This window comes from Leptodactylus fuscus, chromosome 7 (assembly GCF_031893055.1).
Source record: "Leptodactylus fuscus isolate aLepFus1 chromosome 7, aLepFus1.hap2, whole genome shotgun sequence".
Classification (NCBI taxonomy): Eukaryota; Metazoa; Chordata; class Amphibia; order Anura; family Leptodactylidae; genus Leptodactylus; species Leptodactylus fuscus.
In genome coordinates this window covers 109,471,867-109,616,045 of record NC_134271.1, presented here as the reverse complement: position 1 = coordinate 109,616,045, position 144,179 = coordinate 109,471,867, and the positions used below count along the sequence as shown (strand labels likewise).

General features: G+C 41.0%; 1 protein-coding gene across 1 annotated transcript; it reads left to right on the top strand.

Annotated features, from left to right (window-relative positions):
- The first annotated feature begins 47,768 nt into the window (after nt 1-47,768).
- On the top strand, nt 47,769-107,294 carry TMEM260 (transmembrane protein 260). The gene is made up of 17 exons (XM_075282753.1): nt 47,769-47,811; nt 50,277-50,506; nt 58,241-58,272; nt 59,780-59,931; nt 85,423-85,600; nt 87,198-87,311; nt 89,934-90,113; nt 92,462-92,502; nt 92,901-92,987; nt 97,034-97,145; nt 100,103-100,275; nt 100,484-100,655; nt 101,274-101,422; nt 102,168-102,344; nt 102,641-102,694; nt 102,982-103,072; nt 106,346-107,294. Exons 2-17 carry the CDS (start codon nt 50,347-50,349, stop codon nt 106,604-106,606), a joined length of 2,133 nt encoding a protein of 710 aa, XP_075138854.1. The 5' UTR covers nt 47,769-47,811; nt 50,277-50,346; the 3' UTR covers nt 106,607-107,294.
- Nucleotides 107,295-144,179: the final 36,885 nt, after the last annotated feature.

The window sequence follows — 144,179 nt, the reverse complement described above, 5'->3', positions numbered from 1 at the left end:
AGATATTCTAAAGACTTGTATATGAAAGCTCCAGCTGTAATCCCTTCTGCAGAGGGTGCCCTCCTATGCATTAGGTCCTCTGGTGTTAAACTTTTTTATACTATTCCCATTGCCATAATTAGGTATGCTTCCTTCCCACTGACATGTCAAGATCGGACTCATCCACATTGACATGGCCAGCTTTGCCTCATTACCATTGTCGTGAAAAGCTTTTGTTTCGTGTTCCTTAACATAACTACAGTATGCCATATTTCCATAACCATAACAATTTATGCCTCATACCATGGGCACAGCTATCTATAAGCTCCATTACCATATCCATGTGACTCATTCCCATTGGCATAACATCTGAATACCTTATTCCCACAGGCATGCCTAGCTATGTCTCATTCCTCTAAGCATACCCCAACTATTCCTCATGACATTGGCATAGCTAGGTTGGTTTATTGCTGCAGGAATGGCTAGCAATGATTGTTATCAACACAACTTGGTTTACCTTGCTTTCATTGACATAACTATGTCCTATGTACATAGACATAACAATCTCCATGACTGAAGATGACCAGCTAAGCCCTTCTCCCATTGGAATGCCCAGTTTTGTTTTATTCTTATGGACTTAAAGTAGTTGGTGCAACAACTTGTCGGAAGAAGACCAGAGGCAATAGCAGTACTTAAAATGGTAACAAGGCTATGAACGTAACCAATTCCTCCATTTCTCTTCCTGGGATGTTGCAGTGCTAAAGGAGCCTGCAGAGTACTTGATGGAGGTGAAAGTATTTCCCCCAAGGCCCATCCTAATTGTGGTCAGATTTCCTGAACCTGATGGGAATTGGATTGCCCATTATAGTCATGCAGGACTAAAACTTAGTATGCAGCAGGCATAAGGTAACGTGCAACTTTACTTGAGGCAGAACTCAGTTCAACAGCATCAAAGTATGCTGGTACACTTCTTTAATATTTACCACTGCGAGCTGAGGCCGACTTACATAGTTACATAGTAGATGAGGTTGGATGAAGACATCAGTCCATCAAGTCAAACCTATTACCCTACAATCCCCTACAGTGTTGATCCAGGGGAAGGTAAAAAAAAAACAAAACATAAGGCTCATGCCAATTGCCCCATTTCAGGGGGAAAAAAATTCCTTCCCAGTGGCATTTGCTACATCCATTGGCAGTCGCATTTTCCTGGCTATAACTGTCTTTACTTTTCTGTGTGACCATTTCTCACAAAAGTCCCAAACAGTGTCTACCAAAACCCATTTGAGGGTGTAGGTTAACAGGGTGCCTGGTCTGTCCTGTGGTGCAAGCAGGGTAGTTGCTCTGAGGAACATATAACACCTATCCTCATATCCTAGGATGTCACACTCCTCAGTTTCATCAGCCAAAAACAGGGATAGTATTCTTCCTCTTGCCTTTTACATGTGCACATTCTGGGCTAGCTGGGTGGTCTGGAGACTAGCTCAATCTCACTACTCTCTGCACTTCCTCACTCCTCCAAGAACTAGAACAATCTCAAGGTCTTCTCCTTTCCAGAATTTACTGCCTGGTTTGTACCATATTCCTTCTGCTGGCTCATAGTGGTTCAGCCCATTTAAGGGAGAAACTATTCTTTACAAGTTACAATATAATCATACTATGCACAGTAGAAATGGACTATTTTCAGGGCTGCATCTGACATGAGGTGAGATGAGCATCTTGCCTCAAGCGGTAGATGACAGAATCCCTGAGAGGGCAGCGCCTGCAAATAAGTCATGTGCAGATAGTAAGTGCCAAAATGCACCAGTGTCTGACCCCTCACCGCAAATTGTATATTTTTCTAGTTGCCAGTACTGTGGTAGAGGTGCCTCCCTCCTGACCACCCACTCCTATCTGATCTATAGTTATATTATACTTGCAGATCACTAACGCACCACCTGGACCTGTTTAGGTACACAGAATGTGTGCATCTTCTGTTTTACTCCTGGGTCCCAGTGGAGCTATATAGTAGGTTACAGTGGCGTAACTACCGTGGTAGCAGCAGTAGCAGCTGCCACAGGGCCCGGGTCATTAGGGGGCCCGGTGACAGCCGCTACCGCTGCGGTTTTTTTTAAAATAGGCTGTTACGGGCCCTATTCTCCAGGATTGTTTCTGTTGATATCGTCTTGATAATTTTACCTTGTTTCCAACATAACGTAGCAGTGCTGACATTGTATATTTTGTATAGTCATTGTTGTCCACCCACCTCTAATGTATAAAACACATGCTATGGTGTGATACTCACTTTTTTATTTTTGTCTTGTGTATTATACTTGTTTTGTAGAGTCTGATGAAGGCCGGTCAGGCCGAAAACGTTTATTTTGCATTCTCACCCAAGCATTGTAAAACCCTTGTGAATTAAAACACAATAATACAAAAAGATTTATTGCCTCTTTGTGGGATCATTTATGATATTGACTATAGATTGGGACCCTATCCCACTATTCATCCACCAAAATCCATCACACTCCTTCGTATATTACTGTAATAGTGCCACTCTCACAACTAATAATGTTACTTATGTGGGGCTGGGGGAGAGGAAATGCTATTAGGGCACTTTTACAATAATATTGTCCCCAGAGGTAATAGCATTACATATGTGAGGGTATATTATTTGTGTGTTTAGGGAGCTATTAGGGTACTATTACAGTAATAATACCTCCTCCACAATAGCCCCCTACATATGTTACAGTGCTCCTGTTACCTGTGGGAGAACTATTAGCACCTGTTCACATGGTAGAATATGAAGAGGAATCAAGGCTTCCGCCTCAGTTTCCTCTCCATTTTATGCCCCCACACCTCCCCTCCTTTCACTCACTGATTAGTCTCAGATTAATGGGGCTAACCAGCAGAATGACCCACCGTACGGGTTCTACTGCTGATCAGCTGCAGAACCTGTAGTGTGGGCTATTCTGCTGATTAGCTCTTGCCAAGAAGGACTTTTCTCTCTGACGGTTTCAGTATAAAATCAGCAGAAACAGGACGGGTAATCGCTTTTTAAGCAGACAGGGTTTCGTTATAAGTAGAAAAAAGGCGTAATTCAGCTCACCATATCCATTCATTTCCATATGTAATGAGATCCCGGGCAGCACGAACACCAGGTGAACTCAATCTGTCAATCCATATCCACATAAGGTAAACGCTCCAGCGTCCAACTAGGATCCCAATTTCAATGATTCCACGGTAAGTATATAAAAATTAACTTTTATTACAATCCAAAAAATAAAAAAGTTACATGGTAACTACATCAAGCAGGAAAAGATCCGACAAAAGCGACGCGTTTTGGGAACACCAGGAGGAAGGGGACATGGCGTCCCCAAAGCGCGTCGCTTTTGTCAGATCTTTTCCTGCTTGATGTAGTTACTATGTAACTTTTTTATTTTTTGGATCGTAATAAAAGGGTTTCGTTATCTTGGGTCACACGAGGACGGAAACTTGAATGCTAGTGTGAACCTGGCATTATAAAAACATACAGTAGACCAGGGGTGCTCACACTTTTTCAGCACGTGAGCTACTTTATAACATGACCAAGTCCAAAGATCTACTACCCACTTCTTGTGTGCGGGGTCGGGGCGGGCCTGTGGGTGGGGCGGGCCTGTGGGCAGGGTGGGACATGTAGGAGGGGCCGGGCGGAGCGTGAGAGCAGGAGACAGTGGCGTTCTGTGGCCATCCAGGGATCCCCGCTGTCTGCTTGTTCACAGCGCAGGCTGAGAGTTATCTCTGGACACTGGCAGGCTGGGGCTACGGCAGCCCTGCCTGACAGTGTCCGTAGATGACCCTCAGCCCGCGCTGTGAACAAGCAGCACCCCGACCCCCTCCATCCCTAAGAGCGGGGAGCGTGTCATCCCCCGGAGCTGCTGCTGACCGGCCTGCAAGTGTCCGGAGTGCTTGTTCACAGCACAGGCTGAGAGTCGACTCTCAGCCTGCACTGTGAAGAAGCAGACACCGGGGATCCCTGGCTGCATCCCGCGATCGACCCATACGTCCATTGCGATCGACCGGTAGATCGCAATCGACGTATTGGGCACCCCTGCATTAGACTGTTAAGCAAGACCCTGAATATATTTCAACTTTTCATCAAAGCAGGTACCCTTTAAAGTGACACGACCATAAAATACTAGTACAGCAAATACACAAGTACAATATAGTACAGCAAAGAATCATTACTGTCAAAGCAATGTATACAAATACATGGTATTCCTCACCGTTGCAATGTGCAGACAAAACATACATACATGAACTGTACATAAAGCACACTTTAGCCTATCATGAGTGACTATCTAGCCTTAGCCTCCTACTTAAGGCCATATGGAAAGTGGTGGCTTCTGCAACCTTAAATCTGATCACTGGAGGTCCAACCACTGACACCCTGAGCAATCTCTGTATGAATAGGACAGTAATATGCCTACAGAACCATGACTCCATTCATTTCTAGGAGGAGAGATGGAAATAGTTTAGTACAATGCTTCAGGAGTCTCCTACACAGGCTCATCCATTAAATTCACTATGCATACCCTTAGATGTCGCCTCCAAGCCTGTATTATTCACTACATAGGGGTTACATATTACCTACTTGATCTTACAAACCTACAATATTTCTCTCAAGTAATACACATCCTGTAAAATATATAACCACAGAATCAATAAATTGTGCCAATTCTATGTAAACAGATTATTTTCCTACCTTTTACAAAGCCTGTTTGAGGCTGGAGACACATATTGAGTTTTGTTGATTTTGTTAGTACAGTTTTTCAGTTTTTTTTCTTTTGTATTTTTTAATTTCTGTTAGCCAAAGCCAGGAATGGATTCAGGAGGAATGAGTATAATTGGTTTCTTTATATTTCCAATGCCTTTTGAATCCACTCTTGGCTTTACTTAAAAAAAAGCAACAGAAGCTCCATATATGTCTTCAGCCTAAATGGATTTGTTGAGTTCAGAAAAAATGGTCCAATGGTGGTAAATGTAAAAAAATAAGAAAATTACCAGTGATCACTTACCTGGTAAATCCCACACTGCTCGAGTGCTACAGTTTCAAGGCTCCCTTCCGATCCTCGATTACGTAGCCGAAATCATGGCCAATGATTTGAGTAAATTATCCCTATCCATAGGATATTTGTCACACATTCTGAAATAAGTGGTGGTCACATGGTGTTGAGATAGGATGCTTATGCCTCCATTCATTTCAAGAGCTAAGACAGCCAATATGTGTATTCCATCACTGATGCAAATAATAAAACTTAACATTTATTTAAACATGTTAAAAAGTTTCCAAATAGCTAGAAAAACACAAACACCAAAATACTACAGTGGTAGTCACAAATCAATCAAAAGGATAAGTGCACCATGAGTGTATCACTGTGCAGTTTCACTTCTCATATACGAGAGGTATCTCATAGTGCAACATTCTCTGTATATAATACATTGAAACGATCTTACCAATGTGTTGGCAAGAGGTTGATGATTTAGGGGTGCCCCAGGTGGACCGGGAATTATCCCTATTCACACCCTATAGAGACCCTGGCCCCCAATAACTCCCGCCCTTACAAGGGCAGTCCCAGACTTTCCCTGGTAGACAACCCTAATTGTCCCTGGTCCCTACATGTTTCCTGGTACAGTTGTGTACCATTCATCAGGGGACTAGCATTCACATATCCTAACACACCAGCAAAGCAAATAGCTGCCTAAATAAGTAGGTCAACGTTCAGCCTACAGTGGTAGGACTGGAACTAATATACAGTATCCTCACTGGCTAACCTTGTAGACAGCCAACATGCAACCAGGAATGCCCAAAAGACGCCCAAGCATTGAAAAAGCAAAATTTTAAATGAATAGATGACAAGTTATATTGGAACATTTCTGACAAAATTGTATATCAATCTGCTCAGCTCCTCCTCTTTTACAACATGGCTGCCTGCAGTCTAAATTTCATGTTCAATGTGAAAAGATATCTTTAAGTAAGTACCTTACCAAAGACCAGCTGGTAGAAGCCCCTGGACAAGGGGGAGCTGAGCAGATTGGGATCCATCAGTTTCAGATCAGTGGACTAAAAGAAATTATCCTCACATTGGCTTCTTCAAGTTGCAGATATTGACTTAAATTATGTAAGATATTTATCCATGTTTAATACCCTGTCCTGGAATTGAGAACTGCCAGAATCTCAGATCTATGCCAGATAGGGACTGGCATCTACCTGAGCTATAATTTATGCTTACTAGATGATAGTAAATCTGTTAGGGTGCAGAAGGCCACAACAATTTTGCAAGCATCAAAATGTTGCATTTTAGGTAATTTAGGTAAGAAAATTTAGGAAAGAAACTTCTGTGCACCAAAAATTGAAACATTTTTACATCATTTTATGATGCCAGCAACCTTTTTTGGATGATGTGCTTTTATGAAAATCAATCAATCAAACATGAAGTAGTCAGTGTGCCAATAATTGTAAAGATGTCGACCCCTACATGAAAGATATATAGTGTAAACCAAACCAAAATAGCAATCAGTGGTGTAACTACCATGGTAGCAGTGGTAGCAGCTGCCACAGGGCCCAACACCTTAGAAGGCCCGGGCCCCATATGCCACAAAAAGAAATAAAAGATAAATTTTACTTTCTGAGGACTGAGGCCACCTAAGGTGTCGGGTTCCATGCGGGGGAGAGCCTCAGCGTGCATCCTGACAATGGGGGAGGGGGCGGAGACATCATGCAGGAAGAAGATTCAACTTATGCAGTGAGCAGCACAGCGCTGAGGACTTGTGGAGAGTGAGTGCAGACTGGTCAGTTTAACCCATGTGTGCAGGGCAGGCTGTCAGCACACAGTACTGTGCTGGCAGCTGCCTGCTGCTCTTTCTGCTGGATGGGGAAGAAGGGGTTACAATGCCACATTCAGTGCTGTAACCCCTTCTTCCCCAAGCAGCAAACTTATTACAGTATTATGTATTACAGTACATAACACTGTGTGCAGGGGCCACTATGGGGTATAATAGTGTGTGCAGGGGCCACTATGGGGCATGATACTGTGTGCAGGGGCCATTATAAGGTATAATACTATACCATTCCTAGTTACGCCACTGATAGCAATGGATTAGTTAGTCGATTAAACTTACATTTCAGTGGGATCCTTGTCCATGACTTTATTTTATTTATTTTTTATTTGTATTTTTTTTAAGCAAAGATGATCCCTATCTGGAGGATATCACTTTCAGCTTAACATGGGGCTAACAACAGTTTGCAGTAAGCCTGCTTTGTGTGGGGGAGGGGGCAGTTTTTTTTTTATTGAAGAAATCCAAACAAGTCTTTCCAGCCTTGTCGAAATGAACAAAGGCAAGTTTAGCTGCCATATTATACTTTCCACAGGCAGTTGATGTCCTCTGACAAGGCAACCCCATGGCCCACACACTTCACTCTCCCCATCCCCAGTGCATCTGCCCCTTTGACTGAGAGAGAATGCCACCTGGAACAGCACTGCCATGTGACAGCAGAGAGAGCCCTGTGCCAGGCAGATAAGCCCGGGGTGCCGACTGCAGCACCAGTGCCTGGAGTTGTTAATGCCTGGAGCAGAAGATACAATAATTTTTTTTTCGCTATATACTTCAATATAATATGGAAATAATGAAAAAGCCAATAATAAGTGCTAAAGTTGCTTTCCAGGAAAACTAGAAAACCAGGATGCAAAATAAAAAAAAAGAAAAGAAGTGATACTCACCTACATCCAGTTCTGCATTCCAGTCTCGGTTCCCTCATTCCATCCTGTACAAACAATTGAGGTAACCATTGGAGTCAGTCACTGATCTCAGCAGTCATATGTTGGGAATAGATGAGCGAACACTGTTCGGATCAGCCGATCCGAACAGCACGCTCCTATAGAAATGAATGGAAGCACCTGTGACACTGAATTTGCCGGCGGCCGGCCGGCGTCAGAGGTGCTTCCATTCATTTCTATGGGAGCGTGCTGAGCGTTCGCTCATCTCTAGTTGGGAACCGGTGATATATTATGTAGTAGCTTTAATGCCTAAGAATAAGGGGTACAGGCAGCTGAAATCCAACTCCCAACTCTTCACAGGCAACAAATCTTGGGGGCAACACGGTGGCTCAGTGGTTAGCACTGCTGCCTTGCAGTGCTGGAGTCCTGGGTTCAAATCCTGCCAAGGACAAAACTGCAAGGAGTTTGTATGTTCTTCCAGTGTTTACATGGATTTCCTCCCTTACTCCAAAGACATACTGATAGTGGAAAAAAAAAAGTACATTGTGAGCCCTATATGGGACTAACAATCTACAAAAAAAAAACCAAATGTCAGGGAGGGTCTGAAGGCTCCTGTACATATTAGATGGCTGGGCAGTACTGCCCACTATTAGTTAATATTTGCTTGGGTTCTGCCTCCAAAATGGCCACCAATACCATGTGTGAACTCAAACCAAGACTTGTATTCGTCATCTGTAAATAGAACTACAGGTTATTCGGATTATGTCTAGAAACCTCCATTATACTATAATTTCTGAAACGATAAGACGTCTATTCTGCACCAGCAGATGTCCATGCACAACTAATAGGCAACCATGGGAGGCCATCTTGCAGGTGCCATTGCCAAGAGGCGAAACTGAAATATTCCCAGTCACGTTATCATGTGTTGTTTAGCGGTAATTATATCCATATCACAGACAGTAAATAATAAATGTACTTTCCCTAACATTTTATTCATGTTCAGTTTTTAATATGGCAAACTTAGAAGTCATTTAATCTCTCGGCAAATTGAGCTGGTGGGGGGTTCTCTACATAGAAGATTGGGAGTTATTAATTCTAGTCAGTCCTGCTTGTACAATTAGTCACTGTTTGCAGGCTGGGAAATGTTTTATTAATTTTCCATAGCGCTTGATTTTCCTCAGTTTTCTCCGTTTAAATTAAGCAGTATGAAATGCAGGTTTTTTCCCCGCAAATATATTTCCTTCCCACAAAAATACATGCTTCTGGCTATGTCAATTTTCCTCCTTGATTAAAGTGCCAGCGGGCAATTAATAACTTAATGCATTTTAAAGTACTTTTTTGGGAGAAGTAATTTGAATAGTCCGACCTGTACATTGAAATTGATTGTTGAAGAAGATTTAAGGCGCACTCCCGTAAATCACGGAACCATACAGAAAGGAGAAGAAAAATAAGTTAAATAAGAAGAGACTGTGTTTGTTGGACTGTAGAGCGTACGTTCTTGGCAAATAAACTATAACTTATCTGCTGCCTCTGAGGACAGTTGTAATGTGGAACGGCAGACACAGTAATGTCTTCATAGACAGGTCTGTTCCATCAAATGTATGGGAGCTGAAAATTGCTTGTTATCTCTGAACAGTAATCCTGGGACAAGATGGCTTCTATCTGCATTACAAAAGCAGCGTGCTAATCAAGAATGAAATTTGTTGGAGTGTGTTGAGTTGGAGAGAAAGGGTGAATGTCGGAATTCAGAATTTTATGCAATTTTTTTTCCTTTGAGATGGTAAAAGTTTACAAGAAGAAGAGGAGGAGGAGGAATGCTATTGGAGTTGTGCTGCTTTGTGTGTTACTTGTTTTAAAAACTCCTACAATACTGGCTGGATAATAGTGCTCAAGTATGGACTGCCCATAAACAAAAAAAAAGTATTTAAAGGGGTGATTTGGGCTAAAAATCTTAAGGATAAGTCATCAATACAAAGTCAGTGGGGGTCTGACACCCATATCTGCGCATTTGCTTCTGAGAACAGCTAGCCCATAGGGTGTCAGGTGTTATCTGATATTACTTACCGTACCTATCTTTAGGATAGGTCATCAATATTTTAAGATCTTATGAGATGTCAATGAGATTCTTTAAACAAAAACATCCTAGAAAATTGTTCAATCTACAAGAATTAGGATACATGCATATAATTGGAAGATACCAGTGGCGTAACTAGAGTTCTATGGGCCCTGGAAAAAAAAAATTGGAACTGCCACCCCCCTCACGGAGTATAGAAAAGATACTTAAAAGAATTTATTTCAGCATTTCTTGGGCAGAAAACAGCGGACCTCATTATAGTCTATGGAGTCCAAGAGTTTCTGTGGGTAACCACTTTGTAAGCAGATTGAGTTTCCATTTTTCGGGTTCCCAAGCAGACCTGAAGAATGGAAATCTGCGCAAGCATGAACCTAGAGTTACAAGTCACATATCTGAGTGTAATCGTTCACATTTCCCACCTTTTCCATTGGACCAGGCTGCTATGACTGCCATGATAACTTCTTCCAGCTGTGACTTGTTTCTATAAAGTTTTCCACTTTGACATCTTTGGTTCTTCACTTTTTTAGGCCCGATCCAAATTTTCCTCTCCACATTTTCCCTATCCTGCTGTTACCCCTATTATTAAAAAAAAAAATATGACTTAAAAGAGAACCTTTCATCAGATTGGGCACAGCCAGTTCCATATACTGCTGGAAAGCCAACAGTGCGCCCTTCTGACTGTAAAACGCTACGGTACCGGAACTGATAGCGCTTTACCCGGGGCACAGATCAGGAAAGCCGATAGTGTGCTGGATTCAGTGCACTGTCGGCTTTCCAGCAGTATATAGAACTGCCTGTGCCCAATCTGATGAAAGGTCCTCTTTAAAAATCCCTTGGAAATGTAAACTCCTCCCCCTTGTGCATATTTAAATGAACAAAGCCCCTGTGTGCTCCCTTAAAGGGATAATCCAGGGATAAATACAGTTTACTGATGTATTCTCTACATTGATCAAGCAGCTTTATTTTTAATATATATAGCCCAGTTTATTACCCTTCTAGAGTCTCATTCCTCGACCTTCCCTGCTGATGCTGCAACTTGGACTCTATTCTAATCTATGGGCCTGCTGTGAGAGTAGAGTGCAGTGGAATTGGTGAAGTCACATATCGCTGACATAGAATCAAGAAACCTCCGATACCCCACTGCACTCTGCAAAGATAATAACTGGGGATCCAGAGGACATGGCTACATATTAGAAATAAAGCTTACCCAGTGCAGTGAGTACCCTGGAAGGTTTTATTTCTTCCTATATAACCTTTTTAATTATAACTGGGTGCAACCTTATAATAATACTGCCCAATTCTCCAGAGGTTACCTCTGGAGAAACTCCTTGTATCAATTATGCCTTTGATGCCCCCTTACATACAGTAAATATTGCCACCAATACCACTTTATATTGTTATTGGCCCTAATTCCACTTAGATTGATGAGGCCTGCACACTGAAATCTATGCCACCTTGCAGTTGAGTAGATTTCAGGGGTTAGTTAAACCCATAAACTAGCATAAATAATAATAGATCTGGTATGACACCCATGCCATGCCCATGTCACTGGAAAAATTCAAGACGCACAGGAGTAGGTACAAAGAGGGCAAGGACAAGGTATTTTGGTGCTTTAGGCTGATGAAGCAAACAACACCTAATCCAGCTTCACCCTTCCACCATGTTGATGTGAATGAATTGAAAATTACTGATATGAAAGAGAAGTAACTCATTAAAAGGATTATCTAGTTGCTGGTGATGCCTGAATATGGAACAAGACCACTAGGTCACGGAATGATTGAAGTGATCATGTGCTCATTCTCGTAAACTAAAATTTTTGTTAGATTTTAAAGCATTTGCTATGGTTTCAATTTTTTTAAAAAAAAACAAGATCCCCTCTTCAACATTATTAATATAAATATCATATATTATTAATACCCAGGTGTTGACATACACTGCCAGTGCTACTTGCCTCAGTTTCCCCTCACCACTCTCGTAAAAAAAAGCCCAATGAAACAGTTCAGGAACAAATCCATTCAAATGAATCGCCTGCCTTACTGACTTGTAAACTGTCCTCACTGCTGGCACTGATAGGGAACTCATTACAACAATGTATGATTGATTTCTTGCTTAGTATTGAAACATATGCTCATGGTTATCCCAGTGACATGGATCAGTGTGTGCTTACATCAGTTTGATGGAGGAAGTTAGTTTTCATGGGCTGACTAATGATGTTCTCGCTCAACACCAACTTCCTGATATGCCCACAGAAAGGTTCCAGCACTATTCCGTAGCCATTTAGGATAGGCTGTATGCCAGCTGCATGGTTCCAACACTATTTAGTAGCCATTTAGGATAGACTGTATACTGTGCATACACAGGTATGATTGATAAAAGGTTGGTCAGTTGGGCCACCCAAGCATGGTTATGAACATGGACTCCAAAGGTCCTCCAAAAGACAACTCTATGTGGATATGTCCTATATAAAGACAATAATGACACAATTAAAGCATTTGGTATAGATAGTGGCCCATCAGAATTGTAACTTCCAATAGGCCAAACCAACCCAGATCCATCACTGATAATGTGTATACCACTGGAAATTTCTTTAAGTCATCAAAGTTGGACGTGGGCATTAAAAAACAAACTCTACACTTTATATAGTATAAGCATCTAAAGCTAATCGTACAATTTTTAACAGTGGACATCAGAAATGGCCACCAGAACACATTTTAAATGGCCTTTATCTCATGTGTATGAACACCTTAAAGGGATTCTATCATTAAAATGCAATTTTTTCTCACTAACACGTAGGAATAGCCTTAAGAAAGGCTATTCTTCACCTACCTTACGCTCGTGGCCACACAAAAATGGCCACGGGCATGTGCAGTTGGCTCTGCCTGAGGCCCGACGGCAGAGCCGACTGCGCATGCATAGAAGTTTGAACCCAGCGCCGGAAGGTGACGAGGAGAGAGGCCGTTCCAGACGAAGATGGAAGCGGCACTGGAGAGTTCTCTTGCAGCATTGAGCATGCCCCCAGTGCTGTTTGAGCACTGGGGCCCGCCCCCAGTGCTGTAAGAGAACTCATGTGCATACTGAAGAAAACCGGGATTTCTACCGAACGGCGGCGCGGAGAAGACATCGAAAGGTAGGAGAAGAATAACCTTTCTCTAGGCTATTCCTACGTGTTAGAAAAAAATAGCATTTTAATGATAGAATCCTTTTAAAAGCAGGACATTTTGAAGGAAAATAGTTGATATGTTTTTCAGGAATCAAAAAAATCTCAATGACACAATAATGGAATAACCATAATCAGGGTGAAAATAATATTAAGGTAAGAATTGTCCAGTCCATCCATCAGTGGAAGTAAAAACCAAGGACAGTTCCTTCTAAATGATTTTTGCTATGAGAAGCTGCCAGCAAACATGTTTTTCATGCTTAGAAGATGTTGCCGGGATTATAAACCCTGACACTGAGCTGATACGTCTTGACAGCCCTAATGTAGATATTGAAGCGACTGGTTACTCTCCGGAGAATACAACGGCCAGTGATGTGTATTGAGTATCACTGTCTGTTTCACACATCTAAGAGTGTGGTGTGTATACCAACTGAGCACCTCAATTCACTTAGTGCAAGATGAAATGGCAGCTGCTTTGGCTTGATAAAAAAAAAAAAATCATGGAGTAATAGGATTAATGCTGACTATGACTGTGTAACAAAAAGGTCATTTTAACAAATGCCATTCTATGGCGAAGCAAGAAAACAGAAGGTGCTTTTTATCTGAATTTGTTGCAGACAACTTTTTTTTGTTCTAGATTTTTATTTTAATGATTTTACTTTGATGTTTTATTAGAGATTAAAGAATTTTTGCCTATCATCTTATCCAAACCATCCAAAAAGGACAGGAGTGAACTTTATGGGAGAGTATTTTTTTTGTGATTCTGCCTCCTGGGGCGTTTGATAGAGGTTCCATTCATAATACGTAATGATTTCTATGGTGACTGCGAAATCGAAAGAGCAAAAAGAGTTAAAAAATTAGTGTAAGGCAAGGAGGGACAGTAAAAAAAAAAAAAAAAAGTAGAAATCAAGCAAAAATACTATTCCACAAAAGTGCATTCATTGCCACATACAATAGAAATAAAAGAAAATATGATTTTTTTTTTGTTTTATTATTTTTTTTTCTTTGCAAATGTTCCAAGCGGGATCTGTGGGTGGCAACTAGTCAAAATATTCACTGTGTGGAGACTAAATTAAGGGAAGTCATGCACTAAACAAAATAACAAAAGCTCTAATATACCTAGTATAATTAGGGAAAGCAACACTGCATGCACACAGTAGGCGTCAAAATGAAAATAAACATTGAGGCCTCCTTCAATACGTGTTCCCCATAAGCAGAGCTGAAGAATTGAACTGAAAGATGATAAGACATTGAGTGATCTCGGTTTTATTAATCAGCCCCGTTCTAAAATCACTTGCATCGTCCTAATTAACATATTAATGAGGGCACACAGACTATTTCACTATGTAGGCACTCATCCAGAATACTTTCAAGGCCTAATTGCTTGACACTGTGATGTGCCGTGCAACTGTTCCTTTTGGACATGTTACAATATAAGTTAATTGCTGAATTTTCTAATATTCAGAAGGACTTTGCGGTCATTCATGCTAGTCTGTGAAACTGCGTTTGACGTACTGAAGTGTAAAGTGACACAAAGTCGTTTTTTTGCTTCAAGCTCAAGGATTCCATAAAATTACATTTGCAGCGAAGACACATTGGAATAACAGCACATGTAATTTTTTATGACTGGCCTACTGCTATTTTTATTAATGACTAATATTATTCAGAAGAGACTATCTAAACCAGTCGATCTACCTAGTCAATAATTTTCATGGGTGTCTGGTGTAGTCTGACAACACCTATAAATAGTCAATCATCTAATGGTCATGGCCACTTAAGGCTCATAAATGATTTTTTAGTTTTACCAATTTTCAAAACCTATTTAGAGAAAAAAAAAGTTTCAGATAGAAAGTTTTCCTTAGAAAGGAGTGTGGGGATTTGGCAAGAGAGATACGAAACAAAATTAATAGCTGGTATGACCAATTGAGAAAGTACTTGATCTGTATTACCTTACATTATAGTACCTATATTTATGTATAGTAACCAAAACTTATGGAATATATGATTTCTGTATGGTGGTGGGAAAAAAAAACCTTGGTGTATGAATACTACAGAAAAGGTCTCCACAACAAATAGATGGTGGGTCTTCTAGTTATTGAAACCATAATAAGTAACCATTCAACAAAAACCATCTGAGCAAATGGGTGGGTCTCAAAGAAGAGGGCCAGGAGTCTTGGTGCACATCAAGGTCAAGAGTTTTAGTGTACAGCAAGAAGGTGAAGAAATTGGGTGCACAACGAGTGGAAAAAGACAGTTTTGGTCCATAACATAAGGTCAAGAGTTTTGGTGCACAACAAGAAGGTCAAAAGTTTTGGTGCACAACAAGAAGGTCAAAAGTTTTGGTGCACAACAAAAAGGTCAAAAGTTTTGGTGCACAACCAATGAATCAAAACAGTCCATAACCAGAGGGTCATGAGTTTTGGTTTATTAACAAGAATCAGAAGTATAAGGCCAATAATTTTACTCCAAAAAAAGAGGATTAATATTTCGGTCCATAACTAGAACGTCATTACTTTTGGCCCAAAACAAGAGAATCAACAGTTTGTATCAATCACAAGAGAATCAGTAGTTTTGTCCTATAAGGAGGAGATGGAGAATGTAAAGCACTAACACAAGGAAGGTAATTTCACACAAGTATACACAACAGAGCCAAACAAGGCACATACGTGAATAATACACTATGCCTTTATAATTGACCTCATACGGTTTTAATAAGCGCTTCATTCTTTCCATTCAATCACAATTACTAAGTCATACGTGGGATAAATTTCACGTCTTCACGCAGCGCCTTTTGAGGCAAGGTTTTTGCTCTTAAGAGACATTTGACCAAAACCCTTTCATATTTATGTCTGTTAAATGGATTTTTGCCCTTTTCTACAACATTTCTGATCACATTTCATGGTATTCAGAATCTTATGTAATGTCCTTATCATATTGTTATGTACATTTGGAAATAACTTACTGTGAGCTTTTCTGGTTTAATACAGCGCCTTGAGCAGTAGTAAGTTAATTATCTCTCCTTTTGGTGTTATAAATGGCTGTTCAATGACACTGTCAGTAAGTGGAATGATCCAAATTACTTTAATTATGGAGTAATTGCACAAAGTGATGGTAATTAAATCTTGATCAGTTTAAGTAAGTGAGAGAATTAATTGCTCCAACTTAGAATGCAGAACACAACAGTTTAGTTCTTATCGTTGATATAATGCAGGCAGTTAATGAGTTTTCTGTTTTGCTGTCACCTTAGAGGAAGGTAGGACGGAGAGCATGCTGGGAGAAGATTGCTTTTATAACAGGATGACATCAGGCAAATCCCTCGTGTGCGTTTTGCCAACTTAATTGCGATAAAGTTATCGCTTTTGTATATATGAATACAAAATTGATCTTGCTCACATTGTATGGTATGGATGCTTAAGCACTACCCTTCGTAGAGCTGGCTTAAAAAGATTATCCTTTGGAGCCCCTTTAAGAAATTTATTACGAGATTGCATTAATAACAATTCGCTATTATAAAAATATTCCTAATGTTTAGACTCCCTTCAAGAATACCTACAATTGTAAAATAACTTCTCATAAATGAATAGTACAAGTGAACATAAGAAACACTGTAATATATCTTATTAAAGCATTAAGTTTTCTTGTCCACTTATTGCGCTACTTTCCTCCTTCCTTTCATTCAAACTCATCTCTAATAAGACAACTATCCAAATACAGAGTCTCACAAACAGAAGTCTATGGAGAGGAGAAGGGGAGGAGCAGGGTACTGCCATCCTGTTAATTGAGTCATTGTCTCAATCTGTACAGTGGTAGAACATTATCTTACAAGATATGATAAGGTCAAAGCCGTGACCTTTATGACTAATTGACCAATAATCCCGGGTAACTGTCGTTGTCCTAATTGATATGAGCTAAGCGCTAGCGACGAGGCATTGATACCAGACACAAAATGTTATTATTATTATTTATTTATATAGCACCATTAATTCTATGGTGTTTTACATTTGGGGGGGGTTGTTGGTATATGGCTTCAGCGCCATTTTTATCAATGGCAGTTTGCGAGCGTACGGCACATGCGCCATACACTCGTGTAGTTCTAAGGGAACTGAGCATTGTATGCTCAGTTCCCTTAGAACTACACGAGCGTACAGTGCATGCGCCGTACACTCGCGAACTGCCATTGATAAAAATGGTGGCGAAGCCTGCGCAGTTGTGCTCTGGAGGGAAGCACTACTACGCAGGCGCGGGATTTCAAACAATCTAGCCGGAAGAAGACGAGGATAAAGCCGCGGAAGAGCCGGGACCAGAGGGCATTGCTGCAAGAAGAAAGAAGAGGTAGGCGTGCCAGAAGATGACGTCGGATCGTGCACGACCGCCCACCGTGCACATTCAGGTATGATTTACATATATGTTTTAAAACGGGAGCAGGGTTTAAAATAAGATTACCGGTGCTTGAATAGCCTTTTTAAAGGCTATTCATGCATATGTGGGGCTCATACAGCATAATTTTGCTGATAGAGCCCCTTTAAATAGTAGCAGAGAAGGGAAGTGATATAACAACAATGAAAGTTTTCATATTCATTCCTGATTGGTATGATACATCTCAATCAAACAGAAAAAGTTTAAGCAGTGCCATATATAGCCAGCTACTCCTGGTCCTGCGTGGTAACCTTATGGAGCTGTCTTCTGGCAGCAAGCCAAGCATTTGATTTTTTTGCACCCATCCTGGATGCAGGCGCCATATTATCATATAACATTATACCAGTTTAAAGCATAAGCAACTATATCTAGCATTCAGCTTTTAAGGATAATGTTTTTTATACATTACATGATTATAACCTTCACAGATATAGTGGAGTTAAAAGAACTATCTTAATTACATGTAGTAGAGCTTAGTAACTGCAGTATGTGTGTCTTTTCCACCAGTCTTCTCTTCCTCCCACCATAGACTTCTATGCTAGAAGTAACTTAGCTTGATGAATGGACCTTAGCTTTCAGGAAGACCTAGTATGTATTACTTAAAGGACAATGTGTAATGCTTTATTTCAACTGTGGTGGCACTGCAGGGAAATTTACAGTTACAGCTAATCAATGGGTCTAGTAATGAAACATAGTTATCAGCTTATTGTTAGGGAGCTTCTATAACATGGAGGACTATAACATACATTACACGGTTTGTGGTCTCTGCCAAAATATTCAGATTCGGTTAACATTAATCTAATGTACACTACTCCTGGTCAGAATAGTTATACACTTTTATATAGTCTCAAATGTGGTTGGTACAGCTAATATGATAAATAGGTAATATGTGGCTAATTCCTTCATGCATCTTACACGGTCTAAATGCTAATTTCTATAGTTATTATGCCCTATACAAGTACGTAACACAGTCACCAAAACAGGAAGTTATTGAACAAGGAATTGGGGAGATGGAGATGTCAAAACAGGCCAGCATGAGACAAGGGGAATAAATGCTCAGCAGAAGTTTGCAGAATATTTTATTGTATTAGATGACCCACATTTACTAAGACACATGCTCCTAAAAATTGGTCTAAAATGGGCTCTATTGTGGTGCATTTTTGGTGCACTCGGGTGCATCTCAGCCCCTGCACCCAATTTACCACTTTTTTAGACAGTGGGTCACAATAATCGCTACCTAGGGATAATGGGTGGACTAGCTTATCAGAGAACTGGATCCTCTGAACCATAAAGAATATGGAGGTGAAATTTTGGTGCTGTGATGGGCACCTGTTTATAGACAACAGATGACTTTTATATATTAACATATATTCTACGCCACCATATACATCAAGAGTGCAAAACTGTATGCTGCACGTGCAACACAATTGTTTTTCTATATACAGTAAGAAATATTTACTAATACCAGCTAAAAGTAAGAGTGCAAAGAGACTAGACAGTCTTAAAAGGAGCCTGTCAGCACCACAGCACCAAAAAGTTGTTAAACAAGCACAGAATTGTTAGCACATGCTAGAATTTGATAATTTGTCATTTGATTTGTAAAGTGCTGAGGAATATGTTGGTGCTGTGTAAATAAAATTATTCTTCTTATTATAATTTGGTTGGAGAATGACTGCTTGATTTTGACAATGTAAATGAGATAAGAGTGTGTCAGAGGTGTTCTCTGGGGAAAATGAGCATCACATGAAAGATCCCCTCGCTCAATACCCCTCCCAGTAACACTGACGTAATCAGAGCTTTCCCCCACCTCCTCCTGTGCAAGAGCTCAGCCGCCCAGAACATGCCCCAATGTACCCTCTGCACTTCCATAGGAATAAAAAGCAGCTTTTCATTGAAATTAAGTGGAGACTCATGGTGAAACATTTCTGGTGGTGACAGACTACCTTTAAACTATAGATTTAGAAAAGAGTCTGTTGCTGAATGATAAATCCGGCACATCTTATGACTGTCCACTCTAACTTTATACTATCTTTTTGATGGTTTTGTCACCAACAAAAAATACCCCAAAATTTCGGAGTCCAATTGGTTCATGGTGTTGCAACAAAGCCAATTTCCTGACCCCCTTGACAGACAAGGTGTAGAAAGTGACAGAAACTGTCCAAGGCCGGGGCCCCACGTGGTGTAGACGCCACAGTTTGGCGTCTAGAAAATCCCATCGACTCATTGCATAAAAATCCACATAGCGGACACACTTCCATCGTGATTTTGGAAATCACAGCATGTCAATTATACCTACGGGAATGCTGGTGGACTTTCTGTGAAAAGCGCTGAGAGAAAAACCACAATATGTTGCTGCTGCGCTTTTTTGCTGCAGCCTTAAAAAGTTAATAAAGATGCACCTGTTTGTCCAACGCATGACCATAGACTGTATATAACATGACCATGGACTGTATATAACATGATCGTGGACTGTATATAACATGACCGTGGACTGTATAGCACATGACCATGGACTAATTTTCAGCCACTTGAAGTAAGCAGAATGACTGACTGACAATAAGCAGAGATCTAAAAAAAACAGGTATGAATATTGGTCTGAAAATAGACAACCCCTTTAATTGACAAAAACTAAATATTAATTCTTCTATTTTTAAAAGCAATCTTATTTTGAATTTGCACAGTCCTATATGTAACAAAATGGGTCATCAACCTGAATCCGGTCCTCAGACAACCTAGCAATGTCTCTGTAATTGACATGTAAGATCCTACTGTCTAGCAAGCTCTTTCCCTGAACAGATCAGTTCTACTGTATATAATTCTACATTTGCATGTAAAGCCATTGTCAGTTATCGTCCCGCTCATTCTCACCAGCTCTGCTACCGCCGTTTCCGTGAAATAAATATTAGTCCATTTTAAGAGATTAAATTCTGCTAAACTAAAACAGATTCAGTTGGTTCGTGACCCCTGCGATTTAACGAAAAAAGGCTCACTTCAACCTGCAACGTGCTAATACACAGCCAGAAGGTCTGTTATCCTTCCCGATGTTAGAAGAGAAATTGCAGAATGGATTATATCTCTATTAATCTGACATTAGTATTAAAAGTAGTATTTAATGCATTATTCTCCATTAAGGGAACATTAGGTTTAAGGGTTTTCCTAGTTGTATAGCATATGTTAAGTTTGCCTCAAGCACAAATGTAAAGCGAGCCTTAAAAATCCATGTAGATAAAGAGAGATGGCAGATTATTGATGGCACCAGTTTTTTTCTTTTTCAATTAGATGCGGGAGGAAAGCTTTGATGGCTATATATGAACTGATTAGAAGGACGGGAGATTAAAGAAATGGACTGGGTCTAGTGACAAACAGCCTTCCCAATGACACTGTTTACCTTGTCTGATCCGATGGCGCGCAGGAAAGCATCTGTCACTGGAAGGACTTCTGTGCAACTGGAGGCGCTGCTTTGATATTGTGAAATGTCTATTTGATCTATTTCTAATAGAAACATTTATTGAGCACTGATAAAACAAAATGTTCCAATCTGGTGACTGTACTGTATAGTCTGTCGCCTAGCTAATGCGAAAATTATACCACGAATCTCCATAATATGATTTACAACAACCATTTATAGTGTTTACAGTCAGAAGCATGGCTTTATTTTTTCTACTAAAGTAGCACCACACGTGTCCATGGGTTGTATTTGGTATTGCAGCTCAGCTCCACTGTAGAAAATGGGACTGAGTTGCAATACCTCACACAGTCTATTAGGGGCAGATTATCATAAGGGTGAAATGTGGAACTGTCGGTGATTTGAGGATGCAAGGGGGCCCAGCATTAAGTAATTGTATATTTAGCCCCCACTACAATCCAACCTTGTACTCAAGTGCATTTCCTCCATCTTCTCTGTCTATTGCCCAACCTGTGCTCTCCGTTCACTCAATGACCTCAGACTAATATCGTCTATTATCAGAACCTCCCACGCTCATATACAAGACTTCTCCCGAGCTGCACCACTTCTCTGGAATGCTCTATCCCGGACAATCAGATGAACTCCCAATTTCTACAGCTTCAAACACAAACTAAAGAAACATCTTTTCATATAGGCCTATCACAATTCCTAATGTAAACCCTTCTGTACTGTAATTAGAATCCCTAAAATGAACCCTCCTCTGTTCCCGCTCCCACATTACCCCACATGATATGATGCTGTTTCAGGCTAACTTTATGTGTCCAGGCACCATCTGCACATTAAAGGACACGACTGGTGACGGCTCATACAGTTTTATGTTTGTGTAATAACAGTAACATCTATTACAAAACTGTCTTTGTGTTACCCCCTCTACCTCATAGATTGTAAGCTCTTGCGAGCAGGGCCCTCAGTCCCATTGTGTGAAGTGACTATTTCTTTGTAATATATTTTGTCTGTACTTGAACCCTACAAATTGTACAGTGCTGTAGAATATGTAGGCGCTATATAACTAAAATGTATTATTATTATGTTGTGGGAGGGCCGCTATAGCTCATTATACTGTGTGAAGGGGCCACTATGGAACATTATACTGCATGCAGGGGCACTATGGGACATTATTCTGTCACAGGGATCTTTGGCATAATTGGGAGGTGTGCTTAATGAACAGCCCAAAGTCTGTAGTACCCTGAATCTGCCACTGCAACCAACATACAGCTAATTACACTGTTTTTGGAAGAAAGCAGCAAAGTTCTTCTACTCTTGTACAACTGCTATAATATTCTCGTCACAGAGCTGACTCCACATGCAGGCGGCCATTTTTTTGTGACTGCTTACGCGAGCATGCGCAGTACGTTCCTGTAGTTCTATGGCAGCCGGCATGTGGTCGGCTCTGCCCGAGGCCCGCTGCAGAGCTGACTTTCGCATGCATTGAATTTTGACCCCCCCCTTCCGCGCCAGAAGAAGATGCGTGAAGAGGTCGTTGCTGAAGTAGATAGAGGCGGCGCTGGAGAGAGTTCTCTCGCAGCATTGGGGATGCCCCCAGTGCTGTTTGAGTGCTGAGACATGCCCCTTGTGCTGCGAGAGAACTAATTTGCATACCGACAAAGGTCTTAAGGCTATTCCGACGTGTTTGTGAGAAAAAAATGAGTTTAAATGATAGGATCCCTTTAAGTGATAAAGACCTACAATATCAATCACATCATCTACCATACTGTGCTGTGTTTGGTATTCAGTGAAGAGGGTGCACCTGAAGGCTGCAACTGACCAGTGGGGGTCTTGGGTATCAGCCCCTACCAATCACGTATTGATGCCTTATCCTGAATATAGGTCACCAATATATGTGTTATGAAAAAACCCTTTAAGTGGTCGTCGCCGTCAATTTTTGCTATTACAATTTACATTTACTTCTAGCGTCCCTTAAACCAATTTCAAATATCCTCTGTAAGCATTAATTTCCCGACCATAAATCCCCTTTCATCGTATAATTAACCATTTATTCTCTATTCCTTCTGAGACGGGCTATGCTTCACTTAACGTTTAAATGATTCTGACATTATATTGTTCCCTTTTTTCCTTTTCTTTTTGATCACCATTACATTTTACATAACAATCAATTTGACTATATAGAATATGTAAAGCTGGCCCCTTTCTAATGCTAACCAAGTTAAAGTACCTAAATGTATTTAAATGAATTAGTTACGTAAATTCGGCTGAAAAAAAACCGCACATAGTAAATTAGTTCTTTTTTTTGTATTATCCTTATCAATAAAGAAGCAAAAGTAAAGTTTAACTAAAGCTTAGAGCTAATTGAACAGTATTTTCGGAGTCGGAATCGGTTCTGGTACATTGTTTTTATTTATTTACAATAACTGTGTTCATTCAAGTTTGTAATGACACTGCTACGGGTGAACAGAATTTGCTTTAAGTATTACTACCCCAATAAAGTCTCACAGGAGTAAATATGCGAAAAAGCATATTAAAAAGAGCACTTGACTAATGGCTGGGATTAGAAAACTCACTTTCTTTATGTTGTCAACCATATTTCTCATGAATTTATAGAAGTTAATTTGCCTTTTTTTAAGGAACCACTTAAAATGCATGCACTCATTATAACATTTTCATCCTAAAAATAAATTCAAGTTGATTAAAAATTTATATTACAGAACAATGATCCCTGTAGAAAAAGGAAATCTTTGTCTGAAAGTTTTAAAATAAAAAATAAAAATCTAAATGACTATTATTGTTGCGGCTTTAATATGTTTAATTTTTTACTGTGAAATTACTGCTACTTAGCTGCAAGTCTAACCATTACTATGGAGCCCGGTGCGGTGTTACGGTCACTGGACAGGTGGTGGAATCTCGATGCAGGGGGAGAGAAGAGTGGAGAAGAAATGGGTAATGGACAGAAGATTGATGGAAAGTCAAAAAGGAGGTAAAACGAGGGGAACTAAGTGAAGGCCATAACAATCAAACTTTGTATTATGTGAATTTGGCTAATGGAGGTGGTGGAAGATTAACAGGTTCACATCTTAAAGATGTATGGCATTTTCATCTCTGGGACAACAGATATTGGAGAAGACAACAATTTACGGTTGTTGTTTTTTTTTTACTATTATTTTATTTATTAACATAGCACCAATATATTGTGCAGGGCTGTAAAGTGATGGTCAGCACTGTCTCTGCACCCAATTTGGGCTCAAAATCTAAATACCAAATTAAACTATGAGTAAGTTTGTATATAGTTTGGGAGGAAACCAGAGACCTGGAAGCAACCAAAGCAAAGAATAGATAGAACATACCATTTTAATACAGATGTCGCCCTAGCTCAGATTTCAACCCCATTGCTGTAAGACATCACTGTCTCATCATTTCCATATCTCCTATAGACTTCACTGAAAAGTTCTGTAGCAGACTCTTCATCCATACGCCATAAGAACTGGCAAAAGATGTACAGTTTGGGGGATCAGGGGGCAGCCATTATCAAAACAGGTAAGATAGGGTATAATTGGCAGAGGAACTGCCAATGGGCATTGAGTGGTACCATCAAGTCACTGTTTCTTGGCCAGTGTATTTAGGTATAGAGCTTATCCCAGTTACGCCTCTGAACCATCTATTAGATAATATGGCATAAAAGTCTCATAAGGGAAAACGCAAAGTGTCACAAAGTAATGTTGTCTTGCAATCTTGTCTGCCTTGTGAGGTTGAGAATATTTTTTTTTGTAGCTTGTGCTCCCCATGTATATTTTTTTCCCTATCCATAGTAGGAAATGCAAGCAAACATGGGGAGAACATACAAACTCCTTGCAGATGTTGCCCTTGGCAGGATTCGAACCCAGGACTTCAGCGCTGCAAGGCTGCAGTGCTAACCACTGTGTTGGCCCTGGGGTTGAGAATATTGTACTGACTTTATGTACTCCTGAGTTATGTTCAGCTCATTATGTGAAGTGTTCATCTTTTTTTTCTATTTGTGTGCTTTGTGTATGAAAAATGAAAAAAATTTGGTAATGGTGTCTTTAAATAAATGTTATCTGGTTTAAAGAAAAAAAAAAGGGGAAATGCATTCAACGCATTGCTTTGGCATCTTATGCCACATATAATGCCCATCAAATATATGTAAGTATGCTTTATTTTTTTTATTTTACACGTCTCTCCGCCTCCAATGAGGTTGCTCCAATACCTGGGCAACTCCATTAATAACAATAGCGCTCTCCCTAACTAGCCATTGCACTGATCTGATGAAATAAAACGCAAGTGGAGATTCAGTAAGACTACTGCACAGCACAATGGAGCAGAAATCCATACTATACCGCACAATCACATTGCTGGATATTTTTTCCAAATGGAAGCTAGAAACTGATTAGCGTCCAATAAGCCTCAGGAAAGAGGGGAGGTCATTGCAAGTAAAACCATTTGCTAAATTTTTGTCACATGTAGTGTTTAAATAGTCACAAACCTGATGTGGTGTAGTATTAATAAATGTGCCACAGAATGTATTACCTTCCTAGAGCTACCTGCATCCATTGTAATGTATAGTTATAGTATAGTTAGGCAAGGTATAGTTTTACATGGTGTATGAGCTTCACCCAGTCCACAACATTTCTGGTGAGTGGCATACAGGTTTATCTGGAGTCTTCTCTACAAAGGTCAATCTCCTGGGGTTCATAAAGGATCTAATACTGACAAAGCTTTCTAGGAAGCTTATGAGATTACTAATGTTCTACACTGAGAAAGTTCTTCAGCTAAACTGGAAGCTCTACACCTTCCCAGAGGGAACAAATTGTCACCCGTCCCCTCAACGATTTAACTCAAACCACCAGAGTTATCCCAAATATCATCATTCACAAAGCACAAGGGCATAACTTGCAAAAATACCTTTAGTACATAGGGAGAACATGGCAGAATTTTTCCTCCCTAGATTCTGAAGCAACACTGTTGCAAAAACTATGTGATACATTGCAAAGGGAAACGTCTGTCGCATTCATGATATGCATATTTTTTCTGCTTATGAACAGGATTTTGTATAACCAGACTTAGGCTAAGTTCACACAAGCGTATACTTTCCATTAGGCCGGGTTCACATAGGGTTTTTTGGTCCGGAAACTGAGGCGGAGGTTGCCTCAGTTTCCAGATGAAAAAACGGGTAGCTGCGACTGGATGCCGATGCAGTATACCAGCATCCAGTCGTGCACTCTGCTCCGGATTAAGTCCAAATGAACGGGCCTACTCGGGAGTGTCTTCAGGCGGATTCACGAGGCGAATCCGTCTGAAGAATGAGCATGTCGCTTTTTATTCCCGGGAGCCAGAACAAATGGCTCCCGGAAAAAAGAACTGACCGACTCCCATTGATCTCAATGGAAGCTGTCTTTTTGGTCAGGATTTTGAGGCGGATACGGCCTCAAAATCCTGACCAAAATACCCCGTGTGAACTTAGCCTTAATTGGAAAAAAACAAGGAGGGAAGCGCTAAATCACTGGTTACACAAGGAATCCTGTGGATTCCATTGACTATAATGGGGTCTGTCGGCTGACTGTCGTTTTGAAGTCGAAAACGGCAGAGGAAAAAGTCCTCCATTCAGGACCCTTTCCCCTGCCGAGATTCGTCGGACTCTGCAGCGTAGTCTCCAACAGAACCTAGTATTACTTCCACTGTACGGTAATTTATTGTGGACTTTTGGTGCAATACAAATTATCAACAAACATGCAGCATCTAAATCTGAAATCCAGCTCTCCGTACCTAACAAAGTCAGTATTACAGAGGGCGGTTATAGACGACATGATGTAGACACCATTACGCCATGGCGGTTTGGAGAACTAGTATTAATTCTGTCTATGATAACAATAAACATTCTCTGGATGGCGTAATGTTGGTTGGTGTTCAGAGTGAAGACACAAGTGCCCATGATGAGGTGTCTGCTGTGCAGCCATGCATATCATATTTGTTTCCTAATACTTTGTTGCTTACTGCTTATTACTTGCTATCAGATGTATGGGTTTGTAGGTTAACCTGGCTTAATCTGTAAATTTATACAAACACCTGCAGTATTGTCAGCCGTGCTGCAGGTGCTAAGTATGTCCTCACCATCAGTGCATCACATTTTTCAAGATATTTCTTGTATCAATCCTCAACATCTTTTCTTTTCATTTTCTAGCAGCCTTCCTTTTGTACTTCCAGTGTATACAAACCTGTCCTAGTCATGTGATGGACACATTCAGGTATACCTCTTATTACAGGTCTAGTTCTATGACCTCTGACTTCTAATAGATGTTTGGTTTTATACTGTATAAAATATGAGAAAATTGGAATACAATAAGTATCCACAAACCCACTTTCTATATTTTGAGGATCCCCTGCATCAGTGGAAGTCAATGTGCTTTGCGGAGAACAATAAATTCATGGAAAGGGAGTACAAGAAAAGCAGAATCGTGTCACTTCAGTCCAGTACTAGGCATTGGGGCAGGTTATTGCCTTACTCCAGGCTGAGAAATTAAAATTTACAGCATCTGTCTAGGACTTGTCGCAATAACGTAACATTTTGGAGACAAAGCCATCTCCCAGTTTATGCCACTAGAGTATGCTGTAGTGTCACCAATCTGCCCCTATGCCTCGGTATAATTAACTTCTGGGGAAGGATCCTAATCCCGGACTCAAAAAGATCAAAGAATTTTAGGCTCCAAATATTTAAGGAAAATGCATTTAATCTAGTTCTAGACACAAGCCATTGTGTTTCCAATATAATAGTGCATGTTTCAATTAACCCAGTGCAGCTCTCCATAGCAAGAGTACAATATAAGTGATAAGGAAGTCAAAAGTTACCCAATAGCCTGTTTAATGTAATTACAACTTATTGCCTTGCTCATTCTCCTGTGCATACTGATAGGACAACACTCTTCACTTTCACCGCAGGTTAATGAAAAGTTCCCCAGATGTCATAGAAATACTGTAATGTGACAATTGTCAGCAACCATAATTAGTTTTGCTCTGTATATAGACAATGCTTCACACTGAAAAGAACTCAGTTCCTTCTGAAGGATATATAAAGGGGTTGTCCCCAGGTAGACTATAGTGAATATTGCTAGGAAATGTCCAATGATGGGAGAACTGAACTTTGTGGCCTTTTCTGATTAAATACTTGTCAATAACACCAATTTTGGCAGGATAGTTTAGTAAATTGGGCCATAAGTGGGACGGAGTTTGTTATACGGTATCCAAAAAGAGTTAATTTGGGTGCACTCTTGGAGAAGGTGGTTAAATGTCCTTAAAGGGTTTTTCCTATGTCAGCCTTTCAACCGGGCTGTATGCAGTCTCTGCTTCTCACTTCCTGTATTTCTCTCTCTCCCTCCTGCTGAACGGAACAAACAACATTTCTGCATGTCAGATAATCTGCAGGTTCTTGTACAGAACCGACTCAGTGTTATCTGTGTGTTTACATAGAGAGATAACAGACCAGGCTTTATCAGCAAAGGGCAATTAGCTGAACGGATTGCTCTGTCGGCACTGAGTCACTTGTCCTCTCCCAGGTCCGTGATTATAGCAACACGGTGTAAACAATGGGAGGAATAAATTCACATACCAGGCAAACAAAGCAGAATTTCTAAAGCAATATATTTAGGAAAAAGCTTCAATTTAAATAAGTTACCAGTATAGATAGGATCCTTGAGATGGGACAACCCTTTTAATTTGGCGATCTTAATGTTGTTAAGTACATACCATATTTTTCGTACTATAAGACACACTTTTTCCCCTAAATCTGGGAGGAAAATGGGTTTGTGTCTTATAGTCCGAATGTTCCCGGCTTCCTGCAGCAGCAGGAGTGGAGGAGAGGGTGTCCCAGTGGTGTAAACCCATCCTGACACACCTTGTGCTGTTATGGCAGATGCAAGGTCCATAAAGATGATGGCGGCCACTCTGCTGCCAATGTCTATCTAGAGATCACCCCTTTAAAGGTTCTTGTGCCATGAGCACAAATATTATGGTACTGCTGTTAATAATTCACATATGTCGCCCTCCAATTACCTTTTAACTTTGGCATAGTATAAAATCATCAAAGAAACTGATGACAAAACTGATCCTATAGTGTCCTTGGTTTATTTCGGTGTCTGTTGGGATGATTGTGATGCCAACATCTTTAAGGGCAGATGTAGAAACACTTTTCGGTGAAGCTAAAGATGTTGGACATGTATGTATGGCTAAACGCACCTCAGATACAGAGTATTCATGTGTTGTTGGGATACACCATGTAAGAGCTCCACGAGGACCAGGGTAACCCATGGACTGCAGCAATGGGGAATTGTGGAAGTGTGAGTAACCTTTTGGTATTTTAACATGTCCTTATTAGAGATTTATGTTCTATGTTGTCTGGGGCTGGAAAACCTGTTTGAATAGGACCTTAATGTCCTCTAAGATAGGACATGTTAGATACCATTGCAAAGCTGATGTGGAACTGAATTCAGCAGAGTTGTTACTGTCTTTAGTTTCAGCTATTGATATTGCTTTATTTGCTTACAGGTCAGCCTCATCACAGGTCAGTACAAGATTATAGAAGTGTACAGTCAGGTTAGAGGCGTTTCTTACCACCCAGCGGTGTCCGTACAGTGATATTCGTAGCTGAAATTAACAGCACCAATATCTTTGTAATGGGAAAATATACCTGCAAAGCTGAAAGTGTAATGAATTCAGCCCAATGTCAGCTTCAGTATAGTATTACATGGCCTTAGTGGACATAAAAGGTCCTATTTAAAAGGACATTAATGTGGTTGCCTGGAAAAAAACTGGCAGGTTTGACAATAGACAAAGTGGACCAGAGTTTTCTTAGTGCAAGTGTTATAGTGAATGGTGGAAGTCCCAGTGTTCAGCCTTGTACAGATCAGGCATTGGTGCCTTTATATGCAACTAATGTCTAATGAGACAACCTCCTTTACTATACACACATTATTGTGATCATAGCACATCATACCAAGGAACAAACTCAGTTTTGATACATCTCTGTTGGGGAATATGATATTCATGAATATTTACAATGCAATTATTACTAAGGCCACTTTACAACCATTTTCTATTCATTAGATTTATTAAGACTGGTGTTTAGTAAGACTGGCCCTCCCCACTCCACCTACATTCGCACTTTGAGGTGCAGAACCGGGGTTGCAGCGCACGTTTGGTGCAAGAAAGGGACTTGTGCCAAATTTGAGCCACAGTATCATCCCTACATGCAAGAAAACTGGCATAAAGTAATTGATAAATCTCCCTCAATGGATCTATATGGTGGCAATTATAGCAGGTCAGGTCAATTACATTTTGCTCACTTTCATTTCATTATGCTTTTATTTTTCATATTATAAAATAAAATTTAAAACAAAACAACAGAATGAAACAAACTAAAAATAAGTAAAAGAACATAGCACGTGAAGCTAGACTACGAGTGCAATCCCTGGCATACTAGTGTCTGACAATAGACTGGCACACAGAAAAGAATATTGCTTACACTTAAATGTGGGTGAAGGAATCCACTTGAAAAGGGCTTAGCTCCTGCAAGTGACGCAAAGACAATGGGTTCCATTTATCAAGGCTGGTCTGCCACTAAATTCTATGCCAGTCTCATAAGAGTACCCTGGTCTCCCCATTATAAGGTCTGCCACTGAGAAATGCCAGTTTGCTCTTTAAACATAAGACTTCAAGCTCCTAAGTAAATACAGATTAGTGCTGTCCAAGATTATGCCAGGGGCATTCTTAGAGCAGGGCACACGCCCTAGGTCTTATCCCTACTCTTCTGTTTGCCACACTTTCTTGCTGTAAATACAACCAAATGTTGATAGCAGAGAAACAACTATGACCACTGCATTTACCCATTTATGATGGAGCAAATAATTTGTGGTTGGAACGCTAACCCTGCATTAACATGACCGGGCTTCACCCATAAAACTCAGTCTGTGATTTCGGAACGGGCTCCTAGCTAACTACACTAATAGGAGCCCCTCTCCAGGCATGATGTTCATGGCTGAAACTCAATGGTGTGAATCTAGGCTGTGCGCTTCCTTTATATTTCCCATTTCTTATGAAGCCACTCTTGGCTTGGCTCAAAAAGTTCAGAAAAATCAACAGAAAAACACAGCTTTTCTGTAGTGTGTGGCTTGAGCATATAAAAGATATCCCAAAATTACAACCTTTCACAGGGTAGGTTATAATTAGAGATGAGCGAACACTAAAATGTTCGAGGTTCGAAATTCGATTCGAACAGCCGCTCACTGTTCGAGTGTTCGAATGGGTTTCGAACCCCATTATAGTCTATGGGGAACATAAACTCGTTAAGGGGGAAACCCAAATTCGTGTCTGGAGGGTCACCAAGTCCACTATGACACCCCAGGAAATGATACCAACACCCTGGAATGACACTGGGACAGCAGGGGAAGCATGTCTGGGGGCATAAAAGTCACTTTATTTCATGGAAATCCCTGTCAGTTTGCGATTTTCGCAAGCTAACTTTTCCCCATAGAAATGCATTGGCCAGTGCTGATTGGCCAGAGTACGGAACTCGACCAATCAGCGCTGGCTCTGCTGGAGGAGGCGGAGTCTAAGATAGCTCCACACCAGTCTCCATTCAGGTCCGACCTTAGACTCCGCCTCCTCCGGCAGAGCCAGCGCTGATTGGCCGAAGGCTGGCCAATGCATTCCTATGCGAATGCAGACTTAGCAGTGCTGAGTCAGTTTTGCTCAACTACACATCTGATGCACACTCGGCACTGCTACATCAGATGTAGCAATCTGATGTAGCAGAGCCGAGGGTGCACTAGAACCCCTGTGCAAACTCAGTTCACGCTAATAGAATGCATTGGCCAGCGCTGATTGGCCAATGCATTCTATTAGCCCGATGAAGTAGAGCTGAATGTGTGTGCTAAGCACACACATTCAGCACTGCTTCATCAAGCCAATACAATGCATTAGCCAGTGCTGATTGGCCAGAGTACGGAATTCGGCCAATCAGCGCTGGCTCTGCTGGAGGAGGCGGAGTCTAAGATCGCTCCACACCAGTCTCCATTCAGGTCCGACCTTAGACTCCGCCTCCTCCGGCAGAGCCAGCGCTGATTGGCCGAAGGCTGGCCAATGCATTCCTATGCGAATGCAGACTTAGCAGTGCTGAGTCAGTTTTGCTCAACTACACATCTGATGCACACTCGGCACTGCTACATCAGATGTAGCAATCTGATGTAGCAGAGCCGAGGGTGCACTAGAACCCCTGTGCAAACTCAGTTCACGCTAATAGAATGCATTGGCCAGCGCTGATTGGCCAATGCATTCTATTAGCCCGATGAAGTAGAGCTGAATGTGTGTGCTAAGCACACACATTCAGCACTGCTTCATCAAGCCAATACAATGCATTAGCCAGTGCTGATTGGCCAGAGTACGGAACTCGACCAATCAGCGCTGGCTCTGCTGGAGGAGGCGGAGTCTAAGATAGCTCCACACCAGTCTCCATTCAGGTCCGACCTTAGACTCCGCCTCCTCCGGCAGAGCCAGCGCTGATTGGCCGAAGGCTGGCCAATGCATTCCTATGCGAATGCAGACTTAGCAGTGCTGAGTCAGTTTTGCTCAACTACACATCTGATGCACACTCGGCACTGCTACATCAGATGTAGCAATCTGATGTAGCAGAGCCGAGGGTGCACTAGAACCCCTGTGCAAACTCAGTTCACGCTAATAGAATGCATTGGCCAGCGCTGATTGGCCAATGCATTCTATTAGCCCGATGAAGTAGAGCTGAATGTGTGTGCTAAGCACACACATTCAGCACTGCTTCATCAAGCCAATACAATGCATTAGCCAGTGCTGATTGGCCAGAGTATGGAATTCGGCCAATCAGCGCTGGCCAATGCATTCTATTAGCCCGATGAAGTAGAGCTGAATGTGTGTGCTAAGCACACACATTCAGCACTGCTTCATCAAGCCAATACAATGCATTAGCCAGTGCTGATTGGCCAGAGTACGGAATTCGGCCAATCAGCGCTGGCTCTGCTGGAGGAGGCGGAGTCTAAGATCGCTCCACACCAGTCTCCATTCAGGTCCGACCTTAGACTCCGCCTCCTCCGGCAGAGCCAGCGCTGATTGGCCGAAGGCTGGCCAATGCATTCCTATGCGAATGCAGACTTAGCAGTGCTGAGTCAGTTTTGCTCAACTACACATCTGATGCACACTCGGCACTGCTACATCAGATGTAGCAATCTGATGTAGCAGAGCCGAGGGTGCACTAGAACCCCTGTGCAAACTCAGTTCACGCTAATAGAATGCATTGGCCAGCGCTGATTGGCCAATGCATTCTATTAGCCCGATGAAGTAGAGCTGAATGTGTGTGCTAAGCACACACATTCAGCACTGCTTCATCAAGCCAATACAATGCATTAGCCAGTGCTGATTGGCCAGAGTACGGAATTCGGCCAATCAGCGCTGGCCAATGCATTCTATTAGCCCGATGAAGTAGAGCTGAATGTGTGTGCTAAGCACACACATTCAGCACTGCTTCATCAAGCCAATACAATGCATTAGCCAGTGCTGATTGGCCAGAGTACGGAATTCGGCCAATCAGCGCTGGCTCTGCTGGAGGAGGCGGAGTCTAAGATCGCTCCACACCAGTCTCCATTCAGGTCCGACCTTAGACTCCGCCTCCTCCGGCAGAGCCAGCGCTGATTGGCCGAAGGCTGGCCAATGCATTCCTATGCGAATGCAGACTTAGCAGTGCTGAGTCAGTTTTGCTCAACTACACATCTGATGCACACTCGGCACTGCTACATCAGATGTAGCAATCTGATGTAGCAGAGCCGAGGGTGCACTAGAACCCCTGTGCAAACTCAGTTCACGTTAATAGAATGCATTGGCCAGCGCTGATTGGCCAATGCATTCTATTAGCCCGATGAAGTAGAGCTGAATGTGTGTGCTAAGCACACACATTCAGCACTGCTTCATCAAGCCAATACAATGCATTAGCCAGTGCTGATTGGCCAGAGTACGGAATTCGGCCAATCAGCGCTGGCTCTGCTGGAGGAGGCGGAGTCTAAGGTCGGACCTGAATGGAGACTGGTGTGGAGCGATCTTAGACTCCGCCTCCTCCAGCAGAGCCAGCGCTGATTGGCCGAATTCCGTACTCTGGCCAATCAGCACTGGCTAATGCATTGTATTGGCGTGATGAAGCAGTGCTGAATGTGTGTGCTTAGCACACACATTCAGCTCTACTTCATCGGGCTAATAGAATGCATTGGCCAGCGCTGATTGGCTGAATTCCGTACTCTGGCCAATGCATTCTATTAGCTTGATGAAGCAGAGTGTGCACAAGGGTTCAAGCGCACCCTCGGCTCTGATGTAGCAGAGCCGAGGCTGCACAAGGGTTCAAGCGCACCCTCGGCTCTGATGTAGGAGAGCCGAGGGTGCACTTGAACCCTTGTGCAGCCTCGGCTCTGCTACATCAGAGCCGAGGGTGCGCTTGAACCCTTGTGCACACTCTGCTTCATCAAGCTAATAGAATGCATTGGCCAGCGCTGATTGGCCAATGTATTCTATTAGCCTGATGAAGTAGAGCTGAATGTGTGTGCTAAGCACACACATTCAGCTCTACTTCATCGGGCTAATAGAATGCATTGGCCAGCGCTGATTGGCCAGAGTACGGAACTCGACCAATCAGCGCTGGCTCTGCTGGAGGAGGCGGAGTCTAAGATCGCTCCACACCAGTCTCCATTCAGGTCCGACCTTAGACTCCGCCTCCTCCAGCAGAGCCAGCGCTGATTGGCCGAATTCCGTACTCTGGCCAATCAGCACTGGCTAATGCATTGTATTGGCGTGATGAAGCAGTGCTGAATGTGTGTGCTTAGCACACACATTCAGCTCTACTTCATCGGGCTAATAGAATGCATTGGCCAATCAGCGCTGGCCAATGCATTCTATTAGCGTGAACTGAGTTTGCACAGGGGTTCTAGTGCACCCTCGGCTCTGCTACATCAGATTGCTACATCTGATGTAGCAGTGCCGAGTGTGCATCAGATGTGTAGTTGAGCAAAACTGACTCAGCACTGCTAAGTCTCTGCATTCGCATAGGAATGCATTGGCCAGCCTTCGGCCAATCAGCGCTGGCTCTGCCGGAGGAGGCGGAGTCTAAGGTCGGACCTGAATGGAGACTGGTGTGGAGCGATCTTAGACTCCGCCTCCTCCAGCAGAGCCAGCGCTGATTGGTCGAGTTCCGTACTCTGGCCAATCAGCGCTGGCCAATGCATTCTATTAGCCCGATGAAGTAGAGCTGAATGTGTGTGCTTAGCACACACATTCAGCTCTACTTCATCAGGCTAATAGAATACATTGGCCAATCAGCGCTGGCCAATGCATTCTATTAGCTTGATGAAGCAGAGTGTGCACAAGGGTTCAAGCGCACCCTCGGCTCTGATGTAGCAGAGCTGAGGGTGCACAAGGGTTCAAGTGCACCCTCGGCTCTCCTACATCAGAGCCGAGGGTGCGCTTGAACCCTTGTGCAGCCTCGGCTCTGCTACATCAGAGCCGAGGGTGCGCTTGAACCCTTGTGCACACTCTGCTTCATCAAGCTAATAGAATGCATTGGCCAGCACTGATTGGCCAGAGTACGGAATTCGGCCAATCAGCGCTGGCCAATGCATCCCTATGGGAAAAAGTTTATCTCACAAAAATCACAATTACACACCCGATAGAGCCCCAAAAAGTTATTTTTAATAACATTCCCCCCTAAATAAAGGTTATCCCTAGCTATCCCTGCCTGTACAGCTATCCCTGTCTCATAGTCACAAAGTTCACATTCTCATATGACCCGGATTTGAAATCCACTATTCGTCTAAAATGGAGGTCACCTGATTTCGGCAGCCAATGACTTTTTCCAATTTTTTTCAATGCCCCCAGTGTCGTAGTTCCTGTCCCACCTCCCCTGCGCTGTTATTGGTGCAAAAAAGGCGCCAGGGAAGGTGGGAGGGGAATCGAATTTTGGCGCACTTTACCACGTGGTGTTCGATTCGATTCGAACATGGCGAACACCCTGATATCCGATCGAACATGTGTTCGATAGAACACTGTTCGCTCATCTCTAGTTATAATCATCTGATCACTCGGAGTCCCACTGGTGGAAACTAGGGTCTTATGACCTCTGCGCCTTCACTGTCAGCCCCATAGTGTTTGTATAGAATGAAAGCATGTGCAGGACTCTCACTCCAATGAAATGGGGGGGCCGACACCCAGAATCCCTGTTCTTCTTGTCGGTGGGAATCCCAGCAGTCAACATGGATGGTAAATACAGCTATATGAACATGGCCATATTTAGGATTTGTATCACAAATACTGTGTCCATAGAAATTTATGGGCCAATATGGTAAGTAGATATGTCTTCATTGGAACAAAGCATAGCATATATCATACGTGTCATATAATATACTGTTGGAATGCCTGGAGGTACCATACACTGCAAAGCAATGTCACATGTCTCGGTCATTCACATCTTCCATTGGACTCAAACAATGTAGAGGTGGACCACTGACACTGGTGGACCCTACTGACTATAATAGGGTCTGCTGGGTGTCTGCCATTTTCAAACTGAAAATGGCCAAAGAGAAAAGTCCTCCGTGCAGGACTTTTCTCTCCGTCGATTTTTGGCGGTTTCTGTGACCGCGTCTCCAATGCAGATGTGAACCCAACCTTACACCGTTTCGTGGGCAGTTTTTCCTTACCGATTTCATAGGGATAATAAGAAACCTGTAAGACTGAAAAACAATTGTATATAACACTTGCCTATTAAGGAAAATCTCTCATACGCACAGCTGAAACAAATGAAAAAAACAATTTTTGCTGTTTTTATATATGAACCTGGTCTTAATAGGAACTATCATAAAAATATCAAATGCAGCAATGAACAGAACGACTGCCCAGTAATTAACACTGCAACATCTAATTAGGAAACATATGAAGGTAAACATCAGGCCATTAAGGCACAATTAGCCAAAAGCTCTGTTGTTTTTCCCCTGGTCTACATTTTTCTGAATCACAGGCATTAATGAGAGGCTTCTAGAAACTGCAATTGAACATGGAGTTTTTTAACAGTATTTTTTCTTTCTTAACCATCTGGTACCCTGTCTTGTTTTAGCAGATACAAAAGACCCGTTCTTGTATTCTTAACCTGATGATTGGGCACAAAAGATGCAGCAGAGGTAGCGGCGACTAGGAAGAATCTCTGAACCCCTCCCCCACCTGGTTTATCCAACCTTCTTATTACCTAAAGTCATCCAACTTTACAAGCAAGGGTATAGCACATAATGCCTTTACCCCAGGAAGCCAGATTACTTCACGGCAGTATTCCGCTTGGTGTTTTGCATCAGTATTTGTAAGGCAAAACCAGTAATCGAACCTACAGAGAGAAAAGCCATCATGGAGAGATTTACAACATTTATTTATTTATTTTGCTCGCTTATATAGCGCCAACATATTCCTCAGTGGACTAAAGACATAGTTATCACTCACTACCCCAAATTTCCTATTCATATGTCTTTGCTTCTTCCATTTTTTATTTTACTAATTTTGGGTTTTGGCTTACAAAAACTGATACCAAATGCTAACCAAAATATTGCCATGCGAATGAGGTGTTAGGGTCCATTCACATGGAGTAAACGCGTGCTCATTTTGGCAAAATACAGGTGTAAAAAATATCAAAAACACGTCAAAATGCACGTGTAAAATGTCGTTGAAATCAATGGGAGTCTTATTTTTAGACGTGTATTCTTTACACGTGTATTTAGCCAAAATGAGCACGTGTTTACTCCATATGAATGAACCCTTACTGATATAACAGTCACATGTGATTTTTAGGGTAACAGTCACATGTGATTTTTGAGGTGACATTTGGCGCAGAAATTTCTGTGAAAAATCTTTTTCACAGCAGACCTCAGCAAAAAAGTGCTGGGCAGGGGCAACATGGTGGCTCAGTGGTTAGCATTGCAGCGCTGGAATCCTAGGTTCGAATCCCGCCAGGAACAACACCTGCAAGGAGTTTGTATGTTCTTCCCGTGTTTGCGTGGATTTCCTCCCATTCTACAAAGACATACTGGTAGGGGAAAAAAAAGTACTTTGTGATCCCTATATGGGGCTCATAATCTACATTAAAAAAAAAGTGCTGGGCATTTCACAGAAAGTCCACAGAGCTTTGCAGACCCTCTGCTTCCATTATACCTATATAGAAACTAGCGGCATTTCCATAGGTATAACTGACATGTTGCGATATCCAAACCAACAATGATTTGGGAAATTGCAGCGTGCCTGTTGCACATATTTCTCCACAAGGTGTGGACGGGATTCACTAGAATCCCATCCATCTTGCGGTGACTGTAAAACACTGTGTTTTCTTCCGCTGCGTTTACACCATGGCAATAACACCACATGGGGCCCCAACCTCAGAAATAAGAGCTTGTGTTTTGTTTTTTTTTTGCAGCCATGTACACTGATTTCTGCAAGCCTTATTTACATGAATGTAACAGTCACAGAAATATGACACATAGAAATATACCCTTTTGATAATATCGAGAATTTCAGGTTCACTTTCACATAATAGTATTTTGGTTAGTATATTACATCAGTATTTGTAATCCAAAGCCAGTAGTAGAACAAGTACAGGAAAAAAGTAGAATAGAAAGATTTGCTCCCCCTTTGTATTTTGGACCCGCTTCTGGTTTTGGCTCACAAATACTGATACAGAATATAAGCACATACAGTGTTGGCCAAAAGTATTGGCACCCCTGCAATTCTGTCAGATAATACTCATTGTCTTCCAGAAAATGATTGCAAGCACAAACTCTTTGGTATTAATATCTTCATTTATTTTGCTTGCAATGAAAAAAACACAAAAGAGAATGAAAAAAAAAGTCAAATCATTGATCATTTTACACAAAACTCCAAAAATGGGCCAGACAAAAGTATTGGCCCCCTAAGCCTAATACTTGGTAGCACAACCTTTAGACAAAATAACTACGAACAACCACTTCCGGTAACCATCAATGAGTTTCTTACAAGGCTCTGCTGGAATTTTAGACCATTCTTCTTTGGCAAACTGCTCCAGGTCCCTGAGATGTGAAGGGGGCCTTCTCCAAACTGCCATCAAAAGATCTCTCCCCCACAGGTGTTCTATGAGATTCAGGTCTGGACTCATTGCTGGCCACTTTACAAGTCTCCAGTGCTTTCTCTCAAACCATTTTCTAGTGCTGACCTGAAGTGTGTTTTGGGTCATTATCCTGCTGGAAGACCCATGACCTCTGAGGGAGATCCAGCTTTCTCACACTGGGCCCTACATGATGCTGCACAATGTGTTGGTCGTCTTCAGACTTCATAATGCAATGCACACGGTCAAGCAGTCCAGTGCCAGAGGCAGCAAAGCAACCCCAAAACATCAGTGAACCTCTGCCATGTTTGACTGTAGGGATCGTGTTCTTTTCTTTGAAGGTCTTTTTTTTCCCTGTAAACTCTATGTTGATGCCTTTTCCCAAAAAGCTCTACTTTTGTCTCATCTGACCAGAGAACATTCTTCCAAAACGTTTTTAGCTTTCTCAGGTAGGTTTTGGCAAACTCCAGCCTGGCCTTTTCATGTCTGTAGGTAAGAATTGGGGTCTTCCTGGGTATCCTACCATACAGTCCCTTTTCATTCAGATGCCGATGGATAGTATGGGTTGACACTGTTGTACCGTCGGACTGCAGGGCAGCTTGAACTTGTTTGGATGTTAGTCGAGGTTCTTTATCTACCATCTGCACAATCTTGCGTTGAAATCTCTCAATTTTTCTTTTCCGTCCACATCTAGGGAGGTCAGCCACAGTGCCATGTGCTTTAAACTTCTTGATGACACTGCGCACGGTAGACACAGGAACATTCAGGTCTTTGGAGATGGACTTGTAGCCTTGAGATTGCTCATGCTTCCTCACAATTTTGCTTCTCAAGTCCTCAGACAGTTCTTTTGTCTTCTTTCTTTTCTCCATGCTCAATGTGGTACACACAAAGACACAGGACAGAGATTGAGTCAACTTTAATCCATTTCAACTGGCTGCAAGTGTGATTTAGTTATTGCCACCACCTGTTAGGTTCCTCAGGTAACAGGTGCTGTTAATTACACCAATTAGAGAAGCATCACATGATTTTTCAAACAGTGCCAATACTTTTGTCCACTCCCTTTTTTATGTTTGCTGTGGAATTATATCCAATTTGGCTTTTTGACAATTCTTTTTGTGGTTTTTCCATTGAAGACAAATTAAATAAAGATAAGAATACCAAAGAATTTGTGATTGCAATCATTTTCTGGAAGAAAATGAGTATTATCTGACAGAATTGCAGGGGTGCCAATACTTTTGGCCAACACTGTATAGTAGCCTAAGGTAGCAACTTAACTTGTGCTTTAAATCTGTAACAAACACTTGGTACAGGTGCAACCCCATTTCCCCCCAAAAAATAGGTATTGTGGTTGCAGAAAAGAAGACTACTGAGACTTGGAAATGTGATATAACCATATTTTATTCACAATAGAGCAAACAACACATATCCGAAAAGAATAACACATTTAGAAATTGATGGAATTAACACATCTCAAAAAAGTTGTGACAGAGACAACAAAATGTTGTAAAAGGAAGATGTACTGAAGGCGGGTTCACACCTGCGCCCGGTCTCCGGTTTAGCCAATACGGTGGGTTTCACTCTTCTGCTCCGAGAAACTGGACAGGGGACAGAAACCCAGCGGTCAGTTTTGAAAGCCATTCACTTGAATGACACAAAGTTGGACATGCAGGACTTTGTGTCCGGTTAAAAAAACCAGTTCTGCCGCAGAGAGGCAGAAGACGCACACAGACAGTCACTTTGCAAACCCATTCAAATGAATGAGTTTGAAAACTGACCACTAGGTTTGCGTCTCCTGTCCAGTTTCTCGGGGCAGAAGACGGAAACCCGCTGAATTGGCTAAAGCAGAGACCAGGCGCAGGTGTGAACCCGTCCTAACAGTGGAAAAACAGCAGGAGGGTCTGTTTTCAACTAAGACAATGACTGTGTTTAAAAAGAGCATGGTAGAGAGGAGAAGTCCTTCAGAAGTACAGATGGTCAGTGGTTTACCAGTCCGTAAAAAACTGTGCCTAAAATTGTGGAACCATTTCAGGAAAATATTCCTCAGTATAAAATTGCCAAGTTTTCTTCTGCCACGTTTTTTTACCTTTCTGACTAAGAAAAGGTCAAGCATGCAGAACTTTTTATTTTGCTACAAAAGTAATCATTAGAGTCAGTAGGAAAGGACACAGATGGAGGGGGCTCTGTAAGTGTCTCTGTTACTCTGCTAAGTTAACATCTATTGGTGTTGTACTATGATGTATGAAGGCAACAGACATTAACATTATATATATTGTAAGCCGATGGCCAGCAAAATAATGGAGGGGGTGTACATCTCGCCCAGACTACTCAGGTGGGCAAGATGAGAGAAAGTCCAGGAATGACTTGTTCTCATCACACAGCTTTTGTCTGCTGAGCATTTTGTTACATGTTCAGTATTGGGCTGGATTTTTTAGGAATGGCAGGTAGGATTGGTAGTGGGACCTGTCATTCCACCCCCCTCCAGTCCACACATTGTGGATGTTTCTGCAGCGTGTCAGCTGCTGTGGATTGTCCTCATCAGTGAGGTTTAAAAGGTCAGCTCCAGCAGCAAGACTGGACAGAGCTGGACTGCAGGGCCAGCTGGAAGGTCACACTGTGGGAGATATGTCTTGTACCATTCAATTTTGCTATTGAATCTGCTATGATAGGAGACGTAACCTATTTATGTGTTTAGTTAGAGCCTAGCCGGGCAGGTATTTATTTTGTATTGTTTTTTTTTTCTTTTTGGTTGCTGCACTGTTTCTTGTGGAGTAAAAATAAAACTATCTTTTTGGACTAAAAATCTGGACTTGTGTGTCTATGCCACCCCACCTAGCAACCTCAGACCCTGACAACATAATATATATATATATATATATATATATATATATATATATATATATATATATCATGGTAAACAGTGTAACTTCACCTATATAGTCATACATTACCTTTGGCATTCCCACCTGTATTTCTAGTGAACTAGGTGAGAAATAGACTAGATCACTACAAAATAGAGAAATAGAAGTATCTACAGGAGCAACTCCAAAGCTGCTAATTAGGTAGAAAATTGATTGTAAAACAGGAAGTAGGGCCTGCTCCTCCGGGAACTCCAGACTGTTCTGTGCAGCTAGAAATAACATTCCTCAGGGAAGTAATAAGCAAGGACACGAAAACAGGAGCAAACTACACCTGAGACACAGGGACAGCTATGATGAATTCATTTGTAGCTTATCATGACTAATGCAATCAATTAAATAATCATGTAAAAAAGCAACATGTTATATTTATTACTAACATATTCACAGCATATCCACAGAATATGTGAACTTGCCATTCTTTGCCCCTGTAAGTTCACTAGGACAGGGAGAGACTCAGGTATTGCTACCATAGTACAGACACCGAAATTGGCACATAATACTTTCTCCTGTTCTACTGGATTTAGAGCACCACAGATAATATAGACATACTTATTGTCTTTATTATGGCCATCAATACTCAGATCTCCCATACTGTACAACAATGTGAGTGCCGTAATATAGATGCTAAAATGAGTTCATAATATACAGACCTCTCCCTATTCTAAATCAGCTTAGGATATACGGGCACATTAGATTTTCTATTATGACCACAAGACTCAGATTCCAAATTCCCCTAGATCCTGTAGAATCATGGCAGTTCTGGTTATTGGAGTTATCATACAGATGCTAATATTCTCCCATATTACCATAGAGGATCTAAACCACTGTTTCTCAACCTCTTCAAGCTACAAGCTAAGTACCCCTAGCGAGAAAAGGTCCCAACAGAGTTATAAATGACATAACAGTTATGGTATGGCCCCTTCATTTCCCACATTTGCCAGGCAGTTTTAACAGATTAGTAGGCCTAGAGCAAGGGTTTCATAAGTAGACCTCACCCCCCAGCATCACTGCTGCCAGAATATTACATTCTTCTCCTACCATACAAACAAAACAACCCTACTAATACTCACCTCTCCTTGCTCCTCTGCTGTCTCTGTTCTACAGAGGGCTGAAGGCACAATGTGAGTGACATCATCACATTCCATCTGCAGCACCTGGAGCAGAAAAGGGATGTATAGTGAAGAAAGGAGTGGACAACTCCGTGCTTCACCATTGACTTCAACTCATCACCGTCCTAAGGACACTCATGAGTTGAATTTGGGGCAGCCTGGACCCAATGCCCGGAACAGAGGGACAGCAAATACAACTGTCCAGCTGTTTCAAAGGGCCCCCAATACCATAGGGCCCTTTGCAAGTGCAAAAAGTTAAGGTGATCCTGTCCATATATAGCGATCTCTAGTGCAGTATAATGGTTCCAACAGTGCTCCCATATATAAAATGGACGAGTACTGTCAGGAGAGGGCGTTCCTCACCACTCAGCATCATCACTGGGCGGTAAGGAACACCCACTGTCACAGTACACAGCTATAGACGCTACTGTGAAGAAGGGCATTCCTGACTGACTGTCAGAAACGCACTTCTGATAGTGAAGAGCTACAGTACTGGCACCGATAGCGCTTCACCGGGGGCACAGAACGGGAATGAATTCAGCACACTGCCGGCTTTCTAGAGGTGTATTATACCACATGTGGAGGTGGAAGGTCCTCTTTAAGTTTTGTGAGTTAGGAACCTATAATGAAAAGTAAGGTGTATAAGTATATGTGTACAATACATTCTATGAAGAGATCATAGCTCTAGGGGCTATAGAGGAAGCAGATATATTTGAGTATACATGGAGGCCCAAGGGCCCTCTATTACTTTCCAACTCTCCCAAAACATCTGGGAGGCTCCTGCACAAAGGCTGACTGCTTGGAGTCCCAGGGTAGACAAATTTCCTGAGCCCAGCAGAATATTAAACATAATATAGGAATTTTATGAGCCACTCATTTCACAAATTTAATGATACATTAACATAAAAAGGAACATGATCTGCAAAAAGGCGGTGTGGCCGTATGACCATTTTGACAATGCACTCTCACCCTCTTATGGTAGATTACATGTCCTTCTATCATAGTCGGACAAGACTGGCTATCCACTGTTCTCCATGCACATCATTACTCTTGGGTGCCTATTAATCCGACACCAGGTCACCAGTTTTCTGCTGCTGGATTACCATTGGTAGATTCTACACTCTGCATACTGGGAACACCATAAAAAACTCCTCTCTGAGCGATGTCAGGCAAATGTAAATCCACTAGTTTCTGCCTAAACTGATTTTTTTTAGCCTCCATTGGGTGAATGGATCAGTTTACTGCATGTGCCAGGAGCTATGACAGCACATACAGTAAACTGCTAGAAATACTGTGGTGTGAATGCAGCCTTAGAAGCTTCAGGGGCAGATTAAAATTTCTGTGTAACATATTGCAGAAAACTTTTACTCAGTGGCAATCTGCTCATAATTGAGAGTATCACTGTGGAAAATAATGGCTGAACAACCTCTATCGGGATGTGAACATTGTCATCCGTAATGATACAAATGGTGCAATGGAGTATGTGATAATCTGGGTAATTATCCTGAGGTGCTGAATATCCGTGAACCAATTTGGTCATCCAAGTGTATAAACAAAGCTGACATGCAGGTTACTGCTCCACTACCAACATAGACTGAGATTTAACCTCCAATGTCCAGCTTAAATGGGTTAAACACTAATCTAAGACACGTAGAGAGCTCAGACATATAGCATGCCAAGCAGTGAAGGAGTCTAAGGAGAAGACCTTGATAGAGAAAGGTCCATGCTCATGTTACTAAGAATGATGCTGCAGTGCAGTGTTGTAATATGTGAAAGGATTTTCTCATTGCCATTTAAGAACCATTCTCAGTGGCAAAATTCAAGGTCTAAGCATTTTTCCTACAAAATTATTTCATGGCGTAGCAACTGTGCATAGTGAAGACCACCACAGGTGCAACTGGAAACTCCAGGACCCCACTGAAAAATCTGTCCCTACCTTGTGCCATTTCGGATAGTCATGTATTTTATGCAGAGGAACCTTCAGGGAGCAACTCAGGGACTGATGACATTGGATTCCCTATGGCTACGCACCTGGAACCACCATGATCTGATGAATTGAAGAGCTCTATTCCTGTTCCTAGAGGAACATATATGGTCACTTTAGAATAATTTCCAACCATTTCAAAGGGCCAGACATACAGTTGTTTCTGTCTCATAAACCTCTGTTATACCTTAGATCATAAGCCTTTTTAACTATTAAGTACCTCTTACTTATGATCTCACACCCAATTGAACATTAGGCGATAGGCAGGTAGGATGCTAGGAATATGACACCCAACCAGTGTCATACACATTGTCTCAAGAATCTGCTATTAGTGTAGCCTTCTGGCTTTGGGCCTGTTATTTGATGAAATTATATCTCATTATAGAATATATAAAAATTGTAATGAAAACCTGCAGACACTGCTGAATTCCCTGCTTTTCAGTATAGCAGAGATCAAAAAAGGTAAAATTCTGCCTATCATTCTGTTAACAAGTTTGTAAAGTTCTGTTTTGGATGTTATGACTCTCATTACGATGAATAATAGAAGTGCCCTTCTTTATTGGTAGAGTGGACCCAGTGTGGCTGAGATGATGCTCTTATCAGGACCCGAGGAGTCAATTACATACTTACAGAATTCACAGTTGTCTGTAATGGGGTTGTGAAATTGTACATAAAGACACTTATAAAGTAGGAGATTTTTCTTTCAACAGAGCATTGAAAGGCATTCATTTAGAAGTGAATCTTAAAGGAGTTATCCAGTCAAAAATTTTCTGCAAATGCATCCACAGCAACGCTAAATCTTTACTGTTACCTTGTGCAGCCTTTGCTTGGCTTGTTTCTTGGCTTTATTTTGCTTGTTGCTCCTTGAAGCACTGTTATTCACATGCAGTGCATCTGTGGACAAACTACATTTCTCATGATACATCTGCCTCCTCTCACTTCTCTGTGTTTGCTGCTCACAGGAAGAAAGGGTAGCAAATGACATCACTGAAGCAAGAGCCCTGTTGTGAGAGTAAGATTTGTTCCCTGTGATTTCATAGCAGAGGAGAGTGGAGAAGGGAGGGGTGCACACAATTAATGGAAGCCGGATAACACCTTTAAAGAGGACTTTTCATCAGATTGGGAGGATCTTACTGGGCCCAGCTTGGTGACATGTAGTTATATTGGGCTTCGAGGTGAAGGTCACCACTATTCTCTGGCCACTGCAGATGTTGCCTCAAAGCCAATTGTGTTTTAAAATGGATTCTCTCATGTTTCTGCACATACCCCAGCTCTCCTCAGGATTCTTGGACTTTTTGTTTTTTTTACGGAATGTTTTATGTCAGCAGTTGGAAATTTGGGTACTTTGTTGATCCTGGCTTGAAAATTTTTCTATTAAACAGGACCATTGTAAAAAGGGGAAGCATCCTGTCATCATCCTGGACAATTCCCAGGCTCCATTTGTCAATTGCTATGCCATATCCTTATGTTCACCTTTCCCCGTTCCCTTCTGTCTCTGCTCCTGAAGTCATCAGTAAGCAGCAGGTGGGTTGTAAATGATATAACCGCATCACACTTACAACTCCCAGAGACAGGAAAAAAGAGACAGGCTGAACGATTAAAGGGGTTGTCCCATCACAAGGATCCTATCTATACTGTTTGTTAATGTGAATGTAAGACTTTTCCTAAATACACTGCTTCAGCAAAACTGCTTTGTTTGTCCACTATCTTACCTTATTCATTTTTTTGGGACACATCCCTTGACTTATCTGGTCATAAGTCAAGTGATGTATCTGCTGCTCTGAAGGGGGAGGTAGGAGGGGCTAAGTGCACGGGAGCGAGCCTGGAGGGGGGGGGGTAGTTTACACTTTGGGAGGAAGGGGCCGCCAATACAGACCCGGTATCCGCTGTAATAGAGAGAGGCGGATGTCGGGTCTGTATTCGCATTGTGAAGGCTAGACTGGTCTATGAGCGCGCATGCAGGGCCAGCGGCATCTCGCCGCTTGGCTTTGCATATGTGACCCCGCCCACCAATGACGCAACAAAGCCGGAAGACAGAAGATTTTACAACAACGAAGACTGGTGAGTATGCGACGTGGGAATACCCCTCTAAGCAGGGAGCGGACACCTCCCTGCTTCTCCATTGTATTCACCTAATCTGCAGCCAGGGAACATACTGGGTAGGCCTGGACCCACTGTCTGGAACAACGAGACAGCACTCTATATGCCGGACTATCCCACTTAGGGTCCATTCACAAGGAATTTGGTGTGGAATTTCAGCGCTGAAAAAAAAAGCCTCCCATTTACTTCAATGGGTTCCTTTTTCTGCTAACAGAAGGGTCCAAAGGGTCAAAAGTGTCGAACCGCAGTTTTTTCACTATTTTGCTTCTTACATAATTTTGACTAAAAGTAATCAAGTGACGCTTTATACATGCCAATGCACATTCATAGAAATAAGTTACGGGAATACAGCAACTCCAACATTTTTTTTTTTTTGCAAAGCTTTGCATTTCTTTTAAGGGATTAAAAACAAAAGAAAAAAAACTATATACCGGTAATATGATATCACTGTAATTGTACTGGCCCATAAAATACAGGTGACTATAAATGCAGGTATTTTTACTCAGTTTTTCTCCAATTTCACCCAATTTTTTCAGCTTTCCAGTATACAATATTATATCATACCATAATACAGTACAATTTGTTCCGCAAACTACTGTAGCACTAGACAACATTACTCTTCTGGCCGAATCTGACCCTTTCAGGACACCGTAGCGGGCGGAAGCAGCTGCTATAGACGCTTGCAGAGGGAGACGCTACTCCCAGACAACTGGTCACGTGACCTGCACAGAGCCTGGCTGCAGCTGTAAGTGATTGCCGCTCATTACCTGTATACATGTATGTCTGCTCTACCCTACACGGGCAGCAGTGGGTTAACCCCTCAGTGTACGTGCCAAGTGGGCTGCTGGGGCATTACCGGCTCCTATTCCTCTCTGTTATCTCACATGTCATAGGCTGGGCTTCCTGTGCTGCTCTGCTTCCAGACTGTGCAGTGTAGCTGGAGCTCTTAAGATCAGATGGTGCAAAACTACAACTCCCAGCATGACCTGACAGTCAGTGGATAACAGAGCTTGGATAGCTTGATGGGTTGTAGTTTCTCCCCAGCAGGAAAGACACACATAGCAGTCTGCTGCTCTATGGCTGCTGTATTATGGTAGACACACAGGCAGTCTATGGGGAACATTTATTTAGCTTCTTGTGTTTAATTTCGCGTACATTGCGCCCTTTTCAGGTCTTTTTCATTTTTGAAGCATTTGCACCTTTTTCCAGATGTTATGCTGCCTTCACTGCTTTAGCTTTTTGTTGGGAAATGGGGGCATGGCCAAAACGGAGATCCCTTTTCACACTGCGTTTATGACTTACGTCTTTTTAAGGCTAAGGCCCCACGGGCTGTAATCGCAATGCTAAACTGCTACGGAAAGAACTGCGGCGTGAATGCACTGCGGTTCTTTCCGCAGCGTTTTTAAGAGAAAGTTCACAACGTTTTCCTCTGCGCACTTTCTCTTAACCCTCCGTCAGGGGCAATATGTTTCATAACGAGTTTAGGCACAGGCTAGTAAATTGGCTATATTTTCCTTTTTGTAAAATTTCAATGCTCTAAAAGTGATCAGTTACCTTAATAGGAATGTAATAAATGAGAATACACAATCAGGTGGAAAAAAAAATGTTTACTAACCAGAAAAGTAATGTTTCAAAGTGCACACATTTTGCTACTTGCAATGAAAGTAAGTGAGCTGCGCCTGTCAGATCAGTTGCCCCTGACGGAGGGTTAAGGGCTAGTTCACACGTAAATTACGTGTGGCTTATTTTGGTCCCAGAAAAAAACGCTTCCTAATTAGGAAGCGTTTTTTGGACCTTGCCGTGCTTTTTGTGGAGTGTTTTTTTGGCATTATTTTCAGGGGAGGCCTTATATTTATATTGGGGAAACATGGTACATGTTGTCCTAGCTTGCTCTGTTGATTCTATAATGCCCACTTATTTGAATGGAGAAAGTGCTGCTGCTTAAGCTGCAGCCATCATATTTGCAGCCTGTCAATCTAGATGGACATATACATGTGTGTAACACTTATGGTGTACTGTAGGGTTGTTTCAGGGGAGTAGTGGGACACATATATATCTGATAATATCACCACTGTGTATTTGTATACATCCTTTATCCGATGTAGAGTACCTATACCAGATATAGAGTGCCCATCCAGTAATGAGAAGTTATTGAGTATAGCCAAGTGACAGGGCGATGTTGTGCCTGTAGTCTATTTAGAAACAGGAGAAGTAACCCTCATGAATGGCAGGTTAGGTTTCTAGCAAGTTCATAGTTGCCTTTTGGCAAATAAAACCAAATTCCCCAAAGTCGACCACTCCCTCTTGTTACAAACGCTTTCATCCTTTGGCATCACAGACTTGTCCCTCTCCTGGATCTCCTCATACATTACCAACCGCACATTCAGCTTCTCCCACTCACACATCACCTTTTCACTGCACTCTTTTTCAGTCCTCATCGCACTCTTTTTCTGTAATTGTTTCCCAACGCTCTGTCCTAGGATCCCTCCTGTTCTCTGTCTACACCCTTGGCCTTGACCAACTCATAGAATCTCACAGTTTACAATACCATTGCTATAGCTCTCTGGACCAGACATTACTGCTCTGTTATCCAGAGTCCCAAAATGTCTAACAACTGTAACTTACTTCCTCTCTTGCCGATTTCTCAAACTCAACAAACAGTTCATCTTCGGCCCGCCTTGCGTCTCCCCCTTTCCTGCCCATCTATCAAAGTTAATGGGACCACACTTGGGTCCTACAGGTCCTTGGGATAACCTTTGACTCTGACTTCAAACCACACATTCAAGCCCTCAATATCTCCTGCTACCTCCAACTCAAGAACATCCATCGAATCTGTTCCTTGCTATCTATAGTGTAGATTTATGGTAAAAGTTCATGCACTTTGCTTGTGTATCCACAAACCTGTTTGCATGCATGGAAAAATTCCTAAGTGTACTTCTGGGTTGCATCGCTGATTTTTTTTTTTCCCATTTTCAACCGGACACAAAGTCGGACATGCAGTTTAAAAAAAAAAAACTGTTTCGCCGCGGAGAGCATAAAACGCTCACGGGCGCTCACTGCCGGTCACGGTCTGACAGGTTTCGGTCTTCTGTCTGCAGAAGACACAAAACCTGAAAACGGAGACCCGAACGCTTGTGTGAACCCAGCGTATGTCTTTACTTGTGCATCCTGCATAAAACCGCTCACATATTGTGTCCTTTCCCCTTCTAGAGACATGAGGGTAACTGGAATTGCTGGTTCCTACTGACTGAAAGAGAAGACTGTAATTCACTTCTTAACAATGGGGAAAACAAAGACTGTGAAACTTACAAGCAAAACACGTAGTGACCCTGGAGAACGAGAAGAGCAGCATGATGGCACCTGGAGCATTGTGGTATTCACGTGTGTTTTTGCTGTGTACATTAAGACTTTACATCCATCTTTGCCAGGAGGAGATTCAGGTACAGTGAGCATGCTCGGGCAGTGACATCTACAAGGGGTCCAGAGGACCAGAAAAACAAACCTCTAAAATAGAAGGTCCATTCTTTTTATTTTCAATTCAAAGTTTATTGGTTTTCAAAATGGCATAATATACAGTGACAGCGGATAGCTGCAACATCAGCAACAACATTTTATACTGTAGATAATGGGGAGATCCCCGAGTAGAGGCTGGAGGACAAAAGGAGGAGGGGAAGGAAGGGAAAGGAGCTGCAAGGCAACAAAATCAAAACAACACAGAGTAAGGGTGCATTCACACTGAGTAAACACTAGCTTATTTTGTAGAGTAAAATTACACTTGTAAATTTTGCTATCCCATTGACTTCAATGACATTTTACAGGCGTATTTTTACAGGCGTATTTTTTACAGGCGTATTTTTACACTTGTAAAAAAATATCATTGAAGTCAATGGGATAGCAAAATTTACAAGTGTAATTTTACTCTACAAAATAAGCTAGCGTTTACTTTAGTGTGAATGCACCCTAAGAGGGAAGAAAGAAGGAAAGAAAAAAGTGGGGGTTATACTGCAACAGTATTCGGGCCTGGGGGAGGACCCCAGGGGTGCAAGCAATAGAAAATTCTTCTTCAAAAAGAGCAATACGACTCACAAGGAGCAAAATCGGAGGGCCAAGAATAGTCCTAAACAGGTAACACATCAGTTAGCGATAAAATAATCTCATTGACCCTCAAAATCCAGTTAGAGAGGTGGCTGTCCATTCTTTTTAAATGAAATGGTCAGACTAAGTCAGGCTTGCAGGACTGTTTCATCCAGCAGTTTTAAATGGATCTGCACTAGACGGTGTAGACAACTTGCGGGACTTTGTGTCCGTGCAAAAAAAACAAAAAAAAAACGTTTCACCGCTCAGAGGCTGCATACGGACCTCAGCGGTTTGCTTTAAAAACCTATTGAAATGAATAGGTTTTTAAACTGACTGCCATCTCCAAGCTGTTTTTTCCTGGAATTATGGTGGAATCACATTGGGCGGACAGCGGCGCAAGTGTGAACGCCCCCTTACGCTAGGTTCACACCTGCGTTCATCTGTCCGTTCTGAGCTTTCCGTCTTCTGCATGCCAGAAGTCAGAAAGCTCAGACTGGGTGCGGCGGTGAGCGTTTTAGGCTCTCCGCCGCGAAACCGGATTTTTTAATCCGGACACAGAGTACTGCATGTCCGACTCTGTGTCCGGATTATAAAACCCGGTTTCGCGGCGGAGAGCCTAAAACGCTCACCGCCGCTCACGGCCGGACAGCTTTCTCACCCATTCAAATGAATGGGTGAGAAAGCCTCCTGCAGGTTTCCGTCTCCTGCCTCTGTTTTAGGCAGGAAACGGAAACCTGAACTACGGAGTGCACAACGCAGATGTGAACGATCCCTTAGTCTTATACAGATGTAGCTGAAAAACCCTCCTTTTAGAAATGATAAAGCACGAGTACTATAACTAAATAACATTACTATATAATACTTACAATCATAGGTCTCTATCCTAATGTAGCTCATATTTCATGCTGCACTTTATACTCATGGACTCCTTTATGCATTTTTGGTTCAAGTTGTAATTATTTGTATAAATTAATTCACATATCCGGCTACGGGCCCCTTCACACGGTGTAAGCGCTCGGCTCGGCGTGTAAAGCTGGCTGAGCCGAGCGCTTACGCTGTGTGAAGGGGCCCTAAGAGTCTGACCCAAAATAACATGCACAAGTCCTCCTAAAAGTAAAGCTCATGTAAGTCACTTCGTCTACTTGTAGGGTGCATTCACACGGAGGAAAATGGTGCTGAATTTGGTGTGGAATCCGCGTCAGATTCAGCACTGAATAAAAGCCTCCCATTGACTTCAATGGGTTACTTTTTCTGCTAGCAGAATAAAAAGCTAGCAGAACCCATCAAAGTCAATGGGAGGCTTTTTTTCAGTGCTGAAATTGCACACCATTTTCCTCTGTGTGAATGTACCCGTACAGATAATCACTGAAACTGATGAAAAACAGTCTGGATCTGGATTTCTTTAAGCTTTGTAAAGGGCAATCTGGACCAAAATATCTAATCTGTACATCACTATGATTTTCTATTCCAAACCAAGTCAAGAGACAGGATTCCTTGAATCATAGTAAGTGCGTTATAGTAAATTTTATGATATTGGGAATTCCTGCCTGCCTGCACTCTGCCTGCCTGTCCCGTACTCTATATGATATGGAAAGTAGAGTGTGATGAGGCAGCAATTAGATCACTATGATGCCTGTTCTCTAGTCTCCTGACTAGGTTTGGACCAGGAGATCCAAATTGATGATGGGCTGAATTTTCCTGTCTGGAGTGACCCATGTGCATGAGACCTCAGTAGGAAGAAGGTAGACTTCCTTAAATGATACTATCAGAGGACACACATACTCATTGAATCAAGTAATAATTTGAAGATAAGTTCATATCTGGCTCAAAAAATTGGTCACTGGAGTCTGTACATGGGGAGAGGTGACAGTAACAGGCTATGATCTCTGTTCTTGCTTTTATTGCTGTGTCCCAAGTATTGCACCTACAACTCCAATATTTCTATAGACAGTGTGGCATATTGTTAGCGTATGCCACAGATTTCCAAGTGATGTAGGTCTAACCATTTTATATCTATCGCTGGCAAGATCAAAATGGCAGCAAAAGTGGGAAAGCAACATACCCATTCATCTGTCAGATCCACTCTGAATTATTGGGAAGGGATAAACTTTCAATATAAACTCCCCTTCCCTTAATTATAGAAAATAGAGTTTATAGTAGGAAACCACATCCCATTCTGATTGTTTTCTACGAAGGTTCTCTTTAATAGAATTGAACCCCTAAAGAGTAAGTCCATTTCTAAAAATCTACTTTAATTTGTGTTGGGTGAGAGATTGTGTACTGTGCCCGCCACCTGTTGCTAGAATGTATGTAGAGAATATTGTGCCCTTTCACCTTTGTTCAGAGAAGGCAGGTGGGACATAGTAGTGCAAGTCTCCGACCTGTCTCTATCATTCTCAAACGAGAGAGGCAGATGAAAGCCGAAGAGTACAGCGGTCTGTAGAGTACCATTGCCTATACTTTCTAGCACAGGTATTATACTATACATAGGACTTTCTACAAGATAGGTGATAAACGTCTGATTTCTGTCTGGTCACACCATGGAGCAGTGGTCACACATTAAAATGTGCTGTTCTTTCATCAGAGCCACAAAAATTGAACCGATTGGCAGGGTAGAGAAAAAGAGGGAAAAAAAAGGGGGGTTTGGTACCCCTCTTCTAGTGATAATTGGGGTATCCGCAGTAGGGCCACCAACGATCAGATAAATTTTCTTCGTGGCATAACCTTTTTAAGCTTTCCATATACGGGGCAACACGGTGGCTCAGTGGTCAGAACTGGAGCCTTGCAGCGTTGGAGTCTTGGGTTCGAATCCTGCCAAGGACAATACATCTGCAAGGAGTTTGTATGTTCTCCCCATGTTTGCGTGTTTTTCCTCCCATTGTACAAAGACATACCGATAGGGAAAAAAAAGTACATTGTGATCCCTATATGGGGCTCACAATCTACATAAAAAAAAGCTTTCCATATATAATGGAAGCATGGTAGGCAACTGCTATGGGGGCCGTGAAGGTACATAGTAGATGAGGGAGGATGAAGACATCAGTCCATCAAGTCCAACCTATAACCCTACAATCCCCTACAGACCCCGCAGGTCCCTCTTACAGTGTTTTGATCTCTTTTGATGTCTGACAATCTAGGGATAATAAATCCTTTACCCCCTGTTCTATTTTCTGAGATATATGACACACTGACATGATCCCCTATCCGGTCAGGTCATTAACCATTTAATAACATAAGTAGTAGTAGGTCAATATATTTTGAAATATATAGTGCAATAAGGAAGGCAGTGCAAAGGGTCCCCGTATTCTGTAACCCTTGCAGCTGGACTAGCTAACTATAGGCGCAGGAAAGTACACAGTTGTTGTAGTTGTCCCAGACCCATACACATTCCATGACAATAAGGGTAAGTTTAATTCACTGACAAAATTTCTAGAAGAAAAAAATAAAATAATAAGGGTAAGTTTACACTGGGTTTTTTGGACCAAAATACGGGTAGCTGCGACTCCGCTCCGGATTAGGCCCAATGAATGGGTCTAATCGGGAGGAGGGAGTGTCTTCAGACCGAATTGCAAAACGGCCTGAAGAATGAGCATCTCACTTCTCTTTTTCCTGGGAGCCGGAACAAACTGGCTCCCATTGATTTCAATGGGAGCCGTTTTTTTGGTCAGGATTTTGAGGTGAATATGGCTTCAAAATCCTGACCAAAAAACTCTGTGTGAACTTACCTTTAAGTGTCAGACCCCTTCTTGCTAAACCATCCAGATCTGTAACAGCTGCTTATCACTCTATAGGTAAAGCAAGCACATCCTACTGATTAACTCTCGGCCTATAGCTATATAATGGAAGGGGTCAGCGTTACTGAATCCCTCCTACTTGAATATGTAATCCATGAGGATATGAAAAGCGGTGAACAATTGATTTTTGTCCTTGAAATTAGATTTTTCTCTGTTCGGATATTTAGAATGTATTTCTATAAGAAGCACAAACTGTTCCTTCTCATAGACTAATGTTTAAATACAAACAAACAAAAAAAAATCCATAAAACAATTTCACGCCTGTTTTATTTTGTTCGGATTGAGGTTTTTTTTGGGTGGGATGGGGGATAGGTGGGGAGCTGAAAATCATTGTGGCTATAACAACAGCTTTCTTCTATTGAAAAAATATTACTGTATGTCAATATTCGCGGCGTACAAAAGAGCAGGCCACTTTTGTGTTTTCAGCGGTAATGATTAACATTACGTTTATTTAAATAATGCATAATTACCGTGAAGTAGAAAGACGTTACCTGGAAAGAGCCTTAGAGAAAATTGTCGCTGGTGGTGTATTGTTTACGTACATTAAGTCTAGAGTTTCTCCATCCACTTCCCAGGCTCACGGATAATTACTGCCTACAGCACATACAGTCTTTGCCACAAGTTCACATCCAGATTCATTTCCTTTTCAATTTACTGGTACTGGAACTGATGACGAGCTCTTTGGGGCAACTACCCGTCCCCCTTTTACCAAATTGTAATCAAATAAAAATTGCAATTTGACTGTAATGTGCCGAGAAGAGTCCCCGTTCCTTCTGCGGCTCGCCTCGTAGCAATCTAATTAAATACCAATGTCTTCTAATTGCGATTACATTATTCCCGGCTCTTTTCTGCTCCACATATTGTTTACTGGCCCCCTACCCACTTATACTACCTGCTGATATTAATGTTTTATAAAGAGCAGGTGCTGGCAATAAGAAAATGACTTATTAGCAAGCAGACGGGTTACATGTTTTTTTCACTTGTACATAAAATATAGTATTCTAAGCAGTAAATTGGGGATAGATGAAGGAAAAGTATATTTGCTTCATTAATTATAAAGCGTTTTCTCCCAAAACATCAAATATTCCTATTACATATCACACTTGGGTCATTATCTTCTGGTAAGCTTCTCTATTCCAATGTTTCCTAGTTATATCTGTTTCTAGGAAAGCTGAGTTATAATTGGCAGATGCACCAGGACTGATGCATTGAAATCAATGCAGTGTAATCACACTGGGGAAAATGGATCAATATATAGAAACCAGTCAGGTTCCAAATCTTGTTCCAATCAGGTTCCAGTCTGATTGGGTTCTATGAGCAGCTCCTTCACTTTTCCTTTGCATCAATTTTGGTAAATTCCCCCATTTTTTTTTTTTGCATTTTCCACTCTGGGTAATAGAGGGAGTCCCTGAGCAGGGGTTTTGTTTGTCACCCCCATATATCCAATTGTGTTCAGATATGCATCCGCTTCTCAGTGGTATTGTAGAGAGTGTACATATTTCACCTGCAGCAACAACTGCAAGGGGATATACAGTGCCTACTAAAATAAAGGGGTGAACATGTAAGATGATGTATATCCATGCAGAGTCTTTCATAGCAAACAGTACAGTTATGGTTGATGTCTGTCTACAATGAAATCTTTTTGAGATGGCCACCTAAAGTTGCATTGAAAAGTGATCTTCTAGGGAGTGGTCTTCTCAAAGAAGATGGACAGTATGCGGATCCCGCCAGGAACAACATTTGCAAGGAGTTTGTATGTTCTCCCCGTGTTTGTGTGTATTTCCTCCCTTTCTTCAAAGACATACTGATAGGGGGAAAAAATGTACATTGTGATGATTATATGGCTCACAATCTACATACAAAAAAAAAAAAAGATGGGCAGTATGCATAATATTGGTATGGAAGAAGAAAATCTGTCCTAGTAAGTCTGCATCTTCTGACAAAAGTCTGACTGATAGATGTTTGAACAATGGGACCCTATCGATTACAAGAATGGAGATCTTGTGCTCCGTGTTTGAAGAGCAAGTGCACCGTCGGCTGCTCCATTTCATTTCTATGGAATTGCTGAAGAGAAGCCCAGTTCAGTGCGCGGCTATCTCCAGTAGTCCCATAGGGTTAAATGGAGTACACGCTTGACAGTTTCAAAGGAGAAGTATATGGGACCTCCATTCTTCAGTAGGATCCCTGCAGTCATCTATCTATCTATCTATCTATCAGATACTCATCACTTATTTTATGTACAACAGACATGTTTAAACATTGTTAAAATCTTTTTAAAGATGCTATGACTCCTATGATATTTAATATAGTTTTATTGACCATTATTCCCAGATTATTCTATTAGGTTTTATGAAAATCCATGCATTAATCTATAAGCAGACCCTTCCTAAAGGTGGCACTAGAGCATGTTCCTCTTTCCCACTAATGAGGACTTATTTGCATATTCCTTACCCAGAATTCTTTGCCTCACAGTGACGTCTCCCTAATGAGACATAGTACCCCTTCTGACTAACTCAATTAAGTAAAATACATATCCAGTAAAATTCCTTTAGTCCGGCATCACCAGGACCAGAAAAAATGCCAGATTATTAGATAATGTTCTTTAAAAAGCATTTCAGATTTCCATTCTACTTTCAAGAGACCGCCTAGGATAAAATGTTATAAAAGCATGCTCCAGTATTGTGGCAACACAGTGGCTCAGTGGTTAGCACTGCAGCCTTGCAGCGCTGGAGTCCTGGGTTCCAATCCCGCCAGGAACAAGATCTGCAAGGAGTTTGTATGTACTCCCCGTGTTTGCGTAGATGTCCTTCCATCCTACAAAGACATACTGATAGAGAGAAAGAAAAGTACATTGTGATCCCTAGATGGGGCTCATAATCTACATAAAAAATACATAAATAAATAAAAAAGCATGTTCCACTATCCTTCTCAAATTTCAGAATACCTTATCCTTGTATGGCAATATTATTGCATCTCTCTGCCAGATTACCAGGTTTTCTGGACTATCAGATGCCAGATTAAAGGACTTCTCCTATATAGAATCAGAACGTTATTTTTTTTCCAGCTTGATGTAATCGGGAGAGCAATAAACCGCACATTATGTTTATGAAATAAATTCCACTGTAACTAAATGGAAAGTGGGAGGAATTTGTGAGCAAATTTCATGCTGCTAAATCTCTCTAGATTTATTTTTATCAAGTCAAATTAATGCAAAATCCCAGCGCAAGCCTTTGAATTTGGGAAACTTTGGAGGAGGGTCATTCCCTAATGGTAATTATTGGTTTTACATTTATTTTTTCACAGGGGAGCTGATCACAGCCGCCTATGAGCTCGGAGTAAGTATTAATTTTATTGTTTAATCAATGCTCTCATTAACAGTTTTAGGAATTAGGGAAGTTTAATTAAGCATGGAGTAAAGTAGATTAATTTATTTTCAGACCTCAGTTTTACTAACTTATAAGTACAGTATGCCACAATTTACTTTAAGTTTTAAATCCAATTAAACAAAATTATAAAGCAAGGCTTTTACTGTATATACAGTGGCATGGCTTATTATCAACCCAAAATTTGGATAAGCTGGGGAGAATGAAATAAATCGGGTTAACAGTTTTAATAAGTTTTATTATTTAATAAACTTAATTATGGTGTCATGATCCCTTTAGGTAAGACCCAAAGTCTGTTAGACTGGCACTAATCTGGAGGCCGTGTGGTCTACTCGTGTATTAATCAATATAGATTTTGTAAAGGGGCAACCCCCTTTCTGTCGGCATGGATGACATTGAGGTTACAAAAAATTTTCTCTATAGATAAGAAAATGTGAAATGTGGTAGAACTAGAAACTAGACGCTCCTTAATAATATGGTATTTTTAGCGTTTCTGTGATATAGCCCTGGTCAGCGAAATGTCATCCCCCATTACTTGTACTAGCTTCTGTGACTGTGTAATGCTCCGGTTCTATCATGGCTGCTGATGGAGATACATGTGACTGGCTCATCCATCAGCAACCTCTATTGAATTACATTGAGCATGGAATGCGAATTTGCCATGCGCATGTGCAATGTAAGGCTACATTTACGCCACCGTTAATGTCCGTTGCTGTTATTCATCATTACACAACATGATGGACGCAGTAATAAGACTATCACATCCTGATGGACGCACTAACAAGACTATCACAATGTGATGGACGCAGTAATAAGACTATCACAACATGATGGACGCCGTATTCATGTTTGTTTACTTTTGTAATGGCAGAATAAGTCTTGCAGGATGAGAGCAACAGACCTTAAAAGACATTATAGGCTCCCAAAGTATATCTACAACAAAAGGTCTTGATATACTGTATATATATATATATATATATATATATATATATTTACCCTTATAATGCCAAGTAGTGTCTATATAGAACTATACCTTGCCTACATAGAGACAAATAGTATCACAGTGCTATACCTTGTCCACGTCATGTCAGTTTGGTATAATTCACCCAGTAGTAGATTATAGTGCCCATTTAGTGCCTACAGTGCCCACATATACCTGAAGCCCCAAAGTCCCCATTATAAAGAACCATTCTCACTAGTCTGACTGTTGACAGCTGTTAGTAAAGATTGTAATGTCACGTTGTCCTTACTAGTTTTCTTGTATTACCAAGTTTAGAAGATAAGGACTAGTCCTGATGAGGTATGGGCACATGGGTGGCATGAGCTAAATTTGACCTCTTAGCACTTAGTTATTCACAAACAAACCTGTCACAAAAAATTCTAAAGGAATAAAAAAATAAGTGTGGCAAATCCTCTGTATTTTCCTGTACTAAGTATTTTATCCTTTATATTTTTTCAGGTTGCTCATCCTCCTGGATATCCATTGTTTACTTTGTTGGCCAAACTGGTGATGGTCCTTCTGCCCATCGGCTCCATTGCATATCGAGTCAACCTTCTCTGTAGCTTTTTTGGAGCAGCTGCTGCCTCTCTGCTGTTTAGTACAACTGTCAGGTACCTGCTTCTATTTTGTATATTGCTTAATATTGTCCATGGCTTGTGTGTGGTATTGCAGCTCAGCCTCATACATGTGAATGGAAACTATTTTTTCTGATCTGAAACACTCCCTTTGACTAAAGTAGAAGCTGGTCTTTCCATTTACAATGTTCTCCCATCAGAGACCAGAATGAGGCTCCAGAGTGATTGGCTGATTCCCCAGGGTCTTGCTCCTGGTACCCTACAGCAAATGGCAGTGGTCATATAGATACTTTAAAGAGAACCTGCCACATTTAAAATGCGGTACAATCTGCAGACAGTATATTATAGAGCAAGAGGAGCTGAGCAGATTGATATATAGTTTTGTGGGAGAAGATTCAGTAGAACCTGTAATTTATCCATTGAAATCTCTTTCTTTACTGAGAAGTGTTTGAGGCGGTCCTATCAGTGATTGACAGCTGTCAGTCACTGATAGGACCGCCTCCTTAACTTCTCCGCAAAGAAAGAGATTTCAGTGGACAATGTTATACTGAATCTTGTCCCCAAAATTATATATCAATCTGCTCAGCTCCTCTTGCTCTATAATATACTGTCTACAGATTGCACTGTATTTTCCATGTGACAGGGTCCCTTTAATAGGCACCTCTTTAATTAGAGACACTTAAGTAAACAAACTGTACCCCTAAGTGTTTCCCAAGATCTGCATTTTACGTTCCTATAGTGTATAAGGAATTTTTTTCTCCATGAATTCAGCTTTCTTCATACAGGTAGGAACTTTCAGGCTAAGGCCCCATGGGATGATATGCAGTGCTAAAGCGCTTGCGGGAAAAACTGCTGCAGGAATGCCTCGCGGTTCCTCCAGCAGTGCTTTGAAAAGAAAATTCACAGAGTTTTCCTCCACGGCCTTTCTGTTACAATTATATCTATCCGGCATTTCTGTAAATATAATTGACATGCCGGTTTTGGAAATCGCAGTGTGTCCACGCTGCGGAACACAAAGTGGGGATTGGATTCACGTGAATCCCATCCACTTTGCAGTTACTGTTACTGTTTCCGGCCTGTTGGGCCCCGGCCTAAAGGAATTCAGTGAAATAGCTGTTTTCTTAAAGATACTGCTCCACTCTTGTGCATCGGCCATATCTAGTATTACACCTGTGGCTCTTTTTCTAGAACGAAAAAAAGATATATTGTTCCAAAGCTTATACCAACCCTTTACAATTACAATTCAATATAAAACACTTTGTTCTATGTGAAAATAAATAAAATAATATGACGACATATTAGGATGATACAATGTGTCAGAATCTCTTAGTTCATAGGCAACATACTGCTGAGGTTTCTGCACATTTCTCACTGTGTGTGAACAAACAGAGCGCTTTAAAGGCGGCAGATACGTTAGTTTATCGCCACATTAGCCAATCTTACTAATTGGGTTTATAGCTTTGATGGTGCTTTTAGTTTAGTGCCAAGACAGCCTTGCGGGCCGCCACAACTGCCAGTTTTGCTGTCTCTGTGATGTGCACGTCTACTGACCCATGAAAAGTAGATCTTTCTGAACTTTTGTTTTAAACTTCGTCTGAACTTGACCACCCACTACAATAAGTATGTCTTCAGTTGACAGATTTCTACATGGTGCCAAAACCTCAGTGTACCTCAGGGCACAGAGTCTGTCTTATATTCTAGTGACATTTCTTAAAAAGAAATTCAGAAGCTGCTTTACAATGATCGCTGCGTATATATTATATTATATATTTGGTCTTATGATGCTACACTTTGAAGGGATGCAATGAGTCTTGAATTTTTTAAATCCCCTTTTGCAGATCGGTATAAATGTAGCTGATGGTTCAGAGATCACTAAAACTAAAGTTTTAATACAATTTCTGGTAAAAGCGACTCATCGGATCTTTAATGCTTCAGTAAAAATATTTGAAATATTAAATCTGGAGCAGCTTTCCCCATAAATCTCTTATGTGTTGTTCCTCTGTTATTCTGGATGGAAATTTATGAATAGATGAACAACTAGGTGTCCCATTACTATTATCAAATGTGCTTGTTTCTGAAACTGGTTGCACTGTTGGGAAATATCAAAATCAAGCTGTCAACTTATTCATACATTTCTAAGAGTTATAACAGAGGAATGACACAACAAAGTTATAAAAAATAAAAGATGTTAATTCATAGGGAATGTAGGTATTTACTAAAGCAGACACACCAAGAGAGTCAAAAATCATTGAGTGAGTGCTGTCTAGGAATTTGACACGTCATAGTTGAGGCCATGGAAGGTCAAACATTAAAAGAAAAAATTGTACTCACCTGTTCCCGGTGTCCACCGCTGCTGTCCGTTCTGGTGCATGCGCATGCTGAAGTTGCCACCAGAAATTCTGTGCCACACTCGACTGCTGAGACCTATCAGCAGTGACTGGAAAGTACTCAGTATTGTCACTTACATATGTCATTGAGTCTTTTCCTGTGGCTGCTGAGGTGCAGGACTTCCATCTTGTTTTTCACATTACAGTGACTGGAAATGAGTGCAGATGGAGGGTGAACCAACCTCTCAAGTCATTCTGTCAAATTTTTTGTCCATTGCTTTGATCCTATGATGAACAAAAAAAAACCCAAACACTTGCAAGACGACAGTGTGAATGCACCCTAGTACTTCGCTAATAGAAAAGTGAAGTGAACTTCTCCTCCAATAGCAGAAATTTAACATGTTGGCACCTTCCTCCTTTTTGTCACTAATAATTGACGCTGGTGAGATATCTGATCACTTGTACGTTAGATAATTTAAAAAAATAGTTGGCGACAATCAGATTGTTTATTAAAGCGCTTGTCTTATAACAAACGGGTTCTCAAGTGTCTTGTGGCTCCTAAGACCCCTGGTAAACAGCTAATTCTCTCAAGGGAACTTGCCTTCTGCTTCTCATTTTCCCTACAGTGGCCACTGTGTAGTATCACATTTGGCTATGGAAATTCATGTAAGGGTACGTTCACATGGAGGAAAATGACGCCGAATTTGATGTGGAATCCGCGTCAGATTCAGTGCTGAAAAAAACGCCTCCCATTGACTTCTGCTAGCAGGAAAAGGAACCCATTGAAGTCAATGGGAGGCTTTTTTTTCAACACTGAATCTGATGTGGATTCCACACCAAATTCGGCGCCATTTTCATCCGTGTGAATGCACCCTAAGGCTGCCTTCACACAGAGTAACGCCGGGCTTGTAAAAATCCTCATTCACAGACTTACACGCGAGTGCTGCGGAAGGCTCCTGAACACTTCCCGTTGACTTCAATGGAAGCGCTTGTAACGCCGGCTTTATGAGTGCTCCCATTGAAGTGAATGGGAAGTGTTTGGGAGCCTTCCGCAGCGCTCGCGTGTACGGCTGTTTTACAAGCCCGGCGTTACTCCATGTGAAGGCAGCCTAATGATGGACAGACCAGGCCCACCAGAGTCGGAGTCAGTACTCTACTCTCTAGCTGATAAAGGAACTCCTCCTGTGATGTGCAAATGGGCCATTTGTTATTGTGCTAAGATAACTCCTTTTCATATTTTTTTTCATTTCATTATATTTGCTTTCTTCATTCACTTTTTTTTGTTAATTGATAAAAATAAACTAGTATCACTATTTTTGAAAGCATTTTTTCCACGCCTGCCGAAAACTTCTGCACAGTCCTGTATTTCTTGTTTGGCAGGACTTCTTTTAATTTTAAGTATAACATTTGTAGCAAAGCATTTCCATAAATATATATATTTTTTATTTTTTTTCCTGGAAGGTTTAGCTTTAGTCTCTAGGCTCTATGGCCAACCCAAGGAACTGAGCAGTTGCATTAGAAAGATAATCTCTATATTTAATGTACTAGAGAGTGGGCATAGAGACCCCACCAAAGTAGAGATATTGCAAAGGAAGGGGGGTTAGTGCAGAGATTACTCAAAGTGGAAATGCCTTAAAGAGATAAAACCACATTTCAGCTAATGCATGGTATGATCCACAGTATAATGGCCCCATATCGTCAATATTTCCATCTTTTGGCCAATGCCTTTGTGCCTTATCTGCTGGCATCAGAAGGTTTGGTATCCACTTCCAAAAAAAGATTTGCTCACAGCATCTGTTTGCCAGGATTTGCTACATGTATGATTCTCAAAAAAATATCCTTTAGGGCTATGGCATGCATTACAAATACAAAGAAAAAATCCAGAAAGTGGATTTAGCAGGTTTTTCCACATCTATAATGACTCTGTAGCTTTGAAGTTTTCTGAGATGTTGTAAAAAAAATTAAAAACCCTCCAGATCTGTGCTATACTCCATATGGACTGCACTTCACTACTAAATTCCCTTGTCTTAAGTACTATCATGGTGCCTATCATACACCACTATCATACACATATCATTATGATAGACACCATGATAGTACTTAAGGGTTAAACATGTCATTTATAAGTGTCCTGTCTGCATGGATGAAGGAGAGATGTAAGAGAAGAATATATATCTCTATCTATCTATCTATCTATCTATCTATCTATCTATCTATCTATCTATCTATATATCAGGTAAAATCTAGAATGATATAGCAGTATTTAATAAAATTCCAGCACCCTGCCATCATCTACAATAGCTGAAATTTCTAAAGAAGCATCAATTTACATATTAGGGTATGTTCACATGATACATATACACATCAGAAAAATCTCATGTTTACTTTGATAGCAGAAATCTAGGGTGAGACTTGCAGTTCTCCAGCATGGAATACCATGGGGCTCCATACAACCATATCCCCATTCTTCAGGACTGATCTGCACGTGTCCACCTGCTGCTGTTTCAGAGCTAAATCTGCAGAAAGAATTGACCTACTATATCTTGTTACTGCTATGAATTCTGCTTGTGTTTATTCAGCACTATGTGAACTGAAACATAGTTTCTCTTTGGAAACAATGATTAATAGGGAGGTTCAGATAGCCACCATTTTTCAGTGATTCCAACAGGGAATAGTCTTTGAAATTGTGAGCGCCAGCCCCCACTTTACCGATCCAGCATGTGGATGTGCACTGACTAAGCAGAGGAAACACATTTTCAGCTTTTTGCAGGTTCAGCTGCTTTACTGCAGTATATTTAACTCGCTGGAACTGGACACTAATTCTGTCGAATTGGGATTTTGGTGTATGGGCAAAACAATAGCTGGATGATAGCATTTACCTGAGGAAGACTGATTCTAAATCCAACAAGTCGTACTAGCGTTGGAGTGCCGAAAATGGACCAGAATAAATTTCACACTGCTGGGAATCCAACATCGAAATGGTGCAAGGCCATTCCTTTCTGTAGCGTGGTCATGCCCAGGGTTAGGATGTACAGTCCATGCTCCATGGGGACGCTGCCATGGAACATGCTCACTTTAGAAGGCTGTCCATGGTAGCCAAAGAAAAGTCCCATTTCTTCCTATGAACATCTTTGGGAGAAACACAGTTATACATATATCACATAGTATGCGTCTATAAAATATACATAAAGCCCTTTAGAAACTGAATTAGACATGTTACAGGGCGTGCAACAATAAGGTATGCCCATCAAGAGTAGAGGGGTCACGTCTGAGTCATCTACGTAAGGCCCCAGTTTATCACAAAGTCTACAGAGTTTTTTTTACAGACGTTCTGCCCTTATGCCTATACGGAAAACGCCAACATTTCCATAGGTAGAATTGACATTCTATGATTTTTGAAAATTCAGCTTTTCTGCTGAGGAATTTTTTTCTGCAATGTGTGAATGGGATTAGCCAGAATCCCATCCATTTTGCACATACTGTAAAACACAGTGGTTTTTGACGTAGCATGTGTTTTCGCAATGTGGGGCTTCAGCCTTATATGTGAAATGTTATATGTGATATATATATTTTTCAAAAATTAGGATCTGGAATGAATGTGTTTGCCATCGAAAACTAATTGAAAATGTAATTTATTAGGCTTATATTAGTAGGTTTATTAGGCCAGTGTCTCTAAATAAAATAATAATAATAATAAAAAAAATACTAATAAAAAAGTCAAATAATTTGACATATTTGCTTTCTCTTTTTGTAATTGGTGCACAGACTGAGAAGGGATAGGTTGTGTCACTCTGGGGAAATACTGAAACATTAGATAAGTATATTGGCCCTAATGTGTGTATACACGTTTTGGATAGGGAAATTAGATTGTGAACCCCATTGGGAACAGGGATTGATAAAATTGAGTTTAATCTGTAGGCAGCGCGCCAGAATATGTTGGTGCTATGTAAGTAAAGAGAATATAAAACATATCTTCTCCAATGACCAGAATTCAGCAGCTGAATACAAGGCATGGTGCACAACTTGGCATTTTACAAATTCCATCTCAGTAACTTGCCTGATGGGTTTGGTAATGGTGTAAATTGTTCTTTTTTTTGGACATCTCACCCCCCTTGCAAAAAGAAAACAATTTGAATCACATGATCCTGGGATTTTGTTAACCTTGCTCTGCTTTGATGTGGACATTTTTCAGACTTCCTAACCCTAGCCTGACCCGTATTTGAGAGGATTATCGTGCAAGATACAAACAATTTCTAATTCCTTTATGCTGCTCAAAGTAGGGCATAGATTATACAGGAATGCCTGCCACATAAATGTTCTATTGGCTGGTTACTTACAATGAAAAATGCACTTTGTCTGATTTTTATTTAATTTTTTTGTGTATGTTTTCAATAAAATAAGAATTTTTTTTTTTTTTTTTTTTTTTTACTGAATACAGCCTGAAAGGATAGTGATCACTGCCAGAACATGATGAACAATTTGCTAAGCTAAATGGTATTATAGAATCTCTAGTGTAACCCTTTATTTAAACCCAATGAAAATAACTAAGAATATTTTATAAAATTTTTTTACTTCTTTTTCTCGGATATTTATTTTTTTCTGATATTAAATGTCAAATCATTAATATTATTTTTCTATCATTGTTATTATAATTTATTATTTATAATAATAATAATATTTATATTGCGCCAATATATTCTACAATACTCATCCCTTACTGTGTCCAATGTAAATTCCCTATTAGTCTCTGTTTATTAATATTATTATTAACAATAATAATAATAAATATATTATTTTATTTATTATATTATGTTATATAGCCACGTTTTCTTATAACTAAAGTTACTATTATAATTTTTATGTATATATTTCATGCACAAATAATTCTTCATATCTCGACACGCTCCCTATTTTTTTAATGTTTTTCACATTTATTATGTACCTTTTCATCTCCTCTGAAGCAATGCATGTAAACTGATCAGATAAGCGGTGTTGTTAGAGACACCTCCTTTGTCCGACCTGACAACAATTGATATCGCTATGCCTCCTGCAGATTTAAATATGAAAAAAAACTAGTTTAAGTATGCAGAATACAAATAATTGATGAAGTACATGTCCTTGGGGAACATCACAGTTCAAGTGGCAAATTTGTCTTGTCAAACAAAGAGAGCCCTTGGTAAAGAGCAAGCCATCTCTATGGTAATAGTGCTAACAGCGCCCTATTGATTGAGTGGAAGAAGACATTATACAATGTCACTTGTGTTGTTACAATTTAATTTGTCTTGTGACCTGAACTTAACCTCCGCAACCTTTCTACTGTGAACATAAATTTAGCAGCAGGACACGTTTGTTGTAAATGGTACAGGACTTAAAAAATAAAAAAAAAAATCATAAAAAAATTTAAACAATGATTTTTATACATTTAGTATATAACTACATCTTTTACAAGTGGTGCCTCTCTTGTGTGTGATACGTATCGTAAGTCAGAAAATGAAGCAAGATTAGGCAGGCGACATTGGAGAGGTATGAAAAATAATTATGTATCAGAATGGAGTTCTTCAGCAAATAAAGGGTCCCTTTTTGGGGGGAGGTGGGGATATGTATTTCAGCAAATTCTTTAGATGGTCAAAAGAAAGGAATGGAATTGTATTTCTTTATGTATCGTATTTACTACCTGCAAAAATTATATGTGACATCAGTAAGTATGCTGCTCCTGTAGCTATCCAAGAGAATATTGATTTTTTTTTTAATTTTTTTTTGGGGGGGCAGGAGGCATACTAAGTTTGCACATTGATCTTTTAGAATTCTAATAATGATAGGATATAATCCATTAAAAAAAAAATAAAATATATATATATATATATATACATATATATATAAACAAGATTAAACAAGATTCAAACAAATTGTGTGTGTGTGTGTGTATATATATATATATATATATATATATATATATATATATATATATATATATATATACACGCATACATACAATGTATAGATACAAATTACCGCTGGATCGAAAATAATATATTTTTGGTGATTTTAGATGGATTAAAAAAAAAACCAAAGCATAAATCATCTACTTTCTGGTATGTAAGCGGAGTAAATATCCAACCTAATATCATTAGTATTGCAAAAGTTCTATTCAAGAGTGTAACTTACAAGATGGTAAGCTGATGGAAGAGCATGACTACACATCACACCCATTGGCATTTTATGTTCATTGCCTTACAAAGGGATTGTGTATAGTATACATGTGCCTGTGTGTATGTAGAATGTGTGTGTATATGTGCTACATATATATATATATATATAACACACACATACTTGTATATACATTTTATTACTCTATACTACTATAAATTACTCTATACTATTATAAATTAAATACCGTATACATGTTAGGACTTCGTATAAGATGTAAAAATGTTAATCATCAGCAGTGAAAGTCATTTTAAAAAGCTCCTTATTTATTAACAGTAGGGAAAAAATCTTTTACTATTTTTTTTTTTCCGTTAATTTTATTTAGCATTCCATAAATACCGATCATGCCAGCGGTTTAGATTTATTCTATGTCCAAAAAATAATATTACCATTAAAGAAAGTCGGCTTTATTAAAATTCAATATTATGCCGTCGACTGAGGAAAGAAGAATGGGAGATACTCTTCTAAAAGTTCCTTTTTCTAAATGTAATATTTCATTCCCTGTAACTAATTAATCTTTTTTTTATCCATATTAAAAATACAGCCGGCCTGTTTTCGGTACATTAAAAAAAAGCCCGATTAATTTACATAATATTCTAAAGTAGACTCCTGATAGCACTTGAGTCTGATGAATTAAAAAACACATGGTATACAAACTCTTTAGAAATATGGAGTCTCTTCTGACAGCTAGTCAGCGTTAAAATTAGTTCAAGAAAATGTTAATAACGCGCTGCCTGGCCTAATCCCTTTGATATCACCAGGTATCCTCCTGCTCACGGGTTAATTGCTTTAAAAAGCAAAGGCAATATTCTGAACGGTGGGCCGCTTCACCTTTTCACAGCTGTTACCATTGAGTGACAACTAAATCCCATGTGTAAGATGAGGAAGAGCTCAATCTCCAGTTGGGAGAAAATTTATGTAAACCGCAATCCCTTCAGAATGTGCGGAAGTCATAGACTTTCTTGATTTACTCTGCTTTTTCCGAAAAGCTCTATTGTTCCCTTCCCTAAGTCCCATCAACCCTTTGTAGCAGAATATCACAGTGGCTGCAGATAGCTAAAATATATAAATGCTATCATCGCTGCGATTAATGGCAGTGCTTATGAGTCAAGTCTGATAACGGCGCAGCTCTCCACTCAATTTCAGATACTGCTAATGGAATCTGTCTTCTCCAATTGTAATATGAGAAGGCCTAATTTGCTATGGAGCTTGGAGCTGTCATCAGTAGGGGATTGTGGGGTCAGCTGGGAGCTGCCAGGTTTTTGCCCCGCAGCTTGTATCTTTCTCTTTGAATAGCACAGCCCCCTGCCTGCCAGTTAGCTGATAGGCCGCCATGGGGTTTATGCCACTTCATACAATAGGACAGGGCTGCACAGGCTGACTTTATAATTGTGAAGTGATCTCATATTTCCACAGCCACTGTGCTGCATAATTTCTAATAAGTGGTTTTAAGAAATGTCAGATTATGAAAAGTTTCCTCAATTACAAAAACTTATAAAACATTTAAATTGCTAAATCTGTTCCCTGCAGAGTTTTTTGCTGCTGGAGCTGCACATTATTTATCGTGGTAATGGAGATAAATACATACATTTGTGAAAAGGTTTTTTTTTTTTTTTTTAAACTCCCCCTAATTACTAATATACAAATAAAATGATACCTCGAGGCTAGCGCGGCATTCGCTACGCCCGGGAACACTTCTACTCAAACTGGCATGGGAGGGTAGCAAATGTTTTTTTTATTACAATTTTCAATTTGGTGGCGCTTATGTGAACATTTCAATTAAATCATTCAGAGGGATAACAATAAGATGGTAGGGAGTATTCTGCAGGTCTGGTTGATACGGCATGTACTGTACCTGGTTTTTGGTATAGGGCTGCTATTTTGTCAGCAGGAAGATCCAAGTAACAGCCGTGACACTCTTACTATTTTTTACAAGGAGTCTGCAGCTGAAAAAATTTGCGGTAAAAATAAAATGATTAATAGTATTCATTATTAATTATTTTTAAATATTTTAGACAATTATTGTAATTATATAATTAGATGTGTAATTTGTTGCATATTTACCTTAATAGGAAGTCAGTCACTAGCTTTTCCATGAGTCAGAGGAACTTTACTACATCCATCTGTTCATGGCGGTCAGCCATTTTTGAGGCAGTTGTAGTTGGCCTGTGGAATAATAGAGGAGTCTGAGTGGGTAGTTTGGCCTATCGATTCCCCCAGTCCTGATCTGCAGGGTTGGACTGTCCCACCAGAGGATACTGGCTTTGATATAATAATGGATCCCAAAGGTCAACCTTTAGGCACCCCCTTTAGGCACTCTTAAAACCAATTAGATACTACTATGGTACTACCTTGGACTTTTTCTGATGGGTTCTCAAGTGTCCTTAAATCTTCTGTAATAAATGAGGGTGGACCCTTAAAATATCAGTAGGCTGCTGAATAACATTTTTGGATTTTTTTTCCTTGAACATTTAGTTCTACAATATTAAAAGATTTTCCCCATTGTAGTCATTTACAGCCATGGGCATAACTATCAGAGGAGGAAACATAGAAGCTGCTATGGGCTCCAACAACTAAAGGAGCCCATTTCCACTGAGGCTGCAAATAGTGATACCTATGATAGAAGGGGACATCATAATACCTACATGTGACATAATTTGACTTTCTTCATATGCTGTGATGTCATAGTATACGCTGTAATCTTTATTGCCTCCAATATCCCTGTGCTATCATGTCATGGTGGAGATTTTCCTGTACTGTGACGTCACTGTGGTTATGATCCCTGAATTGTGGTATTATTCTGTGCATTATCCTGGTACTTTGCATCACTGTGTGCAATATCGTAGTATTGTGGCATGGCTGAGTGCATTATCCTGGTACTGTAAAGGAGACCAATATAGTCATACACTTTTCAAGTTCTGAACTTGTTGCTTAAAGGGATTCTACCATTAAAATACTTTTTTTTTCTAGTTAACACATTGGCATAGCCTTAAAAAGGGCTATTTGTCTCTTACCTTTATAAGTCGCCTCCAGCCCGCCTTTCAGTAGAAATACTGTTTTTTACCGGTATGCAAATGAGTTCTCTCGCAGCACTGGAGGCGTCTCCAATGCTGCCAGAGAACTCTCTCCAGCGCCACCTCCATCTTCATCAGCAGCGTCTTCTTCATCATCTTTCCGACTTCTGGGCCTCGGGTCTTGGGCACAGCAGAATGCGCATGCCCACAGGCCATGCGAAAATGGCCGCTTACAATACTGTGGGCATGCGCAGTCTGCTGTGCCCAAGGCCCGAGGCCTAGAAGTCGGAAATCTGCACTGTAAGAAGACGATGAAGAAGACTCTGCTGACGAAGATGGAGGCGGCACTGGAGAGTGTTCCCTGGCAGCATTGGGGCCCGCCCCCAGTACTGCGAGTTAACTCATTTGCATACCGGTAAAAAAACGGTATATCTACCGAACGGCAGGCCGGAGGCGACTGATAAAGGTAAGAGACAAATAGCCTTTCTTAAGGCTATTCCGACGTCTTAAGGAGAAAAAAAAGATTTTTAATGGTAGAATCCCTTTAAGATGGTCATGGTAGAGTGGGGCCCCATTGCAAGTTTTAAGATAGGTCCCTATGGTTACTTGGTAGGACTCAGAATATCCACAGGATGTATCATAAATGTCTTATAGATGATTACTCTACCTCTGGGACCTGCACCTATCTTGAGAACAAGAGTCTCCTGCTGTAAATGGAGAGATGGCTGCACATGCATGTCTGTTTCCATTATATTCTATGAGGCTTCTTAAAACAAACGATCACTAAAGATAGATATGTTTAAACAGTTCTCAAGAATCCACCACCTTTTAATAAGGGATAGACATTCAAGCTTTTGCTCAGTAAACTGTTTGTTGTAAGGCATGTAATGTTCTAATGAATATAGTACCTGTATGGCATGAGAAAAGTGCATTACAAATGTCATTATTTATATAGTGGACCTTTACACAGTAAATTATTTGATACAATGAATTTATACAGTAAATTATCTAATATAATGAATGTATATACGGCTCTAATAAATATAGCACTGATGTAGTGAACTCTTGCACAGTAAACTGCTTGCTATCAGGGATGCACTGAGCGTACATATCAGCAATTCATCTCTTCTTGGGGCAAGTGTTTCTGGTGTATTCATAATATAACTAACAGCTCTTTATTCTACTTTACCGATTTTAATGGCAAGAGTAAAAGATGAATTTTGGATTTCTGGAACCAACCAACTAGGAGTGCATGACTGTTTTTAGACCCATAGTAGTTTATTGAGAGAGCTGCACATGCACGAGCTCCTCTCCATTCACAGCCACCATTAAATGGATGTCCCCTAACCACATTCTCTACAAGGTGTAACCCCATCTATAAGACATTTTTGGCATATCCTGTGGAGGTATCATTAAGAAAACCTAGTAAATGTTAGCCCATAGTTTGTCTCTGTGTTTGGGATGAATTTACTTATTTGTACTCTAGAAATACCCTGGAGACCATTTTGTCTTCCAGCTTTCTTAGGAAAGGAAAGAGAAAGATCCAAATTGAACTGAGCTAGACAGGAGGTAAGAACTCCTAGACCCTGGAGGCGAACCTATGGCATGTGGGCCAGAGGGGGCACTCAGATTTGGGAACTGTGTTTTTTTTTTTCAAAGGAAGGATAGAAGATCATAAAACACTGTTGCATACAACATTTTTTCAGAGTTTCTGTATACAGAAGTTGGGAGAGGGAGTTACACAATTGGACCTCCAAAAGCTTTTTTTTTTTCCCAGTTAGAATTTTTTTGGAGAGCAGTCTTTGATCCTTTTCTCTGCACAGCTCCTGTGAATAGTTACTCTACAGAGAACTGCAACACATCCCCATTTAAGTGAATAAATCCTGACCTAAAAGACGGCTCAGGTCTTTTTTCTGGGAGCCGGTTTGTTCCAGTTCTCGGAAAAAGAAGCAAGGTGCTCATCCTTCAGGCCATTTCGCCTCGCGATTCATTCCTAATCTGGAGCGGAGTGCGCAGCTGGATGCCGGTGCAGTGCATCGGCTTTCAGTCGCGGCTACCTGGTTTTTGGTCTGGAACCTGAGTCGGCCGAAACCTGATTCCTGCTGGATCGGGAATGGTCATCTGCAGGGAAAATAAAAACAAAATCCAAAATGGCCTTTGGCTGTGGCTTCTTTCCTAGGAGAACAAAGAATCAGACATGAGTAGCCATCATGCCCAGCACTTCCTTCCCTGACATCATCTGTTAGGGAGTAGTCGGGAAGCCGCTTACACATATGACAGCTCTCTAAAGTCAGTAAGGAAGCCTACAGTGGCCAATTGCTGGGTATTCCTGTGGTTATATTAATATTATGAAGTGACTTGTTACTATTGTTTGTATGATATTGTGGTGGAATGTGCTATAAAACACCTCTTTATTGTTTTTCTAACTTGTCACTTTAGTTGCAATCGCAGGAAGATGTTATGTAGCACTACAGTGGCTGCCCAAGGATCACTGTAAGTAATGGCAGGGCCATCTGTTGTCAAGTTGGTCATGCTGGTCTGGCATCCAAAACCTCTAGCAATCAGCTGCTAGATGCTGGAAGTAGCTGATACTGCTGGCTAAATGGGGTATTGTATAGTGCCCGCCCAAAGTTCACTTTTATTCTCTGTTTTTGTGGTAGGAGCTGCTATTTGCACTAACTCTTACTATGGGGAATATGGAATGGATCCTGACAGGGGACCCATTTTTTGGGGACATACATATGACCCAATTCCATTAGTTTTAATACTACAACTCTTTAATGCTCCTGCTTCTCCACGAAACATCTGAGTTTGCGTTTTCAGAATTAGGTGCAGGATAGTCAGTCTGTTATATGAAGCCTGGTGTAAGAGGTTCTTGGGTTTCAAGACAAGTCAATGTTGTATTCAAGGAGATCTGCATTGCATGCTGGACTGTGATCTGTTATTGTACTACCCAAAAGTTGAAGTCTGTGACTGTTGACGACTCCTTTATCTGCTGTATATTAACTCCACACTTTTCCCTTCACTGCTGGAGTGGCTCCAGGAGTTCCTCCTTATTTGGAGGATGGAGGCCTTGGTTGCGGGGACTCCATTGACCAGTCCAAGTTCGAAACCCTCTGACGGCTGTGGGTCGTGTTCCAGGAGTCTGCTGAGTTCTCCTCCCTTTTTGCTTGATCCCCTCTAGTGGCCCGTTGGGGCCTCTGGCGCCCTCTCTTCCTCTGAGCCTACCTATGTCCTAACTGTGTCCTCTCGCATCTCGTCTTTGTCGTGTCCTTGTCCCTTGTGTGTTTTTAGTTGTTTTATTTGGCTCTCCTTCGCCTTCTAGGCTTTGGGGTCCTTTTTGTGCTGTTTGTTTTGAGTTTACCTGTTTCTGCAATGTCTTGAGTATGAGCCGATATATTGGATTACCTTGTATCTATTTTCTTTCTTTATATCGTTTGGCTTGCTTTTGTTTAATTGTATTTACGATTTTTGAAAAACTTAATAAAACCCGTTTACACCTAAATTCACACTTTTCTACGTCATATTGCCAGTTCAGCTCAGTTTGGATTGTCTTGACTTGGCTTGATTCAGGTACCTTGTAATTTGTTTTGTACCTGCTTCATGTAGCTGGTTGTCATATAAGCGATGACCAATCAGATGACCACTAGCATCATTGTGTCTTGCTTGATACTTAACCTAAAGCAAGTCCCAAAAAGTACCGGTACCCGACCCTATAATGTCAGCTGGACTTTTTTGCCTTACTTTGGAAATGGTCTGTTACTCGATAATATGGCGGTACAGACTTCCATGGCAGAATTATTGTAGAGCGGTACTGACTAGTTAACTTTGCAGATTTAGAACATGCAGTTGTCTACAGAACGAGATTTGCTCTTAGTGTAATGAGTTTAGATTCAGTCATTTACGTAATTGCACAGTTTATTACTGTTTTACAATTATCTGCAACATAGTTTGTCCCTTCTAAAACCTTGCATGCTTTTATATGGATAAGACATGTGTGCCTTTAACACAATAGCCGTCCCCACACACGTGTATGTGAGGGTTTTTATTTTACATTAAATGGTTTGCACTGCCTTAGATTATCAAGAACAAGCCTACTTGAAATCTCCCTATGACTGGTAACCTTATTGTATACTGTAGCTAATAGCCATGGCTTTGTTTTCCAGTCCTGTGCGTTGCACATGGGTAGCCTTAGAAAGTGCAGGTTGGCAAGGAACCAAGTCTGAGACATATAAGTACTAATAGCTGTGCCCTCAAGAGGAGTCATAGTGCCACATTAAGCATCGAGTGGAGCACTATAGGAGAAATTAACCTCACTCACTCCACGCCTTTCAGACATGCACAATAGAGGTGGTAAAGGGAATAACATCAGGAGATCCATAACTATTATTGTCGTGGAGGGCTGGGCATTTTGTATTTAATAAATCCCAGCTAAAATGTGATACACAAATGCATGCATTAACATTTTTCCATTTTCAAGTCTAAATGCACACATTGTATTCTGAGCTTGATTAATTTGTCAAATCTGGATTTATACAATTAAAGTCATTATTTTAGATTGTATTCAACTTTGTAGAAAGAATTTTATTTTTTTGAAGAACTTGGCAAATGTATTTAAATCATATTTTCATTTATATTAGGCTTCATGCAGATGACCGTAGTTTTTGATCAGAGCCTAATTGCACAACTGACCTCCTCGGCTGTGTGCAGACTGTGCTCTGTAGAAAAATAGAGGATTCGGGTCCATTTTACCCCATTGAAATGAATATGTCTATGTCTAAAAAATACCTATCCTACGTGGATCCGTTTAACCCATGGCCCAGACTTGACTAGGTCTTGTGAGTAACTCGTCAGATTGCTATTAGATTGTTTTTGGGTATTTTTTAAGATGGCACACTGACCCATTTTTTTCTGTGTTACTATATACACAACTGTGTGTATTTTGGAGCCCGTAAGTCTGGCCACAAAACTCAAGCTTTAGTCCTGTCCATACCCATACACTTGCCTTAAATGGTTTTCTGGGCAAAAAAAAAATATTTTAAGAAAGGTCTCTTAGTACTGTTAGTGGGTGCATAAGAGCACCCAAATACCTGCAGTAGTGTTTTGAGTGATTTCTGGGATTCTCTGGGAGCTCCTGGCATCCTCTGCATTTGTTTACATGGGTAGCTTACTGTTTTCTTAACCTACAACTACCATGAGTCATCGCTGTTCACACAGATCCTCCCTCTTCCACCCCCCACCCCCCCGTTTCCTTAGCTTGCCTATGGGCTACTATCCCTAACTAACTAACCCAGTCCCCCAACCTCCTCCCCACCCCATCATACTTATTTGTCTTGTTGTCCTGGAAATCACTTTCTTCTGTACCACTGTCCCCTCTTCTGCCTGTTCAATAGAGCCGTTCTATTGCTCATGTGTGAGAGGCCCGCTGCTTCTCCTATTCTCTTTTGTCAGTATTCTATTGCGCATGCACCGGCTTTCCTGAGAGAAGTGACACCCAGAAGAAGATAAGGACATGAAGACAGGCGAGTATGATGGGGACCGAGGGGGGTATGGGGGAGAGGAGTATTGGTGAGGTTCCGTTTCTGGAAAAGGGGAAAAGGAGCATCACTGGGAAATCAGAAAATGTGTCTGGGGAGGTCACATGACCGCCCAGGGATATGGATAATTCTACATTAAAAGTCAGGCAGGTGGAGGGGATTTAGCTTAGTGGTAAAATTTTAGGTTATCCCGAACAACCCCTTTAACTTGCCTGTTTTGACAGAAACAGTTGAATAACTTAGCTATATAGGGGTCTTCCCTATTCCCTCACAGCTGATATTGGGGAACGCTAAGGGGAGATGAGCTACACTAGAGATCCCAGCAGAGATCCCTCTCCATATTGATAGCACATGCATTCTCAGCTGAGAAAATTTTACTTGTGTTAGGCAGTAGCTAGGAGAAATAGATGTTGCTTAGAAATGAGTTCAGCTATCCGCTATTAAAAGGTATACGGGCACCCTTGCTGTAAAAGTGGCATCACTTGTTCTTGAACAGGGTATAAGAAATACCACCAAATTCTGGTTGGGATATGCTGCAATTTCCAAAACCACTTATGAAAAAGCCAGCGGTTTCCCTGTAGGTATAATGGAAGCAGAAAGTTCACAGAGGAAACCTCTGCAGACTTTCTGTGAAAAGTGCTGCTGTAAAAACAACAATATGCCGTTTTTCCCACAGTGCTTTTTTTTTTTTTTGCTGTGGCCTGCTACATGGGGCCTTACCCTAAGAGTTCTGTTATTTACTGTATTACATGGGCTAGTAATAACTACCTGCACTGAATATATGCAGGGAATGCAAAGAAAAGTCTTTTGACGGTGCCAAATACTACTCCCAATTGCAAAAAAAAAAATTAGGATGCTTGTAAATGTAAACAAAACAAGAAGGAAATGATTTGGAAATCTCAAATAACCGTATTTTCATGAAAATAGAACATAGAACAAATATCAGAAGGTGAAAGATTTAAAAAATTTAACTCGCTTAGAAATTGATGGCAGTAATACATCTGAAAATATTGCGGAAGGGATAGGGACTGGAAAATAAATGTTGCAGTGCATTAGTCTCCCAGAAGCAAAAGTGATGAAAGGTTCACCAGTTTGTGAAAAACTGCATCTAAAATTTGTGGAACAATTTCAGAAAAAAATGTTCCCCATCATAAAATTGTAAAGAATTTAGATATCCCACCATCTACAGTACTTAATATCAAAAGATTCAGAGAATCTGGATAATCCCATGTGCACAAGGGACAAGGCTTAAGGGCAATACTGGATGCTTATAATCTACAGGCTCTCGAGGTACTGCATTTAAAAAAGGCATGAATCAGAAATGCAAATCACTGGATGGACTCATGAATACTTCCAGAAATGATTGTTTGTGACCACAGTTCTCCTTGCAATCCACAAATTCAAGTTAAAGCTGTATCAGGCAAAGAAAATGCCATATATAACACAATCCAGAAAAAAACACAGTCTTCTCTGGACCAAAGCTCATTTAAAATAGACTGAGACAAAATGGAAAACTGGTCGTTGGTCAGAAGAATCAAATTTTGAAATTCTTCATGAAATCCATGCCCTGTGGACTCAAAAATCAGAGGCACCATCCAGCTTGTTATCAGTACTAAAGCCAACTTCCCTGATTGTATGCAATTATATTTGTGCCTATGGTACGGGCAACTAACACACCTCGAAAAGCACTAAAGATTGACAAAGATCAAATGGAGAAAGTGCACTGTAAAGGCTGCAAGCTAAACTGTCTTGTCCAGCGATGTCAGAGAAAAAAATAACTGACCTCATTATAGTCAATGGGAACCATTCAGTTGTCTGTCAGACATAGACCATTTTTCTGGTCCTGCAAATACTGATGTGAATGCACCCTAAGCTATAGTGAGTTCTTTGTAATTTTATGCATTCATTTAGGCAGTATTACTTTAAAAATCTGGAATTACATGGAAATTCCAGTTCTATGCTGATATTTTCCATCAAAACAAGGGTAACACTAAACTGATCTATGAATGCATATTTTAGAAAAAAAATAAATATAAACACTCCTGTTGTGGTTTACACGAGCTTAATGTGTAAACAGTCACAAGAAATTGGCCGCAGGCATGCGAAGCCGCCTCTGCCCGATGGCCGACTTCACATGCATGGCATTTAAAGCCAGAAGAAGCCATCGGAAGAAGAAATCGCGGAGATGGTGTTCCAGAGGAAAAAGAGGCCATCTCTGGAGAGTTTTCTTGCAGCACTGGGGACGCCCCCAGTGCTGTTTAAGCGCTGGGGACCGCACCTAGGGCTGCGAGAAGACTAATTAGCATATGGAGGAAAACGGAACGGTGGCGCGAAGAAGACATCTAAAGGTAGGAGAAAAATAGCCTTTCTTAAGGCTGTTGCTACATGTTAGTTTTAAAAAATTCGATTTTATTGATTGAATCCCTTTAAGGTATATGGGACAGATTTTGGTTTAATCCATGAAGTTGAAGATATGACGTTCTTGTTTGTTCTGACATTTGTTGGTTTGATTGGTAAAATCTGGTTTAGTACATTGATATTTTCATCTATGCAGTATAATATGTAGGGTGGGCTACTATAAACCAGCTGTTTGTATAGTTTTCTTTAGTTTTGTATCCAATGCTTGGATGTACATATTTATTTTGGTTGTGAGAAGGGAATAGGCTGCTACCAGACAGTTCATAGAAAATCAAACATGCTCAATCCTTTCCCCCAAATCCTCCTTTGGGAACAGTTGACAAGCATATTTCTGTGTTACAATGTCATACACAAATGATGGACAAACACAGGAATGTGGACACAGCACAGAAACATGGTCTAGATCGGAGCCAGGGGTCATCACAAGGAAAGAACCAGACATAATATTCAATGATCAAGGCTGGAGACTAGTGAGGAATAAGAAATAGAAAAAGTTTACAGCCCACTCATGATTCATTGATTCAGTCTTTATGGAGCAGTGCAGACATCATGATTGAAAAAGGCAACAGATGCAAGGATAGCAAAACCCTTTCACCCAGGGCAAAAATCCATGAAAAATAGGTAAAGGAACCAGCATACTGTTGTCTTGAAATAAAACGTAACTTTTATTCATCATATACAACTTAAAAAAAAATCATGGAATTCTCATTACATAAAACATGGGGGGGGGGAATGAAACCACTGACGAGTTTTGGGGATTATTTTCCCTTACTCATGGCTGACATGCAAAATTCCCAAGTGCGTTAAGACCGGGGCCCCAAATCCGGAAATCTGATGATGATATGGTCAGATCTTCACTATTTAATATTAGGCTTTAGGGACATGTATCAGTCCACCAGTACTGATTATAAAAGTGATGTATACATGACTAGTTTAAAGGATCCTATCATTTAAACTCAATTTTTTTCTGCCTATCACGTAGGAATAGCCTTAAAAAAGGCTATTCTTCTCCTACCTTTAGATGTCTTCTCCGGGCCGCCGTTCCTTAGGAATCCCGGTTCTTGTCGGTATGCAAATGAGTTATCTTGCAGCACTGGGGGCAGGCCACAGCTCTCAAACAGCACTGGGGGCGTCCCCAATGTGGTGAGAGAACTCTCCAGGGCCTAGGGCAAAACCGACTGTGCATGCCTGCCGGCCACAAGAAAATGGCCGCTTAAAATACTGTGTAAGCGGTCATTTTCTTGTGGCCGGTGGGATGCGCAGTCAGTTTTGCTCTAGGCCCGAGGCCTACAAGTTTGAAGCCAACCCCCAGAAGAAGACGCCCAGAGAGGCCGTTCCTGAAGAAGATGAAGGTGGTGCTGGAGAGTTCTCTAGCAGCATTGGGGATGCCCCCAGTGCTGTTTGAGGGCTGGAACCTTCCTCCAGTGCTGTGACAGAACTCATTTGCATACCGACAAAAATCGGGATTTCTACAGAACAGCGGCACAAAGAAGACATTTAAAGGTAGGAGAAGAATAGCCTTTCTTAAGGCTATTCCTACGTGATAGGCAGAAAAAAAATTGATTTTAAATGATAGTATCCCTTTAAAGCTCTACTTGTACCTATGTATACTATCTGTTTGTCATGTACTTCACTCCTGTAATACATAAGCTAACTTTTAGAACAGTAGCACAATACACTAAGTATACACAATCGAATGTTCTTGGTACAGTGGATTTTGTTTACAGATTTACCGTAAGGTTTCATGGAGTGAAAAATTAACTTTTGTCCTACAGGCTTGGCAGACTGAAATACTATAAATGCAAGAGTGTTTCAATTCTTGTGTGCATTCAACCCTTAGGGGAAACTTTTATGACAGTATTTGATCATGGGAAAAGATGTGAAAGTCTAGATTATGGGATGGAACCCAAAATCAGTTTTCCCTAGAATCCATGGTACATTGCATATTTATTATCCTGCTCAAACATTACAGCCTAAAGTATACATGTCATTTGTCCATCAGATGCTTAGATATGCAGGTTAAATAGATGAAAGTAAAATGTCATACACATCATGGATGATACAAATGCACTCAAATTTATGGGGACATCCATATACATGTGTGCATTGTTTTGTTCATTTAGCATGCAAGCATCTATGCCTGCGGATACAGGCGTGTTGGTAAACTCTGAAGATATATATGGCTACGGTTCAGGGAATAGACACAGAAGTAATGAAATGCAGTGATCATTGGCACCAAGAGTCCTGGATAACTAGGCAAAAGACCAGGGGTACGTTCCATCAGTGCCTCTTGCGTGCCTATAAGTACTTGTCCTGGATGGATTTTCATTTGCTATATGTGTGTATTTTATGAGAACAGGGCATATGTCTACCTTTAGAACAGTAAAACTAAGCAAATCTGATATTGTGTTATACCTCATGCAGGGCCAGTGGGGGGGAAGACCCTGACACAAGGATTCACTCTTTGGTGAATTTTTGTGCCGTCCAGCTCCTCGGATTTTTTACTAGGCGTAACACACTGTAGATTATTTTATTTAAATGAAATCTGACATTCTAGAAATTGTTTGTGACATAGAACAGATTGATAAAACAAAATCTCATTAAAGACTGGTAAAGATACAAAATAATATAGGAACTAAATTTATTTTAGTTTTGCTGTACATCAATACTACTTTGGATGTATGTACTGTGGTGGGTATCGGTACTATTTCAGATATATACTTGCTACACACATAAGTGGCCTTCACCCATTAGGCGACGATTGCAGAGATACTAAATGCCATAAATGATTTAGATGGGGATCCCCAAAGGGAAGCCAATTACAAGGTGTCCTTGTGATCAACTGTAATCTGTGGGAGAAACCAACAGCAAGTGATCAATTCCACTGTAGCACCAACAGAGGGGAGCTCTAAGTACTATGTAGTTCCAATCGAAAGAAATAGAGTGACTGATACAGTGCCAATGGACTGTGTTGGGAAGATGTGGTGCTTATTTTCTAAAAAGGCTCTAGGTCTTATCCAGGTAATAACAGACCTTTGAGTTTAGCATCCATTGTGGGGAAATTGAGGGCCGCTTAAGGGACTGTATACAGGACAGGTATCTGTACATAATATTATAAGTGACAGCATTTATTATTATGTTTTTACTAAGGACCGAAGTTGTCAGATTAACCTGATTTGCTTTTATGAAGAGGCTGTTCCTCTGTTATAAGTGGTGTACTCCAGGGTTCAGTGTTGAGTCAATAGCACTGTCTCCATTTTTGCAGATGCCTCCAAGCTATGTAGTTCAGTGCAGTCTATGGTGCATATATTTATGTTATAAACAGACTTGGACAGACTGAGTGTTTGGGCATCCACATCTCACATGAGGCTCAGTATGGATAAATGTAAAGTTATGCATCTGGGTAAAATTAATCTTCATGCAACATATATCCTAAGAGGGCAGTAAAGCTGGGAGAGTCACTGGTGGTGAAGGATCTGGGTTTACCTGTAGATCATAGGTTAAATTACAGCAGGCAATGTCAATCAGCTGCTTCTAAGGCCAGCAGGATATTGTCATGTATTAAATGGGGTATGGGCAGGGATGTAATATTATCACTTTACAAGTCATTGGTGCAGCCCCATCTGGAATATGCAGTTCAGTTCTGGGCTCCAGTACATAGAAAGGATGTCCTAGAGATGGAAAAGGTTCAGCAGAGGGCCACAAAACTGATAAGGAGCATGGAGGACCGCAGGTATTCATAGAGATTAAAGGAGCTAAGTCTGTTCACTCTGAAGAAGAGATATTTACAGGGAGATGTGATTTTATATATATATATATATATATATATATATATATATATATGGCCTATACAGGTGTTCCATGTAAAATCCCCTCAAAAGAGAAGGGGGCGATCCCTCTGTCTGTAGAAAAAAGGATTTATCTTAAGAACTGACAAGGCTTCTAAGCCTACCCCAAGAGCTGGCTGGCTTCTTGTACGCCAAGAGCTGGTCACAGCTACAACATGTGACAGTTTCAAAAATGTCTTAAGATTCCTTTTTATAGAAAAATAGCATTGATGCCTATGGAAATGCATAGAATGTCATGCCCTTTCCCATCCCTGGTTGAACTTGATGGACATATGTCATTTTTCAACCGTACTATGCAACTATGTAACACACAGAAGTGCCAGGTCCTCCAAAACTAGAGGTGCCTTGTAGCTGCTCTCTGCTGTATCTAAAAGATGAAAGTGACCCACCTTAGCAAGCGAATGACAGAATGGGCTTTCCTTGTGTATCAAAATGGGACCAAGAAGTAGATGAGACCCATTAACAATCAGAACAGGATGTGGGGGTTAGTGAGAGGAGTAGCTCTCCTTTTATTTTTTACATTTTACCCACTATGAGTCCTTCGAGAAAAAAACCCTTTCCCTCTGGAAAACCTCTTTTTAATCCAGTCTGTTATTTCTGAAAGGGATCCTAGGTAGGCTGATCACTGAGCACGTATTGCACATGACACGTGGCTATCGAGAAACATTCATGGCCAGGTGCAAATTGCAGTTTAGTGCAACTTAACCATATCATTGTGGCCGGTACGTCCTGATTCAACAGGAGGGTCACTCTGGGGAAATCCTCTAATCTGGAAACAGCACCGCACCTCCCATGAGGCGACCTGAAGCGACCGCTTCAGGCGGCGCTATGCCAGGGCCCCAGGGAGGGCGGCATTTTTGCTTACCTAAGCCAGTCCAGGACAAGCTGTCCTGGACTGGCTTAGCACCAAGCGGTGGATTGGGGAGGCCGCTGGAGCAGTGCTGCTCCAGCGGCCTCCCCTCACGCTCTGATAGAGAGCAGGACCTCTCCCTGCCTGCGAACGCCTCTAAGCCCCACCCCCTTCTTTTCACCCCTCCCCCTTTTTACCCCACCCCCTTCTCTCCGTCACGCCCCCTCCTCCCGGGGGAGGTCATCCACCTCGGGCGGCGATAAGGGCAGGTTCGCCCATGCCTGGAAAGCCAGTGATATTGCTTTCTGTCCCAGAGATTATAGCAAATCATTGTGTAACATTATTATTACCATCATTACTTATTTATGTACTGCCATTATTTCCATGATGCTAACACGATATAAGTAGGAAAGCGGACCCTGACCACAGACCACAATGTATATGGGATGGTAGGTGGAGAAAATAGGTTGAGGTTAGTATTTTCTCTTATGCAAGAGAAGCAGATGCAAGGAAGAAGATCCAAATTATGTAAAGGATTCCCCACTGGACCCAGACTTGGTAAAAACAATCTGCAGAGCATTTACAAGATTTTTTTACTCACCTGTACACACATATATTGTAAGACACAATGTGGCATGAGATGCATGACTTTCCATTGTGTAAATGAGCGGTAAGGTTAGGACTAGTAAGTGGTATCCGGAGAGTAAAGAGCCTTTCTGAACTCTAAAGAAAGTGTATTTCACTCCGTAGGTTTTCCTTCTACATAAATAGGCTTCTTTTATAGTCAATTGATTATAAAAGAACTACCAAACCGGTGAGCAACCTGGCAGTGTTAGTTCTACAAGGACTCGAACCCCGCAGGCAGCATACCCCTATTGTGTAATATACTATCTAGAAACACGGGACAGCTGTAGGACAAAGGCAGTCATTCACTGATCTCTCTTTCTTCCATGTGACATTGAATCTGCCCGTTCCCCGTACACTAGGATCCATTGTTCTCCTCCTATTTATTTTAACATTACAGGCTTGTTACTTGCTGCGGCCGCTGTTTTCATTCAATCTGGCAATGGTCTTGAAAGCTTAGAACTTCCTATTCTACCTTAAGGGGCATGCCATGTGTACTAGGACATGAAACAGTTGCTCTCACTTACCATTATTGTGTTGGTTTTTTTCTAATTAATATTGTCATGAATTGGTTTGTGGAAATATTACATAGAGAACTGATAGCTCTTGGTGGCAAGAGCCGATTGTAGCTATAATATAAAATGCATAACAAACAGTTCTATTTTGTAGCAAAAGGAGATTTCCTGTTATCTGTGTTTGCAGGCTTTCTGGCTCATATTCGGCAGGAATCCTTGCTGCAGGGTTATATTCATTTTCACGTCTAACATGGCAGTGGTCCATTGCAGCCGAGGTTTTCAGCCTGAACAATCTGTTTGTGGTGATGCTGATGGGTCTTACAGTGGAGTTTCACAAGGCAAAAACTGACAGCAAGAGATCAAAGGTAATTTTTGTCTAGTTGGACACATAGAGCAATGCCAAGTGAAATATAACATTTCTATCTCAATAACAAAACCTATTTATTCACTCATTTATGAGATGTTATATGTGGTAGGGAGCATTGACTTCAGTAATTTGTATTTCCTTTCACATAAGGCTTACAGCAGAAGTAAGTAGAATCTGCCATTCAGGAGTCTAGAAAAGTTTTGTAACAATCTCTGGAATAGATCCAACTCAGTTATAATTACTATCAACTTGTCACAAAGCCATATTAAGTCTAAGGCCTTACGTTGTGGAAATGCAGCTTTTTTGTTGCAGATATTGCTGCGTTTTTTTGTGCCAAAGCTAGGAGTGGATTGAGCAGAAGGAAGAAGTAGAAAAGCGTCCTATATATTTCCCATTCCTTTTGTTGCCATTCTTGGCTTTGGTTCAAAAAACCGCAACAAAATCTGCAACAAAAAAGCTGCGTTTTCGCAATGTGGGGCCTTAGCATATAGAGCACGGTCCATTACTTGAGACCCTCTCACTCAGAGATGTGTCATTTTAATGGACACCATGTAATACTGTATTTCTCCTGCACTGGCTACTCCATGGACTATGTGTGGCTGCTTACTGCTTTTATTATTAGGAGTTTCAGCAATCCCTTTAAGATAGCATATATACTGATTATATAATGTTAAAAACCTCTAAGTGCTCGTTCACATCTGCGCCCGGGACTCCGTTCTTCAGGTTTCCGTTTCCTGCACAAAACAGGGCAGGAGACAGAAACCTGCAGGCATCTTTCAAACCTATTCATTTGAATGGGTTTGAAAAGTGAGTGCCGTGAGTGTTTTATGCTCTCCGCGGCAAAACTATTTTTTTTTAAACCAGACACAGAGTCGGACATGCAGTACTCTCTGTCCCGTTTAAAAAAAAAACGGTTTTGCCGCGGAGAGCATAAAACGCTCACCTGCGCTCATGGCCGGACTCAGCATGACAGGTTTCCGTGTTCTGCATGCAGAAGATGGAAACCTGATAACGGAGTCCAGACACTGGTGTGAACCCAGTGTCATCTGGCCTGTAAATCCATTTCTAGCTTTAGAAAAGATCCTTTCAATATGGTTCGGCCATTTGCTACCTCCTACATTAAAACAAGGGGTAACTTTTTAATGTCAATTTCTGCATGGAGAAAGTCTAATAAGTGGATGATATTTTACAAATTTTATCCCCTAGCCTGGGTGCTGTCATTGGCAGCACACATCTGCAGGTAAAGTTGGACTATATTTTCAGGGTGGGCATCAATAGCTTGGCAGTTATCAGAGAGCAAAATGATAAACGTTAAAGTATTTTATGGCATCTAGATGTCTTGAGATCAGATGAAGATTGCTTGTACTCCTTTTGTGCTTTGCATATAACAAGTTACTTACTTGACACCATACGATCTTTATCACCCTTGTTTCCTAGTCATCCTGTCACAGATGCAACAGGCCCTTCAATCTCCTTTCTACACCCATTTATACATCCTTAGGACCTCTGATAGTTTTGGCAGCGTTGTAAGGGGCATTTGATAAATGTTTATTAATAGTGTTTATTAAAATAAATTGTTTCTGTTTCATTTGTAGATTTCCCTCTATGGAGCTTTGTGCTGTGGGCTTAGTTTGTGTAACCAGCATACTATTGTACTATATATAATATGCATTGTCATATGGGTTCTAGGACAGCAGTTCATACACAAGGTTTGTATACTTATTTATGTACATATCTCTAGTTCCTTGGAACAATCAAACTTTGGTGGGAACAAAATACAATAAATTAAAGCATATCGTCAGGCTTCCGAATAAAACCTCTTAGGATATGCAATATGTAATTTGTAGAATTAATTGTTTTAGTAATATTGTTAGGTAGCATATTCAATGGCAGGCTGTACACTACATACATTTCACTATTAGGCCAAAGAGAAGTAGAGATCAATTACTGCAGCCCTTTCATTTAAGGGCAGGTTCACACTTGTGCCCGGTCTCCCCTTTGCAGGTTTCCGTCTTCTGCCCAAAAAACTGGACAGGAGACGGAAACCTTCAGTCAGTTTTCAAACCCATTCACTTGAATGGGTTTGCAAAGTAATTGCCCGTGAGCGTTTTGTGTCTGTCTGCGTCAAAACCGTGTTTTTTTAACCGGACTCAAAGTCAGACATGCAGGACTTTGTGTCTGGTTAAAAAAAAAAAAAAACTGTTTCACCGCGGAGAGGCAGAAGATGCTCACGGGCAGACACTGACTGCCAGGTTTCCTGTCCAGTTTCTCGGGCAGAAGACGGAAACCCACAAAGCGGAGACCGGGTGCAGGTGTGAACCCACCCTTACCTGTTGATGTCAGCTTGCTCATGAGATATATACTAAAATAACATGAATACCTTTCAAGTCCTGTGATCACAGCAGCCTCTGCAAGGATTCAAGAAGGTAGTCTCTCTTTGTGTAGTGTGAGTGGACAGAGGATGGATGGAAAGAATAATGTGAGCTGTCAAGCTGTGGAAACATAAAGTGTTCTGCAGCTCCTTTATTCTCTATTTATAATGTGGAATACCATATTACTTAAGAAAAGATAGGTCACATTAAAGAACGGTGTGCTTGTAGGATAACATACAGTACTGTGACAACATTTTGTGCAGGTGTTGAAAAAATACTGTTAAGTAAGATTGCTTTTTGCTTGTTTGTATGATATATTATTCATAGACATCAAGCAGCTTTTCTGACTGTGCTCTCAGATTGCTCCTTTCCTGTGTTATTTCTGCATAGTAGATGCTAGAATGGAATGGCTACCTGTATGCATTTGCCTTATACTTGCAGTTCTTTGTTCCTGGATCCCTTATATGATGGACATTGCTTGCTCTTGTACTGTTACTTCTAGCAAAATTACATGTAATTATACCAAACTAGTTATAATGGACAAGGGAGGGGGCAGACTTCTCCTTATTGTACTCGTCCACAGACTCAAAGCAAAATGTAAAATGTGCATCAGCCAAAGTGAGGAATTTAGCAGAAGAAAAACTGATATGACACCTGTGTGGGGCAATTTTATCACTTCAAAGACTCCTCCTCCAAGGAATGATCACACCAAATATTGACATATATTTACACATAAATATGTATAATATGTTATATATATTTTTTCCACTGGCTAGTAGTGGAAAAAAGAAGCAAGCTACCCTATCTTGCCATGGATTCCACGGCTGAATCAGCCATAGTGTCCACGGTGCAAGGCTCCGGCCCATTCATTTGGGCCTAATCCGGAGCGGAATGCGGCGACGGGATGCCAGTGCACTGCACCAGCATCCTGTTGCGGCTTGCCACGACGGAATGTTCACACGCGGAATTCATGTAACTCCGTGTGAACTAGCCCTTAGTTATTTTCATTGGTGTAGAAAAAACAGCACATGTAGCATTCTTAGTTAGGCTATTTAGACAAATTAGTGGAAAAATTTACTAAACATTCTCTATGGTGGGCACAAATCATTTCCCATTGGCTGGAGGAAAGCATAGCTGAGTTTCTGACAAGTGCCATAAGAGAAGTTTCCTGCATTCATGGTCATATCCATTGGCAACCTATCAAGACAGAAGACTTTTTCCACTAATAAGATTAGAGAAAATCTTTAAAATTATACAAAATTTTTACTTATATTTCCAAAAAATATTTAACTTTTAATTGTCTGCACATTTAAATACACGTATGTTCCACACATAAACGTAACTCTGATCTTGTCCCAATATTTATATAGTGGAAGAACATTGGTTCATAGGTTTTAATACCAGTCTGTTTTGGATGTTTTGTTCTCAGTACAAAGGCCAATTTCTTTTAGGGAAACCAAGCACTTGTTGAAACCATGTCTTCAAAATGAGATAGTCTGAAGGATTATTTAATTTGTAAATGATCTTGCTGTTCTTACCGTAGCTCCTCATAAGCCTATTGATGGACATCCTTTCTTAATGGCGTCCTAATTTTGTTGAGTACAGGATATTCTGTAAAATATACTTATCAGCCTCCTTCTTCGAATTTTCGAGTGGGTTATCTCAGCCTTGCAGTTCCTACCTATGGATATCAGGAAAATGATTTGAGCACAGGCAATGCAGGTTATGATACTCAGGAGTCCAGGCTAATAATATTGGCTTCACTTACATTCTCACTCTGCCATGCAAAAGAGATCAGTTCGAAGCAATTTCTAAATAATCCCCAAAGTCAGGAGATTTGACAGCATTCCCAGAGACTTGTTACAAATTGGGAAATCATCTATGTGTAAAATATTATTTGATGTTTTCCAGCCTCTTGTAAAAGTTGGTCGGCAGTAACACTCAATGTTCTCCGTGCAGGAATTGTCCTTGAGTTATTTGCTGAAGTTAGGGCTCTGCTTCGCCACGGGGCTCTTACCTTATTCTTACCTAATTGTTTCCTCGTACTTCAATCAAGCAAGATGGACCTGGGGAGACCAGACGACCGTTCAAGGGCTCCTGACTCATTTGCTTCGAGAGGAGTATGGGACATTCAGTCTGGTAAAACGCTCCCTCTTGTTTCCTCTCCTTTGAAGTTCAGTAGAACTTTAAACGCAATATTATCAGAAATTCCTTTCCTTCTCTTTTTCAAGGGGCTAATCTGTTATTTAGCTGAATACAGTGGCTGGAATTAAGTCCCTACCTCTGATTAATGTTGTTTAAAGGACAGTTCCACAAGTGCCTCTCTTTATTCTTCTTTGTTTCTTTCTTTGCTTTAGTAGCCAGCCCAAATAATAATCAGAATGGCTTAGGAGAAAGTTATTGGACTGAATTCCAGCAAACTGGCGGAACCAATGAGATACCTGAATCTCTTCTATCATTGTCTCCCATTGGTTGCTCTTATACTTTAACCTATACAGACAAAAATAAATCAAAAACAGTAATAGATATCTGATATTAAATGGCTCTCTTCTGTCAAGTAGTTGAAAATTATAGAGTGAAATCTCTTCTATAGTCTACCTCATTGAGATGACCCCCCCTTTATCTACAGCCTAAACTATGCAGAGAGGGCAAGAAAGGACCACCCCTGTAGAAGACCATTTTTAATGTAATATTGGGTGGTCATCTCAACAAGGTTTCCTGTATTCTATAATTCTTCTTTTATCTGACCAAATAAAGTTTCTACCTACCTATCTTCATCTGTGTTCGTGCCTTGAGGAGTGCGCCACCCTGTTTTTTTCACTGTTTTCAGTGCCTGCACCATTACTTGACACCGACACCATATGGCCTTGGTTGCCAGTCGGTCCAACAGGGTAGATTGCGAGCCTCACCTAGACGACTGCGTCTTTATATTGTACTGTGGACATTGGATAGCGGTTACATTTTCCAGCCCAGATTGGAGGATTTGGCTGATAATACCACATTTTTTTTATATATAACCATCCCAAAAGAGCAAAATTTTATCTGTGCTTTTTTCCTCCTACTACTCTCTCCTTTTAAATTGTATATCTTCCCAGGTGACAACCAAGGTGACCATCATTACAAGTCTCACAAGTTTATTAAACATATTCTTGGCAAATTTGTCTAGTTATTCACCAGTGGAATATGTAACTACAAAATCAGGTAGAGTACAGGAGTGTGAGGGTATTATTTTTTCAAGCTGAACCATCAGCTGTTGACTTGAAGGAGATTCTGCTCCAGATATCCAAGATTTCTGATGTGGATTTGGAGTTTGCACTGTTGTGGATCTGCCCATTCGGTGGGGCTAATCAATGTGCCCACTGCTGTTTATCTGCGGAAACCACTTCAGGATAGGAAAGGACCCTTTTTTCCCCCTGTGTCGCGGTACATATGGCACAGATTCCCATTGGGAAGGGAGACAGATTGGAATCTACACACTGTGAGTGGGTCGTATTCAGGGTATGTTCACATGGCGGAAAATGGATTCCGTGTGTGAACATACCGTGTGGCTAGCTGCGACGGAATGCTGATGCAATGCACTGGCATCCCATCGTGGCATTCCACTCCGGATTAGGCCTGAATGAATGGGCCTAATCGGGAGTGAGTCTCACGTCACGGACGCCATGTCAGCTGCGGAATCCGCGGCAAGATAGGTCATGTCTCTTCTTTTTTCCGCTACTAGCTAGCGGAAAAAAAGAAGCGAGCGGCTCCCATTGACTTCAAAGCGTCAAAATCCACTGCCAAAAAACTCAGTGTGAACATACCCTTACAGGACAGAACTTGGCTGTGTGTATGGAACCCACTGTGCATCATAGTCTATAAGCACATGGTCTATGTCTCCTAGATGGTACATGGTATGTGCATACGACTTACGACAATGCAAAACCTGTTTTATGCACCAGAATTCATTTTTTCAAAAACCCAGGGTAAGAAAATAAAACTCCTTCTTATATATTTACAATTCTTCCACCTTCTCTTATAATATCCAAACACTGTGCTTTGCTTGTGACATGATGTCCATCTGATATAGGAGACCAGTGTTTACAATGCAAAGAAGATTTGGGCAAAGCAGAATCTGAACTGAGAACAAATAGGTGCAGGGTATATAGTTTATATAGGTGGTAATTATATGTGCTATAGGGATGACTTTACTATAGTCGCTCAGCCACTATCGGTCAGGTTACTATTTGTATCAATGACTTAACTCATACATCTGTGGCAAGTGACACCCTGGGTGAATGTAGATATGTTCTTGGCAAGGAAAATATAAAAGTCTGTGTGGGCGTTGTAGTGGTGGTCCTCTTGGTTGTCACATTGGTTAACTAAAACTAATATAATAGTAGTGGTCCTCAGATTTTCTTTTCATTTAGTGTTTTATGTGCTGCAATTTTATAAACCAAATTTTTCTTTGTATTATAACTGTACCATGTTTTTCTACATACCACCAGGCAAAATCAGAAGCAGGGTCCGGTATGGGAGAGACACTGATGTAAGAACATTATTATATATACTCAAGCTAATACTAAGAATTATATCGGCAGTTGTCTGCGTTCCTTACATAAAACTAATATGGTGGCCATAATATGTGTATGGGTACACTGTGCACATGTGGCACTAGAGATGACATGACTATCATGCCTCCAATTATTTAATCCTACAATATTTTATATGCTTGAAATACATAATAAACTTGTCAATGGATAAAAATTTAATGTTCGCCCCCTTTTTGACTTTTTAGCATACTCTGTCATACATTTACTAAATGCATTCATAGATATCACTGTTATTTCTATGCCCGTGCTATTATCCCATTCATTATTATATAGATAATAAAAATGTATATATTAGTTTTGTAGTCTGTATTTATGATTTTCTTGTTTCTTGTAGGTTTCAGGTCACCCACATGTTCAAAGAAATCACTCTTATAGCTCAGGTCCTTGCACTTTTATCTTTGTTACTATGTTTTATTATCAGGTAAGTATTAACATTTCACATTTATTATTTAATATAGCAAGACATATACGATGGGGCAGATTTACTAACACTGTCTCAGGCTAAGGCCCTGCGTTGTGGAAAAGCTGCTTTTTTGTTGCAGATTTTGCTGCGGTTTTAGAGCCAAACCTAGAAGTGGCTACAAAAGAAATGGGAAATATAAAGGAAGTATTTATACTTCTACCTTCTGCTCAACCCACTCCTGGCCTTGCAGTGCTGGAGTCCAGGGTTCGATTCCACCAGGAACAACATCTGCAAGGAGTTTGTATGTTCTCCCCGTGTTTGCATGGATTTCCTCCCATTCTACAAAAACATACTGATCGGAAAAAAATTATACATTGTGTTCCCTATATAGGGCTCACAATCTACATAAAAAAGCTGCGTTTCTGCAATGTGTGGCCTTAGCCTTAGCCTAAAACTAAGACTAGACAGCCTTAGGCTAAGGCCCCATGTTGCAGAAGCACAGCTTTTTTTGTTGCAAATTTTGAGCCAAAGCCAGGAGTGGATTGAGCAGCAGGGAGAAGTAAAATAGCTTCCTATATATTCTCCATTCCATCTGTAATTTTTGGCTTTGGCGCAAAAAAAATGCACCAAAATCTGCAACAAAAGAAGCTGCGCTTCCGCAACGTGGGGCCTCAGCCTTAAGCTATGCTACGGTTATGACAGTGTCTAATGCTGGTTGGTAAATCTGCTACACTTTAGACTGTTTTTTCAAAGTTTATACCTATTACTTGGCTGAGTTTCCCAAAAAAAAAGACTTCAGCCCATGATTATCTTGCTCAAGCCTTTAACATTAGGTTAGATCTGTCTCCTGAGTGGGCAATTTTTAATATATTGCCAGGGGCAGATAAAGGACATATATATATATATATATATATATATATATATATATATATATATATATCTATATATATATATATATATATATATCTATATATATATATATATATATATATATATGTGTGTGTGTGTGTATATATATATATATATATATATATATATATATATATATATATATATATATATATTAGCTGGTACCCGCGACTTCGTCTGCGGTGATTGTAGAAGTGTGTATATACAGGCGGGGGTAAGGTTTTCGTAGTGTGTATAAGGTATGGGATATGAAATGTAAGTTTGTATCTTGTTTTTGTTGTAATTCAGAGAGTACGTGAGACTTTTGTGTTGAAGTTAATTTGTATTTGAGCTGCTATACGGTGTTGTGAGAAACTTTACATAGTGACTTTGGGACAGAGGTATTTGAAGTTAACCCTTTCCCGCCGATGGCATTTTTTGATTTTCGTTTTTGACTCCTCTCCTTCTAAACCCCATAACTTTTTTATTTCTCCGCTCCCAGAGCCATATGAGGTCTTAATTTTTGCAGGACAAATTTTTCTTCATGATGCCACCATTAATTATTCTATATAATGTACTGGGAAGCAGGGAAAAAATTCAAAATGGGGTGGATTTCAAGAAAAAATGCATTTCTGTGACATTCTTACGGGCTTTGGTTTTACGGCGTTCACTGTGCAACCAAAATGACATGTCCGCTGTATTCTGTGTTTCGTTACGATTCCGGGGATACCAAATTTATATGGTTTTAGTTTTGACCCCTTAAAAACAAATCCAAAACTGTTAAAAAATTTTTTTTTTGAAAAGTCGCCATATTCCGACAGCCGTAACTTTTTTATACGTGCATGTACGGGGATGTATATGGCGTCTTTTTTTGCGGGACTGGGTGTACTTTGTAGTTCTACCATTTTCGGGAAATGTTATTGCTTTGATCACTTTTTATTCAAATTTTTATCAGAATCAAAACAGTGAAAAAACGGCGGTTTGGCACTTTTGACCATTTTTCCCGCTACGGCGTTTACCGAACAGGAAAAATATTTGTATAGCTTTGTAGAGCGGGCGATTTTGGACGCGGGGATACCTAACATGTATGTGTTTCACAGTTTTTAACTACTTTTATATGTGTTCTAGGGAAAGGGGGGTGATTTGAATTTTTAATCCTTTTTTTTTGTTTGTTTTTAATATTTTTTTTTTTACTTTTTTTAAACTTTTTTTTTTTGCATTTATTAGACCGCCTAGGGGTATTGACATGGGTGGGCGGTGTCGCGGATTGTCAGAGCGGTGGGGGTTGGCAAACATGGCTGCTCCGGAGCGTTAAAGAGAGCCTCCTGGAGTATCGTTAAGGTGAGGGGCAAAGTGGTAAAGTGTATGTATATGAGATTGTGTGGGGTTAGGGGCGAGGCTGCAGAGGGTAATATGAATTTTGTGGCTTGCTATGGTCCAAAGTGTGTGAGATTGCAGAGATGGTGGTGTGAGTTTGGGGTTTGTGGGGGTCCTGGGAAAAACGTATGTGCGCAATTGTGACGAAAAGTAGCCTATTGCGCAATCCAGTGTAGTAACTATGTTTGTGGAAAATTTCAGCCAAATCGGTCGAGCGGGTTTTGCGTGATTGACTAACAAACATCCGAACACACAAACCCACAAACATCCAAACTCACAAACTTTCACATTTATAATATTAATAGGATATATATATATGGTAGATATACAATGGTTATATGGTTTTATTCTACGTGCAAAAGTATTCTCCAACTTTGGGCAAACTCAGCTCTGGTTCATTTGACCTGGTACTTGCGAAAGTAATACACTTGGTTCGTATGGATTGATTGAATACAATACTAAACAAAGATAAGCTGACAAATGATTTTTCCAGTCATGGGGTCCATTTATAAGTCTTGTATATTAGAAGATCATTATATGACTGTTTTATATACAGCGCAGTACCCATTGAGATAACTACATGGTCGACAACCTGTCTTGTTGGTGTGATTGACGTATTTTATGTTTGCATTTTAGCAGGTAGTTGGGTTCTGTTCTGTTTTTTGACTCTTTACTTAGATCATTATGTGGAATTCCATTTTGTGTTATCAGAGATTAAGGCTACAAGGTCCCAGGGTCCGGAAACGCCACGCTAAAGTGCCGCGGAAACAACCGCGGCGTGAACGCATCATGGTTTTTCCCGCTGGCGTTTCCGTAGATATAATTGACATGCTTCAATTTTCAAAACCGCAACGGTTTTGTAAATCGCAGCGTGTCCGTGCTGCAATTTTTTTCCACAGAGTGGGGATGGGATTCACAAGGACTATAAAACACTGCAATTTTTCATTGCGGCGTTTCCGGCCCGTGGGGCCCCGGCCTTAACTACACTTTTGTGTCATTATATATTAGGTCTTTAGTAAACAGAGTATTAAATGTAAAAAATTTCAAAAAGTTTTGGCCAATTTTTGTTGCACTGTCAAGCCAAGCTCACTAAATATCCCTACTGTTTTGTTAAGAGAGGTGCGGAAAGTGTCTAATACAGTTACATATGGTGTAAAACATGTAGGCCAGGTTTTGGAACATATGTTCTATAGCAAATCTGCCCCTATAATCTATACATTCATGTCAGATATTATTCATATTAAAAGTCATCTTTAAATTTATCCTCCTGTATAAATCCACAAACCTAAGATTTTACTCAATTTGGATTACACATTAGTGTGTATACTGAATATACTTACAGCAGTACCTGACAGGGGATATAAAAAGTAAAGGGTCTGTTTTGTTCTAGATACAGCATCACTGTTGTGCATGTCCTATGCCTAATATTGGAGCTCTGCCCCGTTCATGTGAATGCGGCATTACTTCAATACGGTCCATTGATAAAAAAGACTTTCTATTTTTTTTTTTTTTTTTTTTACTCAAAATGGCCGCTTGGCTGCAGGTCTTCTCCAAAATCCCTGGTAAGAAGGAAGTTGCATCCGGCCAAACATTTTTTTTGTGACTTCTTTGGCAAATAGAAAGTCTGTACCGGGGTCTACAGTACCAGTGTCCTTATAGGCCATACTTGTCCCATCCATAATAATTAATAGGGTTTGCCATTATTCAGGAAATCTTAGCATGTAGCTCTAGCATAGACTAGTACATTAGTACAAATTTATGATGTATTATATTAAACCTTTTCTTATTTTCTTTTACAGAAAGTCCAACATTTCCATTGTTTCTCTGTTTACCACAATGCTCCTCGGCTATTCATTATTTTTCTCCTGGAGGGCAAATTTAGACATCACTAAGCCTTTGTTCTTGGGTGTGGTAAGTTCGCTATGTGAGGCCGCGTTTACACAGGAGTTTTTTGGTCAGGATTTTTACGCAGAATCCGCATCAAAATCCATCTCAGAAAACTGCCGCTTGACGAAAAAAGAAGCGACATGCCCTTACTTCAGGCGGATTCCGTGGCTGAATCAGCCACAGATGTCCACCTTGCAACACTCCCTCCCGACAAGGCCCATTCATTTGAGCCTAATCTGGAGCGGCAAGCTACAACTGGATACCGGTGCACTGTATGCACTGTACCGGAATCCAGTCTTGGCTAGCTGTTTTTTGGATTGGTCCAAAAAACTCCCGTGTGAACCCGGCCTAATAGTTCTATTCTGTATGTATAGTATAATAGTAATGAAATACTGATACATTATGTGCATTAGATATCAATTCAGCTCAAAATTGATAACTCAGTTCTGTATTAAATCTATTGTATCGACAAAAAAAATGACCTATATTTCTATCAAGTTTTTATCCTGTGGATTTATACAGAAGTAGTAATTTACAGGTGAGCTCTGGACTGCGCCATTTTCCCTGGTTCAGGACCAGACATATTGTCAGGGTTTTTTGTATATACAGTTATGGAGACTATAACATATTTTTTCCCTTAGGGTTATTCCAATCATTTTTGGGTCTTTTTTTTCAGTGATGGATAGGACTTTAGTATTATGTTGATTTTACTTTTGCATGTTATTTTTCTTTATTCCAATCTGAGAAAATGCAAACAAACAGGCTATGGGAGTGTCTTTTTTTTTTTTTTTTTTTTTTTTTTGCGACTAAAAAAATCTTTTGAGGCTAAGGTCCCACGTAGTAAGCCGCAGTCAAAAAGTGCTGGGGACAAAACTGCGGCAGAAAAGCATCACAGTTTTTTTCCACAGCATTTTTAAAAGATAGTCAGCAGAATTTTCCTTTGTGGACTTTCTACTTCAATTATAGCTACGGTATACGGAAAACGTCAGCGTTTCCGTAAAAATATTTGCCACGCAGCGGTTTCCAAATCGCAAACTTTTCTCTGCAATCTGTGGAGGGGATTAGCCAGAATCCCATCCACTTTGCAGGTACTGTAAAACACAGCGGTTTTTTTTGACGCAGTAGTTTTGAAACTTAGGGCCCTAGCCTTAAATAAGTTTCCATCTCCATTATGGTATTTTCTACATAGGTGCATGTGGCTTTGTTGCCAGGGATGGGGCCATAAACTGTGATGTGGGCATTTTAATGGTATACTTTTTTCTTTCTCCTTTTTTGTTATATATTTGTATTATTATTATACATGTTCATATACATAATAGACCTTTTGGGGGCATTTTAACATCACTTTTTTCTTTTTTTTTTCTAATATTCCCTGCATCTGCATGGCATTCACAGTGATTGAGAAGTCAGGGACGGCAATAAACCATCCCTGCCTTTCTAATGGGGTCCCCTGTGGGAATTCAAGACCACTGCTTTGTTTACTTGTATGGGACTGACCATTGCTGTATTCCAGGGGTCAGCAACCTTCGGCATTCCAGCTGCTGTGAAACTACAACTCCCAACATGTTCTATTCCTTTACATGGGAGTTCCAAGAACAGCAGAGCAAGTGTGCATGCTGGGAGTTGTAGTTTTACAATAACTGGAGAGCCGAAGGATTTATACATGAAAAGTACCACTATATTCACACAAGAGACTTAAGCATCATTCCTATGGATATGGGATAAGTGGTGTTAGTGGGAAAATACATAATAGCACCCAATAAAAATTATCCTAAATATCTAGTGATCCTGTGCCTGAGCCATGATATTTTTGCTCTGTGTAAGCTCTTACTTCCCCTGTGGTATTTTACTAAATTCTGCACAAAGTCCACCTTTCCTGTGTACTGACCTAAACATCAAGTAGTAGTTGCTACTGCAACGATTGACTGTGACTTTTTCTAAGAACTTTGGTGTACCGAGTTTGTGCAATATGGAATTTGTGTCGGCCATATTTTCTGGACCAAATACTGAACATTTATAATGCTGGGAGTCTACTACTGTCCCATTCTATAATCATGTCTTCAGTATAGGACAGTAGTCCCACGAAGAGGCAGGTATACTCAGCATCATAGGTGACTGTGATGTTTGGAGTCGGTTTCCCTGCTCAGTGTTCAGTCCAGAAATATGGCCGTCCATTTTTGTTTACTATTTGAAGTGGAGTTTTGGTTGGAGCGCAGCTTAAATAGATTCTACCATTAAAATCCTTTTTTTTCTCGTTGACACGACGGAATAGCCTTAAGAAAGGCTATTCTTCTCCTACCTTTAGATGTCTTCTCTGTCCCGCCGTTCGGTTAAAATCCTGTTTTTCGACGGTATGCAAATGAGTTCTCTCACAGCACTGGGGGCGTCCCCAATGCTGCAAGAGAAATCTCCAAAGAACGGCCTCTCTTTGCGTCTTCTTCCGGCACTGGCTTCAAACTTCTAGGCCTAGGGCAAAACCGACTGCGCATGCCCGCCAGCCACAAGAAGGTGGCAGCTTACACAGTATTGTAAGCAGCCACTTTCTTGTGGCCAGTGGGCATCTGGAGTCAGCTTTGCCCGAGGCCTACAAGTTTGATGCCAACCCCCGGAAGAAGACGCGTGAAGACTCCGTTCCTGAAGAAGATGGAGGCGGCACTGGAGAGTTCTCTTGCAGCATTGGGGACACCCCCAGTGCTGTTTTTGCACTGGGGCCCGCCCCCAGTGCTGCAAGTGAACTCATTTGCATACCAGCGAAAAAGGGGATTTTAGCCGAATGGCAGGGCGGAGAAGACATCTAAAGTTAGGAGAAGAATAGCCTTTCTTAAGGCTATTCCGTCATGTCAACGAGAAAAAAAAGGTTTTTAATGGTAGAATCCCTTTTAATGAAATTCCCACCATATAGGTTAACTGCATGTGAACCTGATAAACAAATTGAAGTGTCATTCTGCCGTTTCTCATACAAGTGTCATTCTGCCCCACAGGTGGAGAGGTTCTGGATGCAGAGCAATATCGTAGTATGTCTTCTGGCAGGACATGGCTTGGCCTTATTGATGCACTGCATAAGAACAAAAATGCCAGACAAAAACTTCATTGCCTACATAGAGTGGACTCTCACGATAGCAGTTGTTGCTTGTCAAATACACACTAACTACAGGTAGGTCTATTGTGGATAATACAGCAAAGTTTAGTAGGATAGCATCTTAAGACTAGATCATGAGGTATACACTTTTAATAGGCCATAGGAACCAGGTTTTAGCTGCCTTGTGACCGGTTGTGAAGTTTTGTAAACCTAAAGTTTCAAATGTTATACTGTACGTTTTATTACTTTATGAGTAATTCTTCCTCTTTCACACCATTTCTAGTATTTGTGACCAAAGCAGCAACTATGTGGTAGACAAGTTTGGAAAGAACATTTTGTCCTCCATGCCCCCGAATGCTATCATTTTACTGAGAGGTGATCTGCCAGGAAATTCTTTACGTTATCTTCATTATTGTGAGGGGCTTCGTCCTGATCTGTCCTTAGTGGATCAAGAGGTGAGTCGAGAGATCTGTCATACATGCAATGCAAATGTGATCCAGTGGTATTCATTGGTGAGAACTCAAATTGATTCATATTACCATTTTTAGGAACCTTTGGACTATACAGAAGCTTATATGGCCGCATTCATTTTAAAGGGGTTGTTTTGAGCTTTACAAAAACTTGGCACAGAGCAGAGAATGTGATAAAATTAAAAAATTCAGACACTCTAGACATCCCTGTTTGCTGACTTTTCCTATTGTGATGATGTTCTGTACCTGGACCAGCCAATCACTGACCTCAGTGGTCACATGTCAGTCATTGAGGCAAATCATTGGTTCTTGTGGACAAAAGCCTGATGGACAGCAGACCCGCACAGGTCACACCTGTAAGAACATAGCCTCCAATGTGTGTCCATTATTTAGCTTTCTTCAGTCTCCACCATTAATATCTAATAGTCAATATCAACTTTTTGTATACAATAAATAATATGATATCACTGATTTGCTCCATCATAAGGCAGGAATCATAAAAAGGAAAAAAAATGTAAAAAAAATCTTATTGTCTCATCCATTGATTTTAGTGATACTGAATCAGTTCATTAAATCCACTTTACATGTGTGTTCATTGGGCAGATGATGACATATGAGTGGTATCTACCAAAGACAGCAAAGCACTTGGCAGGCGTCCATTTTCCTGGCACTAAGTGGAATCCAGTGGCAACAAAACTTCCAGATGGGACTGTTACCTTTAACCTTCAGCATTTTCTCAAAGTTAATAAAAAGTAAGGCTTATGTGTTCTGTTCTGGGTTTATCTGATGAAGACAAATATTGTAAGCTCTTTTGGGCAAGGCCCTCTTCTTCTATTTTCTTCTGTTTCTGTACACTTTCTTGTATCATGGTTCTTCCATGTGAAAGATAAATTGCTTTTTCACATTTGGGAGACATGTTTTACATATATCACATTACTTACTGCACCATTATTTATATATATATTATATACAGTCATCTGTAATCTGTTTGCAACTGTTAAGTGTCCCCTCAGCGTCACCTCAGGTGAAATGAAGCGCTCCACCATTGAAAACAGTGGTAATGTAATGTATGAAGAGGTTAAAGGCATGTTCACATGACGGAATTTGGAGAGGAATTTGAGACGGTCTTCTGCTGCAGATTCCTCTCCCAATTTTAGCCCATGTAACGCACAGAAGACAATCGAAACCGAACTGAAGAAGCTTTGTGCCATGGGTTTGCTCGTGGCTTAGCCTTGGACACAAATTTGGCAGTCAGCAGTTGTCTCACGTCATGGATTCTTTGGTTGAATAAATCGAATCTGTGGGAAGATCAAGGACATTTTTTTTTTTTTTTTCCCCGAAACAATGGGAGGCAGATTTCGGCTGGAATTTGGTGCTGATTTTTAGGCTGTTCCAACTCAGCTACAAATATGGAAGACACCTCAGACTAGGGTCACCTCTGTGTTGGTTAGGGTTGGAGGTGTCCGGGTGTTTTATAATTTTGTCTTTTTTTTCCAGTAGGGAAACATTTGTATGTATAGGACTGAATGAAGGAGATCCAACATGGAAGAACACACATTCGCTGTGGCCTTGGGGATGTTGCGAGAAACTTGTCTCGAAAAACACAATCTTCAATGCTGAGGAATGGATTACTCTGACTAGCAATCTGTATAACTGGACCGAGCAGTATGGAAAGTATGTGCAGTGCCATACATTGTCTATTTACTACTTATTATACCAGTGGTGTTGCTCTTCACTTCCTTTTTTTGGCTTGTACTAGTGCCCTCTACAGGTCATGTGATAACATTGCAAATTATTTGTTTGGTTAGGTCATAGCTTTTATATTCTAGCCTCGGTAATAGTACTCATAGTGTGTACAGAGGAATGCGCATTATGCTGTGAAATGCCATTTTGTTGTTGGAACTCGCCTTTAAATTATCATGAAAAATCCTTAAATATTTCATGTATATTCAGAATTGCCTCCCTAACAGGTTTGACCTTTCCTCGTGGGAAGCAGTAGCAAATGAAGAGATGTGGGAAGCAAGGTATGTTTTATTCTGGAGGATCTGAGATCTGACCTGACATTGCCTTAAAGTTCTAGACTAAACCTGAATTATTTACCATTGAGTGGCATAAGACTGTTACATGTTATCTTATGTTAATACTTTTATAGAATTGACTGGATAGATAGAAGTTTGTTTTGTAGGGATCTAACCCTTTGAGGTGAACATTGAATCAAGCTATTATAATTTCCCATACTAATCTAAGGTAGGGTAGGTCCCCTTTAAGTTGCAGCTAAGAGTATAAAACACCTGTCACTTCAATATTTCAGAGTGAAAACTGCCTTCTTTATATTTGACCTCGCTGAGTCTCCACATTTGTCCCCATCTGTCAAAAATCAACTGTACCTCTATTCCTACCAGGTAATGTATCTATTCCTACCTCTTGATGTATTTATTTTTCATTAAATATCAATTTAATACATAATAAGTAGCTACAGGTAGCATACATTATAATATTAGTATTATGCGGACAAGGGTATCTTTTCCCTCCCCCAGCCCTCAGTTCTTCAGCATTATAGCTGGTGTATAGGTAGCCATTTATAATAGTGCTTCGCATCCCCCTGATCCTAGAAGTGGCTGTCCAGGATTTGGACAAATCACAGAGGAGGCTCGGGAAGGTGAAACATAAAAAAAAATTGTACTCACCTGTCCCTGGCACTCCTCTGTCCATCTTTACTATTCGTTCAAGCGCATGCCGTACATGAACAATAAAGCCAAATAGGGGCCTCAGCAGTGATTGTAAAGGACCCGGTCACCCAACACTCACGTACGTTACCAGGACCTCTCTTGCTGCCGTTGAGGCCACTGATTGGTATCAGCAGTCATGTGCGGCTTAGGCACGTTGTGCACCTGAATGGCCAACAGCGACAGACACCGCAGCACTGGGGACAGGTAAGTATGATTTTTCTTTTTTTTGTTATTTGTTCCCAGGCCATCTCTGTATTTTTTCCGATTCCTTGACAACCCCTTTAACGTTCTTATTAAATACTGCGCATATCGCCATCTCATTCACACGCATACTCTGTATGCATTGGTGGGGGGCACTCACAAGGTGTCTACTGTGCCTAGCCCTTATCCTTCAGCTAACCTAATCTTTGTGATGCATATTTTAGCAATCCCATAAACCCTTCTGCCCTTCCTCCAGTACCAGGTTTTACATTTTTAGGGTTCCATATGGGAGATTAGTAGGGTTTCTCTTCTGACGAGTTAGGCCTCGTTTACATCTGTATCGGTAATCCGTTCGGGGGAGTCTGCATTATAGTCTATGAGGTGCGTCTGCTTTCACTGTACACTGCTTGCCAATGCGTTTTGGTAGTCCGTTTGGGGTGGGAGGGTCCCCATGCGGACTCCCCCGAACGGATTACCGACTATGTGAACGAGGTCTTATCAAGCAACCCATGATCCTTTTTATTAGAGATCAATGTGAGGGACTGGTTCAGCTAGGAAAAGGCACTCACGCTCCATCCTCTGTTCCCGCATCGGATCCCACTGTTCCATTCCAAATCTTCATTGGCTAGGCTTGGTTTAATTTGGCCTAGGGGACAGTCACTAGCTTCATCGGTCACATGTTGGATACTGGTATTATTAAAGGGGCTCTATCAGCAAAATCATGCTGATAGAGCCCCACATATGCGTGCATAGCCTTTAAAAAGGCTATTCAGGCACCGTAAATGTTATATTAAACTACCCCCCCCCCCCTCCCCGTTTTAAAATAATAACTTAAAAAAGAATGTTCTCTACTTACGGAACGTGCACCCTGGGCGGGCATTCTGGATGTGTCTTCATCTTCTTCCCCGCCTCTTCTTCCTCTGATGTCTTCGGGTCCCGTCCTCCGGCGCTTGCTCGCGGACACTGATAAAAAAATATAGCCCGGGCGCATGCGCAGTAGCCATAGTAGAAGCCGCGTGCTACTGCGCATGCACCCAGGCTATTTTTTTTTTTATCAGTGTCCGCGAGCAAGCGCCGGAGGAGGACGGGACCCGAAGACGTCAGAGGAAGAAGAGGCAGGGAAGAAGAAGACGGCGCACCCTGAATGCCCGCCCAGCGTGCACGTTCCGTAAGTAGAGAACATTCTTTTTAAGTTATTATTTTAAAATGGCGGGGTAGTTTAATTTAACTTTTACAGTGCCTGAATAGCCTTTTTAAAGGCTATGCACGTATATGTGGGGCTCTATCAGCATGATTTTGCTGATAGAGCCCCTTTAATTACATAAGCAGTACCCAAAGTGACTGCCAAGACCAGTGATTGGCTGCAGTAGTGGGGGCATGGAATGAAAGAGGGGATCCGATGTTGGAGCAGGTGACCAGGAGTAGGTGAGTGATTTAAAGCAGGGGTCCCCAACCGCCGGTCCGTGGACCAGTACCAGGCTGCGGGGCATGTTGCACCGGTCCGCGTACCGGCAGTGAGGAGTCAGCAGCTGCACAACACTGACGCTTGGTTGTTGCTCATCGGGATAAGGTGAGCAAAGTGCGGGGTTGAGCCGGGACCCGCTGTATGTCCGGGATTCTAGTACTATGCAGGACATGCAGCGGGTCTTGGCTCCACCCCGCACTCGCCTACCAAACTTTGAGTAACTACATTACACGTCACTTGTCCCTGTGATGTGTAATGTAGCTGTTGTGAGGCTGTAGTGAAGTTAATAGCAGCATTAGGAGTGATATCCGTCATCAGTACCATCTTCATAACAGTGTCTGTCATCAGTAGCCCTCTTCATAACCTGCAGTGTCCATCATTAGTAGCCATCTTCATAACCTGCAGTGTCCGTCATCAGTAATCTACACCCCATGCTTAACCCCGCCCCCAACCACACCCATTCCCTGCCCCATCCATACCCCTTCCCGCCCCCCCACTGGGTCATAGAAAAATTGTCTTGCTGAAACTGGTCCCTGGTGGAAAAAAGGTTGGGGACCACTGATCTAAACTGTACAACCAGCTTTATTTTCATGTTCACGTAACAAACATATAACCTCTGTCCTTAACAATGTTACCATGTATGCCCAGTTTAGTGGAATTACGTGAAAAATTGCATAAAGGCATGCCAAAAATCCCCAAAGTGGTGTCATGGGCAGCATATGGTCCCTGGACTGTAGGTTGTTTATGCCAGTTCTATAGGAAACCAGGTCTATTGCAAAGTTTTATATTTTATTAGTATATTTTCATATCCTTGAAACAAATCATTTTAATATTTTTCCATGTCTTTGGGTCTGGCATCTGTGTTCTCTCCACAAAATGGACCAAAATAGAGCATGTCTCCATTCCTTTTGCATAGACATTTGTGAATGAGGCCTAACTAAACAAGTGAGAAATAACAAAATGTAAAACTCATCTGTCCACCTTAGGCCGGGTTCACACGGAGTTACGTGCCGCGAGATTTGGCACGTAGACGCCGCGTGACCCTTTGCGTGCCGTACACGCTCCCATTCATTTCAATGGGAGCGGGGAGCGTATGCGCCGCGCTAGTTTGCGGCCGTGCATTTATTCACGGCCGCAAACTAGCGCGGCACATACGCTCCCCGCTCCCATTGAAATGAATGGGAGCGTGTACGGCACGCAAAGGGTCACGCGGCGTCTACGTGCCAAATCTCGCGGCACGTAACTCCGTGTGAACCCGGCCTTACTGTTTCATTTTTCAGCTGTATGAAAAGGCAATAGACAGACACGAAAATCACCCCATTAACTGGCACAAAAACTATGCCATTGCATGTGAACGAATGCTGCGCCAACACAGAACTGACATTGGCCCGGAACGTCTTCTAAAAGATGCCATCAAACACTTTTCTGCTTATACCAGCAAAGCTACGGCTGACGGCCAGATAGAGGCCATATGGCAAGCTGTGGACTACTTCAAAGATGAACTCCTGCGACTAAAGAGGCTAAAGGGCAATGGCAGATAAAATACATAATGTAGTCTCCAAAACTATAAAATGAACTCATTGGAAGCACACGTTGTCTGGATGGGACTTATCAGGTCACTGGTATAGTTTGCACAGGCTGAAGGACTGATTTGGACCTCCATGTTTACTCAGGACATCTTCCCTCCAAGGTGTTTACAATGCAATTGTTAATAAAGCACTGGCATTCATAGAAAAAAAGGAATATTCAGCCAATAGAAATCCCAGATATTACACTATAATTGTAGGATGACATCATGACTTTGTATTATAAAAGACAACGCTCGTGTCCGTAGGCTGTGTCTTAGTACTGCAGCTCAGCCTGGATTCTCGGACTGTGATTGAGCTGCATTACCAGACAAAGCCTTTAGGCAAGAGTGGTGCTGTTTATGGTAGAGACAACTAGACCCTTTTTTCTCATTTCATACAACCCATTAAACTCCTTTGTGTTTAGTTTGCAGTCCTAACAGTTCCATATTTCACAGAAGCACAATGAGTTTTGATCTGATCAGGTTATAGACTGGAAATTATTACTCCGTTCATTTTGTAGATCATGGCATTGGAGAACTCACATTTGGAAGTCGTAAAATTATAATAGCATCTTTATAGACCCTGTTCACATCTGTCTTGTGGCCATGGAAGTCCTGGATTCTTTGCCCATTGGTTTTAGATCCAGGTGGTAAGGGCACTGTTAATGTACATGATTTATTATTTATTTTATTTATTATGCTTACTTGTATAGCGCCATCATATTCTGCGGCGTTTTACAGACATTGACAGTCAATGTCCCATATAGGGCTCACAATCTACAGTCCCTATCAGTTTATCTTTGGCGTGTGGGAGGGAATCGGAGGAAACCCACGCAAACACACATGCAAACTCCTTGCAGATGTTGTCCTTGGTGGGATTCGAACCCAGGACTCCAGCGCTGCAAGGCTGCAGTGCTAACCACTGAGCCACCATGCTGCCCTATGATCATATTTTGCACCCACTGATCAGTTTGATCAACTTAGTGATAATCCTAAAATATACAATTAAAATTATTTGCACAATCACATTCACATTATCCAAAACCTTCCCTGTGTATTTTACAGATGTGTATATTTATTGTGGTTCTCAGGGATTGTTCCTCAAGCTGCATGTTCGGAGAATTATTCAAAAACATCATCTGACAATCAAAAAGTTTTGTCTTGTAAACTACCTCTCAAACTGCTTCCACTTGTTAACCTGAAAATCCTGAGCACTGCTCTTTGACATCATGGATCTCTACCATTTTTTATGTGATGATCGGGTTTATTACAAAAATGTGTGGGTTTTTTTTCACTCCGATCTAGGATCTGGTATTCAAGAGGGAAAATAAAGAACGGCTTGTTTTCCTCCTGTCCCTCCTTTGCAACAGTTATGAATTTAGGCTGAGGCCATACATTGTGAAAATGCAGCTTTTTTGTTAGATTTTGCAGTTTGGGGGGGGGGGGGTTATAATTAGAATCCAGAAGTAGATTTAGCAATGCATATAAGAGCTTCCTTTTATAGTCCCCATTGCTTTTTGTCGTTGGTTAAAAGAAACACAGTAAAAGCTGCTACAAAAAATATGCATTTCTGCAATGTATGGCCTCAGCCACAAAGCCGACCCGAATATAAGCCAAGACCCCTAATTTTACCACAAACTGGGAAATCTTAGGGGGCATTCACACGGAGTAACGCCGGGCGTGTATCACAGCCGTACACGCCGGCGTTACGGCAGACTGCCGAACACTTCCCATTCACTTCAATGGGAGCGCTCGTAAACGCCGCTGTTACGAGCGCTCCCATTGAAGTGAAGGGGAAAGTGTTCGTCAGTCTGCCGTAACGCCGGCGTGTACGGCTGTGATACACGCCCGGCGTTACTTCGTGTGAATGCCCCCTTATTGACTCGAGTATAAGCCGAGGGGGGAATCCACCATTGCAGATAAAAAGTCTGGTCATGTGCATTACAGCTTAGTAACTCCATGGGGATCATAGTAATAGCAGTTAACCCCATCATGTCCCTCACATTAACCCCCCGTGTGCCTCACATAAGAGTTACTGATATGTGGGACATATGGAGGTAATAATGAGGTATCTTCATAATTAAGGTCCTTTATTAGGACCCCCATGTGTCTCACATATTAGTAACCCTTATATGGGGCACACAGGGGTTAACATGAGGGACATGATGGGGTTAACTGCTATTAATGTGAGGCACATGGAGTTACTGAAACTAAATTAATAACCCCAAATGCCTGATATTAATACCAGTGTGTGTCACGTTACTGTAGCTTCCTCTCCTCCATACAACAGACATCTTCCATAAGACACAATGAATCCTGGCCACTCATCTGCAGGTTAGATGCTGAATCCTAGTGTGCTAAAGGACCTCTGATGACGTCATGACCATGTGATCGGACTGGTGTGGGCGGAGCTACTAGGATTTAGACTCAACCTTATCTGCAGATGTTACATACCTGTGGCTACAGGACCTTTGATGACATCACAGTCACGTGACCTCATGACAAGCCAATCACAGAGAAGTAGCACTAAAGGACCTCCGCCTTCCAGGTCCTTCCAGTTTTCTGTGCTCCATGGACCCTGACTCGTGTATAAGCCGAGGAGAGCTTTTCAGCATGCAAAATGTGCTGAAAAAGTCGACTTATACTTGAGTATATACGGAAGTTTTCTGAGACGCACAAAAATTTAAGGGGGCACAGTAATTAAACAAAAACCACTTGAATACCCTTCCACTCTAGTGCTGCCTCCCCACATGCCTCTGCTTACTTAATTCGGTGATCACAAGCAGGATTTCATTTGTGTGACTACTACAGCCAGTCCCTTGGCTCAGCAATGATGCTGACAGGTACGTCACATGAACTCTGAGGCCAGGGACTGGGTGCAATGCCCTTGTGAACGATGTATGGCATGTGATCACTGCAAACAATAAAGCAGAGACTGCCCAGGATCACTGGAGTGGGAGGGGGGTGCTGAAGACGGGAGTATATTGTTTAGTTGTTGTCTTTAACTTCAGCCCCTTGTAAGTTCCAAGAAGCCCTTTCCTTTTCAGCAGTCCTAAAAATGGGTTGCACTATTGGATCCATTAATTTTACTTTCTTGTGCTTTGATCATTATCATACAGTTGTGAATTATTATTTTTTTGCTGTTGTGCTTTTTTGATGCTGAATATTCTGAACATTATTTTGTAAATTTTGGGAATTTTTATCAACACCCTCAAAATGTTTCTTCCATTGCTGCCAAACCACTGTCCATATTGGGAAATATTTTTTTTTTATGATTAATATTATGCCTTTTTTTTTAATTGTAAAAATAAAAAACCTTTAAAAAATTTCTGGTCTTTTAATTGACAAGTTAGTAGAATATTCAGAGCCTGCATAATGTCCATCTTATTTCGTCAGTGTCACGGTCTACTAATCAAAGTCACCTTGTTTGCCTCCCCTTCTAGAAAAAAAAAATCCATTTTTTTTTTGTTTGTTCATCGCGGCCGCAGGATATTGTTGCCAAGTAAACTGGATCTTATATATTTTTTCTTAATCACTTTCATATTTCTACTTCCGCCTATTTGTCCTAATAATTAGCAAGCTCCTGCTGCCGTTGTGTAAGAGTAGACTTCTGAGGCTCCTTTATACGTGAATGTCGGTTTCAGGCATCTTTTATACGTATTGCTAAAGAGCGCGTACAAGAGAAAATGCAAATAATTGTTCTTTATTTTATTATGACAGTTAATTAATAGCAACCTGTTTTAATGAATAAAGTCACTCGGAGTCCTTCAGCATTTCCTAAGTAGAAGGCAGAATCTGTAGGGATTCTTATTCTCCCAATTGTATAGCTCGTAGACTCCAAGCACTGTATAGACCCCTGTATAGAAATGCTCGCTAATGAAGAGGGAGGGCTAGAAGCTTGTCTGCATTCATAGATCACTAGTGAGTCATTCGGCAAGAAAGGCCCCCTTACTAGGCATAGTCACAGTTCCGTGGCATTGTACTAGAAAAAAAGCCCGATCAAAGGTCTCCTGTGGAGCTTGCATGGTTCCCTTTCATACTACGACCATAATTAAAACCACTAATTCTCTTTTAAAATGCTGCAGGATGCCATGTAGGCATCTGTCTGGAGTGTCCTTTGTGATGTCATAAGCTGTTAAGGACCAGTGCCGAGGGCTTTTGAGCAAAATGCCAGTCATGAAGGTGATTCAAGACAAGGGTGCGTCTAAAGGCTTGACAAGGCTTTGACTGCACAATTCGATCTGAATTTGCCCCTTGTCAGCTGCCAGTAAATAAATCTCAAAGGGGAGAAAGCTGAAGTTTCATTACCTGATCCACAGTCTTTTGTTAGTTTTGGCATCACACAGGGGAAGCTCTTGCTTTGCCTTTCTCTAAATTTGAAGATGTCCAATGGAGCCTGCAGAGTCTGGACAGGGTTCAGAGCCGAACCTTTTGATGAGTGTCAATAGTTGTAACAGTTCAGCTGTTCCGAAGACAAATAAATGGAGGAGCTCATTAATTCCCCTTTTGGCTTTCGGTGGCTTTTGCCCTTTTATCACAGAATTATTAGGCTCCTGATCATCTTAAAGGAAAAAAAATGGATAGAAGTTGTTCAGTGCTAATTGGCAAAGAGCGGCATTGAAAGGCCGGGGACTTTAACTGACTTGAAAGTAACTTCCCTGCAGGGGAGAAGGAAAAATATGGTTCCCCCCTAAAACAAAAGCATCGATGGTCAGATGGGGTGGACATATTTTTTTCTCCTTTTATTTCAATATCCATTTATGAGCAAGGAGATGCATTAAATATACATCCCCTCTGGCACGCTAAATGTTAAGTATGATATGGGGGAAAAAAAATCTTAGTTGGAAAACGGAGGTTCCCGCTGACAGGTTGTTGTGTATTTTATCACAGCAGCTGAGAACCAGCTGCTACCTTAGCACGGAGACCATTGTAAATTTAATTATTTCCTGCCCTTTTATTTAGGGGCTGTTTAAAGGTAACCACGTGATCAAAAGAATTTGTATAAATACAGCGCTACGGCGTAAACAGACAGCCCTGCGAGGGGTCATTGATTTTCATCTTGAGCTAGAAAGGGGAGATACAGTATATGCATTAGCAGTTGCCTTACTTACATCGCTATACCTTAAATGGATCATGAAATATCTGACATGGACACACGGCTCTTGTGCAAGTATATGGGCCCCTTAGGCACAAACAGCTCATCATTGAACCCCTTGTGACTCTTAAAAACTTTACAAGTGACTATACGCCAAGCAATTCGCTATCCTACAGGCAGACTAGAAGAAAGGAGAAGATGGTTTTTTTTAGGAGACAGTGCTCTCCGTTGTCTTATAGGCCCTTGTATCTATAGGTTCATTTGAGACCATTGACATTACCATGGAAGTCTTTACCATGTCATAAGTCATTGTTATATTGGTGGTCTACCTAAAAGCAATCTACCTAGCTGTATGATAGAGAGGATGTACGTCCATATCATATAAAATTAGGTAATCGGTAGCCTGGGAAATACATACAAGAATCCCTATGGTAGCTGCCTGGTAATGGCGACCATATGGATTGTTCAACAGATTTTTCAGTAACAGGTATAACCAAAAAATGGCTAGATTTATTCCTGTTTGAGACAGATATCAATGACACTTACTGGTAATTTTATGTCTTTAGTTGGGAAAGTTATTTATTTTTTGTAATAAAGAATATTATTGTCATATATAAATATCATCTTTTGAGAAGTGGTCTTTAGAGAGGACCAACCAGTCCTGCAGACATATCTGCTTTAATGAATACTTGTATTGCTCATAATGACAATTCTGGAGCATCTTTTCATATAACTCTGTATCTCAAGGCTTCTCTGTTATGCCTTTTAGAAATATTAGAATAAATTGACAGCTGGGTGTTACCATTTGCGGGTGTATCCACACCCACTTCGACACTATCCAATCGGCACTGACATTGGCAGACTGTCTAGGTACACATCCCTTTGACTACAGAAATAACGCCCAGTTGTCAATTTAGGGTGTACATCTATGAGGATTAAGAGGGACAGAATTCTAAGAAAATATGCTCTGGAATAGTTTAGAGGCTGAGGCCCCATGTTGCAGAAAAGCTGTTTTTTCTTTGTTTTTCAGCAGGTTTTTTTAGTCGAGCCAAAGCCAGGAGTGGATTTAGTAGAAGGGATAAGAAGAAAGGCTTCATTTATATTTTTCATTCCTTTTGAAGCCATTCTGGGCATTAACTGAAAAAATATGCAGCAAAATCTGCAATAAAAATGCAGTTTGTCTGCAATATGTGGCCTCATCCTATCATAGGAAATACAAGTAATGCCAGGGCACATCCTTATTGAAGGAGTTGGCGACTCTTCATCAAATTGTCCAGATAATATTACAGTGTATGACCAGATTTGCTCAATAGTAAAGAATAGAGATGAGCGAACAGTGTTCTATCGAACACATGTTCGATCGGATATCAGGGTGTTCGCCATGTTCGAATCGAACACCGCGTGGTAAAGTGCGCCAAAATTCGATTCCCCTCCCACCTTCCCTGGCGCCTTTTTTGCACCAATAACAGCGCAGGGGAGGTGGGACAGGAACTACGACACTGGGGGCATTGAAAAAAATTGGAAAAAGTCATTGGCTGCCGAAATCAGGTGACCTCCATTTTAGACGAATAGTGGATTTCAAATCCGGGTCATATGAGAATGTGAACTTTGTGACTATGAGACAGGGATAACTGTACAGGCAGGGATAGCTAGGGATAACCTTTATTTAGGGGGGAATGTTATTAAAAATAACTTTTTGGGGCTCTATCGGGTGTGTAATTGTGATTTTTGTGAGATAAACTTTTTCCCATAGGGATGCATTGGCCAGCGCTGATTGGCCGAATTCCGTACTCTGGCCAATCAGTGCTGGCCAATGCACTCTATTAGCTTGATGAAGCAGAGTGTGCACAAGGGTTCAAGCGCACCCTCGGCTCTGATGTAGCAGAGCTGAGGCTGCACAAGGGTTCAAGCGCACCCTCGGCTCTGATGTAGGAGAGCCGAGGGTGCACTTGAACCCTTGTGCACCCTCGGCTCTGCTACATCAGAGCCGAGGGTGCGCTTGAACCCTTGTGCACACTCTGCTTCATCAAGCTAATAGAATGCATTGGCCAGCGCTGATTGGCCAATGCATTCTATTAGCCCGATGAAGTAGAGCTGAATGTGTGTGCTAAGCACACACATTCAGCTCTACTTCATCGGGCTAATAGAATGCATTGGCCAGCGCTGATTGGCCAGAGTACGGAATTCGGCCAATCAGCGCTGGCTCTGCTGGAGGAGGCGGAGTCTAAGATCGCTCCACACCAGTCTCCATTCAGGTCCGACCTTAGACTCCGCCTCCTCCAGCAGAGCCAGCGCTGATTGGCCGAATTCCGTACTCTGGCCAATCAGCACTGGCTAATGCATTGTATTGGCGTGATGAAGCAGTGCTGAATGTGTGTGCTTAGCACACACATTCAGCTCTACTTCATCGGGCTAATAGAATGCATTGGCCAATCAGCGCTGGCCAATGCATTCTATTAGCGTGAACTGAGTTTGCACAGGGGTTCTAGTGCACCCTCGGCTCTGCTACATCAGATTGCTACATCTGATGTAGCAGTGCCGAGTGTGCATCAGATGTGTAGTTGAGCAAAACTGACTCAGCACTGCTAAGTCTCTGCATTCGCATAGGAATGCATTGGCCAGCCTTCGGCCAATCAGCGCTGGCTCTGCCGGAGGAGGCGGAGTCTAAGGTCGGACCTGAATGGAGACTGGTGTGGAGCGATCTTAGACTCCGCCTCCTCCAGCAGAGCCAGCGCTGATTGGTCGAGTTCCGTACTCTGGCCAATCAGCACTGGCCAATGCATTTCTATGGGGAAAAGTTAGCTTGCGAAAATCGCAAACTGACAGGGATTTCCATGAAATAAAGTGACTTTTATGCCCCCAGACATGCTTCCCCTGCTGTCCCAGTGTCATTCCAGGGTGTTGGTATCATTTCCTGGGGTGTCATAGTGGACTTGGTGACCCTCCAGACACGAATTTGGGTTTCCCCCTTAACGAGTTTATGTTCCCCATAGACTATAATGGGGTTCGAAACCCATTCGAACACTCGAACAGTGAGCGGCTGTTCGAATCGAATTTCGAACCTCGAACATTTTAGTGTTCGCTCATCTCTAGTAAAGAACAATCAAGTCACTTAGCTAATATATTATTCATAATATATATAACTGTGCTGCGGACTCTTGCTCTGTAAGGGTGCATTCACACTACGGAACGCCAGCGTGTATCACAGCCGTACACGCCGGCGTTACAGCAGGGCTGCCGGACACTTCCCATTCATTTCTATGGGAGCCGGCATGCGAGCGCACCCCATAGAAATGAATGGACTGCTTTTTTCCATTCATTTCTATGGGGAGCGCTCGCATGCCGGCTCCCATAGAAATGAATGGGAAGTGTCCGGCAGCCCTGCTGTAACGCCGGCGTGTACGGCTGTGATACACGCTGGCGTTCCGTAGTGTGAATGCACCCTAACTGTGTGCTGTTTATTTCAGCCGCCATTGAGTCACAGAGTCACCCAGGCATCCTAGAAATGCACAGGTCCTGCACTTCCATTCTCCTCTCTAGTAGGGGTAACTTTTACACCTGATCTCTGGCAACCTATAAAAGAAAAGCCATGTTAAATCTTCAGCAGATATTCCAGGAGTGTATTTGCTCTTTGGTTACAATGAATTTTTTTTGGAGTCGGGAAGGATTTTTTTCCCCTGAAATAGGGCAATTGGCACGAGCCTCATGGGGTTTTTTGCCTTCCCCTGGATCAACACTGTAGGGGATTGTAGGGTTATAGGTTGGACTTGATGGACTCATGTCTTTATCCAACCTCATCTACTATGTAACTATGAATTATAATAACTTCAATGAATTCATGTAGGAAATAAGCAGTGGTGTAACTAGGAATGGATGGGCCCCAAAGGTGAACATTTGGCATGTGGCGCCAACTCCGATCTTAGGGGGCGTTCACACTACCGTTGGTGTCCGTTATGAAGGTGTCCGTTTAAAAGAAAAAAAACGGACACCTATCATAACGGACATTAACGGACACTAACTGATGCTAACTGATGTTAATGTGTCCGTTTTTTTAACTGATCCATTTAATGGATCAGTTAAAAAAAACGGACACATTAGTATCAGTTAGCATCAGTTAGTGTCCGTTTTTTATACTGTCCGTTTTTTTTCTTTTTGCTGTTTATGCTTTCTGAGCATGTGCAGAAAATAAACGGACAGAAAATAACGGACTGTAACTGATGGCCATCAGTTACTGTCCGTTATATGTCCGTTGCCCATAGACCTCAATGTTAAATAAAAAACGGACACTTTCTGTCCGTTTTTTCAAACGGACAAAAAAATCCTGCATGTGTGATTTCTCTGTCCGCTTGAAAAAACGGACATGCTTGTTAACGGACCCTTAAGGACACAAACGGACACAAACTGACAACAAATGAAATCCCATTGAAATGAATGGAAATTGTAACGGACACAGCTAGTGTCCGTTGCTAAAATTTTGAACGGACAGTAACAACGGACACTGCAATCGGACACCAATGGTAGTGTGAACGCCCCCTTACCCTTGAAAAGACCCCATAGTATAATGATATCAGTGTAGGTTAGGGTTCGCGGGCCCGCGGTTTTACTTACCAATCCCCACTCCTGATCATAGCTGCCTCTGCTTCCACAAAAGGGGAAGCACAGGCGGCCGTGAGCAGGAGTAGGGATCAGTAAGTAAATAGGGCCCATTACCTGCTGCTAATGGCCTATAAAAGAATAAAATCAGGGGCCCGCCGGGCCCCCTAATGTCCCGGGCCCTGTGACAGCTGCTACCCCAGTATTTATGCCACTGGAAATAAGGTTGTAGTGTTGTTAATGGTTGGGATGTTTGTAGTGCATGGCTGAGCACAGATACTTATTTGTCCAGCAGCTTCCTCTTTGGACTCCACCATATGCATGGGCTTAAATTAGCTATGTTTGTATGTATATTTTGGTAGGAAGAAGTAGGACTGGCAGGGATTGGGCTTGTTTAAATTCAACATGCATTGTCTACCTTTCCCTTGATGATAAACAATGGGGGACAGTCAGATTACCCCTATACATAATAGATTACCTGCCAATCTTGTGTATGGCCAACTTTTACTTGTGTGTACATATTATCAGAAGAACCCCCCCCAACCTGTCTCGCATATCTATGTGTATGTATTGTCACATTTAAGTGTCCATATTATGAATGTAATATCTGACTGGAATCCTATGGTTCTATGAAACTAAGTTGAAGATGGTGTTCTATTTCAATATGCTGATCCTCCGATGCTTTCTAATAGTCCCTATTTTCATGAGATTGTCCCACAAACCGTATTGTAAGACAGAAACATAAGCTTTATGCTGTACACTCTATCTGTATGAGCTGATTAACTTTAAAGCCGGGTTCAGATGGGGTTTTTTGATCCGGAACTTGCGGAGACTGCCTAAGATTCCGGACCAAAAAACGGCTGTTAGAACAGTGCACCGGCATTCAGCCGCGGCATTGCGCTCCGGATTAGGCCCAAAAGAATGGGTCTAGCTGGGAGGGAGGCGTCGCAAGGCGGATGTCCGCGGCTGAATCAGCCTGAAGAAAGGGCTTGTTGCTTGTTTTGGAAATGACCGGCTCCTAAAAAATCCTAACCAAAAAATCTGAACCCGGCCTAAAGGACACCAGACTGGAACCACCATTCCTTTAGAAGAATTGGGTCACCAATTAAGCATTGCCATTGCTACAAACAGGTAAGCAGCAACACCCTCATTGCTCCAATGAGCTAATTACCATATTGACAAAAACAGCCAGAACTCAGCAATTGAGGCAAAGACTCACAAGGGGAAAACACTGTGTGATTTAGGTGACTAACCTATCTGCAAGGCTGGGTTCATATGCTGGGTTGTGGTGACAGACTCCCTTTAAATAATGACCATGTAGCAACACCGTGATGACGTGTTCTGGAACCACTTTAGCTAGCAGGACAACTCACTAAAATTAATTAAAACGTGACCAAAGGTGATAGAAATATTGTCCAATCTCATATGGTTGGGGCACAAATAGTTGGACCATTTCTAAGAAGGTATTGAGTAACGCCAACACCATGGAAGATGTGAACTTTCTACAAGCTAAACAACTCATTAGACCTATTAACCCATAGGGGTCTGAATTCCCTTTAATTTATCAGGGTTATTAGTATAGACCATAGAGGAATGTGAATAGCTCCAATGTCTGCTTTTATTAGTTTTCTTCTTCTAGATCTCTATTATCTGTTAGAACAAGTGCTCAACAAAAGTTTCTCCATTGGGTCGGTCAAGCTCTAGCTAGATCATTCTTGAGCGAGTATATTATGAAGAAAACCAAAATGACTGTACAAAAAAATACAACTCCGTCATCTTCATTTCCACCCAAAGCTCAAATCTCTGAGTGTTTGATGGCACCTGTAGACGGTAATGAGTTAGGCTGAGTTCACACAGGGTATTTTGGTCAGGATTTTGAAGCCGTATCCACCTCCAAATCCTGACCAAAAAGACGGCTCCCATTGAAATCAATGGGAGTCGGTCAGTTCTTGGACAAGAATGGACAAGCTCATTTTTCAGGTGGATTTGCCTCACGAATCCGCCTGAAGACATTCCCAACTAGGCCCATTCATTTGGGCCTAATCCGGATCGCAATCCCTTGACTGGATGCCGATGCACTTCACTGGCATCCAGTTGCAGCTGCCCCGTATTTTGGACCGGAACCAGAGGCGGCCTCCGCGTCAAGTTCCGATCCAAAATACTCCGTTCTGAACAACCTTAGGTCAAGCAAGTCTAATTTGTGGTTGCCTATACTCTACAATGGAGCTGACCTGCTTTACCACAAGGCAGGGGAGCACAAAAGCCAACGATTGTGTCCAATTAAGTATTAACATTACAGGAAACGTGGGGCGTATATAGTATTTTTTATAGATATAATTTTTTAGAGGGTTATTTATGAAGAACTTGTAAATTAGAAACAATAGGCGCTCCATAATTTTACCAGCCCTTGTGAAAACGATGATCTCACGAGCAGATCTAAAACCTCAATGTTCCTTAACTAACCCCACTTGTAGCAAAATGTGTAACCTGATGTTTACATTGAAAATCTTAATAAAGAGCAAGATCTCCCCTGATATTTCTGCGAACAATAATCACGCTAAGTACATCTTAATGAAATCCCCAGAGGCCATGTACCTTGCAGAAAGTGCATGCTGCTCCTGCCAACACCTGCGACCCTCGTGAGGCCTGAGTCTTTTCACAAGTGAGTCATTTCACTCATTGTATCCGGCCGGCATCTGACACTTTTCATTCCAACTTGCGAATTAGAAATTAAATTTTGTTTTTATTATTATTATTTTTTTACGAAACTTTACATCCTGTATAGGTTGCATTATTTATTTATTTTTTTCATCTTGAGCTCTGTTCATACCACAGAGGAATTCATTAGCATCTGTGCAGTAAAACACATTTAAAGTGGTATTATGCTAAGTAATTACTCCTACAGGATGAAAAATTAAAAATTCTTGCACAGCATGGAATTATTCTTGGCAAGCGCGGAGTTTGGTAGCAGATTTTGAATAGGACCACTTAACAAGTATGCATGGCAAGAAAACCATTACCAAAGGCAAATCCTCAGAGCAATATATACTTTTTGGCTGAATGAAATATTAAACCTGCTACAACAATTTTCATGCTTTGCATTCCTAAAGCAGATGTAGTTCAACGATGCCAGCATTTAATTGGAAATAATCTGACTTGCTTTGTGTAGTCTACCCAGCAGAGGGCATAGCAGATAGTTCAGTGCAGCGTGTGTCGGGGCCTTAGGAGACGCTGATAAGGTTGATTCGTAAAAATATGTAGACGCATGCATGGGTTGTGATGTGGTTTTTGAAATGTGGCCCTGAATGTGGGTTCAAGATTTGCACATTTTTTATCCAGCAAAGCACAGGAGAGTTGAAACATTTGGACGTGTTTCCTATTTAGAAATGCGATGTTGTTTTTGTATAATTGGTATGAATATAATGACTTTTATTATTGATTTTCTTTTGCATTTTTATTATTATGCATCTTTGGAATGATTTATATATTTTTTTTAAAGATAAAAATAAAATCTGATTTATGCTTTTTTTTTTCAATTTTACAAACACAAATGGAATAATGTTTTGGCACAAGGGATGTCTTGGAATTGTTCGCTATTTTTTTCTTGTTTAGATATGCAAGAGTGTTTTTTAATTGATATTAACATAGTTTTAATTATTTTTTTATGACTTTTTCTGAAAATTTATTGGAATATATAATTGATTTTTTTGCAGTTTTACAAAAACAAATTGAAAAATGTTCAGTCTTAACATACCATTTGCTACTTTGTGGTCTGGCTATAAAAAGTGCAGGGCAGACATTGCATCCAGTACCTGGTACTTGAAGCATGACTGTGAAGACAGTAGGCAAATCCACTGACCCCAACTTCTCCACAACCTGAGGGGGTGTTCACACTTGTGCCCGTATCCACCTGCCGAGTCTCCGTTCTAGTCCCTGGGGAAACTGCATAGGGGACGGCTTCCCAGTGGTCAGTTTTAAAACTCATTTATTTGAATGGGTTTTTAAAGCAAACCACCAGTGTCTGTATGCAGCCTCTCCGCGGGGAAACTGATTTTTATTTTGGACGGACACAAAGTCCTGCATGTCCAACTTTGTGTCCATACAAAAAAAAAAACGGTTTCCCCTCAGAGAGGCTGCATGTGGACACCGGCGGTTTGCTTTAAAAACCCATTCAAATGAATCTGTTTTAAAACTGACTGCCGGGAAGCCGGTGGGCGGACGCGGGTGCAAGTGTGAACGCCCTCTGATTCTGTTTCTTGATGCGACAGCAATGGTCAGACAGAAGCTGCAACGCACCTCTAATTCACAAGAAAAGTTAGTGATGGAATTCCTATAAAAGTAAATATGTAATAAACTATAAATCTAATTAATTATACAATATCAATAATATAATGTATAATCTAATTAAAAACTGTGATTTTACTTTGAAGCCAGAGTCTATAACTTTTTCCTGATTCCAACTCTACCCAATGAGCCCTGACTTGGAAGGTGCTAATCTAAGGTGAGGAACGCCTCCCTCCCCTCCTCCTGATAGTACTTGTCCAAAGACGAGTACTGGGGCGTGCTCCTCACCACTCAGCCTCATCGCCAGGTGGTAAGGAACGCCCCCTCTCACAATACAGCGCAATAGATGCTACTATGAGGAAGGGCGCTCCTCACAGACTGTCAGAAACGCCCTTCTCACAGTGAAGAGCTACGGTACCGGCACTGATAGCTCTTCACTGGGGGTACAGAATGTGAAAGCCGATAGTGTGCTTAATTCAGCGCACTGTCGACTTTCTAGCAGTGTATTACACCACATGTGCCCTAGGAGGTGAAAGGTCCTCTTTAAGGGTAATGTGACCACTAAGCCTAATAATAGTCTAATATTTGTTAATTCTGTATGGGTTTTTCCTTTGCTTCCTGACAGATAGAGGCAGGGTGAAATTGCTAAATAAGTTTGACAGAAGTTTCACATAACAGCTTGTCAGTGGACTTATAGTGGAGCTGAGGTCCCACAGAGTACAGGGGAGATGCATCTGGGATGGCGGAACAGAGGACAAATGCTTGGTTACTAAATTACTAAGGACTCGTTCACATCTGCGCCCGGGAGTCCATTTTGCAGGTTTCCGTTTCCTGCACAAAACAGAGCAGGAGGCGGAAAGCTGCAGGACTCTCTCAATCCCATTCATTTGGGTTTAAAAGATGTCCGGCTGTGAGCGCCGGTGAGCGTTTTATGCTCTCTGCGGCAAAACCATTTTTTTTTTAAATGGACACAGAGGCGGACATGCAGTACTCACCGGCGCTCACGGCCGGACTCGGCATGACAGGTTTCCGTCTTCTGCATGCAGAAGACGGAAACCTGAGAACGGACTAGTGCGAACCCAGCGTTGCTTGATGTCAGACAGACACAATGGGAACACCCCATTGGCAATGTAGTAGGGAATCTTTGCCAACAGGATCCCACAGTGCGATACCCCTCCCCTTTATCTTCCAATCTTTTCTCCCTCCTGTTTATTTCATTGGTGGCAGTGCTTTACATCCCTCCTCTGCTCTAGTAGTTAGAGCGCTGCTCTGGAGCTTAAAGCTCACTTACTACTGCTGAAGCAGAGGAGAAACCTCTCTCTTTAGCTGATGTAATTTTAGTGTTGGAGTTAAAATGGAAGTCATGTAGCCATATGTCCTATTTTATTGCAACATTGGCATAATATATTATGCTGTTCGCAGACTAGCGGGGGTCCAGACAACTGTCAACCACGATCTTTCATTTGAGTACCCCTTCTTTAGACCAATATTTGGCTGTTTTCTGCTACACTCCATTGCTTTGTAGTGAGAAGAAATCAGTGCTTAAACCACGTTATATATCCAGAAAACCAAACGTATGCCAGCTGAGCATTTAGCATAAAATTCCCCAATTGTGTATATTCTGTTGTATTGTCTTACAATGTGATTGTGGTTCTCAACCCCACCTCTCCTGCCCTGTCTTCTTGGGTTCTCTGTTTCTAATTTCTAATGACAATTCTGACCCTACGTCTCTCTGTATGGATAGGAGGGCACCACAACAGTGTGTAAATGTAATTTCCAAAAATTTCCCGTTGCCTGTCTCCTGTCGCACTGTTCCTCAGCCTCCCCCTCCACACCTGCTCCTCTTGTTCATTAGGCTGGAGACAAGTGTGTAATTTTACCCTGCTGTATAGTCTATTGATTATCAGCACTAGGAAGGCAAGAATTTTCCGTTCTCTCCCCTTGTCCAATAAGGAACATTTTGGATCTGCAGAATTATCATTGTCTTTCCTTCGGTTTACCTGTTTGGTTATAAAAAATTGCTTTTTTGTAATTTTGCTTTTCAATTTACTTTACAGAATGATGTTTTTGTTTCTTTTTTTAATCCATTTGCATGGCCACTTTAATCTTCATGTGCCTGGTTTTATCTAACACTGTAATGTAGGTCAAGGGCACCATCGTGTTGTATTCCAGAATGCATTATATTGTGAGAATATACAAGAGACTTCAGTGACATTTTTATCTATGGCTAAATCATCAGTTAATACCCACAATGTATTTTAACTGCTTTATTTCTAATAGTCCATGTTGACGTACAATGCGTTTGATGGTTTTCCTGGATCAGGAAACACAAGGGGTACTTAGGAAGACTGCCTTTGCAAGCCACTTTTCCATGTTAGGATCTAACAGACCATACATATGCTCTACTAGGAATTCTGGGAAAGGAATATGCAAATAAGTTCTACTAGATGGATAAAACAAAACTCACTCTAGCGCCATCTTTTGGAATTAATGCAATTAATGCATGAGAAAAAAATAGCTTTTTTGGCACAAAACCTCAACTTGCACAAAAAATTGCAACGTTTTCATGCTTTGTACATGAGTAATACATTTCCCCTTATGTTCTTTAACCAAGGAAGGACTTTACCAGTTAGACTGTCAAGTCACCAGTTGGCAACAGGAGCAGTAAAATAATTATTGTAATCAAGAACTAAGTCACAGATCATAACCAGGCAATTGACCAGGATGCAAGAAGCCAGAGATGACTTGTCATGGAACAGAACAAAGAATCGGATAATGGGCACCCGATGACCAAACCTGTGGAGTGAAGTGCAAGAGGATTCCAGTAACAAAAGCAAGGTCAGAGTCAGGGTCAGAGGCAGGAATAGCAGTCTACATCAGTAGGCAAGGGACACGGGCTGAAACTTACTATAAGTAGCCCACTAGGTCTAATGTCATCAACAAGTGGTAGTCTCCATGGCAAACCGGTGTGGTCGGGAGCAAAGGCCCACCACTGTAAGGCTTCATGTACATGACTGAGTATGCTATTCAAGCTAAAACCGACTCTCATCTGGGTCTGTGTCCATTCCAACAGATCCAAATAGGACCTCCTCTAAAAATAACAGAATGGAAGCCCAGGAGACAGTCAGATAGCATACATGGTTATGTACATGAAGCCTAAATGCAGATGGCAACTAGAGATAGGGAAGCCATGGCCACCTACCATGAGAAGAGGTGAGTACGAGGATGCATTGAATGGAAACATGTGCCCAAGACAAAGCACCTAATTGTAGGAAAGAGCAATGATACTAAAAATGCATATCTTCAGTGTGCATGGTGACTTGTACATGTGTTATGTGCTATATGTTTGTAAGACAAAACTCTGATTATTATCATAAGACAATTATCATAAGACAACATTATTATCACAAGACAACAGGGCATATTTATGAAGGCTGACATATTTTATTCCAGTCTTCATAACCCAAGTATTGGTGGAACAGTCGTCTCATTTAGAAGGCATCATAAAACGTAAAAACTTAAAGCTGTATATAAATATCCCAATCCCAACCAGTGATATCTTTTTTGATATATTATAACTGCAACCTTAGTGTCTTATGAAAGATGAGAATCTCTTCTTTTTCATAACACCACAAGAAAGTTTCTATGTTTTATAATGCCCAAAGCCAATGTGTTAATAAAGTATATAATAAAATGTATAAATGACACAAATATTGCCAGAAAACCATAAGTTGTCCAAAAGTTTAGTTACACTTTAATAATACATATACCCCAATGACAGTGACAACAAAGTTTCTCATTGTACTTCTTCATTAGGGATTTTTATCTCCTATTATGATTTGTATCAGTCTTGAGACAGAGGTACTGTATATTGCCTACTAAGGGATAAACTAGTGGGTCATTAGAAAAATGGCTTTATTGAGTATTGTAGCTTAGTAGATTCAAGTGAATGAGACCGGGCTGCAATAAAACACACTGAGGCTTGGGCCTACATTATGAAAACGTTGCGGTTTACAGTACATGTAAAGTGGAAGGGATTCTGGCCATTCCCATCCACACATTGCAGAAATAAATCTGCAAATATGGGTATAATTGACATGCCACATTTCAGTAGCTTAAAGGGGTTTCCCATGAAATCAAGTTATTTGCTATACATAGGATTGGGGCTAACGTGCAGATTAGTGGGGTCTAACTACTCAGACATCCACTGATCAGGAGAATGTTCTGAATGGAGTGGTGGTTGGGAAACGCACACACCGTTCCATTCATTTCAATGAAAGTAACAGAGATAGCCAAGCGTTGTACATCGGCTGCCTCCGGGACAACCATTGACATGAATGGAGCCATGTGTGCACTGCCAGACTACTGCTCCATCTCCGTTTCTCCTGATTATTGGGGGTCTGAGCAGTTGGACCCTCACTGACCTGCAAACTGTTCTCTATCCTATGGATAGGAGATAACTCGCTTTTGTGGGAAAACCTTGTTAATGTTTTGTTGGCTTTGAAGAATTTGTATATACGCCAACCATGAGACGATGCCTCCTTACACACAGACTACATTGATAAATAGAACCTTGCTCAGGTCAACAAAACTTTTGTTTTCCAGATTTTGTTGACTCCAGGTTTTTTCTTCTAAGCATTAAGCAAACTTTAGTTTTCTAGACATGAGTCCTGCCAGTGCTTAAAAAAGATGTATACACTGGTCACAGTGTTATTTGTGTATCTCTTGAATCTGAACTTCTCATTGTGACCCTGTCTTTGGCAGGGGTCTTGCCATTTCCTTGCCAGCTATGAATTCCAGCCAACTGGCAGTCCTCACTAACATATTTGACTTGCTTCTCCTATTAAACCTGCTGCATCAGCAGCAGAAACTACTATTGAGTTGTCTTCCCGTAAAATCAATGGTAGGAAGTTTAGATCCTTTTAACTCACAATGCCCAAGAAGCTGGCAGAACTTGCTGGGACTTGTAGTTGTATAACAACGGCTGGGCACTACCACATTCAGACTGAACAGACCAGAATGAATAACCTTCCTCTCAGATCCTTGATGTTGCTCAGGCATACGTTCGGAGTGTGTGTTAGATTTCGTGCTGGTATGTTGCCCAAGTTAATTGGAAATTTGGTAAATCTGCTAAAACATTTAGAGGTTTCAATTTTTTTCCTGTTCTGCAAGTAACACAAGTGCAGGTTTATCGTGTGTCTGTCAACAAGTTTAATTTAATTTGTAGATTAGTATTGGAAGTTGCATTTCCACTCTGTTGCATACTGACCATTCCGGATACAAAGGAACCATTGTCTGAGCCTCTCGAGCTCAGTTGCAGGGGTTGAATTCTCTAGCACCTGACATTGTGGTACTAAAGTCCATTGATTTGGGCTCATGTTAGGTGTTCTTGATGATGATGCTTATTCAAGTCGACCCCACAAATCTCTCTCTATCTATCTATCTATCTATCTATCTATCTATCTATCTATCTATCGTAAAATAAAAATTTCAGTGTAGATAGTTGCATATCTTATTAAACACAACGGAACTTTGGCTTGTAAAAAAAACCCAAAAAAAAACAAGTTAGTGGCCAGTCGGTTCTCTATGTCTTGAGCCCTACATAGAATAAAGTTTTGGGTTCCTTTGTTCCAGGCATGGATGTAGGTTTACTGCTGCCGAATGCCTTCATTTTACTTTTTTCATGTCTAAAACTGCCCAATAGATCAAAATTGGCCAAATCCATCATGACAACATGGATTCTGGTATGTCTGATCTCTTGGAGACATGAAATAAGAGCTGAGTTATATTGTGGAAAAGCCATCAAAGATGGTAAATTGGGTCCCACCTCCCTGTGTATTGTCAAATGATTTGCATATCCATGAAAAGATAATTATGTCTGTATATATGTATGTACTCCTATTTAAAGGGATCCTATCTTTGGATACCCTTTTTTTCTTGATAACACATCGGGATAGCCTTAAGAAAGGTTATTCATCTCATACCTTTAGATGTCTTCTCCGCGCCACCGTTCCAGTTTTCTTTGGGATGCAAATGAGTTCTATCGCAGTACTGGGGGCGGGTCCCAGTGTTCAGACAGCACTGGGGGCATCCCCAATGCTGCGAGAGAACTCTCCAGCAACGCCTCCATCTTCTTCAGGAACCCGCCTCTCTGCACGTCTTCTTCCGTCCTGGGTTTTCAATTTTCTAGGCCTCGGGCAGAGCCGACTACACATGGCCGGGCCATAAGAAAATGGCTGCTTACATTGTAAGCTGTGTAAGCGGCCATTTTCTTGTGGCCCGGGCATGCATAGTTGGCTCTGCCCGAGGCCTGGAAAATTGAAAAACCAGGGAGTCATTTTTTAGTTGGGTGGCACAGCTCCTTACTACAACTCTACAACTTGTTTATGATATTGTTGTATACATGAGGCTTTATGTTCAAATATCAATCATGACTAAAGATGAGCAAATCAGTTCAGATTGAACCCAAAAATTTTGAGGTTTGTCACCCTGTAGCCATTACTGAAATACTCTCAGACCCCAGAATATAATAGGTGGAGGCCCACAGGAGTTAAAATAACAAAATAAATAAACAGTTATACTCACCATTACTCTCCTCTTCTGGGCTTCTGTGAGGTGTCTGGCATTCCTCCTGGGTTCTCTTATGGCCTCCTGCTTGAAGTCATGCATTGTGAGGACACCACCGAGGTCTATGATTGGTCTTGAACACTCGGAGGTCATGACTTTGGCTCACATGACCCAGGAGGGCAGTAGAGGACAAAATAGGACCCAAAGGGAGCACCGGACACTGTGAAGATTCCTAGAAGAGGTGAGGGACAGTCAGGATAACTGTATATTTTCCCCACACCTCCCATGGACCTCCACCAATTATACTCCGGGGATCTGAAGAGTCTCCAGAGTATAATATTTGTAAACTTTATTTTTCAGAATAGATTTCCATTCTGATCATGATTAATTGATAGAGTATCACAAATGTCATTGTTAAAGGTGTATTAGAACGTCTTTACTGCTTTTATCCAGAAACAGCACTACTCTTGTCTATAGGCTGTTCTTCTTATTGTAGCTCATCCATTACTGAAGTTTCTAGGGAAGAGGCAAGAGTGGCGCAAAGAGAGTAGCCTTGATTTTCTTGTCTCATACAACCCCTTTATGACACAAAATTGTAACAATCTCCTTTATGTGTGTGCTGAAAGGACACCCTTTATGTTGTGCTACAAATCTATACTTTAGAGATGTGAGAAAAGTCATAGGATTCCTATACCATTTCAGTATTCTCTTTTCTCAAAAACAATTGATATTACATACAGCCACCATTTTTTATAGACACGTTAGAAAGCCTTAATGAATCGCAATTAGAGATATATATCTATCGCTCAGATACAAATATGAACACACCAGCATTCACTGTAGCCTGTAAAAGAAATATAACTACAATCCTAAAAAAAAACTGAACAAGCTTCTGTATATTTTAAAAAAATTACATCAATTTTTTTTTGCAAACTGTGGTCTCCTATTTTTACTGTCCTAGAAAATACAGATGGTCAAGTCCCATGACGTAAAGTCAATTTCTGGTGACCGTACCAAAGTGTCCTGTCTACTGTTTATGTCTTCAGATTTCTGTGACTGACTCCATTCCTCTTATTCCCAAACAAGATTGAATATTCTACAACTACGACTGAAGATTCTTCTTTCTTTCTTTCTTTCTTTCTTTCTTTCTTTCTTTCTTTCTTTCTTTCTTTCTTTCTTTCTTTCTTTCTTTCTTTCTTTCTCTTTCTTTCTTTCTTTCTTTCTTTCTTTCTTTCTCTCTCTCTTTTCCTTCCTTCCTTTCTTCCTTTCTTTCTTTCTTTCTTTCTCTTTTCCTTCCTTCCTTCCTTCCTTCCTTCCTTCCTTTCTTTCTTTCTTTCTTTCTTTCTTTCTTTCTCTCTCTTTTCCTTCCTTCCTTCCTTCCTTCCTTCCTTCCTTCCTTCCTTTCTTTCTTTCTTTCTTTCTTTCTTTCTTTCTTTCTTTCTTTCTTTCTTTCTTTCTTTCTTTCTTTCTTTCTTTCTCTCTCTCTCTCTTTCTTTCTTTCTTTCTTTCTTTCTTTCTTTCATTCTTTCTCTCTCTTTTCCTTCCTTCCTTCCCTCCTTCCTTCCCTTTTCTTTTCTTTTCTTTCCCTCACCCCTTCCCTTCACACATGTCCTTTGTACTATCCCTATGTTGAACATTTTAGATTGCAATCGTTCAACCTTTAAGATTTGGGGGGCAACATGGTGGCTCAGTGGTTAGCACTGCAGCCTTGCAGCGCTGGGGTCCTGGGCTTGAATCCCACCAGGAACAACATCTGCAAGGAGTTTGTATGTTCTCCCCATGTTTGCGTGGATTTCCTTCCTTTCTACAAAGACATACTGATAGGAGGGGGGGGGGGAATGTAGATTTTGATCTCTGACTGGGGCTCACTATCTACATTTAAAAAAAAATAAATGAAAAATAAAAATCTTTAAGATCTGTTCCTACAAGATAGCATCCAATTGTGAGATAGTGCCCATAACACTAAATCTGAATCCATTTATCTAGATAAATATATGAAGCGTTATTAACATGTGGCCATATTCAGTGATGGTTAGTCTGACCTTATGGGTTCTACAAGATGGCTATTGTGAACCTGGGCCTCTGGAAAAGATGAAGATAACAACAACATCCCTGGTCAAGTAACTTCTTTTCATTAAAGCCAAAAAAACCATAAAGGAAAACAGCAACATTTCAACTCTAACAGTACTTGGATCTTTCTCAACCGATGGGCCACAGGGAAATCTAGGGCTAATGGAAGATCCTATGCTGCCAGTCTAGTTAGCCAACCATACAAATAGTTATCACATGCATTGCTACACCCCTGATCTTCCACTGTGACTTACTTGAAAGTCTTCTTGTAAGACTTTGTAGCCATTTTTTCTTGAGTCCAGCCATATCAGTGCAATTCCGTCTGCCATGAGTGGCCAAATCGCTTAGTAATTGCAGGAGATGGCGACATGTGCATGAAACACAACTTATAATATTGGCTTATATTACTGTTTTAATGAAAATTGACTTGTACGACAATCTATGTAATCTACAACTGTAACTGGAAAATTAATTGATGACCTGGTAGTCGTCTGAGCAATTAACACATAATTACAAGGAAGCCTGACCTCAGACAGATAGAATCAATATGCAGCGCTGAACTGATTTCATGTCGAACGTCCTTGTGGCCTGAAATGAGTTCTTTCTCTGAAGCTCCATGGCTCTGGCAGCGCTGCTGGATGATTCCCCACCGAGACGCACGTTTAATTTATATTTATGTTATTCATTACCTTTTTATCACAATAATGTGATCTTTTCAAGTTTGTCTTTTTCAAGCCTCGGCATAAATCATTTACTCTTAGTGCAAATAAATAAATAACCTGTAATAAGAGTAAGCAATACCTCAGCAGCAAGCCACCGGGAAACTTAGCCCTATTGTGAAACTCATAACCCCTTAACCCCTCCGCTGCCTGACCAGCCTATTACATAGTAGTGGATAGTGAGATCCTTTATGGATCAGATCTTCATTAACCATGGAAGTTATTACTTTGATTCTTGATCTCTGGTTTCTTATTGTCAATGATTATCACGTATTGCCATGATGGTGTTAGATTTCCAAAGCATACACATACAGGACATACATAGAGCCATAGCACAGGTACCCCTGAAATGTTCAATGCTAAGAAGTTAATACAGTATCTGAAAGAACAGGCCATGATTTTTTTGTGAAATTCCCCATGAATCACATGCAAAATTCTCTGTAGGACTATGTATAAAATTGGGATGGAAATAGAGCTCCATAGATCTCTTTGGGCACTATATAGGTCCATCTAATTGAGAGCTTGTCTATAATCCAAATACTGGGGTTGAGCCGATCTTGACTTTTCAGGATCGATTTTGAAATCGGATTTCCGATCATTTTTCATTCGAACCCGATCTCGATCCCAATTGCGATCCCAATGCAAGTCAATAGGATTTTTTTTACTAATCAGAGATCGGATTTTAAAAACAATCCTATTCACTATACAGCATGGAATTCACGCTGTGTAGTGATTTTTTTTAATCACTAAGTAGCCAGAGGATTTTTTTTTTAATCCTCTGGCTACTTAGTCCCCCCTGGTGTCCACTTACCTGCAGAGATGGCTGGTTCGGTGCCCAGTGTTCTCGTTGTTCTTCGCCTCACTGCCCCGCCTCCCAGGTGGCGCGCAGGGGGTTAAGACTGTGTGCCGGCTGCTTCCATTCATTCCTACGGAACCGCAGCCGAGCCTTCACACTGAGTATACACTCCGCTCAGAATGAGTGGAGCGTATACTCAGTGTGAAGGCTAACATTGTTAGCTTTTCCCACAATGCTTGGCCAGTAGCAAAGCATTGTGGAAAATAAGCACCGATCTTGATCCCACCTAAAAAGATCGTGTTCGGAATTCCGATCGCGATCGTGAAATTTTCTCGATCGCCGATCGGAATCCGATCTTTTCCGAACACGATAACTCAACCCTACCTAATACGCTTCTGAACAAAAGTGTCACAGTTATAGTAATGGACGCATAGTGACGTATAACACTAAATATACAATGACATAACAATAACACTTTGCATTAACTGAGCTGTCCAGGATTAGAAAGAAAATGGAACTGTTATTGAGACAAGAAAGCCAGACATAACAGAACAATAGACAGATGGCAAAAGGTAAATCTTGTTTTTGGCAAAACACACATGAAATTATGTCATGCAGTAGGGTCATTCAAGTGAATGCAGCTACTGTATACTGGAGTTGTGGTTTACACGTCATGTGAGCATAGTTGCCATGTAACCCTAATATTAATTTTTATATTTCTTAACAAAAATTATAAATGTCATTATTAGAACAGGGCGAGTTAAAGGAATTGGCCACTTTCAGACCAATATTGAGAGACAAATGTTATTGTTTGTATATTAAAAAGTTATACAATTTTCCAATATACTTTCTGTATTAATTCCTCACGGTTTTCTGGATAAAAGTCAGTCCATGGTCACGTGATATACAGTCCATGGTCATGTGATATACACTCCATGGTCATGTGATTTACTGTCCATGGTCATGTGATTTACTGTCCATGGTCATGTGATGGACACACAGGTGCACAGCTTGTTACCAGTTAGATGTCTGATTACTGTGCTGTGACTATAATTAGATGTGCGCCTAACCATGTGCACATGACCATGGACTATATCTCACATAACCATGGACTGTATATCACATGACCATGGACTGATTATCACATGACCATGGCCCAAATGTTATCCACTAGAAGTAAACAGAATAAATGAGAGGAAGCCGAGATTTAGAAAACCAGGGGAAATTGATACAGAAAGTATATTGGAAAATTGTACATCATTTTAGTATGTAAACAATAACATTTGTCTCTCAATATTGTTCTGTAATTGACCTTCCACTGTAAATATCAAATGTGTTTCTTCTGTGGTTCCACATTTTGTTTCCTTCTCTCCAGCAGCAGTTTCATGTTTATGGACAATGCTTAGGCTTTTGTAACATTGCATTTATTCCACCACCAGGTTTTGTTGGCTACAAATAAAGTAACAGATTGTAAGCTGCGTAAGGAGACTTTATGAAACTGTTCTCCAAAATGTATGTAGGATGGACCATAGATGAGTAGCAAAGAGTCAGATTTTTTTTATAAAGGTATTACTTACCGTAAATGTATACATCTATAATATTATACTGTATATCAGTCTGTTCAAAAAGTTCTAAATCCTACTAATCCTACTAATATTATAAATGTGAAAGTTTGTATGTTTGTGTGTTTGGATGTTTGTTCCTCAATCACGCAAAAACGGCTGATAGGATTTGAATGAAATTCGGCACATATAGATTGTAACCTCGATTAAAATATAGGCTACTTTTTATCCCGGTAAATGACATGGCTTCATGACAGTTATGAATTTAGGTTCACATACTATATTAAACAGCAGTAGCCTTATCTCAGCCAGGGCTGTTATCTCTCTGTGTAAACATACTTAACCCTCAGTATGTAGACACCTTTGCATATTATCTGATCTGTTCCAGTGCTGAAAAACATGGGCAAACACCTTTAATCCAAATTAGCAGTTTGACAATTTTTAACGTGCCTGTAAAAAGAGAATCTAATTTGTTGCAAACAATGACAGCTATGAAGGAAGCCAGAAGTCACAGAGTTCTTCTCAAGAGCAGCTGAGGGGAATCATTGATGTCAACACCATGCTCGTTATATGGCTTCCCAGCGAGGTGCTGAGACGTTGGAACAATCCCAGGCATAGTGCAAGAACCAAGTTCAGTGGCAAGCCAGCTTGAGAGCTGCCAAAACGATGGAGCATGCGGATCATCAACGCCAACAACATGCTCATTATATGGCGTCCCAGTGAGCTGCTGAGATACCAGAACAATCACGGACACAGCGCGAGGAACAAGTTTAGCAGCAGGCTAGCATGACAGCTGTCAAAACGCCGATGCAGGCGGATCATAAACACCAACAACACGCTCATTATATGATGTTCCAGTGAGGTGCTGAGATTCCGGAACAATCCCAGGCACAGTGCAAGAAACAAGTTCAGCGGCAGGCCAGCTTGAGAGCTGCCTAAACGCCAATGCATGTGGATCATCAATGCCAAGAACACGCTCATTAATATGGTGTCCCAGCGAGCTGCTGAGATGCTGGAGCAATCATAGGCACGGTGTGAGGAACAAGTTCAGCTGCCGAAATGCCGGAGCAGGCAAACCACCGACAGCAGCAATTTGCTAAATATAGGCGGATCATCGACGCCAACAACCTGCAGACAAAGTTGCGGGCAGAGGCTAGTGTGATTATATTTGGAAGAGACAAGAGAAGAGAAAGATAAGAGAAAGGCACGTTCATGTGTAGGGCACATTTAATAAAGGTACATACTGTATGTTGGTAATTCAACTCACCTATTATATTGTACCAAGAAACAGCTCCATGTTTCAGCCATAGAGAATTCTGGGTTATGACTGCTGCCCTAGTCCTTCCTCCAGAATAGCTGGTATGCTAAAAACAGGTAACAAGTTTAATGAAATCAAACACTGGATAAGGTAAGCATAAAGTGTCTTTATTGGGATATATACAAGGCAATACATTTTGAGCCTTGGGCTAAAGCCCCACATTGCGGAAATGCAGCTCTTTTTTTATGCAGAATTTGCTGCGGTTTTTTGAACCAAAGTCAAGAATGGCTACCAAAGGAATGGGAAATATATAGGAAGTTCCAAGGGTCTGTTCACACGGAGTGTTATGGCAGTGGATTTTGACGTGGAATCCGCCTCAAAATCCACTGCCAAAAACGCCTCCCATTGACTTCAGCGACATGGCCCTACTTCCCGAGGATTCCACGGCTGACTCAGCTGCAACGTGATGCTTAGTGTAGGGAATGTGTTGAGGTCCTTGGAAGATTTTGCATACACGTTTCATGCCACAAACAGCATGGACCAGAAAAACATTTATAAAACTATTACCCCCAATGCTATGCCTGTACACAGATGCTGGTTTCCTTATGTTTAGGGGTATTTTGTGAGCGTTATTGTCTAGCCTGATATCGCACTAGAACTTGATTCCTCCATAGTCTCCTTGGCGTCTTCTTCAAATTGGGTAACTTTAAATAGGAGAAAATAAAATGTCAGGCAACATGGATCCATTTTTATTTAACTGATACTTATCACAAAGCAATTTGGTGCCTTTTTTAAATGTAAAGCTAATCCTTAAGCTGATATGTCAGTGTCAAAAGTGATGGGATTTCAAGATTCTCATTATGGCGACGTATTGTTCCTTCGTAAAGCTTCCATGTTAATATGTAGAACTGGCACTGAAGTAGACACATTTATTGTAAGGGATACATCCTTGGCCCCCGGATCAAACCCCTTCCTTGCTCACTGGTTAATTTATTTTTTCAGTTTGGGAATGTCACATTCAACATGCTTGATTATGCTTTTGTTGTTTCTTCAGCGGCCGCTCCAAGAATAATCCTAAAGCGCATGTCCTATAGTGTTGATTTCTCATTACTTTTTGATCTTTATTATGTCTTCTCCATTTTGGACTCATAAAAAAAAATACTTGGCGAATCGCTAGCTGTTATCTTATTCTAACTAATGCATTTGACCGCAATTAAAATGCCCAGCGGGAGCCAACAAAAAATCCTTTTGTGGATTTTCCTTTTCAGTAGAAGGGTCATAACCTGGAATGTGTTATACGTGCTTTTTCATATTTTTTTCTGTTTGGTTATTTCTGTCACTGTCATGTTTGGTCATTTCTATGTGAACACCCTAAAATTCATGATGATGAATGGTGCAGAATACAGAGATACTCACAAATATTGGTTCACGGCTATTTTAAAGAGCTCCTGCTGTTAATCTCCTCTGCTTAAACCTGGTGAACATGGCCAGGCTGACATGGCTGACGGTGGGGGTAGTCTGTAGACAATGACCCATAGAATTAAGCTGGACATACACGTGAGATAAAAGTTTGTTCAAATGTCAAATTCTGAAGGTTTAGCAGATGTTTGGTGTACAGTAAGACTCGGAACAACCAAAAGACACTAGATCATTCCTGGTAGAAAGTATATGTTTACTTTGTCTGCAGCGTAATACAAATGCCTAATCCTAAAACTGTCCAGTTTTACCTGTTAGTGGCTATTCTGGTCTAGGTCCAACCCCTGAAATAATCGTAAAATACGACTTGAGTTTTCAACCAAAACATTAAGGCTAAGGCCCCACTTTGCGGAAACACAGCTTCTTTTGTTACAGGTTTCGTTGTGGTTTTTTGAGCAAAAGCCAAGAGTGGATTGAGCAGAAGATAGAAGTATAAGAACTTCCTATATATTTCCCATTCCTTTTGTAGCCATTCTTGGCTTTGGCTCAAAAAAACGCAGCAAAAGCTGCAACAAAAAAAGCTGTGTTTCTGCAACGTGGGGCCTTAGCCTAATATAGGATAAAATATTGATTTATTTAATAATCTTTTTTTATTTAATGTACAGCTAAGTCCACATTTCCTTTGGGATTTATTGTTTTATGATCTGTTATAGAAGCAGAAAAACTGATAACCTGATGGGGATGGATCCATCATACCAACAGATGACAATGGATCCTGTCTATAATGCTGTACATCAAGTATCTGTTGGCATTTTTCGAGATTAAAGTTTTACTTTTTTAATTCCACCCCATGGTAAAGGCGGGTTCACATCTACGCCCGGTCTCCGCTTTAGCCAATCTGGTGGACCCGTGTGCTTCCTCTGCCTGTCCATGGTGAAAACGTTCTTTTTCATATCTGGACCCAAAGTCAGACATGCAGGACTTTGTGTCCAGTTAAAAAAAACAGTTTCACTGCGGACAGGCAGAGGATGCACACAGGTGGTCACTTTGCAAACGTGTTCAAGTGAATGGGTTTGAAAACTGACTGCCGGGTTTCCATCTCCTGTCCAGTTTCTCGGCGCAGAAGGTGGAAACCCACCGGATTGGCTAAAGCAGAGACTGGGCGCAGATGTGAACCTGCCCTTACCTAGACATGAGTGTTGATGGTTATGTTATACTAAGTTATACTATGTTATACTAACATAAGGTCATGTTTTGGAAACCCTCTAAGTTATCTGCACTGGAGGACTGTAGAATCCTAATATTATAAATGTGAAGGTTTGGATGGTTGTTACTCAATCATGCAAAAACCGCTGAACGGATTTGCATGAAATTTGGCACATAGATAGTTTGTAACTTCGATTAACACATAGGCTACTTTTATCCCGGTAAATGACATGACTTCACGACTTTTATGAATTTATGTTCATATAATATATTAAGCTGCACAGAGATAACACTGAGTCCATTGTTTACAAGCATTTGCATATTATCTGATCTGCTCCACTAAGATACTGAAATGGGAAAACCACTTTAATTCAAATCGGCAGCTTGTTAATTTTAAACATGCTGGGAGAAAGAAAATCTAATTTGTCATAAAAATTCTAAAACAACGAGAACTATGAAGGTAGCTAGAAGTCAACAGACTTGTCCTCAATCGGAGTTGAGGAGGATTGAGCAAGCTAGGTGTCAAGCAACTCTCAGATCAGTTTAAACGCTGGATTAGGTGGATCATTGATGCCAACAACACACTCATTATATGGCATCCCAGTGAGCTGATGAGAAGCTGGAACAATCACAGGCACTGTGCGAGGAATTAGTGCAGTAGCAGGACAGCTTGAGATCTACTGAAATGCCGGAGCAGCAGAATCATCGGCGGCAGCAATTTGCTGAATATAGGCGGATCATCGACAGCAACAACACACAGACGAACTTGCAGACAGAGGCTAGTACTCACTAAAACTAATAAAATGATATAGACCCCCATGGGTTTTGGTAGGCATGCCTTGGTTAGTTTGAGCCACCATAATAACCATTACATTGTGGCTTCCATGTATCAATATCTACACAATCATTGGTTGAGTAGGGGTGACCAAACTAGACTCTACATGACCAATATTCATATTCAGTATCTACTTCAGAGTTTTGTGGGACAAAAAGTTAATATACCATTGCTCTCCCCATCTCCTCCTTTCTTAGACACCGCAGATCTCCATCTTTGCCATACATGGCATCAGATGTCTCGATTATTAGCTGAGATTCCAAATAAACATTTGTAAAATTCATTTCAAAAGATGTTAACACCAGCAAAACCCATGTGGCCCAGAGGGATTATACAAATTTCCATGTCAAATATTTGAAGCAAAGCACTTATAGGGAAACTGTGTTTTTTAATGTTTTGATGCCTTTGATTTCCATAAACTAGATTACTTTCTGAAATTACTTTCACACAGAGAAGTGTTCTTATTGCATTCCAGTCAGTGAGCTAGTTGGAGTGTGATGTGAATGAAATAAGTCTGGCGTATGCATTGTCTTTTGTTGCATATATTCATTTATTTTTCCCTAAGAAAGGCCATGTCAAGTTTACATTGGGAAATATCTCATACGCCGGGTTCCTGAGCCTTACAATATGGCTGAATGGCAGTTTTGTTTGTAACCTAATGAGAAAGCGTTCTCTGCCTTTGTACGTGTTTAATAATGCTTTTATCTCTCAGCTCTTAAGAAGAGATTTTGTTGGCATGCAGCTGTTTTTCAATATGAATGATTTCTTACACAGAGACGTTTTCTATATGTACTGCCAAAATTACACACAAAAAAAACCATTTGATCCAAGAAAACATTGTCCTAATTACTTCCAGCATCTTACATTCAAGCACGCCCAATTTGTTCTTAATACCACTTGAATTTCTTTTAGACCTGATTTAACTCCTAATTGAATACGTCGTTCTTCCATTTGTTTTGCAAGCAACTTCCGTGTTTCAGATATAACCTAGGAGGCTGTGATAACACCTGGCCAGGCGCGAAGGCAAACAAGGGTTTCAAAGGCGTTGTACACACAGTTCCTTAGAGGGTAGGTCTGACAACACGACAGAGTCTTCTAGAACTTTTGCTAAAGTGCAGTGCTAAGTGCCGGTTCACATTAGCGTTCAGCTTCTGTCTGGAAGGAGTCTGCATGAGAACCCCCGGAATGGAATACCAACGCTAATGCAAGCGCTGTGCAGTTAGGCACACAGACCCCATAGACTATAATGGGGTCCGTGTGCTTGCTGCGCACTGCCCGCACGAGATTCATTCCGGATGAAAGCCGAACGCTAATGTGAACCGACCCTAAGTTTAAATGCCCACCGAATGGCATTTCTGCATGAAGTTATCACCTCACAATTTTTTTGTTGAAAGGGTTGTCCTTTTTGGCTAGACCTTTTTGTAAGAAGGGTCCACTGATGGAAAGTGGATTACAGGAAGGTTTGCCATTGGGACATTGAAGGATAAAATGTAATCTGGAGAGAAATCGGATTGCAAGTGTTCAATTCCTCTACAGCGCCTCTACAGGGGAAATAAAGTATGACACAGTTCCTAAGGAACTGGTTAATAAGAGGACTCCCATTCTCCTATTAAGTGGGGTTCCAGAGGCGGGATATGCACTTTATAAGAAAAGATGGCATTCCTTTTATGACAACAATATGATAACAATTAGAGAATAAGAACAGGGTAATGTGTTAATATTGTGTGCATTATCCCTGTACATTATGTACATAATAATATATCATGGGATATGATCATATGCAGGATCTCTGCACTGTGATGTCACTTTTTGCATCAATCCTGTGATGGAACATCACTTTCTGCACTATATGGACTAGTTCACAAAGAGGTTTTTGGTAGTAGATTTTGACGCGGAATCCGCCTCAAAATCCGCCTGCCAAAATGGCTCCCATTGACTTCAATGGGAGCCGCTCGCTTCTTTTTTCCGCTAGCTAGTAGCGGAAAAAAGAAGCGAGATCTTGCCGCGGATTCCACGCCTGACTCAGCCGTGGTGCGAGACTTCCTCCTGATTAGGCCCATTCATTCGGGCCTAATCCGGAGCAGAATGCCGCAACGAGATGCCAGTGCAATCGATTTTCCGCCGTGTGAACATAACCTATCTGTTCCGTGACATTATTGTACTTTGCACTGTAACATCACTAAGTGTGTAATCCCACTACTGACCTAATAATATATCATGTGAAATGATCATATGCCTGGTCTCTGCACTATGACAACACTGTTCACATTAAGGCTGGTCTTACACGACCATAATTTAAGTCCGCAAATGGTCCGCAATTGAGGGTTTTCAATTGTGGACCATTTGCGGACACATTATATTCAGTGTGGCCTCTTACACCACTGGGTATTTTATCCGTGGTGTTCCGAGCAGTAACCGAGGTCTAAATAGAGCAGGTCCACAAAGGCCGTGAATTCACGGCACTGCAGACTCCTCTATGGGCTTGTGCGGCAGGACACGGGTGTCTGTGGTGTCTATGTTGCTGATCAGCAACTTGTGGACTGTAAAACCAATACGGTTGTGTAAGACCAGCCTAAATCCTGTGCTGGAACATTATTTTGTGCGCTATATCTGTTTTTTGACATCACTATGTGCATTATCATTGTACTATGACATTTTGATGTTCATAATTCCACCACTGTGACATCACTATTTGAACCTGTGCTGGAAAATTACTTTGCGCACTATATCTGTTCCGTGACATCATTGTGACCATTATCTTTGTGCTGTCACATTACTGTGTGCATAATACATTACTGTTATATCCCTGTTTGCATTATTCTATGCTGTAACTAAGTGGATTATCACTAAACTGTGACATCACTGTGTGCAATATGGAGCAAACTGGAAGCTAAACTATTCCTATGTCTTCTGTGTTCACAACTGTGAAGGTGGACAAACTTTGCTTCTGAATACAGCCCACTGCTGGCAGCTGTGACACATGATGCTATATACACATGCTATATAACAGTGTTAGGCAGGAGAGCTGGGGTCCCCTGACCACAGTCATAATGGGGCACAATCCCAGAGAGTGTCTGCTGTTGATGGGCAGTAGTTTGACCTCACTCCCCATATTCGACACATTTTCTCCCTTCATTTTGCAGCTTTATTTAATCCTCCATTTTGTAACTTCAATATCATATTTTCAATATCTTTTTATAAGTAATTGTTTTTAGTCCTAGAAATTTACTTTACAATTTTTATGCAAGCATTTATTTCCAATAAACCCACCAGTGATGAGACAAGTGAAATAAAGTCTCAAATGCCTCTTTATGAAGAAGAAAATTCCCCTACAATAATTTTTCCCATTAATGCCCCTTATTTAACACAGCATGCTCATTACTCCGCCTAGTGGTAGCAAACAAACCTGCATTCTGTTTGAATGCTGTACCTTTAAATAGTGCCTACAGAATATATATACGTATACATATATGCATATATTTATGGATATACACATATATACAGAGGCAAATAGCAATGCCACAACCTGCTAAAATTTACAGAGTCGCTAGCACAACGGCTTTAGAAGTTTACACAGTAATTTTAGTTCTGGTTAAGTGCACTTTCTATGCTATTACCCTTATCTAATGAGGAACATATCCACGGGGCTCCAATGTACCCACATTCATAATTATAGGACTGATTCATAAAAAAAATATCAAATACATGTATATATATTCTGCAGAAGAATACAATAGACACATATGCAATTTTTTCCGCCACAACCAGCAACTAATTAAGGGGCTATTAAAGCAGAATACTTCCCATAATTACCTAATGAGAAAATAATGGAAAGGGTCTGCTCTAATAATATAGATGTATTCTCCGCCGCAACACATTCATTCTGCAGCAGCGGAATACTCACCAGCCGCAAAGTACTTGTGCCTTAATTCAATAGGTGGAGTCACCTCATATTCAGGTAATGAAAAGGCATACTGAAAACCATTTAACTACCCTTTTGAAAATTGTTCCTAAATGTAGGAAGCTAAAACCGGTGATTGAGTAAGGTCTAATTTAGGCTGAAATATCGGCATGAAAACGCAACGTAGAAGCGAGTGCCCCCATGCTCAATAATTAATGAGTATAACTATATTCAGAGCGTATCTACATAATACCCCATCTTAATATACCGTTGACTGCAAGAATTATATGTTAGCGTTCTTCTAAATGGAAGAAATGTATTTTAAGATGACTGCGCTTGTTCCCATGGTGTAATTTTCCTGCAAATGGCCTGTTCTAGGTAGGACATTGATAATGTGTTAAAGGGATGTTGTGCAGAGAGGAACAGAAAGCGTCTTTTGTGTTTATCTAACTTTGAGAAGAAAACGTGGCGTTGTGTGTTAATGTGTCTTTTAGGAAAAAGATACATTTTTGACAGCACAATGATTGTTGTTTTTGGGTTTTCTATTTGATGTAATGCAGAGATTTGCAACTTGTGGGTATAAAGTTGTGGTGAAACAATAGCTCCCTGACAGTGGGGTAACTAGGGGTGGGGCCCTGTGGCAAACTTTTGACATGGGGCTCCTTTTGACATGGTGCCCCATAGTGGCCCCTGCACACAGTATTATACCTCATAGTGGCTCCTGCACACACAGTATGATGCCCCATAGTGGCCCCTGCACACAGTATTATACCCCATAGTGTTTCCTGCACACACAGTATGATGCCCCATAGTGGCCCCTGCACACAGTATCATACCCCATAGTGGCTCCTGCACACACAGTATGATGCCCCATAGTGGCCCCTGCACACAGTATTATACCCCATAGTGGCTCTGCACACACAGTATGATGCCCCATTGTGGACCTTGCACACAGTATTATGTCTATTTGTGGGCACCCATGAACAATTATTATACTTTTTTTCAGACCCCAGAATATAATAATCAGAGACCCAGGGAGGGATACAAACATAAAAAAACACTTACTTACCTCTCCCTGGCTCTGCTGCACTCCCCACTGATGTCGGCCATTTTTAATGACATACGGGATGTCACGTGACCCGGGGCCTGAATCGCGATGCATAAGGACACAGGCCCCAGTTATGTGACATCCAGGACGTCACACAAGTAGGCCTGAAGCCTGCCCGGAGCCAGGAGAGGTAAGTAAATATGGCCCATGTTACGTCAGCCAGTAATGGCCTATTAATAAAAAAACAACACACTGCTAGCGGCTAACGCCGGGCCCCCTAATGTTCTGGGCTGTGTGGCAGCCGCTAACCGCAGCAACCCTGGTAGTTACGCCTCCTATGCTGCTTGGCTGTATGGGTATGCTGGGAGATGTAGTTTACCACTGCTGGAGATTCACAGGTTGGAGAATATTGAGACAAAGAACAATTATTGACAAGTGATATGTGTGATATCACTGGAAAAGAGGTGACATTTACCTGGTGTCAAGAGAAGTAATGGTTCACTGCAGGATGCAGACAGGCCCAAATGGTATATAGTACTGATATACTGTAAAGTCTACCTACATGCCCAGTATGATGGGGAAGGGATGCTTAGTATTCCAAATACACACTGGTAAGGTTTATAAAGGCGTCATCCACATGATAATGTTGGCTTACAGACCATTAGTGACACCCATACTGTTAGACCAGGCAGGCTATATATACATACACCCCCCTAGTATGAGCACCCTATTACCCCTCAACCAACATAACAGGGCCTTGCCTCATACTGCAAAAATGAATTAATAGACATGATGCGTTGCTCAATCTTTTGCCAAAATTCCCTATACTCACACCCAAGGTTCCTTAAGTCCTGTGAGTCCCCATACTAAAATCAAACACAATTAATTGAAAAGTACATAATTATAAATAATATCACTGAAAACAAGGCCACATTTACCTTATGTCAGGTGAAGCCATGTTTCTCCTGCAAATGCAGAAAGATCCACAGGATATATCAAATATTAAGTAAAATTGGCCTCCTTTTCCTTGATATGATTTATGATATTTTTGAGTGAATTGCAATTGATATATGTGCCTTTAGAGCCATGTGCTCTTAGAGCCTGGTGCTAAATTTGCCATGTACTCCAAGGTGCAAGGCTCAGTGGCTTTGGCACCAAGGGTATGTGTGGGGGCTTTTTCATGGTGCAGCTATTGTTATCATCAGTGGCTTTGCTTGGCTAGAACACCAGGGGCCATATCTGAGGGCTTCCATTGCGTACCACACTGATGTGACTCCGGAGCTACTGGTTTGAGACCACTGCTGTGTAATAATCATATTGTATAACTGTTTAGAATGAAAAGTAGTTAAACAGTGAACAAACATAGAATTGTTATTGGCTCAGTTTACACTATGGGGGTTCTGTCAGTCTTTGTAGTATTTTGATTGCAAGAATAGCAAAGCCTGCAGCATTATTCTTCACTATTCTAAATTTGTAGAAAAACTAACAGAACAGAAATTTGTAGAAAACCTTGAAGAACACCATTAAAGACCCATAGACCTGAATGCATGACAGAATGCACTTGGATGACTTTTGGATGACACAGTGCATTCCGCTGCACACTTGGCCTCACATCAGAAGCACACTCAGTTGTGTGCATGAGGCCTTAGGGAAGATAGGTATGTCTCTTAGAGGCCACACTTCTTGCTGTTCTTCTGTATAACCCAGCCATCAGTTTAGTTATCAGGGCACTCTGAGCAAAGTCATCAGAAAAATTCCTTATTGGTGTACTTTAGCATTCATTTTGGGTCCAAAGTCTGAGGAGTGAATTATCCTTGAGGTATGAATTAATTTTAGTGTCTGAGAATGTCATCTCTAATTCTGGGGTTAGAATTAAAGGGGTTGCCTGGGATAAATTGGCCTTTAAAATCTAAGCTAAACCCCCTCCCTATAATAATCAACATTACCAGGGCAGTCATGTGACCACCCCAGGCACATTTTCGTATTTGACGTTCTGCTTCCCCGTTCTGGAAGAAGAATGTCACCAATACTAAGCTACCCCTGTCCCCATACCCCATCATACTTACCTGTCTTCTGGTCCAGATCTTCTGGGCATGGGACGTTACTTTATCTGGGCGCACTGGACTGACCACTACTACACAATAGAGATGAAGTACCCAGATGAGGTGATGCCCCGTGCCCAAAAAGTCCTGTTCGG

Bases quoted from the DNA above. Each gene is read 5' to 3' on its own strand.
- TMEM260 (XM_075282753.1), top strand. From the start codon at position 50,347: ATGGGGAAAACAAAGACTGTGAAACTTACAAGCAAAACACGTAGTGAC. The intron at 58,273-59,779 runs GTAAGTATTAAT...ATATTTTTTCAG, and splicing joins CAGCCGCCTATGAGCTCGGA to GTTGCTCATCCTCCTGGATA. The intron at 90,114-92,461 runs GTAAAACGCTCC...ACATACCACCAG, and splicing joins AGTATGGGACATTCAGTCTG to GCAAAATCAGAAGCAGGGTC.